Source organism: Orcinus orca, chromosome 3 (assembly GCF_937001465.1).
Source record: "Orcinus orca chromosome 3, mOrcOrc1.1, whole genome shotgun sequence".
Lineage (NCBI taxonomy): Eukaryota > Metazoa > Chordata > Mammalia > Artiodactyla > Delphinidae > Orcinus > Orcinus orca.
In genome coordinates, this window is record NC_064561.1 from 171,444,917 (window position 1) to 171,589,095 (window position 144,179).

Genomic DNA, 144,179 nt, shown 5'->3' on the forward strand with positions numbered 1-144,179 from the left:
ATGTAGGGGACACAGGTTCGTGCCCCGGTCCGGGAAGATCCCACATGCCGCGGAGCGGCTGGGCCAGTGAGCCAAGGCCGCTGGACCTGCGCGTCCGGAGCCTGTGCTCCGCAACGGGTGAGGCCACAACACTGACAGGCCCGTGTAACGCAAAAGAAAAAAACAACCCCCCCCCCGCAAAAAAACCCATGTAACTATTAATGGGAGTCAGTGCCACCAAACGCACCATGTATTACATATTGTTTTAGGAGGCAGGAGAACTGAGGGAAAAAAAAATCATTCAGTGTTTGAGCCGGAAAATCTGGAGTCAGGGAGCTCAAAAGTTCTTCGTTAACAGTTCTGTGACCTTGAACAAGTTACTTTGCCTATCTGATCCCGGCTCTATGCAGCCAAAAATGACTGCCGTAAGAGCAAGTCGGTTGCGTCAAAGACATCAAAGGGTTACACTAGTGAAAATCACCAAGGCTTTGACTAGACACATTGCACTATATATAAATCTATTGCTTTATGCGTTTACACTGTTCGAATTTAGAAACTACTGCCTGTGCACTGTTTTCGTCTACTTTCCTGCAGGTAAGGTAGTTTATTTTCAGAAAAGAATTGAGGGCACTGTTGCCCTGCCGGAAGATAAGTCCCAGAGAGGTTTTGCGGAGTGGAGTTAACTATAGAGAAACCAGCTGGCTTCGGGGTGCATACAACCGAAATCCGCGGTTGCAGCAACTTCTGCACGAGAGGTGTCCTTTGAGTCCTTTCTCCTACCGCAAGGGTGGAAGAGCACGCCCGCCACAGAACGTGGCACCAGGGTTCACTAGGAGCAACCACTGCAGGAAACGATATTTACAAAGTCACCAGAACGGTTTCAAATAAACCCAGATACTCCCTGCAGGAGGGAGAGGGCGAGGAGGGCAGAGGGAGGATGCAGGTTCCAGAGGCGTCTGTTTTGGGGGCTCTGGAAGGTCGGTGAGAGTACCTTTGAGGGAGAGGGCGCACAGGGCTGGAAGCGGTCTCCTGGGAGCGTCCGTTAGTCCTCGGGGCCCACGCGACCTTCCCCTCGACCCCTGCTTAGCCGGCTCGGGCGCGCCCGCGGCGTCAGTCTCGCGACCCCCTTTGCCCTCGCGAGTCTCGCGTTCGATCATCCCGGCCCCTTCCAGCCCCGCGCCGCGGAATCCCACTCGCCCATCCAGTAACGGCTTCTGGACCCGTGGCCTCCGACCCTTCCCCCTCTCCTCCACCCCTCCCCCCCGCCCCCGCTCACAAGAGCTGCAGCGCCGCGCGGCTTGGGGAGGGGTAATCCGCCCCGGAACACACGTGAGCGGCCCTGGGGCGGGGTCGGCGGAGGCGGCTGAGGGATTTCCCCCACGCCCCCAATGCCGGCCCGCGGTCTCCGCACCTCCCCCGGGGTTCGCACCCGGCCCTCCACATCCCCATTCCCGGGAACGACCCTCCGCTCCTCCACACCTACCGCCCCGCTCCAGTTCCCTCCAAATACCTCCCCCCGGCCCATCCCCTCTGCTGCGCCGCTCCTCCCCCCTCCCCGGGTTTCCCCGGCCCCCGCCGTCGCCCCCCCCCCGCCCCCCAGCAGCCCGGCTCTCACGCGCCGCGGAATTCGGCACCGCCTCCATCAGAGCCGACCCCGCGGTTCCGCGGAGCAGCCGCCGCCGTCGCAGCCGGGCCCTCTGCGTCCCCTCCCCGTCCCGCCCCTCGGCCCCTGGCGCCCCAGGCTCCGTCCCCACCCTCCTCCCGCCCCGCTTTCCTCCCTCCTTTCTTCCTCCCCCCTCCTTTCTCCCTTCGCCTGCAGCCCGAGCCGGGGGCGCTAGCCGGGCTGGCAGGAGGGCGGCGGCGGTGGCCCCACCACCATGAGCTTTGAGGGCGGCCCCAGCGGCAGTCGGCGCCGCGGGGAGGAGAGCGGGGACGCCAAGCCGCCCCCGTCGCCTCCGCCGCCGTCGCCAGGAGAGCCAGCCTCGGTCCCCGCGCCCCCGCGCTACCTGCCACCGCTGCCCGCGCCGCCCGCGTCCCCCGAGCGCCCCGCGGGGCCAGACGAGTCGCCAGCGGAGGTGGTCCCGCGGCGCAGCGGCGCGGAGGAGCTGCCGCCGGCAGGGCAGGAGGTGGCCGCGGCAGGCGACTCCGGGGCAGGTCCGAGGCGCCTTCCGGAGACGACGGTCCCGGAGGCGGCGGCGGGGAAGGAGGGCCCCGGGGAGCCGGAGGTCCGCGCGGGTGGGGAGGGAGAGCGGCGGGGCTCCAGCGACCGGCCCGAGACGCGCTCGGTATGCAGCAGCCGCAGCAGCAGCAGCGGCGGCGGCGACCGGCGCTCCGGGCACCAGCACCAGCACCACCAGCCCATCTGCAAGATCTGCTTCCAGGGCGCCGAGCAGGTAAGGCCCGGCGGGCCCCGGGCGCAGCTTGCTGTGGGGTCCGGCAGGGCTGGGCTGGCTCCCGCTCTCGACGGCGCCCTGTCAGCACCACGGACAGCGCCCGCCTCTGGGTTCCTGGGCTGAGCGGTTGCCTGGCGGCTCCTGCGCGTTCCCTTTTCCTTTCCTGTGAAAGCAGATACAATTGTCCCGGTGGCGAATAGTGTTTGCTTTGGGCTACACTTGATTTTTTCTACCTGGTTTTGCAGTTACACATTCCTCAGGTGTTTTAGTGTTAATGCCATAAGTATCTCTTGTGTGAATTCCTTGATGGGTCTGGTTTATACATAGAGACAAACCTGTATTCCTTTTCTACAGGTGTATCGTGAGGCAGATAGTCTTAGAGGACAAACAGGGGGTGAGTCATGTCAAAACCAAAAAGGGCAGGGTCTTTCCTTATTGCCCATTTTGGTGACTCAATATCACTGAGGTGAAAAGCATGTTAGAGTTTTCATAAGAGAACTAAAACTACTTTGACCTTGTGAAAGAAAGAAACACAATTCTAAAATTATAAACTCCATTAGAGGTGCATGCAAACTTACATGCGAGTAATCACGAAGACAACAGGGATAATACATCTCTCTTACAAAATGTGTGGTCTGAGAAAACATTAGGTTTAATATTTTTCAAAGTAAGGAAATTGCATAAGAATATGAAGGCTTTCAGGAATATAGTCCCCTAAGTCAATATTTATGATGCCACAGTTAGAAAAAATAAAAGCATAATGCTATTGCAAGCTACTTTCTGGGATGGCATGCATTTCTTCTTTAGCAATGATTAAGAATAACTGCAGAGGAATTGCATCTGACCGTCCACTTAAAAGTTATTAAAGAGATTTAATAGTACAGCTTTTCCCCTAGGGTATTGGGAGCTGTATCCTGCAGATATTTCGTATGTTGGTAGAACATTTATGTCATAACTCTAAGTAATATCTTTGAAATAGTTTTAAGACTTTAGTTGCATTCCCACCAGAGGTATGAACATTTAATTTCATTTTCTAGGATAGAGTTTGATGCTTGTATCCTTCTGGGTAAATGGCTTTGAAAGAAAAGAAAGCAACTGTTGGATTTTTAAAATAGAGACACAATATATATTCATACTGAGTTGTTTTCTTTCCAGGGGGAGCTGTTAAACCCCTGCCGATGTGACGGGTCCGTTCGGTATACACATCAGCTTTGCTTGCTGAAGTGGATCAGTGAGAGGGGTTCCTGGACCTGTGAACTCTGCTGTTACAGATACCATGTCATAGCCATTAAAATGAAGCAACCTTGCCAGGTAGACATTTGTGACATTTTTTTCCCCCTGAAATAATGTTGCTAGACATGAGAATATTTGCATATGCTACTTAAGACATTTTATGCAAATCACACTAAAACCAAGATTTAGAATTTGTAGAGATGTGCTTTGAGAAATCTGTGACATTTTTATCTGGAAACTCAAAAGCCATTTTTATTCAAATGTTCTCCTTTATTTGTTGTTTATTGATGAAATTATACCCATCCTTGTTTCTAAAAGGGCAAGTTGGTACAAATGTCTTACACTCAATTAACTCAATTTTATTCATTAGAAACGTTACACAAATTATTTTGTTAATTTAAGCATTGAAACTCTAAACGGGCTCCATTTACAGAAAATAGATGCACGTAAAGCAAAACTTTACTAGTCTGAAAACTTTGGTTGAACCTATTAGTTCTAATCTGAACAGTCTTTTTACTTAACCAAGCTTTCTTTTTCATATGAGTTTTTTTCACAGTTACATTTTGCCTACTTTCATTCATTGCTCTGTTCAGCTACATAGTGGATGCAGAAGTATTCCCAACAGTTACTCTCAATAATACTACCGAAATTGTATATATTCTTAAAACTTTTAGTGCATAATCACATAATAACATAATGCCCATAACCCGACAAAAGCCCATGGAAAAATAGGCTTTTGGTTTTTTTTGGTATAGTGGAACGGATTCAGGTTCTTGGAATAGACTGGTGGGATGTAAAATAATATTAAGAATGACATCTTAGATTAAAGCAGAATAGTGTGTAGTTGATGAGATCTGACAATGACATGGGACTGAAGTTCAGCAGACATAAAAGAGTAGGTTCAAAACACAGAGACGAAGGAGATAATGGAAGGAAAAGGAAGAGGGACTTAAAGTTAGGAGGGAAACAGTGATAAGGTCTAGTGTTCTCTATTTCTATTTAAATTACCAAATTTAGTTTGCATTGAGCAATAAAACAGGTGAAATTGTTAGTGATTGCAGAAGGAATCTGGATGCTGAATTAATAATTTAAATTTCATAGTTTTTAGTTTGTGCATCCTTCATATAGTTGCAATTAATTTGCATCTCTGATAGTCACCATTTAAGGCATGACTAGCAGGTATGAAATGAAAGTATGAATTTTCTCAAGCTGATCTCAGGCTTATAAATAATTTGGAAAGAAGATGAATAACTAATGTGGATGAATGATGTTATCATGGTGAAGATAGGCACAAACCTGACATATTTTCTCAGAACTGCTAATTGATTGAACTACTTGGTATCAATTTATTGATCCATCATAGTTCTCTTGAAAAACAGAGGGAGACATGTCCAAATACCAGAATATGAGTAGTATAATTGAATCTGCAATAATTTTATGAATAGACTATGTGGAGATGAGAAATGGAGAGCTTTGAGGCTCCAGTGAAAAGTCCCATGAGAAGTGCTATGGTCAGATGTTCAAGATTGCTAAATATTTCAAAAACTTTAACTTATGGCCACAATATATTAATTCACTTGGGCTGGTTACTTCTGAAGTAAATATAAATAGGTCCTTGATATAATTTTAAAATAGAGAAGAGACAAAGGGTTGGGGCAAAAAATACTAGTTACTAATTCTAATCCTATAGCAAAATGAGTTATTACTGTATTTTGCTTCATTTAAAAAAAAATCAATAATCATTTTAACAAAAACAGTTCCCAAAGTGTGTATATGATATGACCAAAAAATCAAAAGAAAACAAAAAGCAACCAAAAGCCAAAAACTAACCTGGTATTACTAATACATTTAAGATTAATTTTATTATGACATATGCAAAAACTGCTGTAATCGGTAGCCTGATCTGTTTGTTGCAGTGAACTGCAAAATAATATTTAGAAACAAAACTGATATGAGTATGATGATGGTAGTTCAGATCATGCCTGAGAACATAACTTACCAGGACTGCATTATACGTTTATAAAGCTCAGGACACTTAATGAACAGAAATCAGTTATAAAATCCAAAGTGTGGATTATTATACCTAGGAGTAGTTTATTCTCAGATAAAATGTGACTGATTGTCTGACATTTCTATTACTGATGACCCAGAAACTGAGCATTTACTCTGATTTTTGGGTTTCTCCCTTGCTGGTGTGAGGCTAATCAGATTTAGCATTTATCATATTCGTGCTTTTATGGCATGGCAGAGATCCGTTTCCTCATGGCACAGGATCAAACAGGAACCATGTTATGACCCTCCCCTTCACTTTCCATATCCCTTTGTTCTAAGTATAGAGCCCTCCCAGAGCTGTGAGTGGGTGGTTCCTTGGACGTTCAAGAGAATAATAAACATTTACCGAACACTTACTTTATGCCAGGCACTGTTCTAAGTGCTTTACACATAGTGATACTGATATTTAGTCTTCAAAATAAACCTATGAGGTAGAGAATATTATTATCTCTATTTTATATGGAGGCAAACTGAGGCACAGAATAGTTAAATAACCTCTACTAGGTGCATATCTAGTAAAAGGCAAAGCCAGGATTCAAACAGTCTGGCTCCGAGGTTCATGGTCTTAGCCACTGTGCCCCCACTGGAAAGTGTTCTTTTCAACTTCCTTGTAGCCATCCTGATGTGTCTGGGTCCACCACGACTAATCCTGTGTTATGCTAAGTCAAGCAGGAACTGGTTTCAGCCTGAGTCTCTTTGAGGGTCTAGAAAGGCTTTGACTATCTATTGCTGTATAGTCAAACTACCTCATATACTTAGTGGTTTAAACAACAACCATCATGTATTATCTCTTAAGAGTCTGCGGGTTGACTGAGATCAATTGGGAGGTTGCTGTCCACATGCGGCATCATTCAGAGTTTTGACTGGATGGGAACATGCAAGGTGGCTCACTCATTTGACTTGCTGTTTGTGCTGGCTGTTGGTTGGAAGCTCAGTTGGGGCTGTCAGCTGGTTACTCACTTCTCTTTCCATGTGATTTGGATGGCTCACAACCGTGATGATTGGGTTCCAGGAGCATAAAAGAGGAAGTTGCAGATCTCTTAAGGCCCAGCCTTGGAAGTGACATGCCTTTATGTCTGCTGCACTCCCTTGATTGAAGCAAGTCACAGGATCAACCAGATTAAAGAGAAGGAAAAATAGACTCCACCGCTGGAGTCTGCCCTTCTTTAAAGGGAGTGGACCTCTTTAATCCACAATAGGAGATAGCTTCTAAAATGGCACTCTCTACCTACTCTGGTCTTTACATTTGGTCCTCATCAGGTCCAGGTCAGTCAACAGGCATCACCATCACTTCCCTCCCAGGGCTCAGAAATCAAGAAGGTTAAAAAAATGTGTGGGAGTTTGACTTCATCAGTGGTGCTTGATGCATATACTAAACCACTTTCAGAAGTGATTATTGCCATGACGTACCTCTGGGTGCTCAGAGGGACATGGGGACAGAGAAGGAGAAGAAGAGCTAACCAGGAAGCAGGTGTGTGTGAGGAAACCATGTTGCACTGTGTCTAAAACCTTAGTTTTAGACACAGAATTCTAATCTCAATGAGAATTTGGGTCTAAATCTCCCCATTTTGTGAGATTTTAGTGATGATTAATCTGTTTAATCATTTTTAATGCTTAAACACGACCCAATAGAAAACTGATGTATCCTCTACAATATATTTAAACCTTAATTACTGTATCATTAGCAGTAGGAGTTAATTAAGACATTAGAAATAATTAACATGCATTTACGTTCCTACCTCCTTGCAGAATCTCTTTTATCGACTACCATATTCAAGATGATGCATTAATGATATTTTAAGAGTAAAAGCCAATTCTGTTTTGAATCTCACAGTATGGTATAAAATAAGTGCAATCTAAGAACCTATAAGATCAAATTTATTTTGAGATGGTGATATTTTAAACTAATTAAGCGAGTATATTTAGGGTTATGAATGCTTTCAGTACTTTTTCGAGAAATAGAGATGTTTGAAGAGATGACATTTACTAGATGAAGTGTTGTACGGGAAACTTTAAACTTTTTGTAAGGGATGGACTATAATGCCTAAACATAGGAAAATAGAGCGTTCACGGAAGGCCATAGCTGTGTTACCGTGGACGAGTTACTTAACTATTTGTGCCTCAGTTCACTCATCTTTAAAAGATAATAATGGCGCCTGTTTTATACGTATTTTGAGGATGAAATACATACATACCTATGGAGTGCTTAGAAGAGTGCTAACAATAGTAGGTGTCATTTTAGTGTTGGTGCTGATGATTTTTACTTGTTCAATCAGCTAGCAGATGGGGACCTTCATTTGCTCACAGCAACAGTGCTCACAGGTCCCCGTTATTTCCTTCAATCTCTTGTCACCAAAATGAAGTTAATGACTCTTCTTTCCATATCATTCTTTATCTCTGGATATTTACTCCCTGCTTTTTCTAGGTGAGCCCACCTTGGTTTCTGACCAAATTTGTTATTGTAAATAAAGAAGGAATCAGCATTAAAAAAATCAGATGTAGGGCTTCCCTGGTGGCGCAGTGGTTGAGAGTCCGCCTGCCGATGCAGGGGACACGGGTTCGTGTCCTGGTCCGGGAAGATCCCACATGCCGCGGAGCGGCTAGGCCCGTGAGCCATGGCCGTTGAGCCTGTGCGTCTGGAGCCTGTGCTCCGCAACGAGGGAGGCCACAACAGTGAGAGGCCCACGTACCGCAAAAAAAAAAAAAAAAAAAAAAAAAAAAAAAAATCAGATGTAGTGAGCTATAATGATCTCAGCACATGGGAGCATATTTACTCTCCAGTCGTCCCTCCCCATGGGTCTTCATTGGAGTCAGCTCATAAGCGGAGTTATGAGATGCTTTTGCATGTGGCCAAGCACAAGGCAGCGCTCTTCGGCGTCACTGGGTACCGGTGTGTGTTTATGCTTTGGAAAGGCCCCTGGTGGTTGGGGTGTATGTGAGTAAAGCAGGAGGTTGAAGAACCCCCAGAGATCCCGGGCAAGGGGCAATCGCAAAGGACACAGGCAGGTAGTCCAGCATCAGTCACAGCGAATCGTGGTGTCCATCAGCTTTTTCTCCTCCTTTGTTACTCAGAGCACCAGAGGAAAGGACTGGCAAGGGACTTGTGGAGTAGGGATTGAGACTTGCAGATGGGCCACCTGTCTTTGCGGATAGTAGAGCCCTGGCCATCTTTACCAGCCTTTAACTTTTGTATTAGTCTTCCCCTTACTGCTTTTCCTTTAAACTCTTAAAATGGGCTGTCAGCAGCAAGTCTTCTTACAGCAGTGAGAATGACTGGAGAGACTCCTAGGAAGGAGGGTAGTTTTCATTTTTATCCATATTCTTATCATGATGGGGTTCATCATGATAGTTTTGAATTAGAGAGGAAGTTGGCACTAGGTAGGTTCACCTTGGCTACTGTTCTAAGGTGCAGCTTCTGAACCTATTTGTAAAGCGTTTATAGAACTTTAATGAAATTCTTGAGGGCCCTCTGATCATTATTTTCCTAAATAGGGCTCTGTCATGAAAGGGGTATTTCCTTCTTCAGAACTGATTAAGTTGTTCTCATGACATAGCTGATGCACTAGAAGAGACTGACAAATCCTCATTGAAAATTGACGTGCGATTTTGAAAGTGTATTAAGAAAACGTCAGCGCGTGACAGTGTTGCATGCTGTCAGTTGAAATACTTCAAGGCGTTTGTATTTTATGGATTAAGAATGTCTGCATACATACAGCCTGGTTGAAGTGGTAAAGCCACCACTTTTACTTCTCTAACTGTTGCTCTTATAGGTTTGATAGCAAATGACAAGCAGAGGGGAAGCTTTTTATTACCATGCCTGAATAACTAAGGAACAATGTTAAAACGTAATATTTAAATACATGTACTGACATATTTGATAGGTAATTAAAAACGTCAGAATTAACAAAGAACACAGCACGAGGCAACTCTCTGGCCTTTGAGGTGATTTTTGTTTCATTTGCTTACTAATTCTCAAAACACTCAAATCTGCATTTTACTCACTAGAACAGATTAATGATCCTCTAGTGAATAAAATATGTAAATTATACTTTGTCTACTACTCTAGCCATCTTATTTACTGTATAGACCATATGTACAGTGATTTTACAATTTGTTTCAAAGCCAGATGGTTCTGAGATGGTAGTAAAAAAAAAAAAAAGATGGGGACCATTTAGGGCATCGTGGACTGGTGTTTGCTTTTATCCTTTATGCAGAGAGGATTGGGGCTGATGTGGTCCCGATGGTGATAACTCTCCAGAACTCTCTTCTCCACATGTGTTTGCTTTTCTACCTTCTTTATAGCTCTTTTTAAATGTATTTTCCTTTCGACGGCTTTCTCTTCTTTGCTCTCTTGGCCTCTCCACTCAGCTGCCTGTAGAAGAAAGGAAGATCTGAGTGGGATAGATTTTGGAAAAGATTATGTGACACAGCTCAATGTAGCTTGACAGTCATTTTCTTGGTCACTTTGTGGGTATTCAGTGAGTATTTGTGGTATGAATGAGTGAATGAATACATGAGTCAGTGTTTTAGAAAGGTAGAGAGAATCATGGGGGTCATGTTCATATTTCTGCAGTGAGAATATGACTTAAGGAAACAAGTTGCATTTACCGCTCACCCATTAGCCATCTACTGTCAATTTTCAACTTGTTCTTAAATTGATCTGATAATTCTATTCTGAATCTGCCTGGGAAAATATGTTCAGTTCTTCAGACCACAGGAAGAAGTCTTAAGAGCAGGATCTATTTTTAAAAACCTAAAATAAAAAAAAAATGCTTCCAGTGAGACATATCTGCTCTATTCAGAAAATAAAATGTCATGAGAAAAGCCTCCGTGAATGTGAAATTACCCATGTGTGACACACTTGGTTTCTTGAGGTTGTCACTGGTTGAAGGATTTCATCTAGCATTTGTTCAGAGAATTTGAATAATTTGTTGGAAATTTTACTGTATGATTGAAGATATAGATGAACTGCTAGGAATGTCTACTGGGTATAATATTTTTGATGTGAAATCTGCCACTGGGCTGAAAACAAGGTGACGGATTTTTTTTTTTTTTAATGAGCAGTTTGTACAGCTGCAACATAACTTCAAAAATGAGTTTCCACTGGTGAGTACAATACTCCAACACAGGGAAAGGCAGCAAGAGAACAGACTCTTTATCCCTTACTCATTTCCTGCTTTGTCTTGGCGCGTGGCTTTGCTGTGATGTGACTGATGTTTGCTGAAAGGATTGGAACAAAGGAAACTCAGCTTCCTTCTATTTTTGGACCTTCTAAGAGTAGAATGGGATGACTCTGAGGGCACAGCTCGAGTGCTTCCGACCCTTCAGAGTGGCAGGGAGGGGACGAGATAATCACCTACAATTACAAGTAAATGGATGGCAGACACTGAGGACTTGGCCAAGAAAAACTGCACTTGTGGCTTGTGCTTTCTGTATCCTTGGACATTCGACAGCTTCTTGCCTGTGCCCATAACTCATAATTCAACAGCTGTTCTTATGACTCAGCCAAATGAAGTCCCACATGAGTAGAGGTGGGCTGGGAGCAGTCCCGTGGGAAGATGTGACAAAAACCTGGAAGCGTTTCTGTGTAGGTAAAGTCGATAAGAGAACTTACTGGGGAGATATTTCTTATTCAGTCCTTCCTTTAGGTGTATATGCTCTGAAAGCTGCTGTCTGGAAACCTGTTTTCTTCTTCAGTTTTCATCTCTTTGACATAGTTCATTTTGACTGATGACACCTGGGCACTGTATCCTTAACATGGTAACAGAGTTCCATTGCCCTAGTGTGCCTTTTGGTTTCATTTCTCATTTTGGTATGCTAATTATGTGCAAGTGGCCAAGGCTTAATTTGGGCGTAGGGGGCCCTCCTCATATGAACTGAGCATCAAGCTTTTATTTCGGGAACCCTCTGGGCACTCCTTTGTTATATATGGACGTGCAGTTGTGAGCTGACACTTACATGTCATGGCTCCGAGGTACAAAATAGTTCAAATAAACAAGGAACTATTTCAAGAAATGTATACAGGCTTGCCTTGGTTTGTTCAGCTTGTTTTTTTAAAAAAAAAGATTTTAAGAAGGATAACATCTCTCACAAATATTAGGGGATTTTACTTATTGTGAAAGAATATTCCAGAAGCCACGGGAAAGACTTTTGCTCTTTTCTCCCCCCGCCCCAGTATTAACTTCTTTTCTGTGTTACATTTGCAGATTTTAATATCAGTGTGTATGTAAGTGCCCCCTCTATTAATTTAAAGGAAAAAAATAAAAAAAATTTTACCAAATTTTGGTAAAATTAGTTGCAATCTTGAGAGTAGGGTAGTAAAGAGCACAGGATTTGCCAGGCATACATTGAGCATTCAGTATTTCTCTTACCCTCCTTCCACCTCTTTCTTTCTTTTCTTGACATACCCGTATCTTTTTAGTGGGAGCAAGTAGATGGGAGGTTTCCGGGGGAACCTCCAGTTCTTTGGAGAGAAAGACACAGTGAACAGGGGTGACAGCCCTTGCCCACATTGTGTTCTCTAGGACCAACAAGCATGCCCAAGTGCAAACCTGGAAGGTTAAAGAAAATCTTGAATGAAAAATCCCTTTCAATCCCCTCCCGAACTGTCTTTCTTTACCTTTCATACCACAGTAGCTTCTATGAAAGGCATTTTCAGATCTAGACAAGACTTTTCGGCAATTTGAGAAGTAGTAGAAAGAAGTAGGAAAATGCTAAGCCAACAAAATTACAACTAACTGTAGCTTTGGGTGACACATGGTCCTTAGACTATGGGGGGAAAGACACTGAAACCTCCTTGGGTAGTTTAGTGAAACATGTAAGGATGGGTGAGGAATCTCCCTACCTCCTGTCTGCCTCTTCTCTCTGACCTACACCCTACTAAGACTGAAGATAGTATGTGTTACATAGGAGGAAATCTGAGGAAGAAATACGTTACTTTCATTTTGGACATGATTAAGCTCTACTACAGTAAACTCTAGGGGAAAATTGTCAAGCATTCCTTGAATTGCTTGTGGGGGAAATTCCAATGCCAAGTGATGGTGAATGCGTGGAGATTATTAATATAACAGGGCATAGCGTTGGATGAATATGTGTTTATTTTTCGTTTAGAAGATGATCTTACTCATATCAAGGGGTAGCCTCAAAATATTTCATCTTTTTTCTCCTACTATAAATCAAATAATCAGTACTTCTTTATCGATTATTTTTTCACTGATCAATAAACCACTACCATGTTGCAGGCACTGTTCTAGGTTCTAGAGCTCCAGAATTTGTTAAAATTTAAATTCTTGATGATAAGGGACAAACAGTAAGTAAACAAACTAGGTAATTTTAGATTATGTTAATAATTCCGGTGGAAAAGAATCTGAGTGATTAAAAAAATGGAATCCTACAACGAATCATGTGATACTGGATTAGAGGTGGGAACATCAGTATAAACTCATGTTTTGCTTAATACAGATACAAACGGTTACATATGGAAATATTTTTAGACCTGTGCTTGTGCCTGGGTTAGTATACACACATACATTTCCTAGCTCTGTCTATTGAGAAGGCCTAATAGTAACACCCCAGTAACAATAAGTTTACCTAGCACCAGATCTTGGTTTCCAAAACCATTCTCCAATAAAAGGAACCAGTCTCATACAAGGTGCTATTCTTACACAAGGTGAGACTGGAGTATCTTGCTCCAGAAAGTGGAGTGCTCAAAAAGACAAAAGGATGAGGCATAGCAAAGGAACATAAGAGCCAACTTGAAAGAGCCCCCAGTGGCTAAACCAGGAGTGATTTGAGCAATGAAACAAATAATGTAGTTTTGGGTTATAACCTAAACTCTAATATGAACATCTATGAGTGCATATTGTTATAAATAAATGACTGAATGAATCAGTAAATGGGGGAAATAGACAATCTCCCTTACAGAAGAATTCCAAATTATTTATTTATATACTGTCCCCTCCAGGAGGTGGACCTCAACTCCCCCTGGCCCTTGAGTGTGGGCTGTACTTGGTGACTTGTTTCCAAAGAGTAGATTGGTTACAGTGGAAAGTGGGGAGAGGGAGTAACTTTACAGTGGAGAAGCCTGGCAAATGCTACCTAAGCCCGGTGGCCAAGTTTAACATTATCGGTGATGTCATGTTGATACTGTATGCCTTCGGTATGATGTAATGAGACTACTTTATCTCTGTGGTCTTCCCCCTAAAACTCCATAGCCCTAGTTTAACCATGAGAAAAAGAGCAGGTCAAACCAAGTTGGGGGACAGTCTGCAAAATACCTGACCGGTACTCTTCAACACTGTGAAGAAAAAACAAGGAAAGTTTGACAAACTGTCACAGAGCAGAGAAAGCTAAGGAGACATGATGACTAAATGTCATGTGGTGTCCTGGATGGAGTCCTAGAACAGAAAAAGGACATTAGGGAAGAACTAGTGAAATCTTAGTAAAGTGTGGAGCTTAGTTAATATTATAGTAACGTACCAGGGTTGGTTTACTAAGTTGTAAATAAATGTACCTTAGCAATGTAAAAGGTTGACAGTAGAGGAAACTGTGTGCAGCATATATGGGAACTCTTTGTACTATCTTTGCAACTTTTATGTACATCTAAAGCAACTTTAAAATTCAGTTTCTTAAAAATTAAAAAAAAAATTTTTATTTTTTGTACGCGCTGTGCGGCATGTGGGATCTTAGTTCCCTGACCAGTGATCCGACCTGCACCCCCTGCAGTGGAAGCACTGCAGTCTTAACCACTGGACCGCCAGGGAAGTCCCCCGTGTTTTGTTTGTTTGTTTGTTTTAAAGGTATGGGGAAGGCTAAGTGTATTTAGATAGAAGGGGTAGGGAAAGTCTTTGAAGAGGTGACATCCGAGCTTAGATCTAAAGACTGGTGATGATTCCCCTCTGAAAAAACTCTTTGAAGAGCATTCTGGAAGGGGAAGCGGCTAGACTAAAGACTAAGTAGGAAAGAGCTCGTTGCGTTGAAGGGAGTAAGAAGAAGTCCACGAGTGAGTAGAAGTAGGAGACCTTGGGGAAGCCGGGATGCACCTTACCACGGAGGCCATCATGAGGGAGGCGTGTTTCACTCTAGGAGCAATGGGACATCACTGTAGAGTCTCAGGCAGAGGAGCAATATAATAAAAGTAACAAATGCCTTTGGTTACCTTGTAAAGACTGGGTTGGAAGGAGCCTGGGCTGAGAGCAGGGGTGCTGTTAGAATGCTCCCCGATGGCTGGGAAGGACATAACAGGGGCGCTCATATTAGGATGATGGCAGCAGAGATGAAGAAGAGTGGATACATTTGAAAAATGCTTTGAAAGTAGAAGCAAGAGTTAAAAAAATTTTTTGTAATTTATTTTGTGACAAAACACCTGAACTGAGTTGAAGCTATTTATAGTCTTTATCTCAGGTAGTGTCAACTTTCATATATTGTGCCATAGAAATATTGTGATTGGTTACAGGATGTTGACCTAGATCCTGCTGAGCATGTGGGATATTACATAATACAATAAAAATGTACCATATCATATTTTCAAAATCTGGACAATTTGGAATTCTGAAACACATATGGCCCAAAGTGTTTTGGGTAAGGGATTTTGATCTAACATATGGTCTATCTTGTAGAATTGTTCCATGTGCTCTTAAGAAGAGTGCGTATTCTGCTGTTGTTGAGTGGTGTGTTCTATAAAGGTCTGCTTGGTGTAGTTAGTTTTTAGTGTTGTTCATGTCTTTTATTTCCTTGTTGATCTTTTGTCTAGTTGAAAGTGGGGTATTGAAGTCTCTAAATGTCATTGTTGAATTGTCTTTTTCTCTCTTCAATTCTGTCAGTTTTTGCTTTATATATCTTGGGGCTCTGTTATTAAGGGCAAATACATTTGTAAGTGTTAAATCTTCTTGACAGATCGACTTTTTTATCATGAGAAAATGGCCTTGGTCTCTAGTAACAATTTTTATCTTTAAGATATTGGTATAGCCACTCCAGCTCTCTTTTGGTTACTGTTTTGTGATGTATCTTTTTCATTCTTTTACTTTCAACCTATTTGGTTTTTGAATCTCTAGTGTGTCTCTTGCAGACAGCATATAGTTGGGTTATTTGGACCTGTATATAGTTATTCCTGAAATAGAGCCTTACGAAAGTCAACGAATGTTGTTGAGATTGCTTTTTTTGTGCAATTATCAATTTAGAAGGATCTGTTATTCTGTTGGAACACGTACAGTTCTGCCAGGTTTTGGATTTGTTGTTTATTCATTTATTTATTCATCCATTTAATAATCCAGCAAATATTTATTAATTACTTTACTAGGTGCCAGGCACTGTTCTAGGGACTGGAGATGAAAAAAAGAATAAACAAAAGAAATAAAATCCCTGCCCTCAGAGGGCATACATTCCAGAGAGGGAGACTGATAATATACAAGTAAAAATTCCAAGTAAAAGAATTCGTAAATTAATTAATGGTAAGTGCTAAGGGAAAAACACTGGGCAAAGAAGGGGGATATGAAATGTTGAGAGGGGTGGTTAAAATTTTAGATGAAGTGGTTAGGGAAGGCCATCTTTGATGTTGATTGACAGAAATTCTTCATCTATGGCTTTCTAGAAATAAGATATACTAGTGAATGTTTACCATGATTAGTTTTCCTGCTGAAGTACATTTCATTCTGAGTTTTAGTTTTCCACGAGTGGACTGGAGAGGTCAATATTTTACAGCCTATAGTTTTATAATTTGCATCAATATATTAAATGCCTCAACAGGGGCCCAATTTCCTTGATCCGTTGTATGTATATGTTGGATATTATGATGAATATTCAAGACATTGGTTTTAAAAGCCAGGAAAAAAGGGTACGATCAGACAGGTATTAAGAGAAAAAGAGTAGTGAGAAATAGTGAAAAATGTATTCTAGATTCTAAGAATCACAAATGCTTAATTTGCTCTTCCTGAGTTATTTAAAATATATGTTTATGTTGTCACATTCACTGTTCAAGCTACAGAATTATCAAGGGGTTAGGATCTTAAAAGCCATCATCACATATGAGAAACATATGAGAAATTTAGCCTATTTGAATTATAACTATTTTAAATACTGATTTTTATGAGTATATTTTATAAATACACTGATAATAAAACACTCTTCTAGGACAAATACATTTTATTTCTGTTGAAAAACACACATTTTCTGAGATGGATTGTTTTGAAGAGAAGCTCCATCACCTCATGGAATGCCATCGAGGAAACTTGGCTCTTTGGAGAATGAATGTGTGAGGCTTTAATTTTCAAGTTACTATAATTAGGAGCTATTGATGTGGCTTGTACATGACTTGGTCACTGTGAAAGTCATGCAGTGGCTGAAAGAGGGGAAATGACTTTTTATGTTGCTCTTAGAGCTACAGAAATTGATATTTGGGCTTCCAAAATTCACTTGACATAAATGGCTTCCATTAATCAGTGCAGTGGAATGCCGGGCAGCCCATCTTTGTTGAATCTCTGTCATTGACAGAGAATGAACACAAAGGAGTTCTGAAGGTTGAACACTTCTTCCTCCTCTTCAGAAAACTTTTAATAATATGGAGACAAATTTTGTTTGAGCTTATGGTATTTGGAATAATCCGTTCCCCAGATTTGATGGGAAATGTCATCTGAAACTTAAAGCCCCTAGCTTTTGAAGGCATGAGCATAAGTGGGTTAGTAAGATCTTTTATTCAGGAGAAAAGTGATGGTTGTTTCATGGGGAGTGAGATGTTATAGTCATGAACATGTACAGGAAGGAAGATAGATCATTCTTAGGACAAGTATTCTCCATGGAGCCCTAGTGTGGGTTTCCTTTGTTTGTTTGATTGTACTGGACTATTTTAGATCATCTGTTAAAAGTCTAAAACCTTTCAAGATAAGTCAGTATCTTGAGGGTTTATATAAAGAGCAAGCATCTGATTATTGGTATCCCTTTTGCTAATTAGATGTCAGAAGAGCTTCTCTGGGCAACTCTGCCCTCTAGTGTCTCCTGATAACTACAGTCATGTTCTCAAAATTTGACCCATGGTGCCCAGAATTCCATTAGGTTAGAGATATTTATATATATATTTTTCCATCTCGTTTGAAAATAAATTTGGCCTAGGTTCCATTTACTTAAAAGGCTTTGACATCTGTTATTATTTACCTAATTTGTTTCAGAAAAGGCACTTCCCCCCACCCCCCAATTTGATTAGATTTTGATTATATCAAACATTGTCTGTTTTTTTAATTCCACTTTGCAAGTTTGGGGTTTTAAACTTTAGTCTGTTCAGAGATTTTGGAATAACTACTTATTAAATAGTTTAAGAATATAAATCATGTGAACTCAAGCAGAATGTTAAATCCATTTAAAGTTATTTTAGGGAGTACATTCACATTTTGATTGCCCGTTGAATATTTGGGTACAACAAGTTTAAACAGAAGATAATTACGACATCTAGCGTCTCTGCCAAAGTATTTGTAACATATTGATGATCAAGTATTTTAGATATTTTTGAAATAAGACGAAAAGAATATCCCTTATTTGGATTCATGTATTTAAGAAAAACTGTTGACCAAATATTGGGGCAGTTTCATTATTTGAAAGAGAAACTGATTATATTTCAGCTTCTTTTGTTCAGCTTTAGTCTTTTTCAAAGAGGGCCTTTTATTTTGCTCAGGGCAACATTTTTAAAGAGTATTAGATGAGAAGCAATTTTCATGATGTAAAACTTAGGAACTATGTGTGAAAATGAGGTTTTTAATTACTGCTGATTGTTTTTACTAATGGCAGGTCATCTTGCTTGAGGGAGAAAATTTTTTCCAAGAGGGTTAAGTTCTTAGCTAACAACCAGAGGAACCTTAATTAAGCGGTCCCGGCCATCTCCTGAGGTTCGTCACTCGGGGGACGGACCATGAAGAGTGAGTGTTTCTGTCTGGTTTTGAGTCCCCAGGAAAGGCTTTGTACCCTGGAAATAACTGGAATAAAAAAAAAGCAATAGAGGAAGGAAAAAGGAAAGATAGAATTTTCTTTTTCTAAATGGGAACTATATTTTTATTTTGGAGGTACAAAACATTTCAAGAACATTAATAGTGGGTATTAGACAAACAGGTTATTTGTCTGGAAGTATGTGACTATCCTTTCCAGAGCAATGAGGCCACAGTTACTCTTAGTTCAATGCTTGGAAAAGATGACCTATTAGTTACTGAAAATGAACAATATACATAACTAGCTCAAAGAACTTGGTTAGTAACACTGTCCCTGCCTTTTTGGCTGAGTAACTCATTTATTAAGAAGGACAGGAAAGCATGGTAAAAGGTGGAAAGGATGTTATGCTCTGTCGGGGAAAACCATTTCAACACTGTGGTTTCCAGCATCACAGGCCGGGTGGGGGCCTGTAGGTATATGAGGCTTCCGATAGATGACTATGGGAGCATAACATTCATTAAATATGTTTTAAATAGGGATAAGGTGGGGGGGGGACTTTAAGTGAACAGATAAATATATAAAAGAAGTACACTGCCTTTTACATAAAGATACTCTTGCCTTATTAAAAATTGGAAAGTATTTTGAGGCCAGCATAGATTTCAGAGAAGATTTAAAAAGCTAAACATGATAATGATTGCATAAATTAGCGTGGTTAATTTGTAGCTGAATATCTTGATCGTGTATGTTTTCGTTTGGACAGCTAGAAAAATGTTCTTCCTCAGATTTTCATAGGGTGAGAAAAATGGCTTATGTTACTTAGTAAATGCCTTTTTGTCTGAGTAGCAGACCATAGGTGCTAAATGAAATAAACACAAGTAAATTAAAATTATTTCATGAGAACAATAACATGTTTTCAGCAGTTAAGTCTTTAGCAAAATACAGAGCGTATTCATTTTATGGTGCTATTGCAGCAAAGGGTTGATAGCAAATTGGGACAGTTTTCAATGAAATAGCATGAAGTTTCATTGAGAGTAAGGAGAGAAATTCTTACATTAATAATGTATCTGCATTACACGTTCTGTATTAAAACATATTCCTTTAACCATTTCCCAGCAGCTCCGCATTGACATAAGACTAGTATTTCCATAAAGAACTAGGAGAATATTGGCCATCGTTGAAGGCAGTTTTAGTTTATAGTTTGAAGGCAAACTATACTTCAGATAAGGTGCTAATTATATATGGATGACAGTTCTATGATCTAAAAAGTAACACAGAACTCCTTATCAATTGTGAGTCAGAATTTGGCCAGCACTTTAGAAGCGAGCTCATTTCTCATGTGGTATCAGAGTCTGATAATGGAATTTCTTCTACATGTCTGATCAAAACCACACAGTGCCAGCAAAGTGACTTTACAATGATTAAATTATACGATTATTATCTTTTAAGGATCTAGTAAATCCATTCAGAACTCAGTACAAAAATTATATTGCTTTGTATACTTAGAGATATTTATGGATTAAAATTAACTTGATTGCATGGCAAGCAACAGTGTAAAGTGATGTAGATCAGACAAGCGTTTACTTTAAGCAAATCCCAATACATCGTTTCCAGGACTGAAAGTGTTTCTTAAGTGTGGTTGAGAGCGATCTGGTGTAGGAGGATGTAGAGTATGTTTGGGCATCTCCCCTTGTACACGCTTTCTCAGGCTGACTGTGGCTGAGCCTTTGATGAGCTCAGAAAATAAGCACATTTATTGTAAAGTTTGTGTCGCACTACAAGGACTGCTTATAGAGATTCTAACTGATAATAATAATAGCTGCCATTTATTGAGCTCTTGTGTGCTTAAGAGGCATTGCCTGACTTAATTCTCACAAATGCTGTAAGAATGAGCGTGTAGAAAAATGTGTCTCACTTGGAGGTGCTTCAGTATAAGTTGTGCCCGCATGTACAGGATCAATCAAACTCTCTGGCGTTCAGAAAAGTTTAAATCATTTTGGGAAAATGGAAAAACACTTTCCGACCTGTCAAGGAGCCTGAATCCTAGTTTATGAGTCACCACATATCACTGTGAGATTTGGGGTAAATTTAATAATTTACTGAACTGTTTTTAACTACACAAGTAACTCAGGAAAACATAATAAAAAGTATGTTAAAATTTTAGTAATTCAGATAATACAGAGACCAGTAAAATGGATAATTCCTCTCTTTTTTTACCCCCAAGGCCCCACCCCAATCCAGGTAATCACTGTTAAAACATTGGTCTGTAGCCTTCTAGTACTTTTTGAAGAATGCATTTACACGTATATACATATATGTTTGTGTATCTATAGTATTTTTCCCTCACTTCGTGCCTTATTCTTTAGTTTCTTTTACTTGATAGTATGTCATCACACATGACTATTATTTTTTTAACTAATGCATTAATTATATTCTTCAGAATGAATCTAACAATTTATTTAACAGTTTTCCTGTTGAGGGACACTTAGGTAGTTTACAATTTTTCACTGTTATAAAAATGCTGCAGATAACCCTACACACATGTTGGGAACATTACGGTAGGATTGAGCCAGATGTGGAAATGTTGGGTTATGAAGTAGGTGCCGTTAAACTTTTGAAAGACACTTGCAAATTGACCACCATCAGCACTGTATTAATATGACTCTCTGTCAGCAGCGTGAGACAGTGGCCATTTTCTGTATCTTCAGCAACACTGGAAATCATCAATTATTAATTACTAGTAAACTAAATTATTAATGTTTTATACAAGTAATAGCTTGTTATTTTAAATTGCATTTTCTTAATTATTAGTGAGGTGGAATACTGCTTTCTGTGTTTACTAACCATTGGCATTTCTGTGTGTGTGCAAATATGTTCATATCCTTTGCCTGTTTTGATTGAGATCAAGTTTATTTGTTTAAAAATTTACGTTCACATCATTACAAACTTTTCCCCTTTTCTTGGCCAGCTTGATCTGTCAGTTTCTCTTATATAACTTAGAATCTAATTGGGATAGAGACATTAACAAGTCATCATGCAGTTAATTTTTAAATGTATGAGGATTATCTTTGTGTTACTGATAGCCTTGTGATTAGAAAACATACTTGATATGAATTCAGTCTTTCAATATTTGGTGAGACTTGAATTTTGGCCAGCTATATGGTTAATTTCTGTAAATGTGTGATGTGTGCTTGAAAAGAATGTGTTTTCTTCAGTTATTGGATGCAGTTTCTCAAGTTTAATTGGATTGTCCAGTACAGCTTGCCCCACCCCTTACAGAATTTTTGAGTTCCTAAGGTGAAGCTAACAGATTTGTTGGACATGTAGCTACAGAAAGCTCCTTTCCCAACCATGTCAGATAGGATTTGGTTTAGATGCCAGTGGTGAATATCCAAAATATCTGAAGCTCAGAAAATATAAGAATTTCTTTCTTTCTTTCATAAAAATGTCAGGTAAGGTGCTCCGGGGCGGTGCAGGTGCTCCATGTGTCAGAGTCCAAGCTCTTCCTCCTATTGTCCTGATATATGTGACCTCCATCTCAAGTTCATCTTATTGCCGATAATGGCTGCTTCAGCTTCAGACATTACATCTACATTCCAGGACAAAGGAAAAAAGAAGGGAAAGAACACTCCTCTAGAGATGTGTGGAAATGTCTAGAGGCCACTTCTCAGAAGTGGGGCACAGTACTTCAGACTATGTCCCATGGGCTACCACTTAGTCTGATGATCACATCTAGCTGCAAGGCAAACTAGGAACTGTTTGGTCTTTATTCTGGTAGGCTGTGACCAGCCTAATTTTGGGAGGACTTTAACAAAAGGGATAAATAGGTATTGAGCAACGATTAGCAGTCTCTGCTATAAGTTCTATCAATACGTACATCTATCAGTTAATACTCAGTTTATTGAATACAAGTGTCCTGAAGTATAAAGAATACCACACTTAAGTTTGTGTGCAATCTTTGTTAAAATACTTAGAACTCCACCTTTTCCACATCTTAAACACAACTCTGAGCATGCTGTACCCCTTCTTAAGAGCCTCTTCAGCAACTACCAGTTGCCTACAGAGTCACATTCATGCTCCCTAGCATGGTGTTGACGTCAGGGTCTTAACTGAGCTGGCCATATCTGAAGTTACCAAAAGTATGCCTGCTTCCTGTGCTTCTTCTTGTGATCCTGCCAAAGAGTTATTCTTGTTTTCCCAGCACAAACCGTGAACCCTGTCTTAGTTCCTGTGCCGATGACACTCCTTTGTCATCTAGGAATGCGATTTCTCTGTTTTCTACATGGAGAAATCTCCTCTTGCTTCTTGAGTCTAATCCGAAAGCCACATGTCCATTGAGACATCTCTGATCAGTCCAAAATGTGCGTAATCTTCCTGTTGGAACTACCACGACACTTTATCTTTTCTGTGCTTCTGTAACTGTGTCCACATTTTGTCTCTCCATTACACCAGGAAGCACTTGAGGGCAGAACTGGTGCCTGAGTTACTTTTCCATCCTAGCCATGTGTATGACATTGGACAGTGATACATCAATAAAGGAAGTTAAATAAAGTGAATGATTGATTGATTGTAAAATGTGTGCATTTAGTGCCATAATATTTATTTTATACAAATCTACAATATTACATTACATTAACGTAATCTATTCTCTGTGTGGTCCAAATGACGTGGTCAGTGCTTGATCACAGTAATAAGCAGAGATGCTTTTAGTTCAAAGATACCAAAAGTAGCTGCAGGCGGTGAGAGAAAACATGATACCACTTACTGCATATCTTAATATTTTAACAGATTTATTCTTAGCCAAATAGAGGAAGCAGAATTTAGAAACAATGCCAGTTCCTGAAATTGGATTCATCAGGGGGCACTTTATTTCATAAACTTTGGGAAGGAGTGATGAAACATCTTGGGCTCCATTTGTGTCTCACTGAGGGTAAGAAATGGATGTCTGATTTTGCTGTGAAAGCTGTTTATAGGTAATCTTATCCTGTGGTTTCATAGCTATCTTGTCTCAAACAGGATTTCTTTGCATCAGACTGGATCTTGCCAAAATGTGGCTTAGTTTCTCTAAGATGAAATTAATAAACAGGGCTTGATACGGTTTGTGACATGGATCTTGATAGTACTTGTTATTCTTATGCTGTACATACACTCAGGACATGTGTTTTAACTATATTTTTCACATTAGTCCAGAAACGTGGAACAAACCTCATGTTTGGACAGAAACTGAAAAAGTTCTTTGTTAGACAGACGGGTAGGCAGGTAGAAACCGTCTGGTTTATATCACACCCATTGTAAGCATCTGAATCAGTGTATATTTATCTTCAAAGATATGCAAAGACTTCATTTGGTAAAAGTCATTTAATTATAAGCGAACTGTGAGTGAAATATAAATAAAAATACCAAGTTCAACTAAAAACTTATTTGTGCTTGATGACCGAGATGCTGGAAATACAACTGCTAGTGTCAGGATCAGAACATGCGCGCTGCTGTCACCGCAGTAGTTTGAAAATTTTCTGGAAGTGCTAGCTACCGCAATTAGGAAAGAGAACCAAAAAATGAACATAAGTGTCTTTTCCCCACGCTTGCATCAACAGAGAATATTATTCTTTGCCTTCACCCCCAAATGACAAAAACAACAAGAAAATAAAACCAAAACAGTCATTATTATTTTATTTGCATTCCTTTGATTAGTGGGGACATTGGGTATCTTTTCATATGTTTATTGCCAGTGTTAAGAATGAGAGTTGAAATGTTTACTTGTGGCAGTAACTAGAGACATGGAAGGGAGAACTCCGATTGATATCGCCTTTCAGTAGTGCGCGCGTGCACGCACACACACCCACACACACACACACACTCTTAAGGCAAAATGCAAAATTAAGCTGCCAGGTTTTTGTCCTTCTAGGAGAGAAAATAATTAATCAGTTTCAAAGAGTGGGATGTGGCGGAGGAGTGGTTCTGGGCAAAGGATTTGGGCCTATTAACTGACACTGTGTTTTTGGAAAGTAATCTAGGAATGTTTATACAAATATAAAATCTTTGACTCTTTGACTTGGCAATCACACCTCAAGAGGTTTACTCTAAGGATATAATTATACCAGTCTGAAATGATGTATGTACTAAGATATGGATTTCTGCCTCGTTTGTGATAGAGAAATATTGGAAAACACTTAAATGCTCATCCATAAGGGTGTAGTACACCATACAGTGGTGTACTACGAAGCCAATGAAGTGTATTGACTTGGGAGAATTTCTACAACCTATTTCGAGGACAAAAAGGAGGTTCCAGAACACATGTATGCTCTCATTCTACTTAGTAGTTGAATAGATATGTAGATTCACATCTATATATCTAAACGTATCTATGAATGTAAAGAGATAGCTAGAAAAAACATTTGCTAAAATATTGACGTTGATAATTAAAAATCTAACTGGGAAGATACATGCAAACTCGAAGCTGATGGGGAGTGATGAGAGATACTTACAATGAACCCTTAAAGGTCTCAGGGTTTCAGCGAAGGGGAAGCTCAGTGTAGCCAGAAAGGTCAAAGAGAGCCTCACACAGGAGGAAGCACTTGAATTGAGTCATTTATCCAAGTTAGGGTTTGGATGGGTGGAGAGGTGGGAACAGCATCTTAGGTTGGGGTAAAGCATTCCATCGCCAACAAAGTTTGTGTGATGCAGTGTGGCAGGCACCAGGAATCACATATACGTTGTGGCCTTCAGGCTCAAGGAGCTTATAGCCTAGCGGAGAATAAAAGCACATAAGTTACCATCCAGTGTGGGAAATGCATCTATGAAGCTGTGCCCAGGGCACTGTGCGAATACTGGAAACGGGTAACTACCTAAGCCTAGAGTGTGGTGAATAGGGGGAGAGGGTGAGGGGCTGCATGTGGGGAGTTTGCAGGAGTGACGAGTGTGAGCTGAACTCAGAGGATGGGTTAGCAAGCTGGGGAGTAACCAGTGCTAGAAATGAACATGAACGTTTACACGGGCAGAAAAGGCTGCCTGCAGCCTACCAACGGGTAATGCATTTAACTTGTCTGGAAATAGCAGTGCTTTTTCACTCACGGAGACAGCGTAGCTTTAGCAGGCTTGCCCTGGAGGCCAGTCAGCCTGTATGTCCAGTAGCAGCGCATATTGTGCTTCTCAGGTGAGTTGATTTCTGGATTTGAGGGGGCAGGAAACACATTTCTCCTCATCTCTACTCTCTCCAACTGCGTGACGGGCGTCCAGGGCCTGGGGAATCAAGCCCCTCCTCCTACTCTATCCTGGTTCTGAGCTGTGCAGCTTCTTGTCTTGGTGCAACCAGAACTGGTTCTCAGAGCTTCCTGCTGTTCCTGAAGCAGACACACGACCCCTCTAAAGCCTAAGAATTATGTAATTTATTTGTAATGATGTACTCTTTCATGGAAGAATGATTCGTAGAGAATGAAGTGCACAAATCTGGCTTGATGCATTTTTACGTGTGTATACACACACACCTGTGTAAACACCATCCAGGTCAGTCCCCAGCACGCTTCCTGCTGCTCCCTCCCTGCAGATGGTCTCTCAGAGGTAAGCATGATTCTAATGTCTATTAAACTAGATTGGTTTTATCTGTTTATGGACGTCATAGAAATGAAATCTTACGGTATTGACTGTTTATCTTGGGCTTCTTTAGCTTACCATTACATCTGTGAGATTCGTCATTGCATGCATCAGTAGTTAACTCTTTCTTATTGCCGTGTAGTACTGTCATATGGCCACCCTAGAGATGCACATCCATTGGTCAGCTGTACTGCTGTCTTTCCCCTTGGACCACCGGACATGTTGTTTTTAAGGAGGTGTCTTAGGCACAAGGGAACATGACAAAGCATGCAAGCAACTTCTGCCAACATTCCATTGGCCTAAGCCAGGCACATGGCTGGGTCCAAAGTCAAGGAGCAGAAAGTGTATCAATAGATGCGGGAAAAACTGCAAAGTTACACTGCTAATGACATGGATATAGGGCAAGGTGAAGAACTTGGGCCGTATGTAGGCAGTGATACTGAGTTATAGGACATATGTATATATAACTTCAGTAGGTTCCACCAAAGCGTTTCCTAAGTGCTTGTACGAATTTATATTCCCACCAGCAGTGTAAGAAAACTCAAGCTGTTCCACATCCTTGCCAATGCTTTGGTACTTATGACTTTTAATTCTAACCACAGTCAGGAAGCTTCCATAGTGTAAAAAGGCTCCTTCCTCATCTCAACTTTCCATTGCCCTTATTCTCCATTTCACTCAGACACTAGGTCTTTAAAACAAGATGTGTTCATGACTTTCTGGGAAGACCTCACTTAGGTTTCAAAAGAAGGCCTTGGAAGTTGGGGTGAGGGCTTGGGGGAAGAGCAGGGCCCCGGGGCAGGAGCAGTGCTGGACAGGGTAAGTAGGACCCTGGGTAAGGAGATGGGTACGGGGCGGCTCACAAGCTGCCTGGTTGTTGGCTGGGGGAGAATTAATAGGTGGCATGGGAAACTGGCCATGAAAAGATGGGAGACTTATTCTCTCTTTCCCTGTCTTCATCACCAAACCCACCATGGTACACATGCATTTGGACAAGGGTCAATACTAATTATAGTTGGACTTTGGTGCCAGGGGTAGGGGAAGATGGCCAAATATTGCTGGGGTCTGTGTAGGCTAGTGAGGAAAGAAGGAAAGAGGAGAGGAAAATCCCACATAGCCACTTGAATTTGGTCAATTTCTGGGTAGCCATTGTTTTATAAGGGGTATAGAAATCATCTGGGACCGTGAAGCAGTGTTACATTTATGATGTGTATGTTTTTTGACTCATTGTGTGTGGTTATATGCACACACACACACACACACACACACATACACATACATGATTTTCCCATAAATTTAATCTTACAAGTTGTTTTTCTTTTAACAAAAACTAAATTCACGTCCGCTGCTTCCTAATAGCACGCTTACTTCATACTCTGATCATTAAATAGATACGCTGTTGAATGCAACTGCCCCCCCCATTTTTCCTGAAAATTTCCTAAAGTGTGCAAAATTTTAGAGGCAGATTAAGAAAAACACACTTTGTAGAAATTTCCTCATGACATGTTAGTGCCACCAAGGCTGCACCCCAGTGGCCTTGCAGGTGGCGTAGACATTTCCTGGAATATACAGTTGTATAAACCAGCCGTTCCTCCGTGGGTTCCGTAGCTGATTCAGTCCGTCGGGGTGTGCTCATTGAATGTGAATCATACTCAAGACACCGGGTAGACAGTGTGGAGGAATGCAGTGATGAATTATGTTTCCTGCCTTCAAGGATTTCTAGTCGAACATAGACATGGACCCAGATAACTACAAACCAACATGCAGAGTGTTAGGAATTGCAGTGTGTGCAGCACAATATTAAGTTAGCATAAATAGATCCAGTAGGCTCCACTGCCCAGGACAGGCTTCTCTGAGATAACTAGGACAGAGCCATGGTCTTTCCACATATCTGGGCAATCCCAATTGTAGATTTCCCTGAACACATTAGAGATCATCTAGACCAATCCTCTTTACTCAAAGAAGGGATGAGGTAGCCAAGCTCCCCAAGGTAATTAGTGGCTGAGCCGTGTCAAGAACTAGGGTCTGCTGTTTCTCCCAAGTGGCTTTGCAGGTGAGGGCCTGGTTTAATAATCCCACAGGTCAGGTTTTGAGTCTGTCTGCTTTTACTTGCTTTGTAAACTTGAGCCAGTTCTTTAACCTCTGGGTGTCCCAGTTTTCTCTGTTGTCAAGAGCAGATGATAATAATAGTAACTGTGTCATAGAGTTTTGGGGAGGATTAAATGAGATGGTGCATGTAATGCATTTAGCAGAGGGATGCATGGAGTAAGCACTCAGTAAATGTCAGCTGGCGTTAGCAAGGTTTTTCTAAAGGAAGGGCTTTACAGTTGAAGGCAAAGAGAAACTACGTATTGATTCAAAGTGTTCAAGGTGTTCATAGAAGCACCTATAGATTAACCAGTCAAAACCAGTGCTGTCATGGCTGTGACCTACTCTAAGCACAGTCACCTCAAACATGACATCTACCATGATAGCAAATGAAGGGAGTTCTTTGAAATGTCCCTTCTTTTGAGAAAATTGATCTGAGAACTCTTGAGCTACTTCCAGTGGTTCCACTCTGGTTGACTTGAAAGCTGTTATAGCTCAGCATCTTCTCTGTCTCTGTCAGTCAGTCTCTGTTTCCATCTTTTAAAGATTTTTAGCACAGAATAGCTAAGCTAGAATTTCTGGTTTTACCCTTAATATCTGGTCTCTTACAAAGCACTGTAATAGCAGGCAGGAGTCGTACTGCTTAAGCCACGTGCCTGCTACAGCCTGTATTTCTGCTTCTGCACTAGCTGGACTGCTTTCAAATTGTGTTACAGCAGAAAGCTGAACTGAGATGATGGATTATCCTCCGGTTTAGCTATTGTGCCACAAACTTCCAAACTTGGAAACAACACACCCCAAACAGTTTCTTCTTCTTCTCTCAGCCTTTCAAATCAGAACCTTGAGTTAGTTTCAGGTTTTTAGTTGTTCGAGCTGCAGGTACTTCAGACATCGTATACTCCAAACCTTCAAGATCATAGAGCTGGTGGAGTGAGCCCTGAAGTCTCGGTCCCCCAGTCCAAGGATATTGTCCAAGGATATTTTCACTCTTCTCCAAGTGGTGGTGAACCAGAGAGAATTCTGCAGTCTTGAGTTGAGGTCTTCCTTTCGTAGCATGAATACTCTTTTTGAAACTATTTCAATCATCAGAGCTAAAGAGAAAAATAAATAGGATGCTTTTAGCAAATCGAAGCCTTTGCTTGTCTGTACCTTGTTGTGATTTTAACAGATGAGTAGTAGGCATCAGCTTCGGTGAGTTAGAATGATTGGTATAATACAAAGAAGGCCAGTGTGAGAGATTATAGGGATACTACCTGCTCCTTTATTTTAATAAAATAGAAACACATTGGGTCTTGGCAATTACACAGGGAGATGAACAAGATCATCAGCCGCTCATGATTGAGGAGGTTGACCTTATGTCCCAATTCTTTTAATTATTTACAAAATCAAGCTGTTTTCCCCTGTTCTTGAAAATTATTATGAGCTTTGCATTCAGATGTTCACTAACTGAATACAACTGGATCATGCACCCCAGTTATGAAATTTGGGGGAGTATTAACTGAATTAGACATAAGGGATTTGAAATGCTTCCACACAGAACCCTCTTTTAACATCCAGTGCATAAAAATGGTAAAATTTTATCTAATTTTTTCCCTGGATAAATATGGATAAAACTTATCTAGAAAAGGAAGGAAATGTACTGTGTGTAGGGCACCCATCTGAGGGTCATGTGTCACGTGTGTACTGAAATATGGAGATAGTGATTCAGTGAATCACTTTTTTCCCCATAAAGAAAAAATCTTTATGCATTTGATTGGATAAGAGCATGTGCTGGAATGAGAAAAAAAGGGACAGGGTTTATACTCTCCCAAAATACACTCTGTCAACATTGACAAACTGATCTTTTCAACAAGTATCATTTTATATAGAGTAAATATGTTTGCTCCCATATTCTAAAACTACTTTTTCCTTCATAAAGAACTATATTAGTCAGCTTGTGCTGCTATAACAAAATAGCACAGGCTAAGTAGCTTAACCAACAGACCTTTATTTCTCACAGCCCTGGAGGCTGGGAAGTCCAAGATTGAGGTGCTGGCTGATGCGATTCCAGGTGTGGCTTTCTTCCTGGCTTGTAGACGGACATCTACTTCCTGTGTCCTCACATGGAGGACTCTCTTCTTCTGTCAGATTAGGGCCCCACTTTTATGACCTCATTTAATCTTCATTACCTCGTAAAGATCCTATTTCCAGATACGGTCACATTGGGGATTAGGGCCTGAACATAAAAATTTTGTTGGGGGACATAATTCAGTCCACAGGAAGGACTTACTTTTGGTCTTAAGTAGATAACTACAAAATGAAAGCAGTTTAGTTGTTGATTTTCCTTAAAGTCTGAGTAGGACACTGAGATTTAGTTTACACATTCCATCCAGCTGTCTCCTTGAAGAGTGGGCCCTCTAACATTCCCTGGGCATGATGGAAAAGTCCAGAAAAGCTTGCTTTACCCCCCAATTTTGGACCTTTCACATTAAATTCATTTTGTTGTCTTTAAATGAATTACTCCAGGTGACCTGTAGATTACTTAAGAGCTATTGATACATTAACATCCATGAATGGAGCAGTTACTCCCAGGGAACAGGGGGTGGAGTTCAGGGTACAGCCAGGAAAGGGACTAAGTTTAGGGCCTTTAGAGGGAGAGCTGGCTAGAGATGGAGGCCTCTCCTTGGCAGTTTAGTGGCAGCAGAAGAAACCTAGCACCAGGGCAGAAAGGGGGACAAGAAGAAGATGAAAGAGAGGCCTGATTTGGAATTTGAGGATGTCGAAACAGCAATAAAACAAAATTTACCTTCTATTTATCCGAGGCCTATAAAGTGCTAGCAATGAAAGTAATTAATTTTAGTTTTTCCAGTTAATGATCTGTGATATTTGATAAACTTTTTATTTTAGAATAGTTTTACTTTACAGAAGAGATTCAAAGATAGTATAGAGTGTTCTTCTTAAATTATTTTTATTGAAGTATAGTTCATTTACAATATCACATTCATTGCAGATATACAACGTAGTGATTCAACATTTTTATAGCTTATAACCCATTTAAAGTTATTATAAAATATTGGCTATATTCCCTGTGCTGTAGATTACATTCTTGTATCTTATTTATTTTATACATAGTAGTTTGTACCTCTTAATCCCCTGCCCCGATCTTGCCCCTCCCCTTCCCTTTCCCCACTGGTAACCACTCATTTGTTCTCTATATCTGTGAGTCTGTTTCTGTTTTGTTATATTCATTTATTTATTTTTCAGATTCCACATATAAATGAAAACTTACAGTATTTGTCTTTCTCTGTCAGACTTATTTCACTAAGCATAATACCCTCCAGGTCCATCCTTGTTGTTGCAAATGGCAAAATTTCATTATTTTTTATGGCTAATTAATATTCCACTGTATATATGTTCTTCTTTATCCACATCTTCTTTATCCATTCATGTGTTGATGGACAGTTAGGTTGCTTTCATATCTTGACTATTGTAAATAATGCTGCTATGAACATTGGGGTGCATGTATCTTTTTGAATTGGTGTCAGTTTCTTCAGATATAGAGCCAGGAGTGAAATTGCTGGATCATATGGTAGTTCTATTCTTAATTTTTTGAGGAATTTCCTTATTGTTTTCCATAGTGGCTGCACCAATTTACATTCCCACCAACAGTGTACTAGGTTTCCCTTTTCTCCACTTCCTTGCCAACATTTGTTATTTGTTGTCTTTTCGGTGATAGCCATTCTGGCAGGTATGAGGTGATATCTCATCGTGGTTTTGATTTGCGTTTCCCTGCCGATTAGTGATGTTGAGCATCTCTTCATGTGCCTGTTAGCCATCTGTATTGTTTTCTTTAGGAAAATTGTCTATTCAGGTCTTCTGCCCATTTTTAAGTTTTTTTTTGATATTGAGTTGTATGAGCTGTTTATATATTTTAGATATTAACCCTCTATCAGATATATTATTTGCAAATATTTTCTTCCATTCCATAAGTTGTCTTTTCATATTGTCAATGGTTTCCTTTGCTGTGAAAATGCTTTTAAGTTCAATTAGGTCCCATTTGTTTATTTTTGCTTTTGTTTTCCTTGCCTGAGGACACAGATCCAAAAAAATATTGCTGAGACTTATGTCAAAGGGTGTATTGCCTGATGTTCTCTTCTAGGAGTTTTATGTTTTCAGGTCTTACATTTAGGTCTTTAATCCATTTTGAGTTTATTTTTGTATATGCTGTGAGAACGTGTTCTAATTCATTCTTTTTCATGCAGCTGTCTAGTTTTCCCAGCACCACTTGTTGAAGAAATTGTCTTTTCCCCATTGTGTATTTTTGCCTCCCTTGTTGTAGATTAATTGATCATATGTGTGTGTGTTTATTTCTGGGCTCTATTCTGTTCCATTGATCTATGTGTGTCTGTTTTTGTGACAGTACCATACTGTTTTGATTACTGTAGCTTTGTAGTATAGTCTGAAGTCAGGGAGCATGATATGTCCCGCTTTGTTCTTTTTTCTCAAAATTGCTTTGGCAATTCAGGGTCTTCTGTGATTCCATATAAATTTTAGGATTATTCTACATCTATGAAAAATGTCATGAATATCATAATAGGGATTTCTTTAAATATGCTGATGGCTTTGGTATGGACATTTAACAATATTAATTCTTTCAGTCCATGAACACAGGATATCTTTCCATTTCTTCATATCATCTTCAATTTCCTTCATCAGTATCTTACAGTTTTCAGAGTATGGGTCTTTCACTTCTGTGGTTAAGTTTATTCCTAGGTATTTGATTCTTTCTGATGCAATTTTAAACAAGATAGTGTTCTTGTTTTCTCTTTCTGATAGTTCATTATTAGTGTATATCTCCCTTTATTTCTGTTAATCTTTGCTGTATATATTTACTCCTATATTTGGTGCATACATGTGTATGAATGCTATAGTCTCTTCTTTATTGAGTCCTTTATCATTATATTGCTTATATAATGCCTATATAATTATTTGTCTTTTGTTACAGACTTTGTTTTAAAGCTACTTTGTCTGATATGAGTATTGCTACCCCAGGTTTCTTTTTGTTTCCATTTGCATGGAATATCTTTTTCCATTCCCTCACTTTCATTCTGTGTATGTCTTGAGCTCTGGAGTCTCTTATAGGCAGCACATAGATGGGTCTTGTGTTTTTATCCAGTCGGCCACCCTGCATCTTTTGGTTGGAACATTAAAGCCATTGACATTTAAAGTGATTATTGATAGGTCTGTACTTATTACCATTTTGTTGCTTTTTTTCTGGTGGTTTTTATAGTGCTCTTCTGTTCTTTTCTTCTTCTGTTGTCTCTTCCCTAAAGAGTTTGATTATTTTCTTTAGTGTTATGCTTGTGTTCCTTTCTCTATAGTTTTTGTGGATCTGTTGTAGGTTTTAGATTTGTGGTTACCCTGGAGTTCACATATGTTGAATATAACTATATCTACTTGTTTTAAGTTGATAGATCATGCCACTTCCTCTGTCCTGCAAAGTTTCTGTGGAAAAAGCAGCTGATAGCCTTATGGGGGTTCCCTTGTATGACTCTGTTTTTCTTTTGCTGCCTTTAAAATTCTCTCTTTAACTTTTGCCATTTTAATAATGATATATATGTCTTGGTGTGAGTCTTTCTGGGTTCATCTTGTTTGGGACTCTCTACACTTCCTGTACCTGGGTATCTGTTTCCTTCTTCAGGTTCAGGAAGTTTTAGGCCATAATTTCACCAAATACATTTTCTACCAATTTTGCTCCCTCTTCTTCTGGGACCCCTATAATGAGAATGTTAGTATGCTTGATGTTATCTCACAGGTCCCTTAAACTATCCTCATTTTTTTTAAATTTGTTTTTCTTTGATTGGGTGTTTTCCATAATTCTATCTTCCAGATTGCTTATGTGTGCTTCTGTATCACCTAGTCTGCTTAACAGTGTTCATTCTAGTGTATTTTTCATTTCAGTTACTGTATTCTTTAGCTTTGACTGGTTCTTTTATATATTTTCCAGTTCCTTGTTAAAATTCTCACTGTGTTCATCTGTTCTTTTCCCAAGTTCAATTAGCATTCTTGTTACTGTTGCTTTGAACTATTTATCTGGTAAATTATTTATTTCATTACGGTGTTTTTTTCAGGTTATTTTTTCTTGTTCTTTCATTTGAAACATGTTCCTCTGTCTTCTCATTTTGCTTTAACTTTCTCTGACTCTATGAAATTAGGTGCAACAGCTACCTATCCCAGTCTTGAAGGGGTGTTCTTGTGTGGGAGCATCCCTATGCCGTCTGTGTGTGCCCAGAGGCTTTGGGAGGAGAGCTGGATCTGAGTGAGCATAGGTCACATCTTCCCCCAGGTGTGCTGCAGCCACCTCCTTGGTAGGAGGTAAGGCTGGAGATGGAAGGCTAGAGCCAGAACCAGTTGTGAGCCAGGGCTTCTCCTATGCTCAGTGGTGGTCACCATCCTATCAGGGGTAAGGTCGGGGCCCAAGGGGCTGGAGGAGAAGCCCTGAGGGATTGGGCTTCTCCCGAGTGTGTGAGAGTAGTCTCCACCTTGGTTGGGGTAGTGGCAAGTGGCTTGGGGCTGCACTTCTGTGCTGGTTTCACTTTGTCCTCACTGTGGATCCTTTGTTTAGAGGCTGAGTTGGGGCCAGAGGGGTTGGTGCCTCACGACTGAGCTGGCTTTGCTCCTGCAGGGAATGTTATTCTCTGCCCTGGAGCTAGTTTTGCTCCTCCCAGATGTGGGCAGGGACTCGCACACTTGTACATGCCGCCTCCACCCTTGTGAGAGGCAAGGTTGGGTCTGAGTTGGTTCTGTTTCCTCTAGGTATGCACACTCTCCTTGGCAATGGCAAACTTTGCTAGTGGAGAGTAGGACCAGAGCAAGAAGGGCCAGAGCAGGTGCCTGGCTCAGGCTGGGCTGCACGCTGGGGCCGTCCCGACCAGCCAACCTCAGGACCAGGCAGTTTCTGTCTGTTGCCTCCGTTCTGTGACCAGGAGTGAGCAAGTGTGCATGTGCTCTTCAGGAGTGGAATGTCGGTTTCTTAGAGCCCTCTGGTAAGTCCCACTGGTGTTCAAACCAGCTAAGGGGACACATCGTCCTGGTGTCTGACCCCAGGGCTGGGGTGCGTAATAAGTGGCTCAAACCCCTCACTCCTTAGGGAGGTTCACTGTGCCTGTGATATCCTCCTCCTCTTCTGTGTCCCCTGCTAGGGGTACAGGTCCCCGCCCTTCCTACCAGACTCTGTGTGGACCTTTCGTTACAGCCTTGCCTGCAGGAGAGCCTTTCTGCCAGTCTCCTGGTTGCTTTCGGTGAGAGATGCTCCACTATAGTTGTATTTTTGATGTGTTCATGGTGGGGAGGTGAGCTCAGCATCCTCCAGCTTGACCATCTCCATCTCTGCCACCTAGTATAGTGCGTTCTTGTATACCCTACACCCGGTTTTCCTTATTATTAGCATCTTATATTAACTATGGTGCATTTTTCACAACTAGGAAAGAAACACTGGCACATTATTATTGATTAAGCTTTACTAAAATTTCACTATTTTTCCCTGTAATAAATTTTTTTCTCTTTCAGAATCCTCTCCAGGGCACCACTTTATGTTCAGTTGTCGTGTCTCCCTAGGCTCCTCTTGGCTGTGACACTTTCAAGACCTTCCTTGTTTTTGATGACCTTGGCAGATTTGAGGAGTATTGGCCAGGTGCCTGCTAGAATGTTCCTCAGTTTGGGTATGCTGATGTTTTTCTCTCATAGATAGACTGGGATTATGATTCTGGCTTTTGGGGAGGAAGACCATAGAGGTGAAGTGCCGTCCTTACCACATTGTATTGAGGGTACGTGCTACCAACAGGACTTATATATAACCATCGATGTTGGCCTTGAGCACCCAGTTCGTGGCAGTGTTTGTCAGGTTTCTCTGCTCTACAGTTCCTTCCTCCTCCCACCTCCTTCCATAATTTGCTCTTTGAAAACAAGTTGGCAAGTGCATTCCACATTCAAAGGGTGCAAGATTTTTGACTTCATTAAATGAACGTATTAAACTCTTTTCTGTTAACCTGTAACGTCTCAGTGAATCCCGGTTCTGACCTTATCCTAACTCTAATGGGAAGACTCTGTCTAGTGATCTTCCTGCAAGCTCCATGTGCTTTCTCCTTTTCTCATTTCTGTCAGCGGTCACTCTTAATTTTGCCTTTTTTCTGTTGTGCACGCATGGCATTTAAAATCCAGATTAAGACTGAAAAATTTAGACAGCTACCTTCATGTTTCCACTTAATTTAAATGTTTGCCTAATAGCCTAAAAATTCAGATAACAAACTGAAAATTATTTTTTAATCACAGAGTTTGGCACTGCAGAGTAAGACACTTACTTTGGCACCATGAATTTCTCACTTTGCTATTAAACTATATATAGTTTCAAGGGATGTGGAGCCATGTGACTCATATCTGAGCATTCCTCTGGGTGCTTGATAAACAGATTGCAATATGTTGCTTTGATTAAGAATCAGAGTGCTGCGTGCTTTAACTAAAAGCAAACCCCCCCAAATCAATCAAACGGGCTGATGGAAAAACAAGAAGTAGGATTATGTATGGGATAAAGAGGAGAGAAGGTCGGTGCGCACACATTTGATAGTGCTAGAGAACGAAGAAAAGAGAGAATAAGAGTGTAAGTGATGCTGTTAGAAAGCGTTCCATTATGGAGAGGGAAGTGAGGACCTGCTGATGATGTCAGGTGATTGAGATGATAACACACCAGGAGAGGATGTATGGTCTGGGCGTCTCAGAGCAATTTGATAAATCTTATTTTACAGGGCATTAAGTCATCTCAACGAATATTTAAAGAGCATTCAGAAACATATTCTTGACTTTTTTCTTTACTAAACTCATTTTACAGTGTTAATTCTGTTTCTCTGAGAAACAATAATTAACATTTTCTTCTTGTTTTTCTATGTATAAGGTGCTTTCACATGCATTAGCTCAGTAATCCCATGTGAAAATATATGATGTTAATTTCATTAGTCCCATTTTACAGTTGGGTCCATTGAGGCTTGGGGAGATTAAGCAATTTATCCTGGATCACTTGTTCAGAGATAAAGAAGCGGGAATTTCTGTTAGTCAGTTCAAGTCAACTGGCTTCAGTTAACACGAGTGAGTAACCTTCACTGCTAGGGAGGGCTGAACCGGGAGGGAGCCCTGCACGTGGGTCTCTGGACGGCGGCTCTTGCAGTGGGATCCACTGCAATGCATTTAAATCAAACGACTTCTGACGTCCTGCCAGCTTCCTTTTTGAGGAGCTTTTACTATCAGGATGTTTAAGCCAGGTTTCTTTTTTGGGAGCAGTCACCCAAACTCAGGCCTGAGGATTACGACTGCACGTGCCACTCCACGCTCACCCTCTGCTAGACAAAGACGAAATTCTCTCAATACCTGCCTCCCTCTTTTTTTTAAAAAAAAATTATTTTATTTATTTGTTTATTTTAAAAATCTTTTATTTTTGTCTGCGTTAGGTCTTTGTTGCTGCGCGCGGGCTTTGTCTAGTTGCGGCGAGCGGGGGCTACTCTTCCTTGCAGTGTGCGGGCTTCTCATTGAGGTGGCTTCTCTTGTTGCAGAGCACGGGCTCTAGGCGCACAGGCTTCAGTAGTTGTGAATTGCGGGCTCAGTAGTTGTGGCTTGTGGGCTCTAGAGCGCAAGATCAGTAGTTGTGGCGCACGGGCTTAGTTGCTCCGTGGCACGAGGGATCTTCCCAGACCAGGGCTTGAACCCATGTCCCCTGCATTGGCAGGTGGATTCTTAACCACTGTGCCACCAAGGAAGTCCACCTCTCTCTCTTTGACCTTGCTGTATCTGTCTGGTTGAGGTAAAAAGAGTGAATTGGAGTTGAGGGAAGATTCCTTTGTTCCTGGAATGCTATCTAGGGCGTGGCTCTTGCTCAGGACAGCTCTCACCCGCGTACACGTTCTTGTTGAATGGCGTTCAGGTTAGCTGCTTGCGAGGTCAAAGGGACTCTAAAGACAAGTTCATTGCAGAAGGGGGAACTGCTTCTACCTTCAGTGGCACAGTGAGCCAGCTCCTGGGAGCCAGTGAGGAGGAACAGGCCAGCCAGGGAGGACCAGGGCAGCCAGACTGCCTTGGCCCGGGAGGCCAGCCAGGCACTGAGTTGTCAGAGGGACAGGGAATGACTGGGAAGAAGGAGCAGAGGGCGGGTCAAGGCGTGTCTCCCATCAGCTGTCCTCTCCCATCCCACCCTACCTCCCCGACTCCAGCACGTTCACGGTGCTCCCTGACTCTCCACCTCCCTGTGCTATCTTAGAAACAGGGATGGCACAAAGCAGTCAGCTACAAGTCTCAGATTGGAGAGCCGAAGACAGGTAAGGAGACAAAGGACAGAGAAAGGAGAAGGGAGGAGATACGGGATAGGGTGTTTTGCCCCTTTTAAGGTCTGATACTCTTTGCTTTTATGCAATAGAAGGTAAAACGCACAAGGTATAAGCAGGGCTTTCCCTCTGAGTGGACTGACAAAGGAGAGGAAGGCAGGGGTAAGAGAAGGAGCGATGGTGGTGAACTTCCCCTGGCCCACCAGACGGCACAGCACACAGTGCTCCGCTGAAACGCTGGCCTCCGGAACTTGTCGGCAGTTTGAATCCTCGGTGCAAAACCAGGCTGCCTTGTGGTACTTACTCTACGATATATTTTTTATCTGGTTGAGTTATGAGCCATCTACTTGGCTTAAGACGCTGTTGGACTCAGAAGAGGGAGTTTTGAAATCTGTCCCAATGGTCCCGGAGCAGAATTACTCTTCATGTTGTTATTTTAACAAGGAACGCGAGTGTGGGTAGAGGAGATGATGAAGGTTCCAGGTGGTCCAGAAAGCCATGTTATGGTTGTCAAGTGCTTGGATGCTTTTGCCTCTTAAACAGCTCACCTCAGAAATTACTTGCCTTTGTACTTTAATAGTTTCCCCTCAATTTTAACTACTTGTTGATAACCATTTTGGTTTCGGAAATAGTGATGTTAGCTCTTCCAGTGAGGTTTTTAGTCATACTGGCCTGAGTTGATACTCTGTGAATAAGATAGAATCTGCTATTTTTCCTCTTAAAAAGGATCACAAGGCTGGCTTCTAAATTCTTGGCAGTGACTCATGTGGAAACCACGGGGAGGCTCTGACTTGCCTTTTAAAATCTCTGTATTAAAGTGATTTGCTAGGAGAAAGGGAGAGAAATCTCTTAAAAATCAAGCAACATCCTGGTTGCCGAAGGCCTTGAGGGGTCCCTGTGTTGTGAGGTAATGAGCATGAAGTGCTGAGGTACTGGAAAGTACTTTCCACAACGTAGAGGTTTTGAAGGCAATGCCACTCTTTTTGCTCAAGGTCAGAATATATTATTCCCATGTGCTTCTTGGCTCTGAGCTTCAATTCACATTTTCAAGGTGAATGGAAAGAAAATTTTATTGGTTCTTAAAAATGTCATTTTCCTTCAAAATATTAAGGTGATGCTGCTGTGTAGACAAGGGTGTTCCCAAGCCATTATTTAGCTGCTGGTGGGTGTATTTCTCTCCTATTTCTGTTTATGACTTTCCAAAGACATCCTTCTTTTATTTTGCCAATAGGAAATGACTAGGGTAGTCACAGTTCCTGTTTCCACACGGCCTGCACGGCCTGTGTGCGCCGCGGGCAGCTTGGGAAGGACCGCAGTTTTGTTTTCCTTTTACTCAGTGCCTAAGATTTTGGGAGTGTTTGCTACTAATAAAGAGGATTTGCACTACTCACTTCTTCCTGCTTTTAGATTTAGGGCCGGAATGTGAGACAGACCAGGGCAGTTTATTCTACTGCTAAACCTCCAGCACCTAGAACGGTGCCTAGCACCCAGCAGGCACTCAGTGAATATTCGCGTGTTCTGTGAGTGTGTTTGCCATCTGATGGGTTATGCATCAGCTGTTGGATAAAGCAGAGCACTTTGTACACAGTGCCTGAGGTGTCCTGTCTAGAGGGTTGAAAGAATTCTGGGAGGTAGGCTTTAGATGTTTCTTCTTCTGGTTTGGCAGCTAGATGATTTCTGCAACGTTCAGAAGAAATCAGGAGCCTAGAGTGTGGGCTCTGCTTCCCTGCATCCTTCGCTCCCACTGCCATTGCCTTACTTCACCATCACTTTAGGAAAAGAAAAAAGCGCAGTTCTGAATAGGTACACATCCACCTAAAACAGCACCGGGCACGTAAGAAGCACTTTATAAATGTTAGTCATTATTATGATGTTGCGATGTTGCCCTTTCCTATTTTATTAAGAGTTTTTAAAAATCAAAAGTGGATAAATTTTAAATTCTATCAAATTTTGTCCAGTTAATTAATTAGTGGAAAACATAAATTTTCTCTTTTTACTTACTAATACAAAGAATTATGTCGACGTATGCTCTAACGTTGAACAGTCCACGAACACCTGTTGTGAGCCCCAGTGAGCTGCACAATTGGTTCATTGGGGCTCACAGCACATATTTAAAATTTTTGCATTGAGAATGTAAGTGAAATTTGCCCATAGTTTCTTTTTCTGTGGGTGTGCTGTCTCTGTCAGATGTTGGTGTTGATGTTATGTTGGTTTTGTCGAAATCGTCAAAAGCTTCTCTTCCTTTTCTGGGTGCATTGTAAATAGCATTGAAATTATCCGTTCCTTTAAGGATTCGTAGAATTCACAAGTGTGAAATTGATTAAGTCTGGTGCACTTTGGGAGGGATCATTCTTTCTTTTTTCTTTTTATTAACATCTTTATTGGAGTATGATTGCTTTACAATGTTGTGTTAGTTTCTGCTGTATAACAAAGTGAATCAGCTATACATATACATATATCCCCATATACCCTCCCTCTTGCATCTCTGGGAGAGGTCATTCTTTAAACATGTACTACAGTTCCTTTGTGGTAATTGGTAATGTACAAAAATCATCCATTCGTTTAGGTTTTTACATTTATTATAATATTTTTCAGCCAATTCATATATTTCATGAACAATTTGTGATTATTTCTATATTCTCACTTTATTTTTTTTCTTTATTTTGGTTAGTCAGAGGTTTATCTCATTCATTGGCCTTAGCGTTCTTAACTTGAAAAGATGACTCTTTGTTTTTTATTGATATAAGAAGTTTAGGTGGTACATTTTCCTTTGAGCACATCATAGCTATATCCCAGAGACTGCAATAGAGAGCACTCCGTTTTATTATTTTCTGCGTATTCTGTGTTCTTAGCTTTAATTTCATTTTTGACACAAAGTATATCTTGGAGAAGTAAAAATTTTTCAGATGGTGGGATCTCTTGATTTTGTTTTTTTACTGTGAACAGAAATTATTTTTATTTCATTTTAATTTTTGTAATTGATTGAGGCTTTATTTTTGACCTAATAAATGGTCAAAATATTCCATGGAGATTTGTGAAGAAGTCATATTTTCTGCTTTAAGATATGGAATTCCATTTATATATCAATTAGAACCGCTTTGTGATTTTATTCTTATTTCTTGTTCATGTGATCCTTCTTCAGCGGAAATAAATTTCAATAGTCTCTATTTCTTATGCTTTTGTATTTCGTATAGGTTTTGCTATATAAATGATGATGCCGTATTTATAACTGCTAACTGTGGATTGTATTCTCTTGCAGTTTTAAAGGAGCCTTTTCTTATTGGCTGCTATTTGCTTCGAATTCAGTGTGCTTGATACTAAGATCAGGATTTCTGATTTTTTGTTGGTGCTTGCTGGCATGCCTCTACCCAGGCTTTTATTTTCAACTTTCCTGAGTCACTTTGTCTTAGGTGTCTCTCACGTAGAGCATACAGTTTGCTTTTTCTTTGGGGACCGGTCTGGGCTTTTGTTTTGCTCTTTGCATATAATGCAAATGTGTTTTTTACTGTAATGGATGTATTTAGTCTTAACCCTGTAATTATACTTTATGCTATTCTTCGCTTTGTTACTTAACTTTTAATTATATGGTCTCAGTTTAATTGTGTGGTTTTTTTCCTGTTATTTGGAAAGTTCTTGCCTGAGTTATGTCATAACTCTTTTAGTGATAACCTCTATAACTATAGCTTCATAGTTATATTTAGCTAATTATAATCTTTTAACCAGTATCTCTTTATGCCTCCTAAGACTCATGAAGAAATATGTATAATTCTACTTATTTCCACTTTCCATTCCTTCTTTCTACCACCTAATTTTAGTTGATTACACTACGTATTTTTAGTTATGCTACTATTTCCCTTTATATTTTTAATCTGGTTACATTTCTTTTTCTTCTCCTTTACCGGATTTAAATGTTACGTTTTTACCCTGGCTATAAAAGGTGAGTCAGCCAGTGCATTCTGCCACCTCTTGGCTTCTCTTCCTGTTTTCACGGTGGCTTTAATTCTCATTCCTTGATTAAATGCAGTCAGTGATCACTACTAGGCATTTTGCTGAAGGTTTTTATTTGCCTCTTGGCTTTCTTTGCCCAAGGACTTTGGAGGCCTTATACCATGTCTCAATACTGAATGTTTCTGGGGAGAAGCCAAGGTTAGCTCATGTCTTTTCCTTCAGGATATATTTATCTCTTTATCCTACCTGGATGCCCGAAGGATTTTTCTTTATCGTTGAATTCCATTAGCTTCATGTTTATTGTTACTTATCTTTTTTTTTTTTTCTGGTACCCAGTGTGCACTTCCAGTCTGTTTATTTCTAAACATTTTCTTGTATTACTTACCTGTATGTATGTACATATGTATGTATTTATCTGTCTCTTTTGCTTTTCCTTATTCTAGGACACCATTTATGCAAATATAGCATCTCCTTATCTAACTGCTATCCCTTTCTCCCTGACTTTTTAGAGATCATATTTCATTTATCATCCTTCTTAATTTGTAGACGAGAAACTGAGGCATAGTAAGAGACAGGACTGGCTAGGATTCAAACCCAGGTCTACCTTCTCTCTGTCTTTTTAGAGGGGCACCTGTCTTCCTATTGAAGACCTTTCCAAGTTTGTTCCTCCTCTTTCCCTCCTTTTCTCTGCCTACCCCTCCCCCAACCACACACCTCCCACGCTCTCCTTCCCTCCCCTCCTTCATTCTTATTGTCTTTGATATCTTTTCCCACATCTTTCACAGCCCAATAAAAATGTGGCTGTAATTGTCATGTCGTTGGGGGCGTTTTCTCAGTAGACATGGAGACCACCTGGTCACTGGCAGCTTTCACCTATCCTAAGACTTCTAAACTTTTCAATAGTGTTCCCTTTGGGCTACATGATCTCTACCTGAAGAGATAGTATTATATAATGTTTTCCTTTGAACTTTTCTTTTTTAAACTCTGGATCCAAAAAACTATAGATGATATAAAGACTATATATGGTCAGTAGGGTGGGGAGGAATTAATCTCATGTTTTATTGTAGTTTTGATGTAGTTTTCAATAACGTACTTGATTTTATATACAGCTTTCTAATTCACATCCATTCAGCTTCTGGTCCACCAACTCCTGGATCTGTATTAGATACACCTGCACTCACTCTCTGTATTGCATTGTGTAATTAGTGCATCCTCTGTAAATGACCCAGCAGACGTCCCTTTTGGATCTCATCCTGTTCGTTTCCGATCACTTCAGCATTTAACAATGTCATTCTGAATTCATAAAGTCTTCTGGTTTGGTGAAGGATCCAAAGTTATTAAGTTTATATACTGGGCCACTGTGTAGTGACCAATGAAGAGATTGTAAAATGTACTGGGCCAGGAATTGACTTCAAAAATTCATCCAAACCTATAACAATTGTTTTTTTCTTCCAGTTTTATTATTGACATACAGCACTGTATGAGTTTAAGGTGTAGAGCATAATGATTGGACTCACATACATCATGAACTGATGACCACGGTGAGTTTGGTGAACATCCATCATCTCATATAGATGCAAAATTTGAAAAATAGAAAAAATATTTTTCCCTTGTGATGAGAGCTCTTAGGAGTTCCTCTCTTAACAGCTTTCCTGTATAACACAGCAGTGTTGATTATATTTATCATGCTGTGCATTACATCCCTGCTACTTACTTATCTTATGACTGGACGTTTTTACCTTTTGACCACCTTCATCTAATTCTCCCTCCTCTCACCCCCCACCTCTTTATCCATTCGTTTATTGATGGGCACTTAGGTTGCTATATAACTAATTGTTTAAAAAGTGAATTTATTGGTTGCATTTATAAAATTAATGTATGCTTACTGTAGGACATTTGAAAACTCTGTGTATGTGAGTGTGTGTGTGTAATATCACCCATAATCATACTCCTACAGGTACAAAGTTTACTTAGCATGATTTTGTGTTTCCTTCTGGTCTTAAGTATATATACACACATAATTTTATTAAACTTTAGTCATGATTTAAATACCTAAAATTTAGTATTTTTTCTCTTTGTATTGCTATGTTATCTCATTTTGGTAAATATTCTTTATTTATAGTTTTTGTAATGGCTGCATACTTTTAAATGATAAGGCTATACCAGAATTTAGTCAGTCACTCCCTTACTGGTAATACAAGGTCTTGTATTACCAAATTTTGTCCATATTTATAACTCTTTTATTAAGATAATGTCCGAGATGTAGAATTAATAAGTGAAAGAGCGTGAGGATTTTTTTTCGGTGCCAATTTGCTTGTTTGTTTAAGTGTTTTATTGTGAAGTACTACATGTACAGAAATATAACATAAGCATGAGCATTTTTCAGGCTCAAAATATGAGATTAGTCATGAGAATGGCCATTACCACTTTACATTCTCACCAGGAATGTGTTTTGAGTGGTTGCCTTCCCATGCCAACCTCAGCATGTAGCCTTATGAGTTTTAAATTTTGTTGTCAATTTAATATAGGAAATGGAAAACTGGCATTTCTTTGCTTTAATTTTTCTTTCTTTCATCTATGGAATTGTGTAAACTGTGATATTTATTAGCCATTTGTATTTTTTCTGTAAATTGTCTAAAGAGATTCTTTGCCCAGTTGTCTGTTGATGTATAAAGTTTTGCCTATATCCTTTGAAGGCATTTCAAATGTTTCAAGATTTTTCATATTTTTACAAATATATGTGTATGAATATGTGGGTGCGTGTGTGTGCATGTGACGATTTTTTGTACCTATTTAGGTAAATTAGTTAGCTAGCACTGTGTAACAAAAAATTTCCCAAGCTCAGTGTCTTACAACAATAATCCTTTGTCATTGTTTATTAGCCTTTGGGCAGTCTATGTGGTCTTCTGGTCTTGACTGGCGTGTCTCATGCCTCTGCAGTCAGCTGTGAGGTAGGGAGTTGTTTCTGCTGATCTTAGCCAAAATCTCTTGCATTTTGGGCAATGGCAGGCTGGCTGAATCCTGATGGCCTAAGCTAGGGCAACTCAGTTCTTTCTTCTTCAGCAAGCTAGCTTGGCTTGTTCAAATGGTAGGGTTCCAAAAAGGCTTGGAACTGGTACACAGCTATTTCTGATACATTTATTGGCAAAAACAAGTCACAGAACCAGACCAGATTCAAGGAGTGGAGAAATAGCCTCCACCTCTCAACGGGAGGAATTGCAAAATGCATTGCAAAAGGCATGGGTAAAGGGAGGAGGGGATAATTGTGGACATTCTTTTAATTTTCCACAGTAGGTGCTAGTTTGGTTTTTGTTTGTTTGTTTTTTGTTTTTGTTTTTTCACTGGATTCTTTTAGGGTATTTCCTCATCCTTTTGTTTCAAAGATTTTTCTAGGATGTATCTAAGAGACATTTTAAAATTAATTAATTTTACTCTTTTTTTTTTAAGTGCAAGGAGATTTTCTTCAGTATGTCTTTGATTATTGTATCTATTCCTATTCCTTGTGTTGATGTCAGTTGCTTACTCCAATGTGAATTTTGATTTGCCTATTATGTGTTTTTATTTCCTTGCAATTATTTATCTTTACCTCTTGTTTCTATCTGTTCCTGTTGACTTTTCATCTGAGGATTTTCTTTCCTTGTTATTTTCTGCTTCTAGTTCTTATAGGCATTGCTTCTTTTATACTTCTGAGGCTTCCAAGAAGTCTTCTAAAATGTTCTTTGGGTTCCTTTAATAAAACGTCAGCTTTCTTATTTTTGGTCTCCAGGCTAACACTCCACACATCTTGTTCTCTGACACTTTAAATATAAATCATCCAAATCCAAATGCAACCCTTCATTTGCCTGTTACTGAAACTTTTTCCATATCTTATTACCTTGCTTGTAAAAAGCTCTCCATATACAACTAAATTTCCATGTACTGTTGACCCTTGAACAACATGGGTTTGAACTGCATACATCCACTTATACGTGGATTTTTTTTTTCATATTACAGTACTACACATCCAAGGTTGGTTGAATGAACAGATGCAGAACCTCAGATACAGAAAGCTGTCTATGGGACTTGACCATGCACAGATTTTGGTCCTGGAACCAATCCCCTGCAGATACCATGGAGGACTGTACAAACTTTCCATCATTAAACATCATTGGTCCTGGCAGTCCAGACACTATAGGGGGGTTATGAGGACCATGTTAGGGAGGAAGAAGCCAAAGGTGGATGCAAAATGGAAGCTTCTAGACCAGCAAGGAATGGAGCCCTGAAATAGGTACTAAGTTGGACTGATAGGACACACTTAACTGGCCTGAGGCTGGTAAGAACAGACCAAAAGGAACATATTCAGAATGGTGCTCATTATACTTTATACCTTCTCTTTCTCAGCCAGATAATTATTTCCTCTTTGCTCTTAAGCCATTTAAACACCTTGAGAATAACTCACGTTTATTACGCTTGGTTCTGAACATGGCAGCTGCTCTGCTTTAAAGGTAAGAGGAAGTGCTGCCCTTGCCACATTGTCCTGCCACAGCTGGGGATGCTTTGAGCTCTTGCCCTGGGGCCATGGATCAGAGATGAAAGGAATCCTCCATAGCTGGCTCTGGACTACACTCTTGGGCCGAAGTCATTGGCTTCCTCTCTGCTTTTCTTTTCTGTTCTTTCTATGTGGGTGAACCTTACCTTACCTCAGAGCATCTGTGACTTGATTATTGTGTCTCCCTTTTAAATGCCACATCACCACTATTTAATACCTCACATCAAGAGCTGGCAGAAGAGAGAACTGAATAGGTATTTAGATTAAAAAAAGGACATGTATTTCAGCTCCTAAGCACAAAGTAAAGTGATCTTTCTGTTTAAGCTGTTCTTTGCGAGATGGCAGTGTTCCCAGAATATTTGAGCTGAAAGGGATCTAAGAGATCATCAGGTTTAACTGGAAGAAACTGAGCCCCAGAGGGGTAGGAATGATTCATTCATGATTCCAGAATGGGAAATCAGATCCAGGTCCCATCAATCCACTGCCTTTTTATCCTTTATTTTCCCCCCAGCTCTTTACACTACTTTGCTGATAACATATTTTATTTTAGATTGTATTTTCTTTTCTTTCTACTACCAGGGTCCAAAACTTTTTCACATTTGTCCTGTATAATTACAATTTTCTATATTTTCTATATTTCAAAATCAAAAATATTTCCAGAATCTATTTCTGGTTGTCTAGAAAATCATAAGTAACAAATTGTAATTTACTATTTTCTGCTTCTATTTCTACACAAAAGGTAATTCTACTGGGATTATGTTACTACTTGTGAATTAAACTACATTACTGCCTGCTATTTCTTTCATAATGATTGTTTGGTTTCTTCCTTACAAAGTAATAAGGAGTTATTGCCATTAGGATTAGAGTTTGGAACTTTTTAAAAAAGAATTATGTTTCACTGTTGCAGCACTTGCCTTAATATTACATGTGCGTCCGTGTTAGTTGAGCCTGTCCTTCTATCCTAGTTCTCCAGGCTTTCCTCTGTTAAATGGAGGAGTCAAGCTACTGCTGGCTTTAAAATGCGTATCTAAAGCATGTGTAAATATTCACCATTATTTCATCTATTTAAAGTGAAGGATCCCATCAGATCATATTTGCCTGGTAAATTAACATGAGCCTTCAGACATAGAGATCACAATAAATTTTGTGAGATGGAAAAAGATTTAGGAAGTGAACTAATTTCAGTAAGAATGGAAAATGTAGTGCCTATTATGTAAACACATCTGGAGTTAGACTGTCAGCTTATGGTTGGATCTTTGACAGCGTTACTGGTTTGATGTGCGAGTGATGACGATTGTCTTCTACCTCAATAATGACAAATTAGAAGTATATTTTGAGCACTCTGACTTTGTTTAATAATGCTTTCTCAGTTGTTTTCATCTATGAAATTGTTATTGCCTTTTGCCCTTTTATGTCTATCCCTTTAATGTATGTCATCATCAGATTTTTTCTTAATGTTTATTTATTTGTTTGTTTATTTTCTTATAAATTATCCATTTTATACACATCAGTGTATACATGTCAATCCCAATCTCCCAATTCATCCCACCCCCACCCCCACCCCTCTGCCGCTTTCCCCCCTTGGTGTCCGTACGTTTGTTCTCTACATCTGTGTCTCAGTTTCTGCTCTGCAAACTGGTTCATCTGTACCATTTTCTAGGTTCCACATATATGTGTTAATATAGGATATTTGTTTTTCTCTTTCTGATTTACTTCACTCTGTATGATAGTCTCTAGATCCATCCACGTCACTACAAATGACCCAATTTCGTTCCTTTTCATGACTGAGTAATATTCCATTGTATATATGTACCACATCTTCTTTATCCATTCGTCTGTCAATGGGCATTTAGGTTGTTTCTGTGACCTGGCTATGGTAAATAGTGCTGCAATGAACATTGGGATGCATGTGTCTTTTGGAATTATGGTTTTCTCTGGGTATATGCCCAGTAGTGGGATTTCTGGGTCATATGGTAATTCTATTTTTAGTTCTTTAAGGAACCTCTATACTGTTCTCCATAGTGGCTGTATCAATTTACATTCCCACAAACAGTGCAAGAGGGTCCTCTTTGCTCCACACCCTCTCCAGCATTTGTTGTTTGTAGATTCTCTGATGATGCCCATTCTAACTGGTGTGAGGTGATACCTGATTGTAGTTTTGATTTGCATTTCTCTAATCATTAGTGATGTTGAGCAGCTTTTCATGTGCTTCTTGGTCATCTGTATATCTTCTTTGGAGAAATGTCTGTTTAGGTCTTCTGCCCATTTTTGGATTGGGTTGGTTGTTTCTTTAATATTGAGTTGCATGAGCTGTTTATATATTTTGGAGATCAATGCTTTGTCTGATGATTCATTTGCAAATATTTTCTCCCACTCTGAGGGTTGTCTTTTCGTCTTGTTTATGGTTTGTTTCCTTTGCTGTGCAGAAGATTTTACATTTCATTAGGTCCCATTTGTTTATTTTTGTTTTTATTTTCATTTCTCTAGGAGGTGGATCAAAAAAGATCATGCTGTGATTTATATCAAAGAGTGTTCTTCCTATGTTTTCCTCTAAGAGTTTTATAGTGCCCAGTCTTACATTTAGGTCTCTAATCCATTTTGAGTTTATTTTGGTGTATGGTATTAGGGAGTGTTCTAATTTCATTCTTTTACATGTAGCTGTCCAGTTCTCCCAGCACCACTTATTGAAGAGACTGTCTTTTCCCCATTATATGTCCTTGCCTCCTTTGTCATAGATTAGTTGACCATAGGTGCATGGTTTTACCTCTGGGCTTTCTATCCTGTTCCATTGATCTATATTTCTGTTTTTGTGCCAGTACCATATTGTCTTGATTACTGTAGCTTTGTAGTATAGTCTGAAGTCAGGGAGTCTGATTCCTCCAGCTGTGATTTTTTTCCCTCAAAACTGCTTTGGTTATTCGGGGTCTTTTGTGTCTCCATACAAATTTTAAGATTTTTTGTTCTAGTTCTGTAAAAAATGCCACTGGTAATTTGATAGGGATTGCAATGAATCTACAGATTGCTTTGGGTAGTAGAGTCATTTTCACAATGTTGATTCTTCCAATCCAAGAACATGGTATATCTCTCCATCTGTTGGTATCATCTTTAATTGCTTTCATCAGTGTCTTATAGTTTTCTGCATACAGGTTTTTTGTCTCCCTGGGTAGGTTTATTCTTAGGTATTTTATTATTCTTGTTGCAGTGGTAAATGGTAGTGTTGTTTCCTTAATTTCTCTTTCAGGTTTTTCATCATTAATGTATAGGAATGCAAAAGATTTCTGTGCATTAATTTTGTATCCTGCAACTTTACCATATTCATTGATTAGCTCTAGTAGTTTTCTGGTGGCCTCTTTAGGATTCCCTATGTATAGTATCATATCATCTGCAAACAGTGACAGTGCTACTTCTTCTTTTCCAATTTGTATTCCTTTTATTTCTTTTTCTTCCCTGATTGTCGTGGCTAGGACTTCCAAAACTATGTTGAATAATAGTGGTGAGAGTGGACATCCTTGTCTTGTTCCTTATCTTAGAGGAAATGCTTTCAGTTTTTCACAATTGAGAACGATGTTGGCAGTGAGTTTGTCGTAGATGGCCTTTATTATGTTGAAGTAGGTTCCCTCTGTGCCCACTTTCTGGAGAGTTTTTATCCTAAATGGGCGTTGAATTTTGTCAAAAGCTTTTTCTGCATCTATTGAGATGATCATATGGTTTTTCTTCTTCAATTTGTTAATATGATGTATCACGTTGATTGATTTGCGTATATTGAAGAATCCTTGCATCTCTAGGATAAATCCCACTTGATCATGGTGTATGATCCTTTTAATGTGTTGTTGGGTTCTGTTTGCTAGCATTTTGTTGCGTATTTTTGCATCTGTATTCATCAGTGATAGTGGTCTGTAATTTTCTTTTTTTGTAGTATCTTTGTCTGGTTTTTGTATCAGGGTGATTGTGGCCTTGTAGAATGAGTTTGGGAGTTGTCTTTCCTCAGCAATTTTTTGGAAGAGTTTGAGAAGGATGGGTGTTAGCTCTTCTCTAAATGTTTGATAGAATTCACCTGTGAAGCCATCTGGTCCTGGACTTCTGTTTGTTGGAAGGTTTTTAATCACAGTTTCAATTTCATTACTTGTGATTGGTCTGTTCATATTTTCTATTTCTTCCTGGTTCAGTCTTGGAATGTTATACCTTTCTAAGAATTTGTCCATTTCTTCCAGGTTGTCCATTTTTTTGGCATAGAGTTGCTTGTAGTAGTCTCTTAGGATGCTTTGTATTTCTACAGTGTCTGTTGTAACTTCTCCTTTTTCATTTCTAATTTTATTGATTTGAGTCCTCTCCCTCTTTTTCTTGATGAGTTGGCTAATCGTTTGTCAATTTTGTTTATCTCCTCAAAGAACCAGCTTTTAGTTTTATTGATCTTTGCTATTGTTTTCTTTGTTTCTATTTCATTTATTTCTGCTCTGATCTTTATGATTTCTTTCCTTCTGCTAACTTTGGGTTTTGTTTGCTCTTCTTTCTCTAGTTCCTTTAGGTGTAAGGTAGGCTTGTACAGCTATAAACTTCCCTCTTAGAGCTGCTTTTGCTGCATCCCATAGGTTTTGGATCATCGTCTTTTCATCATCATTTGTCTCTAGGTATTTTTTGATTTCCTCTTTGATTTCTTCAGTGATCTCTTGGTTGGTTAGTAATGTATTGTTTAGCCTCCACGTGTTTGTGTTTTTTATGTTTTTTCCCCCTGTAATTGATTTCTAATCTCATAGTGTTGTGGTCAGAAAAGATGCTTCATATGATTTCAGTTTTCCTAAATTTACTGAGGCTTGATTTGTGTCCCAAGATGTGATCTATTCTGGAGAATGTTCCGTACGCACTTGAGTAGAAAGTGTAATCTGCTGTTTTTGGATGGAATGTCCTATAATTATCAATAAAATCTATCTGGTCTATTGTGTCGTTTAAAGCTTCTGTTTCCTTATTTCTTTTCATTTTGGATGATCTGTCCATTGGTGTAAATGAGGTGTTAAAGTCCCCCACTATTATTGTGTTACCGTCGATTTCCTGTTTTATAGCTGTTAGCAGTTGCCTTATGTATTGAGGTGTTCCTATGTTGGGTGCATATATATTTATAAATGTTATATCTTCTTCTTGGATTGATCCCTTGATCATTATGTAGTGTCCTTCCTTGTCTCTTGTAACATTCTTTATTTTAAAGTCTATTTTATCTGATATGGGTTTTGGTACTCCAGCTTTCTTTTGATTTCCATTTTCATGTTATATCTTTTTCCATCCCCTCACTTTCAGTCTGTGTGTGTCCCTAGGTCTGGAGTGGGTCTCTTGTAGACAGCATATATATGGGTCTTGTTTTTGTATCCATTCAACAAGCCTGTGTCTTTTGGTTGGAGCATTTAATCCATTCAGTTTAAGGTAATTATCAATATGTATGTTCGTATGACCATTTTATTAATTGTTTTGGGTTTGTTTTTGTAGGTCCTTTTCATCTCTTGTGTTTCCCACTTAGAGACATTCATTTAGCGTTTGTTGTAGAGCTGGTTTGGTGGTGCTGAGTTCTCTTACCTTTTGCTTGTCTGTAAAGCTTTTGATTTCTCCATTGAATCTGAATGTAATCCTTGCCGGGTAGAGTGATCTTGGTTGTAGGTTCTTCCCTTTCATCACTTTAAGTATATCATGCCGCTCCCTTCTGGCTTGTAGAGTGTCTGCTGAGAAATCAGCTGTTAACCTAATGGGAGTTCGCTTGTATGTTATTTGTCATTTTTTCCTTGCTGCTTTCAATAATTTTTCTTTGTCTTAAATTTTTGCCAATTTGGTTACTATGTGTCTCGGCGTGTTTCTCCTTGGGTTCATCCTGTATGAGACTCTCTGCGCTTCCTGGACTTGGGTGGCTATTTCCTTTCCCATGTTAGGGAAGTTTTTGACTATAATCTCTTCAAATATTTTCTCCAGTCCTTTCTCTCTCTCTTCTCCTTCTCTGACTCCTGTAATGCGAATGTTGTTGCGTTTAGTGTTGTCCCAGAGGTCTCTTAGGCTGTCTTCACTTCTTTTCATTCTTTTTTCTTTATTCTTTTTGCAGCAGTGAATCCCACCATTCTGTCTTCCAGGTCACTTATCCGTTCTTCTGCCTCAGTTATTCTGCTATTGATTCCTTCTAGTGTATTTCTCATTTCAGTTATTGTATTGTTTGTCTCTGTTTTTTGTTCTTTAATTCTTCTAGATCTTTGTTAAACATTTCTTGCATCTTCTCGATATTTGCCTCCATTCTTTTTCCGAGGCCCTGGATCATCTTCACTATCGTTATTCTGAATTCTTTTTCTGGAAGGTTGCATATCTGTATTTCATTTAGTTGTTTTTCTGGGGGTTTGTCTTGTTCCTTCATCTGGTACATAGCCCTCTGCCTTTTCATCTTGTCTACCTTTCTGTGAATGTGGTTTTTGTTCCACAGGCTGCAGGATTGTAGTATTTCTTGCTTCTGCTGTCTGCCCTATGGTGGATGAAGCTATCTAAGAGGCTTGTGGAAGTTTCCTGATGGGAGGGACTGGTGGTGGGTAGAGCTGGCTGTTGCTCTGGTGGGCAGAGCTCAGTAAAACTTTAATCCGCTTGTCTGCTGATGGGTCTGGCTGGGTTCCCTCCCTTTTGGTTGTTTGGGCTGAGGCAACCCAACACTGGAGCCTTCCCGGGCTCTTTGGTGGGGCTAATGGCGGACTCTGGGAGGGCTCACACCAAGGAGTACTTCCCAGAACTTGTGCTGCCAGTGTCCTTGTCCCCTGGTGAGCCATAGCTGCCCCCTGCCTCTGCAGGAGACCCTCCAACACTAGCAGGTAGGTCTGGTTCAGTCTCCTATGAGGTCACTGCTCCTTGCCCTGGGTCCCAGTGCACACACTACTTTGTGTGTGCCCTCCAAGAGTGGAGTCTCTGTTTCCCCCAGTGCTGCCAAAGTCCTGCAGTCAAATCCCACTAGCCTTCCAAGTCTGATTCTCTATGAATTCCTCCTCCCATTGCCAGATCCCCATGTTGGGAAGCGTGATGTGTGGCTTAGAACCTTCACTTCAGTGGGTGGACTTCTATGGTATAAGTTTTCTCCAGTTTGTGAGTCACCCACCCAGAAGTTATGGGATTTGATTTTATTGTGATAGCGCCTGTCCTACCATCTCATTGTGGCTTCTCCTTTGTCTTTGCATGCGGGGTATCTTTTTTGGTGAGTTCCAGTGTCTTCCTGTCGATGTTTGTTCGGCAGTTAGTTGTGATATCAGTGTTCTCGAAAGAAGGAGTGAGAGCATGTCCTTCTACTCCACCATCTTGAGCCAATCTCCAAATTTTTGTTTGTTTGTTTGTTACCAGAACCAAGGATGTTTTATTTTCCAAAGAGTGAGTAGTCTGCCAGTGAGTGGCACCCTGCACTGATTTTGTTCTGTAACATCCCACAGCTCTACAGAAGTCTGGAAAACAGCAAAACTATGTTTATAAAGCCCAAATATCATCAGAACAGTATTTTGTGTCACAATATCCTAATTTTTGAGTGTATTTAGCATAGCAGAAGTATTCAAGTTCAAGGTCTGTACACACAGTCTTTTTGAAGAGCTCATGATCTTCATTGGTTAGAAACATTGACCAAAGTTTAACAAATGGTTAGGAAAAATGTGAACACACCTATAATACGTGTGTGTCTGTCACCTAGAATTGATGGTGCTTCCATCAGTACAGCAGTTAATATGAATTATTAGCTGAGAGGTGGACCAAATTTCCAAAATTGAATCTGGATATAATTATTGAATCTACTAAATTGAGATTTTACCTATATTTACATAATTCAGTTAGGTAAAGTCTTAAGGGCAATAAATATCTCATTTTCTCTGTAACTGATGAAATATTTTGTCTTTATTAATTTCCTAGGAAATATATCTTGAAATGCTAAGAAAGGGAAAACATGGAAATTTCATCCTCGTTGTATTTCATAGCACAAATTTGACTGAGTTCTCTTTTTTTTTTCATTTTGATTTATTTTTCTTTTGGTCCTTGTCTCACTAATAGGCATTCCTCACTCCAGTAACATAGTCCCAGTGCCATGTAGGGACAAAATTAAGTTGGGACAAGTGGCATAAAATGACCTCAAACAAAACAATTATGTAACTTACTGCGATGAATGTCAATTGAAAATTACTATTTCTCTATTGAAACACCTGAAAACAAACTCAAGAATGGTACTGTATTAATAATATCTTACTTAATTCTACAGCTAACTTTTATACAGTCTTTTTTGGAATCACTGAAACTCAGTGTAGAAATAAAGTATTGCTCAGTCAGCAAGTTGTTTGAAAAATAATTTACTTAAAGTATAATAGGAATGTAAAATAACCCTAAAATAAATATTTTAAATAACTCTATTTAGACATCTTTATATTAAATAAAGTTAAATTTGGCATAGCTGTTTCATATAAAACACTTGTCTGAAAAGTAAGGAAATTTTTCCATTGTAAACTGTGACTTTAAAAATTGTTTGCTCTAGTACATTGCTTTATAGAAAAAAAATGAAGGGCACAAACTATATGCTAGAAAAAGCATTTCCTGAGCAATGCCAAGAAAATATAGTCAAAAAACACTGATAGGGCTTCCCTGGTGGCGCAGTGGTTGAGAGTCCGCCTGCCGATGCAGGGGACACTGGTTTGTGCCCCGGTCCGGGAAGATCCCACATGCCACGGAGCGGCTGGGTGCGTGAGCCATGGCTGCTGAGCCTGCGCATCCAGAGCCTGTGCTCCGCAACGGGAGAGGCCACAACAGTGAGAGGCCCACGTACCGCAAAAAAAAAAAAACCAAAAAACACTGATAATAGTGTTAAGATGATAGAAAACATTCCCAGCCATTCCCCAGCTTTAAATATCTACAAATGTCTTTGGATGGTCAAACATATACTGTTTTATTTGTAAGACATCTGGCTTTTCAGAAATGAGAAAAAGTATTACTCCAGGGTAAGCAGCAGCATAGCAGCTCATGTCAGTTACATGTCAATTGTGCCAATTGCGTGAACTATGATTAACAGTTGATAAGTTCTGAGTTGCCACATGAAGGACTGAATTATGATACTAAAATTAGAGACATTTATCTGTAAGCTCATCTTTTAATCAACCCTTACTAATCAAGGGTTAATGGGACTTCTTTGCATAAACATAAATGTTGAAAGGGGAGTGGTCTTATGTACAAAATAAAAGAGACATTTTGGAAAATGAAAACAACTAGGCACAAAAGGGCAGAGTAAATGAATGTCTAAGGTTTAAATATACATCTGGAATTGGTGTTTTATGAGTTACTTGCATGAACAGATGGTCAAGCTCACTCACATTTTTCCCCTAAATTTTGGAATATTGGATGTTTTCTTATGGACTCTGAAAGACACCTTTGAAGTCGTGGTTTTACACACACACACACACACACACACACACACACACAGAGTTTAGTACATGACTGGTAAACTCTAAAATTCATTCCAAGATGTTATTTCTTTTGTTAGGGCACATTCTATACTCAGAGACTTTTCCCACACCACCTTCTCTAAGAAAGATTATCTCCCCAGGCCATGTCAGTATAGAATTACATAGCTGGTGACTTCAAGAGCATTAAATTCTATTTCTCTGGTTCTTGCCATTCCTTCCTCTAGAGGGACCCTGAACAGCTTCAGACCCTTTCCGGAATATTCCTGGGCATCCCCAGGGGTCATTTCAGTGGGCTTGAGTACGCCTTGGCAGTTAGTAGTTGTTCAGCAATTTGCAAAGCTGCCTGGAAGTACCCAGCCGCAACCTCTTGGGCCCATGTTTGAGCTGCCTGCAGACTGGTGTGGTCCCTGTGGGTCCCTCCAACCAGAGCTGTGAGGCTGCCAACTCACTCACTAGGGCCCTCATGTACCTGTGGGTTTCTGGGAGCCTGCAAATAGCCCAGCTGCACTGTGCCTTGAGTCAGAACGGGGGAACACCTCACTTCCTTTGTTCGGTCACACTTCACCTGATAATGCTGTCTGTGTCTTGGCATCTTACAGAAATTTCAATAAAGATAGTTTTAGCTTTTTAAATTACACGTGGCCTGCATCAGCCCTGGTAGGAAACAGATGGATCGGTGGATGTGTCTTGTAGATGCTGTGAGCAGGGTTAAGAGAACCAACAAGAGATGGTGGACACCTAGGGTGTGAAGGGGCAGGTGGAGGCTTCCTGGAGACTGTCTGTTCAGAGGTTTGGCAGTGGAAGAGGAGGTGAGCTGAGGTTAGAAGAATGTAGCCACTGCCATGTTCATTGTCAGGTAAGGAAAAGCAGGGGGAGCAGATACCCCGACTTCACTCTCCTCCCTCCCTCTGACCTCCTGCAGGCTCCTCCCGTAGCTGCATCCAACCTGAAGCCAGAGGGCAGGGGAGCTAATGTGATGGTTTCATAAGAACAGAGCAGGAAGAGACAGAATTGAGATGTGGAGGCCCAAACTAAGAGTATTTGGCACATAGCTTTTCCTTCCCCTCCCCTCTCCCACACTGCACTAGACATGGGTCCTAGGAGCTGGGTCAGAGTAGAAATCTGCAAAACAGATGCCTTGCCACACTCAGAATAGTCCCTCTTCTCTGCAGAGCAATGAAGATTGTAATTGTGGTGCTTGAGTCCTCGTCCAGGGGACTGGTTACTCAGGCAAGTAAACTTCTCCTACCTTGACCCAGGCACTTCACCAGACCTGCCCAGACATGCCTCGTATTAATCAAATGAGGTTAGGTTTTGATGTGGGTCAAACCCCCAAATCTCAGTGACTTAACCCAAAGAGAACTGCTTGCTCATGTTCCAGTCCAAGATGGGTCAAGTGTCTTCTGTCTTGTAGATAAACCGTTTGCAACACGGGGCCTCCAGGATCCAGAGAAGAAGGAAGATAGAGGGGGGATCACATAAGATGATATTATGGCCAGGCCTGGAGTGGCTGACATCTCGCCACTCATATCCTCTTGACCACTTAGTTACATGGCTCCACCCTGAATGCAAAGAAAGGCAGGATTTTGAAGAGTTTTGACAGTCTCTGTTCTGTGCCTGAATCCCAACGATGAATGTAACTTAGAGTGAGTGGAACTCCTTAGCCCAAGTTAATTGAATACTCAGCCCCCATGATTGCATATCCATTAATTCTTGTTATTCTAGGGATTTCCACCATACCCTGTGAAACCTGAATGTTTAACTAGTTACTCTAGATATGCTACTTTAATTATCTAATTATTTAATTATATGTGACTTTAATTATCTCCACCATTCATTTTTGGAAGAACCGTGGGAGATGCTTTTTAGTTTTTATTTTTTTGATTGAGTCGAGATGATGTAAGTAGGTAGATTTATGTTGTTATTAAAGATTTACAACCCTTCAAAAATATGCCCCCAATTTTTAGTGCTTTAATCGTTATTAATTTAACTCCATATAAATCGTCCATGGCCATTAAAAGTAGATGCTTACCAAAGCAGGACTTCTGAAGATGTCATATCTTAAGGTTAGAACAAACAGTATTATGCTGAGCAGTTAATATGGTGAATTGATTTAATGTCAGTACTTATTAGAATCTTAACTCTGCAATTAGAATCTTAATTCTACATGTCCCATTACATGAGACTCTTGAAATATTTGAAACCAAATATTTAGAACCAAAGAGAGGTCCAGAGGAAGAATATATCATTTAGCTTTTCTTGCACTAAGAAATATAGGACCATCATGTAATGCTAATATTTTTCTCTTTTTCTTTTCAGGAAAATTCTGCCAAAGGCTTTATTTTATTTATTTATTTATTTTTAAATATCTTTATTGGAGTATAATTGCTTTACAATGGTGTGTTAGTTTCTGCTTTATAACAAAGTGAATCAGCTATACATATACATATATCCCCATATCTCCTCCCTCTTGTGTCTCCCTCCTATGCTGCCTTACCCACCCCACCTATCCCACCCGTCTAGGTGGTCAAAAAGCACTAAGCTGATCTCCCTGTGCTATGCGGCTGCTTCCCACTAGCTATCTATTTTACATTTGGCAGTGTATATCTGTCCATGCCACTCTATCACTTCATCCCAGCTTACCATTCCCCCTCCCCATGTCCTCAGGTCCATTCTCTACATCTGTGTCATTATTCCTGTCCTGCATTTAGGTTCTTTTTTTTTTTTTTAACATCTTTATTGGAGTATAATTGCTTCACAATGGTGTGTTAGTTTCTGCTTTATGCCCTTAGGTTCTTCATAACCTTTTTTTTTTTTAGATTCTATGTATATGTGTTAGCATATGGTATTTGTTTTTCTCTTTATGACTTACTTCACTCTGTATGACAGACTGTATCCATCCACCTCACTACAAATAACTCAATTTTGTTTCTTTTTATGGCTAAGTAATATTCCATTGTATATATGTGCCACATCTTCTTTCTCCATTCATCTGTCGATGGACATTTAAGTTGCTTACATGTCCTGGCTATTGTAAATAGAGCTGCAGTACACATTGTGGTACAAGACTCTTTTTAAATTATGGTTTTCTCAGGGTATATGCCTAGTAGTGGGATTGCTGGGTCGTATGGTAGTTCTATTTTTAGTTTTCTGAGGAACCTCCATAGTGGCTGTATCAATTTACATTCCCACCAACAGTGCAAGAGGGTTCCCTTTTCTCCACACCCTCTCCAGCATGTATTGTTTGTAGATTTTTTGATGATGGCCATTCTGACTGGTGTGAGGTGATACCTCATTGTACTTTTGATTTGCATTTCTCTAATCATTAGTGATGTTAAGCATTCTTACATGTGTTTGTTGGCTGTCTGTATATCTTCTTTGGATAAATGTCTGTTTAGGTCTTCTGCCCATTTTTGGATTGGGTTGTTTGTTTTTTTGATACTGAGCAGCATGAGCCGCTTGTAAATTTTGGAGATTAGTCCTTTGTCAGCTGCTTCATTTGCAAATATTTTCTCCCATTCTGAGGGTTGTCTTTTCATCTTGTTTATGGTTACCTTTGCTGTGAAAAAGCTTTTAAGTTTCATTAGGTCCCATTTGTTTATTTTTGTTTTTATTTCCATTTCTCTGGGAGGTGGGTCGAAAAGGATCTTGCTCTAATTTATGTCAGAGTGTTCTTCCTATGTTTTCCTCTAAGAGTTTGATAGTGTCTGGCCTTACATTTAGGTATCTAATCCATTTTGAGTTTATTTTTGTTTATGGTGTTAGGGAGTGTTCTAATTTCATTCTTTTACATGTAGCTGTCCAGTTCTCCCAGCACCACTTATTGAAGAGACTGTCTTTTCCCCATTGTATATTCTTGCCTCTTTGATCAAAAATAAGGTGACCATATGTGCGTGGGTTTATCTCTGGGCTTTCTATCCTGTTCCATTGATCTATATTTCTCTTTTTGTGACACTACCATACTGTCTTGATTATTGTAGCTTTGTAGTATAGTCTGAAATTAAGGAGCCTGATTCCTCCAGCTCCGTTTTTCTTTCTCAAGATTGCTTTGGCTGTTCGGGGTCTTGTGTTTCCATACAAATTGTGAAATTTTTTGTTCTAGTTCTGTGAAAAACACCAGTGGTAGTTTGATAGGGATTGCACTGAATCTGTAAATTGCTTTGGGTAGTATAGTCATTTTCAAAATATTGATTCTTCCAGTCCAAGAATATGGTATATTTCTCCATCTATTTGTATCATCTTTAATTTCTTTCATCAGTGTCTTATAGTTTTATGCATACAGGTCTCTTGTCTCCTTAGGTAGGTTTATTCCTAGGTATTTTATTCTTTTTGCTGCAGTGGTAAAGGGGGGTGTTTCCATAATTTCTCTTTCAGATTTTTCATCATTGGTGTATAGGAATGCAAGAGATTTCTGTGCATTAATTTTGTATCCTGCTACTTTAGCTCTAGTAGTTTCCTGGTAGCATCTTTAGGATTCTCTGTGAATAGTATTATGTCATCTGCAAACAGTGACAGCTTTACTTCTTCTTTTCTGATTTGGGTTCCTTTTATTTCTTTTTCTTGTCTGATTGCTGTGGCTAAAACTTCCAAAACTATGTTGAATAATAGTGGTGAGAATGGGCAACCTTGTCTTGTTCCTGATCTTAGTGGAAATGGTTTCAATTTTTCACCATTGAGAGCGATGTTGGCTGTGGGTTTGTCATATATGGCCTTTATTATGTTGAGGTAAGTTCCCTCTATGCCTACTTTCTGGAGGGTTTTTATCCTAAATGGGTGTTGAATTTTGTCAAAAGATTTTTCTGTGTTTATTGAGATGATCATATGGTTTTTCCCCTTCGGTTTGTTAATATGGTGTATCACATTGATTGATATGCGATACTGAAGAATCCTTGCATTCCTGGGATAAACTTCATTTGAACATGGTGTATGATCCTTTTAATGTGCTGTTGGATTCTGTTTGCCAATATTTTGTGGAGGATTTTTGCATCTATGTTCATCAGTGATATTGGCCAGTAGTTTTCTTTCTCTGTGACATCTTTGTCTGGTTTTGGTATCAGGGTGACGGTGGCCTTGTAGAATGCGTTTGGGAGTATTCCTCCCTCTGCTATATTATGGAAGAGTTTGAGAAGGATCGGTGTTAGCTCTTCTCTAAATGTTTGATAGAATTCGCCTGTGAAGCCATCTGGTCCTGGGCTTTTGTTTGTTGGAAGATTTTTAATCAGAGTCTCAATTTCAGTGCTTGTGAACGGTCTGTTCATATTTTCTGTTTCTTCCTGGTTCAGTCTCAGAAGGTTATGCTTTTCTGAAAATGTGTCCGTTTCTTCCAGGTTGTCCATTTTATTGGCATATAGCTGCTTGTAGTAATCTCTCATGATCCTTTGTATTCCTGCAGTGTCAGTTGTTACTTCTCCTTTTTCATTTCTAATTCTATTGATTTGAGTCTTCTCCCTTTTTTTCTTGATGAGTCTGGCTAATGGTTTATCAATTTTGTTTATCTTCTCAAAGAACCAGCTTTTAGTTTTATTGATCTCTGCTATTGTTTCTTTCATTTCTTTTTCATTTATTTCTGATCTGATCTTTATGATTTCTTTCCTTCTGTTAACATTGGGGATTTTTTGTTGTTCTTCTTCTTCTTTCTCTAATTGCTTTAGGTGTAAAAATAGGTTGTTTATTTGAGATGTTTCTTGTTTCTTGAGGTAGAATTGTATTGCTATAAACTTCCCTCTTATAACTGCTTTTACTGCATCCCATAGGCTTTGGTTCGTTGTGTTTTCATTGTCTTATGTTTCTAGGTATTTTTTTATTTCCTCTTTGATTTCTTCAGTGATCTCTTGGTTATTAAGTAGTGTATTGTTTAGCCTCCATGTGTTTGTATTTTTTACAGATTTTTTCCTGTAATTGGTATCTAGTCTCACAGCATTGTGGTTTGAAAAGATAACTTGATACAATTTCAATTTCTTAAATTTACTAAGGCTTAATTTGTGACCCAAGATATGATCTATCCTGCGGAATGTCCCATGAGCACTTGAGAAGAAAGTGTATTCTGTTTTTGGATGGAATGTCCTATAAATATCAATTAAGTCCATCTTGTTTAATGTGTCATTTAAAGCTTGTGTTTCCTTATTTATTTGCATTTTGGATGATCTGTCCGTTGGTGAAAGTGGGGTGTTAAAGTCCCCTACTATGATTGTGTTACTGTCGATTTCCCCTTTTATGGCTGTTAGCATTTGCCTTATGTATTGAGGTGCTCCTATGTCGGGTGCATAAATATTTACAATTGTTATATCTTCTTTTTGAATTGATCCGTTGATTATTATGTAGTGTCCTTCTTCGTCTCTTGTAATACTCTGTTTTAAAGTCTATTTTGTCTGATATGAGAATTGCTACTTCAGATTTCTTTTGAGTTCAATTTGCATGGTATACCTTTTTCCATCCCCTCACTTTCAGTCTGTATGTGTCCCTAGGTCTGAAGTAGGTCTCTGGTAGACAGCATATATGTGGGTCTTGTTTTTGTATCCATTCAGACAGTCTATGCCTTTTGGTGGGAGCATTTAATCCATTTACATTTAAGGTAATTATCGAATATGTATATTCCTGTTACCATTTTCTTAATGGGTTTTGGGTTTGTTATTGTAGATCTTTTCCTTCTCTTGTGTTTCCTGCCTAGAGAAGTTCCTTTAGCATTTGTTGTAAAGCTAGTTGGGTGGTGCTGAGTTCTCTTAGCTTTTGCTTGTCTGTAAAGGTTTTAATTTTTCATCGAATCTGAATGAGATCCTTGCTGGGTAGAGCAATCTTGGTTGTAGGTTTTTCCCATTCATCACTTTAATTATGTCCTGCTACTCCCTTCTTGCTTGCAGAGTTTCTGCTGAAAGATCAGCTGTTAACCTTATGGGGATTCCTTTGTATGTTATTTTTTGTTTTTCCCTTGCTGCTTTTAATAATTTTTCTTTGTATTTAATTTTTGTTAGTTTGATTAATATGTGACTTCGTGTGTTTTTCCTAGGGTTTATCCTGTTTGGGATTCTCTGTGCTTCCTGGACTTGGGTGACTATTTCCTTTCCCATGTTAGGGAAGTTTTCAACTATAATCTCTTCAAATACTTTCTCAGACCCTTTCTTTTTCTCTTCTTCTTCTGGGACCCCTATAATTCGAATGTTGGTGCGTTTAGTGTTGTCTCATAGGTCTCTGAGACTGTCTTCAATTCTTCTCATTCTTTTTTCTATATTCTGCTCTGTGGGACTTATTTCCACTATTTTATCTTCCAGGTCACTTATCCATTCTTCTGCCTCAGTTATTCTGCTATTGATTCCTTCTAGAGAATTTTAAATTTCATTTATTGTGTTGTTCATCATTGTTTGTTTGCTCTTTAGTTCTTCTAGGTCCTTGTTAAACGTTTCTTGTATTTTCTCCATTCTATTTCCAAGATTTTGGATCATCTTTACTATCATTACTCTGAATTCTTTTTCAGGTAGACTGCCTATTTCCTCTTTATTCATTTGGTCTGTTGGGTTTTTACCTGGCTGCTTCATCTGCTGTGTGTTTCTCTGTCTTCTCATGTTGCTTAACTTACTGTGTTTGGGGTCTGGTTTTCGCAGGCTGCAGGTTCGTAGTTCCCGTTGTTTTTGGTGTCTGCCCCCAGTGGCTGAGGTTGGTTCAGTGGGTTGTGTAGGCTTCCTGGTGGAGGGGACTAGTGCCTGTGTTCTGGCGGATGAGGCTGGATCTTGTGTTTCTGGTGGGCAGGTCCACATCTGGTGGTGTGTTTTGGGGTGTCTGTGACCTTATTATGATTTTAGGCAGCGTCTCTGCTAATGGGTGGGGTTGTGTTCCTGTCTTGCTAGTTGTTTGGCATGGGGTGTCCAGCACTGTAGCTTGCTGGTCGTTGAATGAAGCTGGGTCTTAGCGTTGAGATGGAGATCTCTGGGAGAGCTTTTGCCACTTGATATTATGTTGGGCTGGGAGGTGTCTGGTGGACCAGTGTCCTGAACTTGGCTCTCCCACCTCAGAGGCACAGGCCTGACACCTGACCGGAGCATCAAGACCCTGCCAGCTACATGGCTCAGAAGAAAATGGAGCAAAAAAGAAAGAAAGAAAGAATAAAATAAAGTAAAATAAAATAAAATGAAATAAAAAAGTTATTAAAATAATTATTAAAAAGGAAGGAAAGAAGAGAGCAACCAAACCAAAAACAATTTCACCATTGATAACAAGCGCTAAATACTATACAAAAAAAAGACCGACAGAACCCTAGGACAAATGGTAAAAGCAAAGCTATACAGACAAAATCACACAAAGAAGCATAAAGCTACACACTCACAAAAAGAGAAAAAGGGAAAAAGTGTTTATATCGTTACTCCCAAAGTCCACCGCCGCAATTTTGGGATGATTCATTGTCTATTCAGGTATCCCACAGATGCAGGGTACGTCAAGTTGATGGTGGAGATTTCATCCGCTGCTCCTGAGGCTGCTGGGAGAGATTTCCCTTTCTCTTCTTTGTTTGCACAGCTCCCAGGGCTCAGCTTTGGATTTGGACCCGCCTCTGCGTGTAGGTCGCCTGAGGGCGTCTGTTCTTCACTCAGACAGGACGGGGTTAAACGAGCAGCTGCTTCAGGGACTCTGCCTCACTCAGGCCGGGGGGGAGGGAGGGGTGCGGATGTGGGGCGAGCCTGCAGTGGCAGAGGCCAGCGTGACGTTGCACCAGCCTGGGGCGCGCTGTGCGTTCTCCCGGGGAAGTTGTCCCTGGATCCCAGGACCCTGGCGGTGGTGGGCTGCACAGGCTCCCGGGAGCGGAGGTGTGGAGAGTGACCTGTGCTCTCACACAGGCTTCTTGGTGGCGGCAGCAGCAGCCTTAGTGTCCCATGCCCGTCTCCGTGGTCCGCGCTGATAGCCACGGCTCGCGCCCGTCTCTGGAGCTTCTTTAAGCAGTGCTCTGAATCTCCTCTTCTTGCACGCCCAAAATAGTGGCCTCTTGCCTCTTAGGCAGCTCTACACTATTTCCTGGACCCCCTCCCAGCTAGCTGTGGCACACTAGCCCCCTTCAGGCTGTGTTCATGCCTCCAACCCTAGTCCTCTCTCTAGGATCTGACCTCCGAAGCCCGAGCTTCAGCTCCCAGCCCCCGTCCACCCCAGCGGGGGAGCAGACAAGCCTCTCGGGCTGGTGAGTGCTGGTTGGCACCGATCCTCTGTGCGGGAATCTCTCCACTTTGCCCTCCGCACCCCTGTTGCTGCGCTCTCCTCCACGGCTCCGAAGCTTCCCCCCCGCCACCCGCAGTCTCCGCTCGCGAAGGGGCTTCCTAGTGTGTGGAAACCTTTCCTCCTTCACGACTCCCTCCCACTGGTGCAGGTCCCGTCCCTATTCTTTTGTCTCTGTTTATTCTTTTTTCTTTTGCTCTACCCAGGTACGTGGGGAGTTTCTTGCCTTTTGGGAGGTCTGAGGTCTTCTGCCAGCGTTCAGTAGGTGTTCTGTAGGAGTTGTTCCATGTGTAGATGTATTTCTGATGTATTTAAGGAGAGGAAGGTGATCTCCACATCTTACTCCTACACCATCTTGAAGGTCTCCATATTTTTTATTTTTATAAGCACTTAGTTCTTGCTTATAAAATGTCTCTGCAGGGCATTAAAAAAAAGTAGCTATTATAACAATAAGAACAATCTAAAGAGGCTTTGCTATTAAGAACTTAGGTTTAATTCCAGCTGCAAAGTATTATAATTTGAAATAAAGTACAAAATAATTCACGTGTTAAAAATTGGTCTATGTGCCAACGTTTTCTTGTAAATGATTTAGTTGTTAATTAGCGGCGTTTATATGGCACATTCTTGGCGTGTGACTTCATGGAAGCGGTGAGCGCCATGCAGATGAGAAAGTGATTTATCTTTATTCTTTATTTTCCTTTCTGTAAATGTCAAGTGATCCCCATGTGGTCCTTCCACCCACCACCCCAACTTACAACCATCCATAGTTTATGTTAAAATGATGACTCCTTTAGTCCTTTGTGAACAATTTCTCCTTGACTGCATCACATTGCAGTGCCTAATTTGCACAATAACCATTAGCTGGAGTGATGTTATTTAAGACACCGAAGCTCAACTGAAACAATTAAGGGATTCATCTGAATTCTTTCCAGCGAGCACATATTCTGATCACTTTCTAAAAATTTGCAAGCAAGAAGTTATGTTCACAAATCAGCATGATAAAATTCTCATCACATTGGCTTAGTATATACAGGTTTCAGGGGCAACATGTCTTTGCTGTGTCTTTTTTCTCATAGAGAAAGCGTAGGTTACCTCACACGCCTCCTGACATTTGTCAGCTGAACGTGAAAGTGATTTGTACTAAATTTCTTACCACTTATTTATGTAACTTTTCGGTCCCTCACAGAGCAAATGTAGTTAGATTTTCTCATAACCAGGCCACATATTCTGGATTTCTTGACATGGATCCCTTAGATAATATTATGAAGCAGCGGTCAATATGAAGTTACGGGTAGCCAGGGTTCCCCAGCTGAGAGGTGTCCATGGATGAAACAGTCCTAAGGTCTTGGCTACTTTAAAAGCTCCAAATCCATGCTTAGATGCCAGCCTTGGGGCTGGATTCTTCATGGCAGCTCAACCATTGCTGGAGAGTTATTTCATACTTTAAAAGCCACATGGCAGGGGTCCATTTTGGAGACTTCACAGCACTGAGGGCTCTAGGATAATGATAATAATAGGATTTATTGAACTTGAACCACGTGCCATCCCAGTTCTAGGACAGTTACATGTATTATCCTCAGTCCACACAAGAGCAGCTTTACTGATGTTTAATATACAGGTTGGCTTTTGTGCCAGTGCTCAGTTCAAACGTCAGATGGTCATGAATATGCTATCAGCAATGTTCCAGAGAAGGAGCGGTTGGCAGTGTCACCCTCACCGGAGTTTCATTTCAGCTTAATGTGACATATCACGTTATCAGGACCCTGTGGGATTGATATTGTAGACGACAACACTTGGTTTAAACTCCGCTTTACCATCACATAACTGACAAGAGGCTGAAAAATATTCTGGCAAAGAAACCTTGGATTGAAGGCAATTATAATAATACACACATAATCAAAAAATAAGAACATGGCTCAGCTGGCCTTCCTCATACCAGTGCAAATCTAGCAGATCTGATGAAAAGTCAGCCCAAAACTTAGAAATGATTAACAGATTATTAGAAATCCAAAGATGTGGATTTGCATCTTCTACTGTTAATTATGAATCTTGTCCCTAAGTGTATTGTTGTGTTTGAGATATAAACTAATGATGGTATAAATCTCTGGCTTGGAAACTTATGCCCAGAAATTTCTGGGGATACCACCGGATATTGTAAATTTTCAAGGAAAATACAGCACCACCTGTTGGGAATTGGGTGAATTACTAGCTCAAGGTAATTCATGGTTTCAGGTTTCAAGTTTCCTTTTGATGATATCATAGTTGGTAAAGTCAGATTTTCAGGATTGCCGTGATACAGTGAAAGTGACCCGTGAAGACAGATGTGGAACAGGGAGTGGCGGTGTCAGTGTCTTCTCTCAGTCCAAAATTTGAGAAGCTGAGCAGTGCCCAGCAGGGTCACATGTTCTATTACAAGCAATTGTGGTCATTTAATGATGACAATTATTAGTATTTTTTCAAATGGCTGCAAAGTTGTTAAGAAATAAGTACTTATTAAATTGTCTGGATCTGACTACTTCATAAACAGAACTGTAAGCTATTTCTTTTGGCCTAGGGGCAGTGTGAGAAAATTTACTGTGATGCTAGGGGCTCCATGAACCGAGAAAATTTGGGAACCTCAGCTGTAAATCCATCATTACGCAGACCTTTTCAAAAATTACTATGCAAAAACAGAGAGACAGATCTATCACATTGTTTCTGTAAAGATAGTTTCCAATCACGTTTGAACAAAGCAGATCATTTTTATTCATGTGCCTCAAACCTTTTGAAGGTCTTATGAAATCTGATAGTTCTCACCATGTCTACAAATTTGCATTCGGCTAACCTCAGTTCATATCTTGAGACATTATTTACCCTGAATTGGTGACTGAATTTCCAAAACCATGGCTTACCTTGGGTTTTAATTTGATTATGCAACTGAGATGACACAGGCTGAGGACATGCCTCAAACACCAAATTCCCTGTAGCTGTCACTGAAGTGAATGGATGTGAGGTTCCTTAGTAGGGTCGCATGTTTCAGCCTGCCCTATGGGACGTAGCGAACTTTATTAATGGAGCATATAGAGAAAGAGGCCATGCCTCCAGTTTTGACTCCACTTCTAGAAAACATGCTTTTGTATTCCCTGCTCATCTACTTTCAGTCCATTATGCTGGCCTCCAGATCCAGCTCTCCATCCCGTGTAGAACTGTTTGCCTACAACTCACGGTTCTGTCCTCTCTTGGATTAATGAAGAAGAGGGGTCATTTTTGTCCAGATTACTGAGTCTCATCGTTGAATTCCTTGTCATTCTCACCACCTTCTAACAATACCAGGCAACCAAATCAAGTCATAAGATAAAACCCTAGGTGTTCAGTGACAAGGCAGCACAGGACATATCCTAAGCCCATTTACGGTGTATGAGTTTGCTAGGGCTGCGGTAACAGAGTGCCACACACTGGCTGGCTTGAACAACAGAAATTTATAGTCTTACGGTTCTGGAGGCTAGGAGTCCAAGGTCAAGGTGTCAGCAGGATTGACTCTCCTTCTGAGAGCCATGAGGGAAAGGTCTGTTCCCGGCCTCTGTCCTTGGCTTGTAGATGGCTGACTTCTCCCGTGTCTTCACATGGTCTTTCCTCTATATGTGTCTTTGCATTTCAAATCCCCACTTCTTATAAGAACACCTGTTATATTGGATCAGGGCCCACCCTAATGACCTTATTTTATGTCAGTTACCTGGTGTTATGGACTGAATATATGTATACCTCTCAAATTCATGTGTTGAAATCTAGTCTCCAGTGTGATGGTATTAGGAGGTGGGGCCTTTGGGAGGTGATTAGGTCATGAGGGTGGAGCCCCATGATGAGATCATGGCCCTTGGAAGAAGAGGGAGGCCAGAGAGATGCCTAGCTCTTTTTCTGCCTTGTGAGGGTGCGATAAGAAGGCAGTCTGCCACCCTGGGGAGGGTCCTCACCAGAACCAATTATGCTGGCACCCTGATCTCAGACTTCCAGGCTTCAGAACAGTAAGAAAAAAAGTCTTTTGTTAAAAGCCACCCAATCTATGGTACTTTGACATAACAGTCCGAATGGACTAAGATGCGTGGTAATACCTGTAAGGACCCTATCTCCAAATACGACACTGAGGGTTAGGACTTCAATATAGGAAATTTTTAGGGGGGCACAATTCAGCCCATAACATGTGGGAAATAAATGGAACAAACAAGAAGTGATGAGTTTGAAAGAGGGAAAGGTTTGCATTGGAGGAGGTGGCTTCTGAGTTGGGTGTGAAGAGTGGCGGCTTTTCAACAAGAACGGGCAAGGTGAGCTCGTGAGGAAGTGCCTCTGAATTTACAGGCTCTCAGCACAATTGCTGAAAGAATGGCTCATTGTAGGTAACACATGCAAGACTGAGATGGCGTAGACTCGCCTTTCTGCTTAACAGAGCTTGTCTTACCAGTGGTGTTTTCTTCAGGGAACATGGACGTGTGTGGTCTGGTTTTTCTCAGACATCTCCGTGGCCCTCCCTCTTGGTGATGTGCCCTTCATTCTGAAATGGGGCAAACAAACCTCCACTGTACTGGGCTCCTCGCCTTACTGCCCAGGTGGTTTAATCTGCAGTTAGAAAGGGACGCGCTGGGTAACCAAGGCAGAGGGAAGTCAGGGCCACTGAGGTGTGTGGTGAGAGAATGCTAGAGAGGAGGGGGAGAAAGTCACAAGGCTGCATGGAGCATCCAGGCTGGACGGAGGACAATCGTCGTGGCCACCACTGTAAGATAGAAAAGCGAGGCAGTTGTTAGGCACAGGGAGAAGAGAGCCATTTTGTGAGCTTCTGGCACTTGCATAATTCTTCTTGTTTTAAAAAATTTTCCTAAATGAGTCACAGGTATAAAATGTACAGTGTGGGGAATATATTCAATAACTGTGTAATATCTTTGTGTGGTGCCATATCGTAACTAGACTTACCATGGGGATCATTTTGAAATGTATGGAAATATCAAATCACTGTGTTGTGTACCAGGGACTAACGTAGTGTTGCAGGTCGATTATACTTCAAAAACCAACCAACCAGCAAACTCATAGGAAAAGAGATCAGATTTGTGGTTACCAAAGGCAGAGGGTGGAGGAGGGGGAACTGAACAAAGGCAGTCAGAAGACAAAAACTTGCAGTTATAGGATAAGAAGGTACTAGGGATGTAACGTACAACACGATAAATATAGTTAACACTCTATGTTACATACGAAAGTTGTTGAGAGTAAACCCTAAGAGTTCTCATCACAAGGAAACACGATTTTTTAAACTATTTCTTTAATTTTGTGTCAATATGAGATGATGGATGCTCACTAAACTTATTGTAATTATTTCATAGTGTATGTAAGTCGTATGGTTATGCTGGACACCTGAAGCTTATACAGTGCTGTAGGTCAGTTATATCTCAATAAAACTGGCAGAAAAAATACATAATTATTTTCCTTCAATATGACTTATTTCTGCTGGGCTCTTAAGAGATAATAAACATGAATATCACATATGTGATGAGCACTGGTATTTCAGATTGCTGACCAAACGTGGGTTCTGGAACTTGAACAGTCAGTAGGTGGCACAAGGCTGGCTTTCACCTTTCACTGTGAAAGTGGAGAAGCTTTTCCGTTCTCTCCTGGGAGACTCCGCTCCCTCTCTCTAGGCCCATGCCCCGTGCCTGCTTCAAGGCTTCCCAGGGAAAGCATGATGCTTAGGTCCCAGGGCCCCGAAGTTTCTTTCTGTCAAAGTTCTGAGCAAGGCATCGGGATCCACGTGAGGCAGTGTGTAGTGGCTGAGAAAGGGTGTGGGCGACAGAGCCAAAAAAAAAGCCTGTTTTTACTTTTTTTCTATGTAAATAGGTACTTTATGTTTTTCAAAGCAACTTTTTATTGAAGTGTAGTTGATTCACAGTGTTGTATTAGTTTCAGGTGTACAGCAAAGTGATTGTTTTACATATACTTCTATTCTTTTTCAGATTCATTTTCATTTTAGGATATTATAAGATATTGACTATGGTTCCCTGTGCCATAGAGTAGGTCCTTGTTGTTTATCTATTTTATATATAGTAGTGTGTATCTGTTAATCCCAAACTTCTAATTTATCCCTCCCCCAACTTTCCCCTGTGGTCACCATAAATTTGTTTTCTATGTCTGTGAGTCTATTTCTGTCTTGTAAATAAGTTCATTTGTATCATTTTTTGTATCATTCCATGTATAAGTGATATCATATGATATTTGTCTTTCTCTGACTTACTTCTCTTAGTGTGATAAACTCTAAGTCCATCCGTGTTACTGCAATGTACTTTTTAAAAAATATTTTTATTTTATATTGGAACATAGTTGATTAACAATGTTGTGTTAGTTTCAGGTATACAACAAAGTGATTCAGTTATACATATACATGTGTCTGTTCTTTTTTGAATTCTTTTCCTATTTAGGTTATTGCAGAATATTGAGCAGAGTTCCTTGTGCTATACAGTAGGTCCTTGTTGATTATCTATTTTAAATATAGTAGGTGTACATGTCAATCCCAAACTCCCAATCTATCCCTCCCCCCGCTTCCCTCCAGGTAACCATAGTTGTTCTCTAAGTCTGTGAGTCTGTTTCTGTTTTGTAAATAAGTTCATTTGTATAATTTTTAAAAGATTCTGCGTATAAGTCACATCATATGATATTTGTCTTTCTCTGTCTGACTTAATCACTTAGGATGATAATCTCCAGGTCCATCCATGTTGCTACACATGGCATTATTTCATTCTTTTTAATGGCTGAGTAATATTCCATTGTATATATGTACCACATCTTCTTTATCCATTCGTCTGTCAATGGACATTTAGGTTGCTTCCATGTCCTGGCTATTGTAAATAGTGCTGCAATGAACAGTGGGGTGCATGTATCCTTTCGAACCATGTTCTTCTCTAGATATATGCCCAGGAGTGGGATTGCTCAAATTGCCTGTGTTTAAATCCAGTCCTACTGCTTTTGAGTCCTGTGCCCTTGGACAAAGTACCTATATTCTCTGTCTCCTAGTTTCTGTCTGGACAATGAGGGTAATGACAGTACCAATGAGGTAAAACCCATGATGTACCTTGGACATTGCCTGGCACAGTACAATCACTTGAAAAGGTTCATGTGATTGTTGGCAGCTGTGATAGTGTAGCTATAATGATATTGATGGTGTAATTGATGAAGAGGACAGGAAAAACTACCTACTTCAGGACGGGTACAAAGCTTTTCCTTGCTTTTTGGATCTATCAATGGACACTGTCCCTCAGCCATTGTAGCAGAGTCAGCTGCAATGGGGGACAGTGCCATTATTGGTGTGACACTTACATGCAAACTGAACCTTGTATAGTTAGAACTTGAATTTATTCAGGTGTCCACTCAAATGTCACCACCTCGGTGATGCCTTCCGTCGCCACTGAATCTAAAGTGAGCACCTGCTCACTTACTACCTCATCACCCTATAGTAGTTATTACTATGCTGTATTTCCTAGTTTGTTTCATTCACTCATTGGCTTATTCATTTAACCAATATGTATTGCATTCCTACCATGTGCCAGGCGTTGTCTTAGTTACTGGAGACATAAGGATGACAAAACAAGAGAAAGTCCCGGTCCTCATGGGACTTATATTCTAATGGGAAAGGTAGATTTAAAACCAATAAATAGGTTAAATATATGGTAAATTTCATATGTCAGATGGTGAGAAACCCTATGCAGAGAAACAAAGAAGTGCTGGGCTGGAGTGGTGGGTTTGCAATTCTATATAGTGTGTGCAGGGAAGCCCTCCCTTAGGGCTCACAGCTGGGCAGAGATCTGAAGAGAGTGATATTTGTGGATATCTGGGTGAGGAGTGCTCTTAAGTATTGGGAGTAGCAAGTGCAAAGGGTCAGAGGTACAAAATTTACTTGTATTCATGTAATGGTAAGGAAGCGGGTGTGGCAGGGATGAAACAGATAAGGGGAGATGTATCAGTTAGCTTTTGCTGCATAATAAGCCACCTCAAAGCTGAGTGGTTTAAAACAATGACCATTCATTTAGCTTAGTAACCTATTTGTGGGCATTTGGCTGGGCTCAGCTGGGCAGTTCTTCTTCTGGTCTTGACGGGGCTCACTCATGTGTCTCTGGCAGCCATCAGGAAGCTGAGTGCTGATTGGCCTTGGGGACCATAGGCAGGATGGCCAGTCTCTGGCCCACATTGATATTCCAACAGTAGGTTATTGGATGCTTGTTCATACGGCGGGTCACTTCTGCCACATTCGATTGGTCAAAGCAAGTCCCATGGCCAAGCCCAGATTCAAGGTGTGGGGAACTGGCTCCACGTCTTGATGGGACAAACTGCCAAGCACTGTGGCCATTTCTTTGCAATCTACCCTGAGGGGAGTGGCAGGGCATGAGGTCAGAGAGGAGTGCAGCCTTGCAAGCTGTAAATGTAAGTTTGTATTTTATTCATAATGTAAGTTGTAAATGTAAGCTGGAAAGCCATCTGAGGCTTTGGAGCAGAACTTGACATATCTGAATTAATAATTGAAAAGTGTTTCTCTGGCTGCTCTGTGAAGAGATCATAAAGGGGCAAAGTGGAAGTTGAATGTCCAGTTAGGAGGCTGTTGCAGTAATCTTAAGAGAGACTTGGTGGCAACTTGAATTAGGGTGGAAGCAGTGAAAGTCGTGAGAATTGACCACATTCTAGATATATGTTGGAAGCCATCCCCTGCTTATTCTCGCTCTCTGTCATCTTGAGTGAAAGATCCTTGTGGGCAAGGAATGTTTGATTTTCCACAGTTTTCTCAGCACCTAGGACCATGGCTGCCACATGGTGGATGTTCAATACATACTTGTTGAATGAGTGAATGAGTAAATGAATCTGTTGGACTTTAGATTTCCAAGGTGAACTTACAGAAAGAAATGGAGCCCCGTTCTCAGAAACTCCTCCAGGGACCCCGCTGGCTCTAGGATGCTCATGGATGCTGCTCAGGTGCAGGCCCTGCTTGTTGTCCTTGGACCGTCTGCTGGGAGGAGATTGTCCTTGAGTTAAGCACTTAGTGGCATAAGTATGGACATAAAGCCTAAGGGAATCCATTTGTGAAGGGTTATTTAGTACACAGTGCATTTTAAGCTAGTTCATTTTACTTCATTTCATTCTGCATGTTTATTTGAATCTGTGGGTTGAGTTTTTATTACTATAAATAGAAGTAATAAAACACAGAGCCTTGGGTTTTTTTGCCTTAGAGGAATAATTGGTGAAGTAAACTCCGACTTGGAGGATTCTTAAAAGGTATTGTCAGCAGTCAGTAAACATAATTGTTTTGTTGGCTGATAGGACTTCAGCATCCCAAAACGTATAGTCTTCGTGGGTAGGCATCCTTCAACATTTTAAAATCTCAAGGCTTCCAGTCTTCATGGCTCTGGGAGTTTGGATTAAAATCAGTTTTTTTCCAAGCCCTGTGTGTAATGTCAGTGATGCTTCCTGCATGATCTCTCCCCACCTTGTACCAGAGAGGACATAGTAGCCTCTTCAGGACTCATGTTTCTTCTCTTCCTTTGTTCCCTGGTTGTTTCTTCTCTTTCCTGACTCTTCAGCATCTCCTCTTCAATTGGATTATTTCCAAGAGTAGTTGTATAGAGTTCTAGAGTCTCCCTCCCATTCTAAGAAACAGAACAGTAAAAGCAAAAAGCTAACAAATAAACCTTCCTTTGACCCACTCAGCTACTGCTCTCTTTCTTTCCCATCACACTCCTTAAAAGTACTGCCCGTGATTAACTGTTTCTACCTCTTCACTTCCCTGTCATTCTTCAACCCACTCTAAGCGAGATTCTTCTTCTGCTACTTTGCTGAGAATGTTCTTGACAAACCCAGTCATGGCCTGGAAGAGGGGTCTTCAGACATCACAGAGCGTGGCACGGTGGGCAGTGGGCTCTTCCTTTCTTCTGTTGCTCTTGATTCCTCTCTCCTGGGTTCTCATCTCTCTGACTGCTTTGTTTTGTTTTTTGTTTTGGTTTTCATCCTGGTTCTTCCTTCTCTATCGAATATGGTAATTCTTTCATGCTCATAAGTCCAACTACCGACTTGATATCTCCCCTTGAATGTTTAACGGGAATTTCAAACTAAATGTCTATAACAGAACTCTTGGTCTTTCCCCTCAAACCTCGTCCTCCTCCAGTCTCCCCATCTCCATGTGCTGTGCCCCCATTCACTTGCCGTCTCAAGCCACCGTCTGGCCCGAGTCATGGCCACCTCTTATTTGGACCAGTTGAATGACCTTTTACATGGATTTTCTACTTCTCTCCTGCTCAGATCCATTCTCTGCCTATATGGCAGTGAAGGAAACGCCACCCCCTGCCTTAAAACCCTTCAGTGGCTGGTTCCCCTGTGAGCTTGGAAGAAAACCTCAATCCTTAAAAGGACTCACAGGCTCTGCCTGACCCAGGCCATGCCTGCATCTTCGAGCTCCTTTCATGTTACTTGTATGTTCACCGGCCATATTTCACCTACGGTTCTACGTGTTCCTCAAAATCCCCCCAGGTGCTCAGTGCTTTTCCCTTTGCCATGCACACCTGTCCCCCGGCTCTTCTCCTGATGAATTCTTTATCCTGAGACCTTAGACCCATCCCTCGGGTCTCAGGATAAAGAGCCTTTTGATTGAAGAGGCTTCCCTGAACCCCAAAACCCAGATGAGTACTTTCTGCTTTCCTCCTTCAGAGCAGCCTGTGCTTGCCCATAGTCAGTGTCACAATGTATAGTTACATGCCACTTTCTTTGTGCCATTTTTGTTCTAATGTCTGCATCTTCTGCTAGCCTGTAAGCATCACATATGCGGGATCTTGCCTGTCTTTTCACCAGCGCACGTCCCACGTCAGACACATAGTAAGCACTAAGTTACAGGATGAACGAGTGAGTTTTATTTCCTAGTTTATTTTGGAAGAAAGCGGTCATCAGTTTCCTTGGGCCTGTGACCGTCCTGAGGGACCAAGTCCACATGTGGGTGTGACTGTGCTCTGTTGCTTTGTGTAGAGCACTTCCTACATGTATGTTTTTTTCCGGATGTATAAATGGAAGTTAGTTCAGGACTGCAAAGAAAGAAGCTGGTCCTGAAGCATATCTACCCAAATGAATCAATTTAAGAAGTTTGCATCATTTTATCAGATGGCTTTAAAAGGTTAGTGAGTCAACATGCCAAATGGGTATGCAGTCAGGAATAAATAATTCACAGCATCCCAAATGAGCCGTGTTATAGCACAGCTGATTCAGTCATATTTTATTTATTTATGGAATGAAGGAAATCAATTTGAGGAGATTTCCAGAGCAATCCTGGTTTCCTGGTGCTTACCCACGTCCCCTCCTCTGTGTGTTAAGTTAGGTGGTTCTTTTCAGATGGAACAGCTGTAAAACTCATCCTCTCTCTTGCTCTCGTTACCTCTCTGGTAAGATCCCAACTGTTGGTACTACTGCAGTGTTTGCGCATTTGTCCTTCTCAGTGTAATTCTGACTTGCAATTTAAATAATTGCTTTGAGGTTCTAATCGCCAGAATGACATTTACAGTAGAGTTTAGTTCTTCTCCATTATCTGTGTCCTCCTTAAATGTCCTAGCTGGACAGTGTCAGTTCTTTTCCTTGAGCTTTTATCCCTGTGCCTGAAAAAAGTCTTAGCACTTCCTGCTGTCTGACCCTTCATGAGGTGATGGGACTCTGAGAAAGCAACTTCTATTATAAGAGTGCTTTTGGGAATTTTACCCAAATTCGATTTCTTAAACATTTGTCCCTAGGTTTAGATAGTTTTGTTTAAATTTCCAGAGCCATGAAAATTACAAGCCTTGAGATTTTAAAATGTTAAGGGATGCTATTCATGAACACTATTTGTTTTGGGATGCTGAAGTCCTATTCATCATTGCATGAAGTGATACCTTTGAGTTCTTTCCAAATATTTCAAAATGTGATATAATTGTGCACAGTAGCATAGCAGCTTTTACTTGTCATTCCAGTAACCTAAGATTAACTTTTCTAAAGTCCTTATAGGATCTTTTCATTCTGTCAAAGTAGACAGAGTACAATCAGTGGTTCAGTATTGCTTTCTTTGAGGAGTTCATATGGTAGCAGAAACGATTTTCTAAATCACCTGTAATATCAGTTCTCTGCAATTGGGGGTAGAGGTTACAGGGAACTAAGCCATTGGAGGTACTCAGAGTTGTTTGATGAAATCGTAAGCATGGAAAAGCAGGCAATCCCAGCTCCCTGTTAGACGGGGCACATGTCATGAAGGTAGTGTGGTGGGTGCAGTACATTTCCTGGTGAGAGGGAATCAATCCCAGGCTCTAGGCACCAAGATGCAGCCAGTTTGATTTCTTACAGATAGCTTCAACTTTGTGATTGCCGACAGACAGGTGAGCTTGAGGACACTAACATCAAGAATACTATTCACTGACTTGATATAATTAAACGTAAAGAGGATGGTTTTCTTTGCTGCCTGCAGTGTCTCTCTATTGACGGTCATTAATAAGTACATTTCTGAAGGCAAGAATCGTGCCACTAAACTTTTGCCATCTCACTGTAAGCGATGCTCAGCCTCACGAAATGCATGCAAAATGCATGTCAACCTGTGCTTCCTGTTCCCAGAGAGGAGCCTGCAAAACCAGTCTCAACCCAATTGTTTATACTGAAATTTTCCCAGATAAAAAGATGAGGTTTAAAAAACTAAACAAGCTCCAAGTTTCAGTTTAACTGATAACAGAATTTTTATGTCACTCTTTTTATTCCATCCCTCTTACCCGATTTGTTAAAAATTCCAGATGACTCCTAACTCGCATGCTTCCTGTAAATGCTTCTTTAAGAAGGAGGATTCTCTTTGCTTGTCACTGCTTCTGTCCTCTCCTCTACCTTGCTGGGCTCTTGATTCAGATTTTACTGATGAGTTCATTTTTCTCTCCTAAACTCATGAGACTGTGACATCAAGCTGCACTTGACGGTGCTCCTCAGCTGAGGAGAAAGCCAGCAGCACAACAGACACAATTCAGGGAAGCACAGGAAGAGGATCTAAGTGCAAGTTGAATGCAAGTGTTATGATGGAAATGGGTGAATTAAGGAATGAGAGGGCACTCACTATAAAATAATGTTTTAAATTCGACTCACAAATTTTATCATAAGAAATAGATTGAGTAAATATTTCATTTCAAGTTATGCTCATTGCAAAATGCCCTTTACAAAGTCCCACCTCAGCTTCCATTAAAAATGTTACTGCAGAGTCAAGACTCACAACCTTATTCATGACTTTCACTGATGACAGGAATTTATTCACTGCAAAAGGATGAAATAATCGCAACGGGGTAAGCCATGGTGTGCAGGTAAGTGCTATAGACAAATACCATCAACTAGAAAAGCCTAGAATAATGGCTTTTGATTCCATAGCACAGGTCTTTTTTTATTCTTAAAAGAACAATCCAAGTAGTCAGAGCAGATTTAATCAAGGGGAAATATGAGAAACCACATTGTATTTCATTTTCATATTTATAATTATGGCAACCATGTCTTCCTTATAATAAAAGACTTCCAAGAATGTCAGCCCTTGTGCACATGACAGAAGGTCTTCCTAATCTACTGTTTGGGCAATGTGACACCTCTGGACCAAAAAGGGAGATTACTACTCAAGAGTAATGATGGAGCTATTTGTAATGAGGTGGATAGACCTAGAGTCTGTCATACAGAGTGAAGTAAGTCAGAAAGAGAAAGACAAATACCGTATGCTAACACATATATATGGAATTTAAGAAAAAAAAATGTCATGAAGAACCTAGGAGTAAGACAGGAATAAAGACACAGACCTACTAGAGAATAGACTTGAGGATATGGGGAGGGGGAAGGGTGAACTGTGACAAAGCGAGAGAGAGGCATGGACATATATACACTACCAAACGTAAGGTAGATAGCTACTGGGAAGCAGCCGCATAGCACAGGGAGATCAGCTCGGTGCTTTGTGACCGCCTGGAGGGGTGGGATGGGGAGGGTAGGAGGGAGGAAGATGCAAGAGGGAAGAGATATGGGAACATATGTATATGTATAACTGATTCACTTTGTTATAAAGCAGAAACTAACACACCATTGTAAAGCAATTATACCCCAATAAAGATATTAAAAAAAAAAAAAAGAGTAATGATGCTTTACCGGAGACAACCAAGCTGGAAGTAAGAAAAAAGGGCATGTTGGCAATCGACCTACAAACCTAATCACTGCATAAATGAAGCACAAAAAATCTTTTTCAGATTTTAGCCTCTTTCTGTATTTTTTTCTTGAGCTGCATAAATCTCAGTTTACATATTAAAACCAAGATTTCTGTTAACTTTTAATTCTTGCACTATAAACCAGCTCTGTGAAAAACTAAGATAATAGCTTTCTTTTGAAAATAAAAATATGCTCTTGATATAAAGTGTTGTTATTAGGAGGGAGGATTGTATTTTTAAAATTTTTTCAAAGACATCATGGTGCTGAGATTTTTAAAATTAAAGTGTAGTTGATGTGCGATATTATATAAGTTACAGGTATACAATATAGTGGTTCACAATTTTTAAAGGTTATACTCCATTTATAGTTATTATAAAATATTGGATATATTCCTTGTGCTGTATATTACATCCTTGTATCTTATTTATTTTATACATGTTAATTTGTACCTCTTAATTCCCTATCCCTACACTGCCCCTTCCCCACTTCTCTTTCCCCACTGGTCACTACTAGTTTGCTCTCTGTATCTGTGAGTCTGCTTCTATTTTGTTATATTCACTGGTTTATTGTATGTTTTACAGTCCACATATAACTCATATCACATGGTATTTGTCTTTCTCAGTCTGACTTATTTCACTTAGCATAATGCCCTCCATGTCCATCCATGTTGTTGCAAATGGCAGGATTTCATTCTTTTTTATGGCTGAGTAGTATTCCATTGTGTATGATACATTCATTCATCTGTGGATGGACACTTAGGTTTCACCCATATCTTGGCAATTGTAAATAATGCTGCTATAAACATTGGGGGGCATGTATCTTTTTGAAATAGTGTTTTCATTTTTTTTTTCAGATATATACTCAGGAGTGGAATTGCTGGGTTATTTGGTAGTTCTATTATTAGCTTTTTGAGGAATTTCTGTACTGTTTTCCATAGTGGCTGCACCAATTTACATTCCCACCAACAGTGTAGGAGGGTTTCCTTTTCTCCACACCCTCTCCAATATTTGTTATTTGTGTTCTTTTTGATGACAGCCGTTCTGACGGGTGTGAGGTGATATCTCATTGTGGTTTTAATTTGCATTTCCCTGATGATTAGTGATGTTGAGCATCTTTTCATGTGCCTGTTGGCCATCTGCATTTCCTCTTTGGAAAAATGTCTATTCAGATCTTTTGCTCATTTTTTAATCAGGTTTTTTCTTTTTTGATGTTGAGTTGTATGAGCTGTTTATATGTATTGGATATGAACCCCTTATTGGTCACATCATTTGTAAATATTTTCTCCCATTCAGTAGGTTGTTTTCCTTGTATTGTTGGTGGTTTCCTTTGCCATGCAAAAGCTTCTAAGCTTAATTAGGTACCATTTGTTTATTTTTGCTTTTATTTCCTTTGCTTTAGGAGTGGGATCCAAAAAATATTGCTGAGATTTATGTCAAAGAGTGTTCTGCCTAAGTTTTCCTCTACGAGTTTTATGGTTTCTGGTCTTACATTTAGGTCTTTAAGCCATTTTGAGTTTATCTTTTTATACTGTGTGAGAAAATGTTCTAATTTCATTCATTTTCATGTAGCTCTCCAGTTTTCCCAGTACCACTTATTGAAGAGACTGTCTTTTCTCCATTGTATATTCTTGCCTCATCTGTTGTAGATTAAGTGACCATAAGTACGTGGGTGTATTTCCGGGCTCTCTATTTGCTTCATTGATCTGTGTGTCTGTTTCTGGGGCAGTATCATGCTGTTTTGATTACTGTAGCTTTTGTAGTATAGTTTGAAGTCAGGAAGCATGGTATCTACAGCTTTGTTCTTTTATCTCAAGATTGCTTTGGGAATTCAGGGTCTTTTGTGGTTCAGTATAAATTTTAGGTTTATTTGTTCTATTTCTGTGAAAAATGTCATGGGTATATTGATAGGAATTGTGTTAAATCTGTAGATTGCTTTGGGTAGTATGGACATTTTAACAATATTAATTTTTCCAATACAGGAACACAGTATATCTTTCCACTTCTTTGTATCATATTCAAATTTCTTCATCAGTGTTTTATAGATTTCATAGTACAGGTCTTTCACCTCCTTGGTTAAGTTTATTCTAGGTATTTTATTCTTCTTGGTGAGATTTTTAAACATAATTTTTTTCTTGCTTTCTCTTTCCAATACTATATTATGTAGAAATGATGAGAGCTGGCATTCTTGTCTTATTCTTGATTTTAGAGCAAAGACTGCTGAGTATGATGTTAGCTTTGGGTTTGTCATAAGTGGCCTTTATTGTGTTGAGATATGGTCCCTCTATACCAACTTTTTTTTTTTTTTTTTTTTTTGGCGGTACGCGGGCCTCTCACTTGTGGCCTCTCCCGTTGCGGAGCACAGGCTCCAGACGTGCAGGCTCAGCAGCCATGGCTCACGGGCCCAGCCACTCCGTGGCATGTGGGATCTTCCCGGACCAGGGCATGAACCCGTGTCCCCTGCATTAGCAGGTGGACTCTCAACCACTGCGCCACCAGGGAAACCCCCTCTGTACTAACTTTGATGAGGGTTTTTATTATGAATGGATGTTGAAGTTTGCCAAATGCTTTTTTCTGCTTCTATTGAGATGATCATGTGATTTTTATCCTTCTTTTTGTTAATGTGCTATATCACATTAATTGATTTGTAAATATCAAACCGTCCTGGCATCCCTGGAATAAATTCCACTTGATCATGGTGTATTATCCTTTTTATATGCTGTTGGATTTGGTTTGCTAAGATTTTGCTGAGGATTTTTGCATCTATATTCATCAGAGATAATGGCCTGTAATTTTCTTTTTATGTAGTGTCTGTGTCTTTGGTTGTGGTATCAAGGTAATGGTGACCTCATAGGATGAATTTGGGAGTGTTCCATCCTCTTCAAGTTATTGGAATAGTTTGATAAGGATAGATATTAGCTCCTATTTAAATGTTTTGTATAATTCCCCTGTGAAGCTGTCTGGTCCTGGGCTTATTTTTACTGAGAGTAATTTTTATTACAAATTCAATTTCACTACTAGTTAACAGTTTTCCAATTGTTTATTTCCTCCTGATTTGGTCCCAGCAGGTTTTTGTTTCTAGAAATTTGAACATTTCTTCTAGGTTGTCCAATTTGTTGGCATGTAGCTGTTCATAGTATTTTTTTTAAGATTTTTTTGTATCTATGTGGTATTAGTTGTTATTTCTCCTCTTTCATTTCTTATTTTGTTTATTTGGGTCGTCTCTCCCTTCTTCTTGATGGGCCTGACTCAAGGCTTATCACTTTTGTTCATCTTTTCAAAAAACGTGACTCTTGGTTTCATTGATCTTCTCTATTGTTTTGGGGGCCTCTGTTTTATTTATTTCCTCTCTGATCTTTGTTATACTTTTTCTTTCAGCTGACTTTGGGCTGTGTTTATTCTTCTTGTTCTAATTCCTTTAGATGGCAGGCTAGGTTGTTTATTTGAGGTTTTTCTTGTTTCTTGAGGTAGGCTTTCTGCTTTGTTTTTGACCTCCAATATTCTCTAGTTCAAATAAATATCTATTTAATATTATAGAGTTTTATTTTATTGTATTACAATTGTGCATTCATATATGAAAAATGCTGGTCTTCACCCACAACTAGTAGCCCACATATAAGCAGTGGAAAAGTGCAGTAGATGGCTGGGCTATATGGTTTTCTTCAACTACATCTGGTCTCCTTTGAGTCCAGTGACAGGATGTAATGATTCACGTGCGCAAAACAATCTTAAAAGTATGGAAACTGAATTCCGTGATCTCGGTCTCAGTTAGTGTCCTAAACAATATTCTTTGTCTTATCATTTCTGTCTTCTAAAGGAGACCTTTAAAATTGCATATATTATAAATTTTCTAAATTAATAAAAATATATGAATATAATTTGCCTAGTTTTTTAGAGATCTGTGAAGAAAATATATTCCCTAAATGAAACGTCAATGGTGTGTTATACCAGTGGTCCTGGAAAAAAAAAAGTGGCAATTGCTGGTTTTGCCTGTTGGATTAAACATGCCTGGGCCTGCCTTCTCTCAGGGCTCAGCTGGTGAATTTCTGGGAACTCTGTCATTTTTACAGTTAATTAGCTAGATGCAGTTCACTGAGCACTTCTGTTCCAGGGATGCTGCTAAGCATTTTATGAAAATTGTCTCCTGTGATGCTCACAACAGTCCTGTGAGGTAGGTATTATTATCCTGTTTTGCAAATGAGGAGACTGAGGCTCTGAAAGGTCAAGCAAATTTCCAAGGTTATGTAGGAAATAGCAGAATTAGGACTGTCATTGAGGCTGGACCACACTGAGGCTTGTGATGTTAACCATCACCCACGCCAGGAGGAGGACACAGGTATGTGGTCATAAACACACACACACTCACCCACACGTACACACGTGTGTGGTGACTGGAGAAAAACGCACAACATACCAGTTGTGAGTTAAGTTATTTGGGGACCTTCCTGAGGACTATAGCCCAGGAGCCAGCCTTTCAGATAGCTCTGAGGGACAGTTCCAGAGAGGTAAGGGAGGAGCCAGGGTATATAGGAGTTCTTGCTGAAAAAAACATGCTGTCAAACATCACAAGTACTGCTAATCACAAAAAAATGATTATAGTGATTTTCTATGTACGGGAGGTGCAGGAGTCTAGACTCATTGAAATTGTTTCTTAGATATGCATCTTAACTGTCTAGGGCCAGTATCCAGAATATAGATCATTTCCTGGTTTTCTTCATTCTGCATTCCCCTCAGGGCACACCATTGGATGCCACTGCAGGGGCTGATGGCTTGATGGTGGGCATCAATGGCAGTTTACTGGAATGGCTGGCAATGTTCCCTTTTCATAGGCACGCACACACACACACACACACACACACACACACACACACAGACACTACACACACTATACAAACGTTCTCTCCATAGAGCTCTTTATGCAGAGTTCTGTTTCTGCAGCTGCAGGAGAAACACAGACTAGAGCACACTTTTCTCTCATGTGCCTCAGCTACTAGGAAATACATTGGCCTTGTTTTGTGTTGCCTGCTCTCTTGGGCCACTTCAACTCCGAATCTCTCACTTTGCAGCCCCCTCTTCACCCTCCCTCCCCTGCCCCAGGCCACTGGGGCTTATGGAAGTGAACAGATCTGATCCTCTGTGCCCCTCCTTTTCTCCATCTGGAGCTTGTCCTGCGTAGGGACAGTTCTGCCACCGGCAGGTCCCCCTTCTCCTCCCTGATAGACGTTAAGACAGGACCTTCCAAGTTCTGCATCTACCACTGCAGCCCTGTGCCTGCCGTCCCTCTCCAATCTCTTAGCTCTAACTTGCCCAGATTTAGGCTTTATTTCTTTTAGTGGGGAGGCACATTTAATATTGTTGTAGCTATTTAATAACTTATTAATTATTTGGGGATACAGGTTGCCTTATTTCACTGTTTGCAAAGCATGCTTAGTTTCAGTCATTCATTCCTGCTTCCAATTACAAAACTTTTGTCAAAGAAGTTTGTTGAAGAATAAATTATTGTTTAATAGGGATATAACCTCCTAAAAAGCAATAATGCGGTAATCTAATTTCCAAAAAAATCAATAGTACTTCCCTCAAGCCCTTCTCTTTTCTCTAAATCACTTAGTTCATTTTTCTCACTCTAAGCATTTCTTGGGGGAGGGAAAGCTCTAGAAAAGCCGCCTTCACATCTCCTGTCAGATAAATCCTGTTTATAAGTAAAATGGCTTAAAAGCTAGTTCAGCTGTCATATGAATAATTTCATATTCATTCCTTCTGTAATGTGCATCATTTTGGAATGTTTTTCAGGATAGACAGAGATTTCCTAAGTAGAAGTACAGGAGCAGCTTTGTGAAACATCTGACCTGCAACCAGGTCCCTGGCCAGGGTCGAGGGTCCTCCCCGAGCTGCCTCTGACATTGTGGGTCATGGGGCAGGTGGTTTCTGCCACTATCATAAGTCATGGGCTGTCTCCGTGGGACTGGCAAGAAAGAATTTAGAGTGAATAGTGCATTAGCCCATAGGAGTGAGAAGATGACCCAGTTTGAGACAGGGAGAGGTTTCAGGATGAGTTCAGAGGCATCATGGCAGAGTGACAGGATGGCTGGATCAATGCCCGTGGTCATGTTGCTGTCCCGCCAGCCAGCTTGTGGCCTTGCCCAGCAGCTTACTTCTCTACTTGGACCACTCTTTTCCCTTCCGTAAAATAAAGGGCTTCTGAAGAGCTCTCTGCCTCCTTCCAAATGTGTTTTGATGAGGACAGGTTTTCAGATAGGTATGTTCAGATCTGGAATAGGCTGATGTCCCTTCTCAGTAGACACATTTTGTTTTTCATCCGTGCCCATCATCTGCCTCAGAACCAGACTGATTTTGCTTTTCTCTCTTATCTGAAGAGCTATCCATTCTCCAGAACAGCACAATCATTTAGTTTGTAAGGTAGTTTCCCTCTCTGATTTGCCTAATCTGGAAGCTGTTTGGTGTCAAAATATTAGAATTATCCTAACATTTTTGAATAGCTTTCTTCCAATTCCTAATCAAAACCAGAAAAGGCCAGCTGCTTTTACTAATCTGGGTTATTTCAGTGAATAGAGACACAGTGCAGGATGGCCATACAGTTACTGATGTTATAGTGACCTTGGCTGTGGCCTTGGATGAGGGTAGCTCAGTCTGTCTGTCCATCTATCCATTTATCCATCCATCCATTTATCTGCCTATCACCCATCCATCCATCCATCTATCCTTGCTTCCTCCCTCTATCCCTCCCCTCCCTCGTTTCTTTCCATGCATCCCTATCTATCTATCCCATGTTATAAAGAAATCTTTCCTTAAGCAACATGCTTTTCCTTCCTTTATCAATGCTTCATTGAATCATCTATCCTTCATTTCAAAAATTAGCGTCCTGTGTTGCTATATAGCTGTAGCTTATTTCATGCAGGATCACAAGGAATTTGAATTTGTTTTTAATTAGGCACCTTGAACATATCAGCCTATTAGTCACCATCTGACATTATCCTCCCTGCACTGTTTCTCATGCATTTTCTGGCTGAGTCACCATGTAATGCAGTTTGCTGGCTGATGAGATGACCCGTGACACATTTTGGACATCACTGCTGTTAGGTTTCCCAGGAAATTAAGTGCAATTATCTTGAAAAGAATCAGGCTCTTTCCCCCTCATTTTTTTTTTTTTTAAAGATAAGCGTGCTTTAAGTTCAGAAGAGAGTACAACTAAAACAGCCACAGTCCAAACACAGCATCTATTTTAGTCTTACGTGTGATAGACTAGGGTTTATTGACCTTGGCACTATCGACATTTTGGGCCTGGTTGAGAACTAGACTAGAAAGTTACAGTGACTTTGGGGTCCTTTCATGCTGTCAAAACAAATCACTCACATAAAGAGGTAAAGCAAAACTAAGTCTCCTTCACTGACCAAATGTGAGTTCTGTTGATGGTGCCAGGCACTGTACCAAGTAACAAGGACTCAGTCAGACATCCATAAGGTCCCATTCCTGCCTGCACAGAGCTCACAGTGAGGTCAGGGAAGCAGACGTGTAAACAGATAATCATGTATCAGCGTGACTTAATAGGGAGACAGTTAGTCATATTGCTGGGTGTTCCGTATCTATCAGATTGTTCTCTATCTGTCACTTATCACTTCTCAAATGGTTCCTCGGGGGTTCTGCAGACACAGCCTTACTTTAAATTGGGCACCACAGAAACATCCCTTGTTCATTTCCCCACCTTAGAGCCTTGCTTAGGTCGCTCCTGCCTGGAAGGTCTTAATCTCAGACTTGTACATCTCCATGTTCTCCCTGCCATTCATAGGCAGGCCAGTCTCCTCCAGGAAGCCATTCTAGATTGCTTGAGTTTGTATTGATGTCTGCCCACCAAACTCCCATTATGAAACTCACAGTCTCTTCTGCACGGTTTATGGCTTAACTGCATGCTGCATTATTTGATCCCCCTCTGTTTCCCATGTAGTGGCCTCATCGCTCAAGTAGATTATGGGCTATTTGAGGTGGAAACCAGGTCTTATACTGGGATATTTACGTTAATGGTCTAAGAACTCACTATTTGACTGCTACTGGCTTGCAAAACTAGGTGTGGGAATTGAACTCAAATCTATTAGAAAAGATGCGTGAAAGATAAAATGAAATTAAAGCAAAACCTGTAGCCAAAGAGTGAGAGCCGCTTGGTCTTCTGTCTGGCACGTTCTTTTCTGCCTAACGCGCCTCTACTGATGCTTCCAAACCCCAGAGCACCTTACCTCCTTCTTTATGCTTCTGTGGCTCCCTATTATGAAGGGTACCTATGCTCTGCACTTGGAGAATGCTGTGTGCACAGATGTGGTTGCTGGGAGATCCCCTGCGGGCACCTGTCCTGTGTCTCGACGCCCAGGTATCCAGAACAGGGGCTGACATATCTCACAGTAGTGTCCCATCCTGTACTTCCGCCTGGCCTGGCAAATAGTAGGTTCTCAATTCAAATGTGAACAAATGACCTCAAGTTTAAGCAAAGGGAAGCTCTCTTTAGTGAGGAAAAGCTTCTTCTTTATTATTCGTATAAAACCTTGATGATGGGGAAACTACGAGACAGTGAGGAATTCCAGGAATTAGTAGGAAGCATTCGTCTGTTTGTTTTGTTCAAAATATTGCTCAGAGTAAAGAATAAGATATGAGAAGATATCATAGCTATTCTTCCCACCACTCACCTCCCCCTTACTGGCGATTAATGAGTTGCCAAATCTTGATTAAGGAATTTATAGTTTCTTATGTCAGTGGAAAGGATTTTTTGCACTTAAGCAAAGTGTTATGTTAACCGTGGCAGGATGTCAGGAAATGGGTCACGGTTTGAGGTGTATCTGGGAGCTGGGTGGGGCAGCCGTCCCCAGACACACTGGTGGTGGTTCTCCATCAGACTTCATCTAGAAACATCTAAAAGGTTTCCCTGTCTCAGAGGAGTTTTCAATTAAGGCTCTTTTGCCTTTGGAATGATAATTATAGCTGCCTGAGCACCGGCTATGTACTCAGGCATGGTGGTAGGTGTGACGGGACTAGGAAGCATCCTGTCACCTTCAGACCTCGCTCTTTCTTGTGATTATCTAATAGCCGTTGCCTGATGGGATACAGTGCAACTCCACAGCCAAATCCTGGAAGCCCCTCGTGAGCTGGCCTGCACCACTTGCCAACATGAATTCTACTCTGCAGTGACAATAAAAATCTCACTCTTTCCAAAATATACTAGCTCCTTTGCACATGCTTCTTTTTGCCTGCCCTTCCCATCTCTCTGCCAAATCTTCAGCATACTTTCTTTCCACCGAGCCCTTTTTTTTAACCTAAACTTTTAAACTCAGCTCACTTGTCCTGGAAGCCTTATGTATTTCTTTTTCTATTTGTGAGTGATCCCATGAGAAAAAGGCTTTTTCCTCAGTCTACTGCCTTCTGTAGGGCCTGGCACGTACCAGGCTGCCAGTAAGTAAGTATATGTTGCATGAACAACATACACATGTCAGAAATTTAAAGGCGGCAGAATTCCGTGCACCTTTGTGTTGGTGGTGTCATCCCCTAGTGAGACTTCTCTAACCAAGAACTGAGGCAAAGCCCAGCTTCACGCAGTAGACACTGCACGTTCAATGCTCAGTTTTTTGGGCTCTGTCCTCCCTGTTACTGATTCGCCAGCTTCACTGTCTTACAGCCACTGGTTCAGAGTCTAGAACCCAGTTAAGGAAGGAGAGCTAGGTGTGGAGGTGTCAGTACACAATTATTCTGAGACAGCTATGTCAGATGTCACTTTATAGTGAAGAACACTGAGGTCCTTATGAGAAGACTAACTCACTTGGTCAAAGAGCCAATTCACAGCTCTCTGTTTGAACCAGCGCATTATACTGCCTCCCCGTAGCCAAGGAAAACCACTATGTAAAGACTCTGCAGAAATTACACAGAAGAGGTGACCTTGACTCATGCCATGGTCCTTAATTACCAAGGGTGCTCTTCTGACCACCAGGAGAATATACAGTGTTTGGTCTTGTCGATGAAAATAATAAATAAACAATCTATAATAAGAATAGAAAAGAGTTTATTTGAGACAATCTGAGGACTATATCTCAGGAGACACCCTCTCATATAACTCCAAGGAACTGCTCCAGAGAAGCATGGTTTTCAGCACAGTTTTGTATCTTGTCAGAAGAAAAAACATGAAATAAGTCAGGGATACATTCCTTCAAGGCTTCAAGAAAAACAGACCAGCATATACACACCCAGACAGTATGGCCTTGGCACCTGGGAAGACAGTCTTATTATCAAAGAAGTACCGGCATTGGCATCCGGGAAGGGAGGCATTTAAACTTTATTTTTAACCTGGACATTCTTTACTTCTGGTCAATGCACCCTTTTCTTTAATAATTAAAGCAGGTGTACAATGTATGTTTGATGGGCCGCAAACAGGATGTTTTAGTTAGCATAAAATTCATGTTAACTCATGTATAAGCCAGAATGATTTCCCCATACCTCAATATGTGAACATTTCTTTTATCAGTCCGCATGAACTGAGTATTTATTTCAAATGGGAAGGTAATTGCTTTCCATGAAAATTCTGTTCCAAAAACAAGGTTGAAAACAGTTAACAGCCCATTGAGAGTTTTAATAAGCTCCTTTAGCAAAGGTAGCTTTCAACTCCTTGTGGAGAGAACAAATAAATACGATTATGACCACCTACTAATTACTTAGAGATCCCCTGGGGAGCTTGTGTTCAAACATCATTAATACCAAATACTGAGAAGAATATTGAAACAAAAATGCATTACATGCAGACATACACTTTTAATTCATATGGGACAAAATCTGGTTACTGAGATTAACTATATTAGACAGTTGACACTTGGGGCAAATTTCCCTGATTTGAAATAATGGATAGCACCTGCTTTTGCAAGAAAGAATGAACACAGACAGGAAAAGTGCAGTATAAACTCTTGAACACTGAAGAGCTAAAGTGTATTTTTATTTCAACATTTAGATTGTTGAATCTGGATCAACATGCCCTTGAAAAGTATGGAAATCTGTAGCAATCAAAACAAACAAAGAGATTACATTGAGAAATGAGATATGGATGGTTTTGAAAGAATTAGGAGAAAAAACTGGAGGAATAAATATGCTTTTTCTTAAGTGAGATCCAGAATTATGGTGTCCTCGTGTAGACTCCAGACCCTAGAGTTGCTAAAATAATGCTTGTTAGTTCAAAAAGCTGTTGCTCCTGTTGATTCAGTCACTTGAGAGACTTTTCTCAGTGAGGCGAAACCTTCCAAACTAAGGATACTCGTCCCTTATGAGAGAACGTCACACCTTCTACTCCTTTGATCTGCTATCTTCCTGGGCATCTGGAGACAGCCAGATAGGATAGTCTTTGGGACTCAGCCTCCTATTTCCAAAGACTTTTTCTCTTTTAGCTTTTAGTTTATGATCAATTACATTGATTTTTTTTAAATTAGTTTTTAGTGGAGTGCAGTTGCTTTACAACGTTGTGTTAGTCTCTGCTGTACAACAAAGTGAATCAGTTTTACGTATACATATATCCCCTTTTTTTTAGATTTCCTTCCCATTTAGGTCACCACAGAGCACTGAGTAGAGTTCCCTGTGCTATACAGTAGGTTCTCATGAGTTATCTTTTTTTTTTTAACATCTTTATCAGAGTATAATTGCTTTACAGTGGTGTGTTTATTAGTTTCTGCTTCATAACAAAGTGAATCAGCTATACATATACATATATCGCCATATCCCCTCCCTCTTAGGTCTCCCTCCCACCCTCCCTATCCCACCCCTCTAGGTGGTCACAAAGCACCAAGCTGATCTCCCTGTGCTATGTGGCTGCTTCCCACTAACTATCTCTTTTTTTTTTTTTTTTTTTTTGCGTTATGTGAGCCTCTCACTGTCGTGGCCTCTCTTGTTGCGGAGCACAGGCTCCGGACGTGCTGGCTCAGCGGCCATGGCTTATGGGCCTAGCCGCTCCGCGGCATGTGGGATCTTCCCGGACCGGGGCACGAATCCGTGTCCCCTGCATCGGCAGGTGGACTCTCAACCACTGCGCCACCAGGGAAGCCCTAACTATCTCTTTTACATTTGGTAGTGTATATATGTCCATGCCACTCTCTCACTTCGTCCCAGCTTACCCCTCACCCTCCCCGTGTCCTCAAGTCCATTCTCTAGTAGGTCTGCATCTTTATTCCTGCTTTTTTTTTAGACATTGATTGATATTTGAATGTTATATTAACCTTACATTCCTAGGATAAACTCCACTCACTCGTGCTGCATTATTATTTTTATATATTGATGGATTTGATTTGCTAATATTTTGTAGAGGACTTTTTTCTTCACCTATACTTATAAGGAATATGGTCCGAAATTATTTTTTTCTTGTAATGTTTTTGTCAGGTTTTGGTATCTGGTTTATGCTGACCTCATAAAAAGAGTTGGGAAATATTCTGTCCTCCTTTATTTTCTGAAAGAGTATATGTTAAATTGACATTGTGTTTTCTAAATGTTTGATAAAATTCTCCAGTGAAACCATCTGGTCCTGGAGGTGTTTGTTCATTTGTTTGTGGAAGGCTTTTGATTAAAAATTCAATTTATTTTATATAGCGTTATTCTGTTTCTATACATTCTGTTTCTTCTTGAGTCAGTTTTGAGAAGTTGTGTTTTTCAGAGGACATGTCTATTTCATCTGTATAATTGAATTCATTAGCATAAAGCTGTTTATAATATTCTTTTACTTCTCTTTTCATCTGTAGGATCCATCATCATATCCTCTCTTTCATTTCTTGGTTAGTCCTGCTAGGTTTATCAGTTTTGTTAACATTTAAAAGAAGCAGTTTCGTGTTTCCCTAATTGTTTTCTCTAGGTGGTTTAGATTTCACCTTTCTCAGACAAAGTAAATTTCTTTTGTCTGACTTTTACCTCATGTCTGATAAGTTTATGAAAATGCTTTTCTCGCAGAGAAGACGCAAATTAAACCATGAAATCATTTTTAATATGCAGCATATAAATACAACTCTACAAAGAATGGGCATATAATTAACTGAATGTCTTATCCGCATGTCAAATTGATTACACGTTGAGATGTTTTCTGCCAGCATTTCAAATCCCAACTTTAGTGGTTCAATTTAAACACCATCTAAAGATGACTGAAAATAGGTCTCAGCTAAATTCATTTTTCTGAAGAGGACACTTCTTAAGAGGAGGTGTTCTCTCCTGTGACACTAGTAACTAATCCCACCTGTCACACTGCGTGCTATAAATCATTGTACTACAAATCTATTAGCTAAGATGCATATCTGGCCTACCTTGTAAAAACAAAGATGAAACAGTGCTTCAGACTGAGTGATCTAATGCATACTGAAAGATCTACTTTCTCTGAGTTCAGCCTCATTCCCTCTGAGCATGTGTTATTTTCAGGGAGGAAATTGATTCTAAATTGAGAAGCTGCATCAACTCTTTCAGACAATGGAATGACAAGAGCATCTTTCTAAATAGCTTCCTGGAGGAGGCCTGATGGAGTGCACTCCTTTCTCTGGTTCTTATCTTACTGGCTAGAAGTGATTTATACAAGGGGAAGACTCGGTCTTGTCATGGCTTGGACTCCCATCATTTCTTTAAAGAAAATTCCGAGTTTTTTCTTCTATCCTTTTTTGTCTGAAGGCAGTAGTAAACCTGGCATATAATTTCATTGGGAAGGGCAACAATTACGGCCATGGTTTCAGAGCAGTCTGTGGTAATTATCGGGGTACTTATCCAGTTTCGCAGGAAGGGTGCCACACCAACGTGGACCCTACACACAGTAATGCCCAGTTTGGGGCCACACATGTTGTATCTTTCCAGGGCTGAGGGACCTTACTTGGTGCTTCTCTGAATAGTCATATATAAAGAGAATATTAAATAATTTCCAATATGAGTTTATTTAATTCCTTCCAAACTTCACTAAAATTAAAGAAGTATAACTCCTTGAGAGTGTCATCTTTATGTTAATACTCATTTAATAAACTGCAGCTTTCAGACTCAAGAAGTATGTGAGGATGCCAGTTGGGAAGTTATAGGTCAGATTTAGTCGATACTCTGCTGAGCTGCGTTTTGTATTTGTTGACTTTTTTTTTCACCCCTACAGCTACCTTTTAGATAGGTGTAACTATGTCCTTTTTGGTTTTGCTTTTAGATGTAAAATGTGTCAGTTTAAGTAGGCAGAGAGAAGGTGTGAAGGGCAGACGTTATGCAGAGAGAAGGACACATTAGAAAGAACTTACGCTTTGGAAACAGATCTGAGTTTAAATTCTCACTTCTCTACTCACTGGTGGCTCAGCCAGAGCTGAACTTTATCTTGTAGGCAGTGATAGAATGGATGTGGAGAGAACGTTAATCTGGCAATCAGATAGGTGATGGAAACGAAAATCAGCCTCTGGTGTATTTAAAGCATTGACTAGGTGTGTTCAGCTGTTTGGTGAACATAAGGGGAGGTGAGACTCAGCTTCTGCTATCATGGTATGCAGTCCGTGGACAACAGGGAGAGAAACAGCTATCTGGGATTCCAGTGAAAGAAATACACACTAAGCAGAAGTATACATAGTGGATTGTGGGGTCCCTAAGGAGGATTTCTGCTTAGAAAAGGAGGGACAGGAGGGGGACAGCTTTTTAGAAGAGCTGGCATCATAGCCAGTTATGGATGGATGAGAGATTTCATCAAGTGAGATACATGCTCAAAGGCAGAGAGGGACCAAAGTACCCGGCATTTGGGAGAATACGAAGAATCAGATGAAGCTAAATTGAGGAGTGTGCCTCTGTCTCTCCTCCCTCCCTTCCTTTTTTCCTCCCTTCCTTTTTTCCTTTCTTCCTTCTTTCCTTCCTTCCTTCTTTCTTTCTTTCCCTTCATCCTTCCAACTTTCTTCTTCTCTTCTTTCCTCTCCTCCTTGTAATATTCCTACATCTCCTTTCTTCATCCTTCCTGCAGCAGTCACATGCCAGGCACTGGGAATATGTGCTGAACCAAATATTTAGCCTCCTGGATGGAGCTTGGAGTCCAGCCCAGCAGGGGCAGCTTTTCTTTCATTAGGAATGTAGACTGGGGAGCTACATGGAGGATCAGCGAATGACTCACAGCTGGACATCCAGCTAGAACGCTATCTCGGTAGACCGGAGAAGACAGACTTGAAGCTTTTATCAGGAAATTGCCATGGCACTGAAATGATGGGGGGTGTGCAATTAATTGTTATCAGAGCTCAGTGGAATCATTACACAGAATAGTATAAGGGTGAAGAGCATGAGCCTAGAAGTCAGACTTATCTGTGTTTATATCTCGACTCCAGTCCTTACTAGGTGTTTAACCTTGGGCAAATTGTTTAACTTATCTCTGCTTGTTTCCCTATCTGTAAAATGGGATTATAATAGTACCTCCCTCCTAAGGTTGTTGTGGGAATTGAATGAATTGAATTAGTACGTAGGACTTAGAAAAGTGCCTGGCACATATTAGCCCTAGATAAATACAGGCTGTGAATATTCAATGACTTCTTCTAGTACAGAAAATTAGAATGAACTTCCCAAAGAGGAACCAATTGGGCCCATTTTTGCTAGAAACAATAGGTTCAATAGTTGTGTAGAAGTGAACAGCTTTTCAGGGCTATAAAAGAGTCACACACACTCACATATTATGGAAAGAAAGAAAATAATAGCAATTATTGGCTCTAAGCCAATCTGGTTATTGTTATATTACTTTCCAAATATGGGAAGAAATTTAAGTGAAAAAAATATATATACATACTTATATATCAGGTTTTAGAGGAGAGAAGTGTGCTCAGCAGTTGACAAATTTTGTTCAAGATTCAGAAGTGCTTTACAAACTGAAATTCAGGCCTTGCGTAGCATTGGGGTAGAGAGAGAAGACCCAAGACACTCCTCTTCTGTTTATATTGTCCAAGCAAATGGTGCATTAACACAGCTCCTTTAGGCTGAGCCTAGTAGATGATGTGTGTCTTCCAGGGCAAGGACGCTAGGTGGCTGTTTCCTAGTGGTAGGAAGCAGCATTATTTTTCCTAGGGGAAGAATGTGAGCTATCCCACTTTTCACACATAATGGTAAAAATAAGAGAGCAGTGTATAGTGAGAAAAGAAATTATCAAGATGTTATCAGTGTTCAAAGGGAAATCCCTAAGTTCATAATTGGTTTAATAAACTTTGTTTCCATAACAGTTTGTCCTCATTAGCTATTCAGTGAAATGGTATTAATTTTAGGGTTCATCAGTATGTGAAGAGTATCTATGCACTTTCAGACACATTTGCACGCCTGCATTATTAGCGAAGTGACATAAAACCAAACTTTTAAGGGGCTCATTATAGATTTTAAACAGTTTATCCTTCTTTAAAAGTAAACTTCAAAAATCCCAAATTACTTCTTATATCCACAACAAAAAATAATTTCTATGATAATAGTAAATAATTGAGCCTCCCAGTGTATTGTAATCGAGTTGTTCTTTTTTTCCCAGCTTTCTGACATGATTTTAAACACATTAATTTCAAACGACCAGGCATTTGAATTTTAAACCATTTTAAATTTGGTAACACCACACAAGTGTGAAGCATTGATGTTTCTTTCTTTTTTTATTTAAGTATAGTTGATTTACAATGTTGAGTTAGTTTCAGATATACAGCAAAGTGATTCAGTTATATAATATATATTATATATTATATGTATTCTTTTTCATACTCTTTTCCCTTATAGGTTATTACAAAATATTGAGTAGAGTTCCCTGTGCTATACAGTAGGTCCTTGTTGCGTATCTATTTTATTTTTATTTTTAATTTTTTATTTGTGGTACGCGGGCCTCTCACTGATGTGGCCTCTCCCGTTGCGGAGCACAGCCTCCGGACACGCAGGCCTAGCGACCATGGCTCACGGGCCTAACTGCTCTGCGGCATGTGGGATCTTCCCGGACCGGGGCACAAACCCGTGTCCCCTGCATCGGCAGGCGGACTCGCAACCACTGCACCACCAGGGAAGCCCGCGTATCTATTTTATATATAGTAGTGTGTGTATATTTTAATCCCAACATCCTAATTTATCCCTCCCCCTACCTTTCCTCTTTGCTAACCATGTTTGTTTTCTGTCTGTGGGTCTATTTCTGCTTTGTATATAAGTTCATTTGTATCAATTTTTTTTTTAGATTCCACATATAAGCCATATCACATGTTTCTTATTCCTAGCAAGTCTGTCCCTTTGCTCATTCACCTTCCTTGTCAAGGAACAGCTGAGCCTCATGTGTGGGAAGCCTGCCACCTGAGCATGACCTCCGGGTCCTGGCAATCATGCTGACTCTGAGACCAAAGCCACCAGTTTCCTTGTCCCAGGACACACCACAGCACCATAAAACTATACCCACCAGTTCACCCAAATCCGAGTGCCTACTAGGGTCCACCATGTTGTTACTGAATTGGCATGCAGGCAGCCTGGATCAACTAATTAAATAATAAGCCTAACTGAAGCTAAATATAATTAATTATACAATATTGAGCTGTCCAAATTTAACTCCACTAAAATCACATAATGAATCTGGAACATAAAGGATTCCTGGCAAAAGGAAAATAGATTTCAGTATGTAAAACGCATTCTTGGTGAATCCTCTTCACTCATTTTTGATTCCCCGACTTCTGTGTTTCAGGCATATGTATTTTGAAACATGTAGGACATCATTGGAAAATCAAACACACACACACGCACACAAGTTGGACACCTTTGCCTCATGGATTTAAAACGATGATTTGTTTTCATCTATTTGATGTGATTAATAAATTGACAAAGGCTAACGTAGTGCATACAGACACGATAGCATCCATCTAGGACGGCTATTAGTTGGAAGTAGTTTTCTATATCATTTACCATGTTGTATTTAATGCAGATTTTAATGAGCATCAGAACTAAACAAGACCACAGACATTGACACTTCACACTTGTGACACCAAATTTAAAATGGTTTAAAATTCAAATGCCTAGTCATTTGAAATTAATGTGTTTAAAATTATGTCAGGATGCTAGTAAAAAAAAAAATTCAAATACGTGCTTGAAATACAGCATTGATTCATTTGTAATGATAAAATAATATTGACTAGTTCAGTTATTATTCATGCAAAGGCAAGAACCACTTTTCAGTCAATGAATCTTAGTATTAAAATCGTGAGAAATACCTTTCTTATAGAATCTACAACCTTTGTCATTTGGTTCTGCTCTTTTTTAAGAGAAACATGAAGTAAATGACCTGAGAGAATGAAATATTTCAAATGCATTTTGATATTTAATCTTTAACGAGTATAGAATTTAGAACCTTGCCTCTAAGAATATGCAAGACTCAAAGCATATTTAAAATCATTATATGTTAATTCTTTATGATGAGAGACAGAGGCAGTGAGGGAGAGAGGGAATTTATGAGTAGTGATAGACCCCTATCTGGGGATGCACATATTCAGACTCCAGGTAAGTAAAGAGGTTAAGGAGATATCTGATTCACCCAATGGATGCTGACTGTTCAAGTTTGTTGTTTTCAAGGTTATTTAAACTGTTTAGGGATTCTGCTGACAAGCCCCATGTTGCAGCAGCCATAACTCTCACACACAGGGAGATTGTGCAGGTTGTTTTGAGTTTCATTGTTTACTGGCAGACTATAACAGAAATTCTAGTTTTGTTCCTGTCTCAGCGATGCGAAAGTGAGAACATGACTAATAAATTCTCTCAAGTTGATAACACCCTTGAAAGATTTTTCATCATTTATACTATAAACGCTCTCAAACGTTGATGCTTCAGACACCAAATTACTTTCTGCATTGAATGGTGTGTGCCTACACAGTTTGTGAGTTTCAAAGATACTCCTTCAAGTACAAATTCTAAATCTTGACAAGAATGGCTTCATGGATTACTCATTAGATAATGAATGGCCAGTAATATCTGAGCATATGAAATGTACCAGTAACAGATAACATACAATTTTCTAGTTCCCTTATAATTATTTCAGTGTGTTAAATGACTTTTTCATGGATATTCTTATATAGCTTATTTATTTGCTTTTTACATTTTTTTCATAAAAAAAGAGATAATTCCCTTTTCTTTGCAGTAGGCAAATGTGTTAAGAGCAAAATAAATTTCCAAATAGAAGAGTCCTCACCATATTTCTTCAGAGTGTATTTAATTTCATGCACATGTGAAAGATGATAATGTGATTCCTAGGTACTAAACATTCCTCAGCCATTCACACTCAGTGTGGTTATCTGGAATAAAACTAGAGTCAACTTGTAGAATGGTGAATGACTGAAAATAATGAAGTAGAGGCCATTCGTTAATCTTTATCTGCTTGTCTATTTTTTATAGCCTGGACGAAATGGAAAAATTCATTTGGGGGCCAATCAGATTGAAAAGGGTCTAACATGAAGAGAAACATGGGGCTGAAAGTGTTTTTTTTTTTTCTTTTTCCATTATACACAGCACCTTTTCCTTACCTGCCTCTGTTTTTCTTTTAGTGGCAAAGCATTTCTATAACACTGGTTGAGAAAGTTCAGATGATTGCTGTAATCCTAGGATCCCTGTTCTTAATAGCGAGTGTGACCTGGCTCCTCTGGTCAGCCTTCAGCCCCTATGCAGTGTGGCAGAGGAAGGACATCCTTTTTCAAATCTGCTATGGAATGTATGGTTTTATGGATCTAGTGTGCATAGGTAAGATCATGACCTTCAACGTTAACAAACTGTCAGTAATCCATTTCTTGCAGCTCTTACGTTTTCATCAGTTGGATCTAACGCAGAATGTTGTGGTTCACGTGACCTCGGTTATCCAGCTCATTGACTATCTGGGGCGTCACAATCTCGCCACTTTTCTCAAAAAGCATAGCATCTCTATTCTCAAGTAGTCTGAAAAAATGAACAGGATAATGCCCGTTTAAAGTGATCTGTTTTGCAACACAAAGAAGGTGGAGTTGAAGAAATTATTTGGAGTGGGCGATGGAAGGATAGTCATTTATTTCTAAGGGATGGGAGCACATAAATCCCCCTCACAAAGCTGGGAAAGCACTGACTAGTGCCAATGGCGATATTGTACATCTGGGGAGAGCACTGATAACCTGGAGGTCTTACATGGTGGTGTGGTGACTCCGAGGGCATAAAGGGCCCCTTGGAAGGGTAAGGACTTGGGGACAGTTTTCCTTGCTGTCCTGTGCCTCTTTGTTTCACTTATTAAATTCAGTGGCTTAGAAGAGAAATAAAGGATAGAATATTTTACCTTAAATAGACCGTACAAAAAAGGTTCCGTACGTGTCTCACTTAACCAATCTCTTGTTTCCCTTATACCATGAGAAAATGGAGGTTGATTCAATTCATGCAGCATCTACCCAGTGTGTGTGAGGTGCCACAGGCATTGTGATGGTGACCAGTTGGCAATAGGAGATGGGGATGGAGAGAGGCAGCACCGTATGCAGGAGATTCCCTGCTCTGATGTGGTTTACAGCTTAAAGGATGTAAAAAGAGCCGAGGGAGGCAGCCGTGGTTTGCAAAGAATGGTCCAAGGACCACCCATGGCAGCAGCATCTGCAGTGCTTCTTTTGAGAAATGCACATTCTCAGGACCCACCCTAGATCTGCCGAATCAGAAACTTCCGGGTGCCCCCCACCCCAGCAGTCTGTGTTCACAAGCTCGCCAAGGTGCGATGAAGCTTGAGAGCCACTGATTTCAGGGAGAGGCTTCCCGACCTGGGATCAGGTGCCTTGGTTTGTAACGCTGGCCTCTGCTTGGATAGATCAACTTCGTCTCTCCATAGTCCTCTCTCTCACCTATAAAAATGGGAATAAGCATCCCTAGCACACAGGCGTACAGGAAATAACTATTATAAAATAATTATGCTGTTAACTGGAAGTTGTAGATTAAGAGTATTTACATAAGTCACGAACACTGAAATGCTTTAAACCACCTAAATTAACGCCTCTACTCACTAGACCCTTAATTTAACTCGCAGTTTTAATAGTCTCATTTTTTTCTAAAAGAACTCTATACATTTAAAAGATATGATCAGCTTGGATTTCACCTCCTTTTCTTCTTTCCTCTCTTGTTACTAATATAAGAATAATAAGAAAGAAATGTATAAAATTTCAGGCCAGAAACGAAAAAAGAAGGGAGGGAAATGTCATGAATAATGTGTAAACTGAACAGATGTTGCCTGAATAACTGAGCTAATCATGTATATGAACAATTTGCATTAAATGTGACAATGCATATGTAAGCATTTGGAAATTCTAAATCTCTGTACAAATATAGTCTCTGGGGTATTGCTCTAAATTAAGAAGGATTACAAAATTGTTCTACAAATCCCTCAGCAAATTCAGAAACAGTGTTTATTCTATATTTCAACATAAAAGTTATAAAATGTGGTATTCCACTGATATTAAAAGGGGAGATGAAAAGCAAAAGAGCCATTAGGCTCCCAATCCAACCTGAAGGGAAAAAAATTCCAGTTGACTTTATTACAGCACTGAAAAGGGCCATGTATTTCTTGGTTAGGAAATCATTTTCTTGAATTCCGCAGCCTGAATTTAATGCTGAGTTATTATATCTTAAATTTTCATTGTTAATGCCAGTCTTTTAATCAAGATTATTAGGATTCTGGTTTTAAGAGCACATACGTATAAACTAACGATCTTTTTGACAATGTATGATGTCTTTGGGCCTCCCTTTTGAAATTTGGGTGTTTGCCCTTTTTATAAAGTCAAGTTTCTTAGGGACAAAAACCAATTGACATTTTCCTGAATAAGCTTTGGAGAGTGGATTTTTATCTAAATTTTAAATATTGACAGTACTTTTCATTGTCTTTTTGTTCATCACATCAAAGTCCCATCATACAATAGTTTATGTGTATTTTGAAAAATATTAAAGAATTCAGACTGAACAACAGTGCTCATTTCATTTGGCAATCTCATTAATTAGCCTGTTTGGACCCAGAGAAAATCTTATTTTTTTTCCCCAAGAAATTGAGAAACCATTATAGTCAGAAAGCAAATAGATGTAGGCTACCAACAGCCAACTGGATCATAGCAGGTAATAGCTCCTGCTACCATTTCAAATGAATTAAAATGTCTTCTAATTAAATGTAGACAGTAACAAAGTAGATTACATTGATTATACCTCAGATACATACCCCTGACTGCAAGACCAGAGTCAGAGTTAGAGTGAAAAGCAGGCTTTTCAACTTCGAGTCCTATTTGTTCAGCTCAGTTCAATAAACTTTGTATGTGTCAAACAGAGTACTAAGTGCTGGGGATGCAAATGAGAGTCGGTCACTTTCCTGTCCCCCTAAGGGCTCCCAGCCACAAGAGCAGGACAGACGTGGAAATAACTAGAATTCAGCTGGATGTGCAGAGTGATGGACGTATGCACAGGAGATGGTCGTTGGACAAAGCAGGGGGAGATTGATGCTGGCTGTTTTATGCAGGGAGGGAACATTTTCAGGCAGATTTCGTGGGGGAAGTGATAGCCAAGCAGGCTGATGGATGAAGAGGTGCTTGGCAAGTGGGGAGATGGCCCCTCTGTCACCATTGGAGGATGTAAGATTGGCTCCCCATACAGAGGGCTTTAAAGTAGTTGCAAACATTCCCGTATTCCTGTTCATCCAAGCTTTTCAAACGTGTTTGTACCTAAACGAGGAGCAGATTGACAGCTTCGTAAATGTTCTTCTTAAAAAAGAATTCTGCGAATCCATAGAGGACCATTGCAGAACCAAAAATATGTTATAATCCAGCCAGTGCATGTAATGTTTAGGAAGAGATTTTTATTGGATTGTTAAATAGAAAAGTAAAGATTTGTAGAAAATTTATTTACTTGGGGAAATTTACTTATTTCCAGGCAAAGTAAATTTGTTTGTTGCTTTCATTTATTTTTATGTAAAACATTTTCTGCTTTCCCAAGATCCAGTTTCTTCTTACTATTAAAGTTTGAATTATCCCAAGGGTCTAGGTACCGTTATTGTTCAAATACCTAGATCAGGGCTGTCCAACAGAATTTTCTGCAATGATGAACATGTTGTATATCTGTGTTGTCCAATACCATGGACACTAGCTACATTAAGCTGTTGAGCACTTGAAATGTAGTTAGAATGAGAAACTGAATCTTAAATTTAATTTTATTTAAATTAATTTAAATTTAATTCAGTCACATGTGGCTAGTGGCTACCACATTGGACAGATTTCTAGATGATGGAATGGTAAATGTGTGAGGGTTTGATGAACAAGTTTCACCTTGTCTGTATAAACAGGCTGTATTTCCTAAATGATAAAGTAACTCTGTTCCATGAGAGATGAATAAAGTGAAAATGAGTTCAAGAGGGTTAGGAGAAGGGTGTTAAGGTGAGAGGGTGGTGGTCAAGAGATAAACAGGGAGCTGTAAGAGGGAGACGCCTTAAGGAAATGGAAGTACAAAGAGATATAACTTTGTATTATGTTTGTGGAGCTCTTATAAATATTTACATAGATGGCATTCAGACTATGATTGTGCACCAGGAAAACTAATATAAAGGATTTAAATCACCAAGATGTTGTAGCCCAGGGTCAGCAACTTAGGGAGAAGTAATAAGCACAGCAGGCCTGCATTGGCTCCCTAAGAAGATTTGCACAGTGGACAAAGAAAGATTAGCAAACTGACAACTGAAAAGCAAATGCCTGGCGGAAGGCTCCGGGCACAGGACCTGGGTCTCAGCTCCACACTTTGCACATAAAACACTTCCATCGGCCGTGTAACTCAAGGGAAGCTTGGGCCACGAGAGGAATACGTTTATGAATGACTCACAGAAATGAGGGGCTAAGTAAGACTCGGCCATAAGGACGGGGGGTCATTTGATTACGTTGCCTCTGGAAGGTGAGGGCAGTTTACCAAGTCTCGTCAGTGTCTGGTGGAACCTCATGAGGTGAGTTCAGTCTCTTTGTAGGAGCAACAAACTAAAACGAAAACCCTACTATGTTAGTGGGATTCCCGAAACAGAGGTAGCAGTGCTTATACCTAATCACATTAACACTCCAAGTTAGTGCCAAAACCGCGTCGGGAAAATATTTGTATCTTCCCTGGGATGGTAAGGGAAGGAACTGGTTATGGCTACAAAATTTAAAAACTTGAATTACTTTTGTTTTTTTTTTAAAGATTTCCTTAATCGTCCTCACAGTATAAATATATGCCTATTCAAATTAAAAAACATTTTGTGTTTACAACTGTGAAATATGTAACGTTTTTAAAAAGACGATTTCCCTCACACTGCCCTTTTGTTATGTCACTTCCTTTGCAGAAATGTCCCCTCTCAACATTTTGATGTGTACCCTCCAGATCTTTTTCACAGTTTGCTTTTTGACATTTGTAGCTTGGACTATATTTAACCCCATTCTAGTGGTTTTCTTAAAAATCCATTCTCTGACAATTTAGGTTTGCGGGGCAATTTTATGTAAGAAAGTAAGAGTGAGCCTTGCTGCTATGCAGCTCATCCTGCCTGGCATCTCTGGGGGACACCAGGGATGCCACGTGAAGCTTTCTAGAGCAGGACGGCATAAACAACCATCTTATACTTTATCTCATTATTTCAAAAGCGCCCTGAGAGGTACTTTTGGTTGCTGCTTGTTTCCTGTGTGTGTGTGTGTGTGTGTGTGTGTGTGTGTACCTCTTCTGTTCTGCATGCTTGCACTTGAATTTGAGATATAGAATAATCAGAAGATCCAGCAATAACAGAATCGGTACTTTAGCCGCAGAGCCGTGCGACAGAGGGAAGCAATTTTTCTTAAAGCAATTTCAGGGAGCATTTACTACACGAAAAGAAGAGGTTGAAAATTGAAATCCCCTCCGTGTCAACAGTATAATAGGTAGGACAAACTGACCCCAGAGCTCCTAAACGTGCTGGCGAAGCCAGGGGTTTTGAGAGGCAGTGATCTGGATCACCCCTGCTGGATTTTATCTTCTAAAAGAATCAGTGCAGTGTTTATAGCGCAGATCCGGTATTTCAGTGTGGTATTCAAAAATAACCTGAGGTATACTAGGACGAGGATCTGATCAAAGTTTCTTCTTCTTTCTGTATCAATTATAGTCAATATTGAAGAATGCTTCTTCTGCAGAAATCTCATACTCTTCAACATGAAGTTTTCTTTTCCTAAGTTTCAAATCTAAATTTTTTTTTTTAATTCAGATAAATTCTTATATATATCATGGCCCTTTTGAAAATCTGTTTTTCACAGTTGGTACTATACCAAGTTAAAGCTACTTAGGCACATGTAAGAAAACTATCTAGAGTTACCAGTTGGTAACTTTTATTCACATTTCATTATAGAACTTTAGAACAATAAATAGATAAATACAACCTATTCCTATGGTTTTGGAATAGTGATATAAGACCTATATTTACTTTTTAAAAGACACAGTAGGGCTTCCCTGGTGGCGCAGTGGTTGAGAGTCCGCCTGACCATGCAGGGGACACGGGTTCGTGCCCCGGTCCGGGAAGATCCCACATGCCGCGGAGCGGCTGGGCCCGTGAGCCATGGCCGCTGAGCCTGCGCGTCCCGAGCCTGTGCTCCGCAACGGGAGAGGCCACGACAGTGAGAGGCCCGCGTGCCAGAAAAAAAAAGACACGGTAATTCTCTCTTGCTTTTGGTATTGCTTTACTTTGCTATTTTTTTCTCCATATAGAGCAGCTAATAGTAACACATGATTTAACATTTTATTAATGTGAAATGTAAAGTGTACATTTTCTATTTTTTTGATATTATATGAGGAAAGGTGAAGAAGTTTGACAAAGAATTTCAGGATAATCAGAGTCTTGGTTACCACAAATGAGTCCTTGCCATGGAGGATGACCAGTTGTCTATAGAATGCCAGGGTTACTTCCGCCTAAAATGGTGCATTTAGGTCATCTTCCTTCCTGTGGCTCATTTTCAACACGTATAACCCAATTAGCATAAGCAAAGCATAAGAAAGTGAATCAACTAAGGGAAGAAAATTCTAATGCGTTCCAAACAAAATATAAATGACATTGAAACCATCCCCTGTTTAAAATTGTCCATGCTCGCTGGCATTTCCTAGCATGATTCAGAAGGTGACAATATTTCTTAAAGTGTTTTAGGTGAAAAACATATTTACTGAAAGAAAGTAACATTGGAATTGAAACATGCCGTAACTTAGAGCAGAGAAAAATGGGTTTGCTGGGGAGTGCCCTCCAGAGGGCTTCTGCTTCTTACCTTGTCACACAGGGTCATTACCATACAGATGTGTGATTGAAAGGACAGCAGTTGGCGAGATTTATAAAAAGTTCAGCTCCCGGGTCGTGATAGATAGCATTTTTTTTAAGCTGCAGTATATTTATGGGCAAATATAAAAGTTATCAAATAGTTCCAGGAGAAAAATGTAAAATTACCGAGAGAACACTCAAGCTCACCACACTCTCTAGGGCCTGTGGAGCGCTCTCTTTCACAGAAGGGGTTGTGGATGTTGGACAGACGTCTCAGCCCTCCCAGGGGACAGCCTAGACCACGGAGTCAGTCCAGTGTGACCTGACATGGGGCGTCTCCACATCGAAGAGACTTTCTCTCTGGGAAGTGGGGACACCTCTTCTCAGGGCCGCCAAATGGTACAGCGCCAACTCATTTAAAATTGTCAGGGCGTTTGATTGTAAGATTTCAAATCTACGTAAAGTAGATTTTTTTGGTGGGTGGAGCCCACCTTTCATCACACTCCACCCGCTCCCACCCCAGTCACCACCACTACCACCAGGTTTGGGATCTGAGCCACTGGGATCACTCAGGAAAACGGAGCTTGGACGTCAGTGGGTCCACATTCGGCCACGGAGGGGAGGCGGGGGGCGCGGGGGAGACGCAGAAGGCTGCGCGAGTGCCTGGTGGGCGCTTTAGGTTGCAGCGGATGATGGGAGGTGCTGTTGCCCTTGTCTCACTCTGAGTTTCATAGGAAGCACGGATGTGGGTGAGTCTGCGTGAATCATATAAGGCGTGAGAAAAAAGCAGCTCAGCTTGAACGGTGTCTGGCAAAATAACTAAGGAAGTCAATTAGCCCGGTGTTTCCTTTTTGAATCGTCCTGTCACAGTTTTCCCTCCAGACGGGAGAGGACTGTCAGCCACCTCTGCTCCATTTCCTGCTTCAATTTCCTGATTTCTCATTTGATCGGGGACTAACGTCCCTCCAGCGTCTCAGTTTGGCCACTTGGGAGACCCTTGCCCAGCAACTGGACAGAGGCCTTCTACTCTGGCCCAGAGCCCCTCTGGGTTTCCCTTCAAGCTTCCTCCCAGGCCGGGACTGGGCTGCGAGGTGGGCCGCGCTGGTTGGTCTGTCATCCTTGCAGCCTGTTACCAGATTCGGATGTTCTCCTGGCTTGTTTGGAATCGTTCCTTAGAGCAGAATTCCTTTACAAGCACAGATCATTAGTTCCTGATCTCAGAATGTATTCGTGGGCTTGATGCCCCAGGAAGTGCCCCAGCTTCACTTAGAATCTAGCCAGGCCCCTTGGACGGAGAGGCAGAATGGGCCCTTGTAATTCAGCATCGTTAGAGAAAGAACAGAGCTTTACCCTTTATATGCTTTGAGAAGCAGGCCGTTATTATCTCTTTACTCTGGAAGTACAAATTATAGGCTATTCTGTGCCTTGATCACACTGACGTTTACCAACTTTTCCAAAGATTATTATCATAGTTTATGATTAGTATCATAGTTATTAGTGGTATCGCTGCCTTTAAAACCGCCGGAGAGAAAGCAGAAAGGAACTTGCTTTTCCTACTTGTCCTCAAGGCTGTGCCTGAAATGGTCTCTCAAAGTGAGTTAACTCTTCAGGCCTCCTCCTGGGGGAGAAAACCCAACCCAAACCTTCCCCTCTTGTGACCTTGTACAGTTCAAGTTCTTTTGGAGAAACATGGACATGATAAGCCGAGCAGCAGACCAAGTATATTGTTATCGTTGACTTTTCTTTCCTCCATAGGAAATAGTGTGAATCTTTCAGCCTGTCTCAGTTGGGGCGGTTTAGCCAAATTAGTCATCTATTAGGCCAACATCCACTGGGTATTTATTGTGTCCCAATAATAAAATACAGGATAGAAATACAAGTAGTTCACAGTCTGCTACCTGTTTTTGTATAATCCATGATCTAAGAATGATTTTGAAATGGTCAAACAAACATTAAAAGAAGAATATTATTTCACTGCCTATGAAAATTATATCATATATAAATTTCAGTGGCCATAAAAAAAGTTTTCTTGGAACCCAGTCATATCCATTCACTGATATGTTGTCAGTGAGTGCTTGCAGCCTCATCAAAGAGGGACCATGATGTATGCATGACCTACAATATTTACTATCTGGGCCTTTGCAGAAAAGCTTTTGGAATATAGCATCCTCCCTGCTCTCCAGCTGCTGACAAGAGACAGTCAGGGAAATAAGCAATTAAAATACAACGTGGAGGGCTTCCCTGGTGGCGCAGTGGTTGAGAGTCCGCCTGCCGATGCAGGGGACACGGGTTCGGGCCCCAGTCCGGAGGATCCCACATGCCGCGGAGTGGCTGCGCCCGTGAGCCATGGCCGCTGAGCCTGCGCGTCCGGAGCCTGTGCTCCGCAACGGGAGAGGTCACAACAGTGAGAGGCCCGTGTAATGCCAAAAAAATAAAAAATAAAATAAAATACAACGTGGAAAGTGCCAGGAGAGAAATATATGTGAGTGCAGGTGGGGGAAGGTTAATCATACTTAGGGTTGGAAAGTTGAGCTGGGGACTTGTGTCTGGTGGTTGAAACCAGCGTCTGCGAGGGCAAGTGATTTGGGTGATATGAGCAGCAGTTTGCGGAGCACAGTGAGACACAGAGCAGGCAGGGAGGGGAGGGCGGCCACAGGAGGAGGGAGTGGGGCCGGGCGAGGGGAGGAAGGGACCGGGGCGGAGGAGCAAGTGGCCAACAGTGCCAGATGCCTTACCAAGAGCAGGTGAAATCAGGACAAAAACGTATCACTGGAGCTGGCAATATGGGGGTTCGGTGCATAGACACAAGATTGCTGAGAACGGCTGGGATAGGCAGAAGGGGCTCAAAATGTAAGTTCATAAGTCTTGGCTGAAAAGGGGCACAGTTAAATGAGGGTAGAATCTGGGGGGTGGGTGTCGAATTGAGGAAAGTTCCTGTTTATTTGTTTTAATGGTGGAGCGAGGTTTGAGCAAAATGCTGAGAAGACAGACCCAGAAGAAATCAGAAAGGCAGATTGAAGATCCAGGTGGGAGGGGACAGCTTGATGCCCCTGAGGTGCGGAGATAGAGCCCAGCACACAGGGGAGGGGTCCGTGTCTTGCACAGGAAGGGCGCCCTCACCCCTGAGATGGGCAGGGGGAGAGGAGAGGGCGGGCGCAGCTGGAGATGCTGCACACGCTGCTCTGGGAGGGTAAATGGATGGTCCTCCTTGCCAAAGATCTCCCCTTTTTCAGGCAGGCAGATAGTATGGTCATCTATGGAGACAGGGAAGGCACAGCCTGGGGACAGGAGTCTGTGGAGAGAATTAAAAATGACAGTCAGCAGCGCAGGGCTTTGGGGAGGGGAGCTGAGCCAGGAGACATGAAGAACCACTGGGCGTGATTGCGTGCCCTCCCGAGGCTGGGCCGGGGGGTGGCCCCGACATCCAGGGCTATGAGACTGTGTATTCTTACCCACTAGCGCTGAGAGTGAGTGCAGAGCGGTGAAATGGTGAGACTGGGCTAAGATGAGGTTGTATATACAGAGCTGCTGGGAGACCAGCAGCGAGATGAACCTTGCCCTTCACCTTGAGTGGTGGAGGACGATTACAGGATGGGGTTGCTTTCTCAGTGGCTGGGGAAGCAACCAGAGCCAGAAAGAAGCTGGCAGAGTGGAGAAAGATTGCCCAATAGAGGGGCTCGAGGTCTTCAGGAAGTAGAACGGGTGCACTCATTGAAAGGAAGAAAGCGGGTGAGTGAGAAGCAGTGAGGTGGTGGTTGTTGGCAGTGCTGGTACAGTGTCAGGGCTTTTGCACTTGGACCAGTTTCTGGAAGGGAAAGGCCCGGGGTGGAGTGAAGGAGGGACAGCGGAGGGCAAGGGTTATGCAGGTCAGGTCGTGGTCAAGTCTTCCACATGGACCTGAGGAGTGTGGGTCTGTGGGGCTGAGGAGATCCAGGAGCCAGGGGACAAATCATCTGAGATTGTAGTTGAGGCATCAGGAGGGGACACCCCTTGTGGCTTCGCTCTGTGTGTGAGCATTCGCACATTCGCGCGTGCACGTGTGTGTGATTTGCGCGACTTCACTCTTTCTTTGTCTTTACTGTCTTCCACGAGAGTGGTTGTGTGATTTCTAAACACGTGAGGGTTGGAACAATTGCAACTACTTTAGAGAGATCTGAGTACATCCCTAGGCTTCTCTAAAATGAGGTTCTTAAAGAGGCCAATTCAACTTGGACATGGGATGTTTTCCTTGGAAGAGAAAGCAGAGTAGACCGTGGTAATGGGAACCATGACAAGATGACACAGCTCCCTTAACCTGAGAAGCTGGAGATTCTTCTTCAGAACTGGCACCGACCTCTTTGGGAGCCTCCTGGCTTCACGCTATTTTGCAACAAAGAACTTTCTCACGACGGAGAGTGTGAACGTGATTTTTCTAAACGATGCTCCTACGTAGCGCACGGAGGATGTGGGACTGCGGCACGCTGCCAGGGTTTCTCTGGGGTCATGAGGAAGCACACAGAGGAGCAGAGAAGTGGAGCCTGTATATGTTTTCAGCTGCTTCCAAATACGTTGAAAGGAGGTTTTAAAATCAAATCTCCAGTGATGACTAAGAGTGTGTTTACCCTGGCCCAGGCAACATTCTAAGCACTTTACCTGCATTTTCACACTCAGTCCTCACAGCAACCCAATGAGGCGTAGGTACTGTTCTCCTCACCTCAGAGATGAGAAAACTAAGGTGCCGTTAACCAGTTTCCAGAGGTCACACAGATTGGAAGAGGGACCCAAGATTGGACTCCAGACACTGCGGCTCCAGAGCCTGTGTAAAACTATTTATGTGATTAATTCTATCATCTATCTCCTTATACGGTGAGCTCAAATGGCTAACTTACAAAATGTTGTCTATTCAATAAAGTGAAACTACTTCGTCAGTTGCTGTGTCGAACACCTAAGGCACGGAATCAGGAATAAATACTTTCTTCAACTACTGATTTTAGATCAGAAATAGAGAAAAAAATTTCCTTAGAAACCCAAAGTAATGTAGCTGTTTTGTGAAGCCTTTATTTATTGTAAATTCATAGAACCACAACATACAGAAACATTAGTAAAGAGAATGGAAAATATACCATACCCAAAGCCATGTCTCTCTCTTTGCATTGTTCTGAGTGAAACAGTTTCTTGATAAGAATAATTTATGTAAAGAATCACATCTCAACCTTGAATTTTCTTGCTAGATCACAGAATAGAATATTAAGGAAACTTAAGGTCTGAGCATTTTTATATTCAGCATAAAAATTTTTATTGCTTTTTCAATTAAAAATCTTACTGATGTTATGTGGATGAATTCAGAGAGTTAGAAACTGTACTTATGCTGAGATGGCCGCTTCTGTTTGGAATTTTTACCCACAGTCTGTGTGATTTAAGAGAAATGAAAAGCAAAGCCAACAAATGTGAAATAGCAGGTCCAGAGAGAAACAGGTTTTTGGGGTTTTTTTGTTTGTTTATTTTTTGCGGTACACGGGCCTCTCACTGTTGTGGCCTCTCCCGTTGCGGAGCACAGGCTCCGGACGCGCAGGCTTAGCGGTCGCGGCTCACGGAACCAGCCGCTCCGCGGCATGTGGGATCTTCCCGGACCGGGGCACGAACCCGTGTCCCCTGCATCGGCAGGCGGACTCTCAACCACTGCGCCACCAGGGAAGCCCACAGGTTTTAATTAGATCAATTAAAACTTTTAAAATGCTGTTCTCACCCCTGAAATGGAACAATCAATACATGTATTGTTTACCCCAAAGATTAATAAAATCATAATCTGCAAGTTTGGAGTAGACAGTTTATCCATTGGAGATGGAAGGGAACATTAGTTGTACATATCTTGACTTGCCACTAGGAAAAGTCCACTAATAGACTCCTTCTAAGAACTGGCTTTGGTCCAGAGTGTGGGAAACAAATGGAAATCTACCAAAGTAGATTCCCAATCCTTGAGGCATTAATTAACCCAGAAGATAGACATTGATAGGCTTTTTAACCAAATACTGTAATATTGAGGTTTGCAGAGTTATTTATTTTATAAACTGGGAGGATCACTCCCATCTACCATCCAGATGCTGCAATGCACACTTTAGAATAAAGGCCAGAGGAGAACTGACCATCTTAGTCTGAAAAGAGATTTTGATTCTGTCTACTTCATAGTCAGTATAATATCCCATGGGCCAAATAGACACTAGCGAGGACCGGCTTCAGCCAGGGGTGGCTCCTGAGATATGAGTTCTTGCAGAGGGAGTGCATTGGATCAGGCATCAGGGGTCTGGCTCTGATTCTGGGCTTGGACACTTAACTGTGGCCCATTGGTCAAGCTGTGCCACTTCTCTGGGCCTCAGAGACTTCATCCCCCCCCATGTGAACAGGTTGGGTTAAATCATACCCAATATTTCCTAATTTTGAAATTCAGTGACTACATTTGACAACTTCTCATCTCTGTGATATGATGTTACTCTTTGCTACCAGGTATTCCATCTGTCCATGAATTGGAGTTGCATTCAGCTGAAATTAAACTGATTCTAAATCATGCTCCCAGTTACAGGGGAACTCTAGGATACCTTTATTACCTATAAAAGTATTGGACTCATTCCTTTATTTCTTTTATTGAAATAATCATATCCATAGATCTTTTTTTCCTCAAGCACTTTTGGATGGAAACTTAGATAATATAACAATTCTTCTCTCCAGTGAATTCTTTTAATCCTTTTTTTAAAAAATGAACATATCATGTATTTTATAATGTATAACAAGTTTGCAGCTTTTGAGGACTATTCTGTGAATATGCCTATGGTAGATTTGTGCTCCAGGGCTAGTAATTGAAAGTTCAGCAGAATCTCCTCTCTACTAAGGAAGAAAAAAATTCATTAAAATAATTGATTGATGGATTGGCTTCTTAAAAGAGCAAGTGGTCAGATAAATGGACAGCATTTTTTTAATTCTCCTGTTTTGCCTGGAAATAGAAGAGAGGAATCCATGTCTGCCTCTTAGGTTTTTGCCCCGGGCACAGTCATTTTGTGACTTGGATTCATGACAGTAATTGAAGTAGGAATAGGGTTCCTGTCCTCAGGGAGCACATGACTGGTTGGGGTCATGGAGAGATGATTCTGTGTTTCATGGTTTCATCTCAGATTTGCTAAGAAGAGAGAATTAGCAGAATTTCATGCAAGAGGATAGACTAGTCTAGGTGATTCTTGGGTTTCAGCTTAACTGACTTGGGGGATGATCATTAACTGAAATAGAGATGGTAGGTTAAGAACCAGATCCAACCTATGTCAAGACCTTCTAGAAAAGGGGGTGCTTCCCTCACTGCCAACTAGTGAGAGGTTACACTCCATGTTAAAATTTGCCTTTGCATCTTGTTCTGTGCCCAGGCAGTGTTGGTCCTCAGCATTGAAGGAACAGCACATATGTGTTCTTTGCAACCAGGCTGATGACGGCAGATTTCATTGAGTGGAGAGGGAGACATAGAGGGTGGCAGTGTTGTAAAACAAACACCATGAATTTACTTTTGTGTGCTCTCAGAGAAACGGTCATTTAGGCTCTGTTGTCATAATCGTTGTTATAATCATTTCTTCATGTGTGCTGTTCTTTACTTTGGGGGTGAGGTGGATTAGATCATCCATATTAGGAAACTAGCCAGCCTCTAGTGTCAAGGGTTTTCATGTTGTGGAAAGTTTCTGAATAATTCGTTGTCCTTATCACATTTCTTAGCAAAGAAGATCTTACTACCAATGCTAATGATGAATCTGTGTTTGAACCCCTGAGCTTTAAACTTTGATGACCAACCTGCCATTCTCAACTTGGTTCTTAATATATATATATATATATATATATATATATATATATATATATATATATATATATATATATATAAATATTCAACAATAGAAGAATCAACTCATCTTTTAGAGATATAAGTACATTTTATGCAGGATATTTCTTTTCATTATTTGTTCTGATGGGCAATATTAGAAATATGTTTCACAAAAATCCCCATATATAATCAGGATACTGTAGTTTCCAGAGGCCTAGATTTCAGGATATCAGCTGATGATAGCTTTCTTTTGTGAGCTTAGTGATTTCTGTAATGGAATGTGTATTGTCTTTCAATCTTTATATCTCTCTTTAAGTTTTATATTTTTGCTTTTTTTTTCTTTCCTGGTTTTTGTTTTACTTTAAGCTTCATATATAGTTGAGTCCCAACAAAAACCATTCAGTGTATATAGAAATGACTTGTGGTTATTTCTTCAAGGTTCATATTAACAAGATTCAACAATGGAAGAGTAACTTTTAAAGTGATTACCTCTACACTTACATCTAAGTTTCCATAATGGTTGGGCATTTAAATGTAGAGTATCTTGGGAAGATGTGCCAGGAGGATTCATGCATTTGATTACATTCTAGCAACGATGATTCCCAACAAAGGGTATCTTGGGCCACAGTCTCATTTAGTTAACCCTGTTTTGTGCAACCACACTCTGGTCTTCCCCAAGTTCCAGTGGGAATTAAGGACTAAAAAATGGAGCCACTTTATGAGGTTGACTCTAATCTTCTCTAATCTGTTCTTCTTTTATTTTTTTTTAATTTTATTTATTTATTTATTTTTAGCTGTGTTGGGTCTTCGTTTCTCTGCGTGGGCTTTTTCTAGTTGCAGCAAGCAGGGGCCACTCTTCATCACGGTGCGCGGGCCTCTCACTGTCGCGGCCTCTCTTGTTGCGGAGCACAGGCTCCGGATGCGCAGGCTCAGCAGCCATGGCTCACGGGCCTAGTTGCTCCGCGGCATGTGGGATCTTCCCGGACCGGGGCACGAACCCGTGTCCCCTGCATTAGCAGGCAGATTCTCAACCACTGCGCCACCAGGGAAGCCCTGTTCTTCTTAACTGTAACCATAGGGGCCCCAAAGTCACCATTCCGCTCTGGTGCACGCTGACTTTCCAGAATGAAACTCACTGAGAGAGGTAGGGGGAGAGAGGGAGAATGAGAGTGAGAATCTTGGCCAGGGAGAATGGTTAAATTTAACTGAGAAATCTTAGACATTTTCGCACAATCAAGAGAGCCTTTTCTGGCCAAATATCCGCTGCGAGTTCTTTAGCTTTCCCAAGGGTCTCTGTGATTGAACAGCACACAGGCGTTTAGGCTGTGTTATCAGGATCTTACATTTCTTGGGAAAGCTCAGGATGAGTGCAGCTTACCAGATGGAGTGTTCACCACTTACAGTGTTGCCTTCATATGAGGTTCCTCAACCCTTTTCTCTCCTAGGATGGGGACAGATGGAAGGCACTGTTTTATTGGCACTCCTAGAGATGAAACAGTGTCAGTGACACACAAGGATATTAAAGATGGCAACTAATTGTATAACTTTGCCCAAATCATAGTCTCCGGGGCTTAATTTACTCATATTTTAAATGAGGATGATGTCGTTTTTATACCAGGTCTGTCTTAGCCTGTTTGAGGTGCTATAACGAAATACCACAGCCTGGGTGGCTTAAACAACAAACATTTATTTCTTACAGTTCCGAAGGCTGTGGGAAGTCCAAAGTCAAGGTGCTGGCACATTCAGTCTGGTGAGGGCTCTCTTCTTGATTTGCAGACAGCCATCTTCTCATTATATTGTCACATGGCCTTTCCTTGGTGCATGCACACGCACACACACACAGAGAAAACTTATGTCTCTCCCAATTTTTATAAGGGCATTAATCACCCTCATGAATTACCTCCTACCTCCAAATACCATCATGTTGCAGATTGGGGCTTCAACAAATGAATTTGGGGGAGATACAAACATTCAGTCCATAGCAATATCTCTTTCAGTTGGTCATTCTATGACTAGGAGAGGCTGCCATCCACTGGATATTTAGAATGAATAGCGCTGTAGCACTCAAGGTTTACATATAGACAAATTTGGGGCTTCCTTCTCAGAGCTGATATCTTCATAATGTTGGACAATTGGCTAAATCTCTCTAGGTCTCAATTTCCTTAACTATGAAACTATTCAATAATATATATTTGTAGAGTCGCAGTCAAGATTAAATGAAAATTGTGCATGTAAAAGCACTTGGCACAGAACAGATCCTTGATAAAAATTTAGTTTTTAAATTAGGAAAAATGACCAAATCTATTCAAACAAAAGCTGAAACAAGCAACACAAGAAGTGAAATGGTTAGACTGGTGGTTTGGTAGTTAATATCAACATTTGTTTGTATTTGAACATAAATTTTGCAAGTCTCTGTTAATTGTAACACACCATTTGTCTATATTGAAATAAACATAGACAAATGGTGAGTGTGCGCACACATGCACATGTGTGAGTCTGTGTACCTTGAGAGTCTTCCCATTATTTCATGGGTAGTTAGCCCATTTTCTACTACCTTGTAAGAATTTCAACTAACACACCATTTCCAAATTTGGGATATATTTTACTTACATAAACACTGTGCTCTTATTTCAATGAAACCAGAAAATACTTAAACCTGCTCTGTCATTAAAGATTATTCCCTAACAAAAATGTTCCTTTGCACATCAATAAGGGAATGCTCAAATTAATGTTACTGGCAAGAAAATGATAAGAAACAACCAACTGCACACACAGGGACACCTACACACACACGGTCCTCAAGTTTCAAAACCCCAAGTTCCCATGAATCACACCTTGTTGACACCTTTGCCATTAATAATGTAGCAAGTAACATTTAATATTTACATTTTATAGAAATTATCATTGCTTTTCCCTTCAGAGTTAGTGACTCAGATGAAGCAAATCCAAGCCTGTCTTCCTATGACCTGAAATGTCAAGGTGACAGATTCATTTTAAGGCTTAACTTGAGGGTATTACACAGAGAGTGAAGGCTACTCAAGGATGTGAACTGATCAGTTATGAAACAAGAGGGGACCTATCATCAGTAAGACAGGAGGGCAGTGCGACTTTTAATAGCCAGATTCTCAACACATTGTACTAGAGTTAAATGAATCCTTACCTCTGGATTTCAATGATCACAGTAGTCAAGTCTTCTCATAACCACTAGTACAAATGGCATTTGCCACTGCCCCAGAAAAATCTTAAGGAGGAAAGTTTACATTACAAAGGAGGGTGAGATGGGGTTCCTCCTATTTCAGTAAAATTTAAGCCTCTAGAGGATGAGGAGTAATTCCAAACTTTCACGGGGAATAAAGCAAAGTCTAAACGTCACTCATAACCTGAATGCAATGAAGAAGCAGCACATGGAGCTGGAAATTCAGGAGGACTATGTCTTCATGAGAACTTCAAGTAGTTCTCTTTCTTTAAATTTAGATCAAAATGTACTATAAAGACCTATGGGATTTATTTCTACACGTTGGGTAGATTTATGTATAATATTTAGAAAAGTGCTATGAGGAATATATTCCCAGAAAATGACTTTCAGCTTGAGTAAATGATCTGATTTCTGGCCTTTCAAAGGAAATCACTAAAAAAAAAAGAAGAGGATCCTGTGAAACAAGTGGTTTCCCCTGGTGAAGTCAGCCCCCCATCACTGCACTTAACAAGAATGAACCTGTTGCAGACTGTAATGGTCTTATGATTAGTGTGAATGAATGCTTCTCACCACATAGATTCACTATTGATTTTTTAATCAATAATAATGTCTTGTATTTAGATAGTTGCCATCTCCAAAGAAATCTGAGTGCTTTATAGTTCATGAATTCCAATTTATCTTCATACCATCCCACTGAATGTATAGATTAGGCATTCCAATTGCATTTTAAGGAGGAAAAACAGAACCAGAAAAGTTAAATCATTAGCCAGGGAGATTTCAAAAAGCTAATGTTAGAATTACCAATTAAATTCTGGTAGTCTTGACTTATAATTCTGACTGTATCCCCAAAACATCTGGTCAGTTGGGTCAACTCTGATTATTCTTTAGGAAAAAGGAATCAAACCATTGAATTGCTATGATTAACAGAAGTTTACATTACTTCTCATTATTTTGGTGATGTACAATAATTGGGCTTAAGACGTTTTTATCTATTAGAGCATATGCATTTTTTAGTGGCCTATGTTAGTATCTTTGGAATGCTCTTAAGTCACGTGTGCCAGACGTTTATCTCCTAGTAAGGGATAGATGTAAAATTTAAATTCTCATATTAGGTAGGTGTGATTTTTCAAAGACTTGGTATCTCCATCATCTCTGTGGCATTGTTTTAATTGACCAAAAAAAAAAAAAAAAAGAAAGAATCTCCTCAATAAAAACTTGTTCAAAACCCGTACTCATTATACCTCTGGGAAGGTTACTATCATCCTTTCAGTCACCCAGTCTTCTAGCCTTAAAAATGTGAGCCTCTGATTTTTTTTTTCCCCTTCTTGCATTTACAATTTCTGTCAGTTTTTCCTCTGACAAGTTTATTGCTTTGTTTCTCTGTGTTCTCCTTACTGCTAACGCTCTGCTCCTCACATATAACGTGGTAACCTCCTTACTTGTCCCCTACTTCTGTTGTCTATTCTTCAACCTATCTTAGGTCAACTTTCCTAATAAATTTTCCATAACTTTTGAAATTATGAATTATTTGGGTACATGAAAAGTATATAGAATAACACGTTAAACATTCATATCCCCACCACCCAGCTTAAAAAAACCGCGATATTAAAGGCACAATAGAAAGCCCTCTTTGAAGCCTCTCTCCAATTTCACCCCCCCTCACTATCATGAATTTAATGGTTATTATTCCCATGCACGTTTTAACATTTTAACCATATGTATCTGTATCCATAAAAATTTATAGTATTTCTTCACTCCAATCATTTATACTTCTGAAATTTTCATTTGTTATGTGGCTTTGAGATTTCCACTCTTATTTTAAGATTTATCCGTGTTAGTGCATGTGACTTTGTTCCCTTCTCTTTCATTGCTATAGTCCTTTGGATCCACCCAGGACAATTTGTCCATTCTTCTCAGGATGGACATTGAGATTGTTTGCGTTTTTTTTCTCAAACAAATATGTAATAAACATTTTTGAACATGCTTCCTTTTTCATATTTATGAGAGCTTCTCTAGGACATACTCCCGAGATTCTAAATGCTAGGAGGTGGTAAGATCTTCTCATTTTCAAATTTTGGTGAAAAGTGATTGTGTCAAAACTGACACATCCTCCTTACGTGCCATATTCCATTCTTAAGAAAGACTTCATTGGCTTCTCCTCCAACTTTCAATGGAATTGCAAATTCCTCTGAGAGAAGCTCCTCCTCACTTTTCTACCTGAAGGGACCTCCCCACCAGGAACTCCTTTTTGTATTAGGTCACAGATTCAAAAGCTTTTGGACTACACATTGAAATATAAATGTGTGAAAAATGCAGGGTATGGTGGGATCTGCAGTGGATGGTGGAGATGGAGCCATGCGACAGGGCACCATATCCAACTTACGGTTGGCTAGTTTGTAGTCCCCAAGGTTCCCGTATTATTTTGTTTACTTTCCTGAAAGTTCGTCTCAGAAATGTGGAATCATCAATTCCCTGTATAGCAGCAAAGAGCCCTCTGGAGCCCGCCTGCCTGGGTTTGAATCCCTGTTCCACTGCTGCCACCTGTCTGCTCTTGAGCAACTTCTTGTTTGTAAAATGGGGGACATGCTAGTGCTTACTTTGTAAGGGGGTGGTGAGAAATAAATGAGATAATATACATAAATCTCTCAAGTAGGCACTTAATAAATATTTGTTGAATTGTTGAGGAGAGGAAAAATAACAAAAGGTTCGATCGTATCTCCTGTGTGTCAGACATTGTTCTAGAAGCTGGGGAGGTGGCAGTGACCTTGATATTTGTCTCTTTCACAAATCAAGTTGCCAACTGGGACCAAGTCTCTAACACATTGCTTGGCTCACAGTGGGCACTCAAGAAAGAGATGCTGAATGAAGAAACGAACCTAATGGTTCTCCTAAGGCAACGTAAATGCCTAAGGATGTTCTGAGCCATAATGGAGCAAGTAATTTATATCCATGATGACTTTACTGTCTGCATGGCAGTGGATTCTTATTTTTGAATATTGACAACTCCTATGTAATACAGGTAATAGCTTGCCATTAGACATAGTGTTTGAGCAGTCAGAATACCACGTTTTTGATGATGATGCGTAACAGAGAATAGACTATATCTTTAATCTTACTTGTATACAAAATAACATTCTCAACTTTTGATGATGACCAGTCTTTTTCATTTTTCCCTCAAATTTAGGTCTCATTGTCCATGAAGGAGCTGCAGTTTACAGAGTGTTTAAACGCTGGCGAGCTGTCAACTTACACTGGGATGTATTAAATTATGACAAAGCCACAGACATCGAAGAAAGTAGCCGGGGAGAGTCTTCCACAAGCAGAACTTTATGGTTGCCATTGACGGCTCTACGAAACAGGAACTTGGTCCACCCAACACAGTTGACCTCCCCAAGGTTTCAGTGTGGCTACATGTTATTACATCTGTTCAATCGGATGAGGCCCCATGAAGATTTGTCAGAAGATAACAGCTCGGGGGAGGTTGTGATGAGAGTGACTTCAGTGTGACAAAGCTAAGAAGGTGCGGTGTGGACCACCCTGCACATTTTGGAATGTAATTGCAGTGAATGGCAAAACCATAGCACTTCTAAAAACACACATCTATGAACTTTTTAAAATTTATGCTTTTTATATGAACATTTGAATTGCAAATACATTTTTCTGAAAAAAAGAGTCCTCCTGTTCTTTGCTTTCTGATTTATCACATCTTTTATAAGTTGGTACTTGAAATCATTATACATATTATTTAACGCTACTTGGTTAAAAGAATGGTGAACATTATCCTTAAGGTCAAAACTATTTTTTTCTTGCTTGTTTTAAATATATTTTTATCAAACGTTTTGCTCCATGTGTAATTTTTCAGGCATGCTACCAATGGGGAAGAGTTTAGAATGCTGTGGGCAAATTCCAAAGTGCCCATCAAGGGCGAAGCACAGAGGTGATTCTGTGATGCACTGGTCTTCCTCATGCCTCAGGCTGGTTGGCACACTTGAGCATGACTTTTTGTGTAGGATGAATTAACCTGTCACCAGGAATGCAAGTTCTAGGAATTATGGCTTGTTTTCTAACTTCTGAAGCAGTACAGAGAGCTTGTAAAAAGATAAAGATAATTGGAATAAAATAGTCTTACAGGCATACTTTGAAGATATTGTGGGTTCAGTTCCAGAACCACAATAAAGTAAGTATCTCAATAAAGCAAACCACTCAAATTTTTTGGCTTCCCAGAGCATATAAAAGTTACGTTTACACTATACTTCAGTCTATTAAGTGTGCAATAGCATTAATTCTTAAAAAAACAATGTACATACCTTAATTTAAAAATCTAAAATATGCTAGCCATCATCTGAACCTTCAAGTTGTAATAGTAACATCAAAGGTCACTGATCCCAGGTCACATAACAAGTATAATAATGGAAAAATTTGAAATATTGTGAGAATTACCAAAATGTGACACAGACACATGAAGTGAGCAAATGCTATTGGAAAAATGGTGCCAATAGACTTGCTTGACACAGGGTTGCCCTAAACCTTCAATCTGTAAAAAAACGCAATGTCTGCGAAGCACGATTAAAAAAAAAAAAAAAAGAAAAAGAAATGAAGCGCAATAAAACAAGGTGTGCCTGTCCTGCAGTACATATTACACAGACAGGGCACCCTGCATACTTATAACCCTGAAAGCTCACCAAAATGTTGCACCATTACACGTGTAATAATAACACTGCCTCACATTTGCATAGCCCTCTCATAGACCAGCCGCAATTATTTTTGTTAATTATTCGTGTCTTGATTTCTATGAGTACCATCTTAATTAGGTTTTCTTTTTGTGAAAGCTTATATACCTACTTAATCATCTAAACACTGATTCTATTACTTGGTTTAATGAAGCAATATTCTCCAGCAGCGAGAAGTGTTTCTCTTTGACTAGATAAGTATTTTTCAAATGAAAAGAGGAAAAGAAAAATGAGGCTATTGACTCCCCATGAACAGGTTGCTAAATAGTGATACCTGGGGATTTTGCACCTTTTTCTCCTTCTAATGGAGGTAAATGACATATTTTAATGGGTAGCAACAGAATAGATGAGGCAGGAGGTCATGCTTTCCTTAGAAACAGAAGTTGGACATGTAGGTCATTTGAAGTAATTGATGATTAGATTTTTAAAGCATATGAAATAAAATGCTTTACATTCTATTAATATTTTCTAAAAAATAACCTTTGAATGATTCATAATAGAATAGTTAACATTTACAGGTAGCATTGTGATTCCTACATAGCAAATTCTACCAACACTTGAAATAATATTTCCCTAGTTAAAAAAGTATGTCACGAATGAATTAAAGATGTGACCATTTGCAGAAATACGAAGAATCAGTAAGTAACGAAAGAAGGAAAATTCAGCCACTCTTTCGGGGCACATATAGGAAATGAGAGTGTTGTTGATTGTTTGATGTCACGTGAGCACAGTCCTGGGTGAGGCACTGAGAGGTGGAGATCAGTCCTATCAACCTGGTCTCTGCCCTGAGTTTAGCCACCTGGGACAGGAAGGCAGACTGTTTAATAGAGAAGCCAGGGATGCAGACCTGCTGTCAAAACAGCAATCCATTATTTGTGCCCCGCAGGTGTGGGTGCTTGTCCTGGACACTTTAATCACTAAGGGAAGTCATCAATGGCGCCACATTTAATGGAGAATAATTGTGGGTGCTGTTGTTTAGAGCATTGTGTTAAAAATACCAGATAAAGAGACTTTAGACACAGATTAGACTATCACTGCTCCAGTATTTAGCAAGTGTACACGTTTGTATTCTAACTAGTATGCACCTTTGTATTCATATCAACTCACTCAAAAGCAAGGAGGGGCAGAGGATGGGAAACCCTCTCTCTGTAACCCCTGTATGGGGTGCACAAGGCAGAGACACCTGGAGATGAGATGCACAGCGGGTTTGTCAGCCTGAAAGGAACGTGTGCCCCGAGCTCCCCCTCCTTCCCAGGGCCCTGCCCTTTGGATGCCCCTTTTGTCTACACCCATTTTCTTCCTTCACCATCTTCACAGGCCCCAGCTCCTAACACGCCCCCACACACTCACACACCCATATGTGACACAAATCAATATTGGAATAAGGATCTGGCAGAATTTCCACTCAAAATGTACAATCCATGATATGATTACATAGAGACTCCAGCACTCTGGGTGAAGGGTGGGATGGGTGCATTTAGAGAATTGAATTCACTGCTTAAAAATAAAAATTCTAGGGACTTCCCTGATGGTCCAGTGATTAAGGCTCTATGCTTCCACTGCAAGGGGCGTGGTTTCCATCCCTGGTTGGGGAACTAAGATCCCACATGCCACGCGGGAGTGTGGGCAGGGGACCAATAAATAAATAAATAAAATTCTAATATGCCGTATGAGTTATGATATAAACAATTAAATTTCAATTGTGAATGCTGTAATTCAAACTCAGCCTGTCTTAAATCGCAAAACCATTCGTGGTAAAAAAAAAAAATTAGTTGGAAATACTTTAAAAATCTTTTCAAATATATAGAAACTTAGACCTGTATCCAGTCTGTCTCTTTTCAACCACTAATCTACAGAACAAACATTGATGGGGTACGTGCTGTGTGCCAGACACCGTGAGCTGTGGCCACGGAATGACCCAGCTTCACAGGGAGACTCAGAGTGGGTGAAGTGCCGCCCAGCATGGTAAGTGTCAGGTCACAGGTGAGTGGAGGGCAGTGACAGTCCACGGGAGCAGTCAGGTTGCCCTGAGGCAACTGGAGAAGGCATCACTGAGGAGCTGGTGGGACCTGGGCGTTGATGCATGAGTAGAAGCTTGCCAATCATGTAAGTGGAGAAGAACATTCTGGGAAGAGCTTGGGGGTAAAAGAGAGGCGTGTCCCGGTAATTGTGGGAGATTTCATGTGGGAGAGCATAGCGCACATCTGAAGACATGACACAGCCCTATGGGGTTGGCTCGGTAGCTGGGACTGAAGCCCACAGGAACCCATGAGAAGATGGTGCTCAAGCAATAGATGGTAAGGGTTGGCAAGGTCATCTCTGGGGGAAGGATGTCCTCTCTTGACCTTATACCTATGGGTAACACTCCCAGTTCTCAAGGTCAGGGGTAGAATGTAATGAATTGTGACCCTATCCTCAAAAGAGTTTGAAGACATCCTACAAAATGAAATAGTAGGCAGCAGTCACATGCAAGCACTATTGCAATAAATTAGCTAAAAGAGTAGAAATAGTGGAGCATCAAACGGCTTTCCTGTCTCCCAGAAGACAGCAAAACCCTTAATTCAGAAGAGGAAAGCATATCGTAGCTCTTGTGAGGTAGAATACAGTTTCTCCGTTATTGAAAGTACTTCCAAATATTTCCCAGAGTAAATAAATTTTATCCTCTGATTTTTCTTAAACATCATTTAAAAATGTTTGAATTCTATATGTTCAGCTAAAAATATGCCAAAATAAAGCACGCTCTCGCTCTTGCTTCTGTTTCCATCTGGGTCTGCTATTCTTTTCCTTATTTTCCCATAGACTAGCAATGTTAACATAGCCTATTACGTTTGATTCTCAGTCCTTCTTTATCTATGGAGTTAAATCACAAAATCGACTTGTCTTTGCTAATCCAGAATTTGGTATGTTGTCATCTAGCAATTGATGTTTATTTTAAACAGAGGTCACTATTTGTCCATATTTTCCTTTAAGACTTATTTTTTTTTTACTTACACATTTTAATGACAGTAGATTGCAAATATCGGATATTCTATCATTTTCTTTCCAAGATCATCCTTTATCAAACTTCAGTGGTGAAATCTGGTTTTTATTTTCAATATATATGTTTGTATAAATGATGTAACTCATAAATTTATGTTCTGTATATTTAGAAATAATTGGTTAAAGATCTTAAGAAGATACTTCACACAACTAGTTTAGTTCCAGTTTATCAGTTCAGAAAAAAATGTTCCCATCATGTGTGTGGTACAGAACTGCAACAGGTACCATAATTTATAGCAAAGCTCAAAGTTCCAGGCCTCAGTGGAATCTACAGAATTACTCACCATCTTCATAAAGTTGCTATTTTATACACAGTGATTTTATCTAGTAAATTAGTCAAAGACTAATAAAGTTATTTTAAGGGATTTTCCCCTGGGAGCCCGTGGGAGAATGAAAACAATGCATGATCTCCTGTAAAATTTTGAAGGTGTATTTTTTTTGTTAAATAAACCTTACCCCAAAGCATTTCACATTGATTTTCCAAGACAAGTTAGCAGTCCTTTAGTTTTCTTGAAACTTTTTCATATTTTTGAGACATTTTTCAGGGCTTTAAGGGAAAATTATCTTTTTCTAGTGCTACAAGAAGAAAAAAAGAGGTTTGCTCTCAGATGCACAGGCAATGAAGCCTAATGTATGTAGGCAGGTAATGGTGACCTGGGCATTTTATATCCTGTCTTATGGAGCCATCAAGCAGGAACATTCATCCTGACTGCTGGACCACAGAAGGACGTCACCCGTGGGTGAGTAACCAAGGGAGAAATGTCTTCTGACAGTGCCACCTTTACCTCCTCGTCACAGCTGTACAGGGGCTTTGGGAATACAGGAGATCTGCCCAGAGGCTACTATGGCAACAAGGGCCATGTGGATAGAGCCTGGAGATGCTCTGTTGGACACTCTTCCCATAATAGTCTTGGGAATGTCAGGACTTAATAAGAAGGAGCCAAAGCACTGATTCAGAGAACAGGAGAAGAAAAAAGTAGCACCATTGAACTATGCTCTTCACAATGTGATGGCTTTGTTAGCTGCAGCTCTCAGGATGCTTCCTTCTGTACCTTCCCCTCCTTATTCATTAATCCTGCCTTAGGCAAACGAGGTGGCTTCATCCCCATTAGGCCATTCTTACAAATATTCTGACCCAGGCACACTACAGGCTGCTCCTGGTGGGCACATTACTAAGGACCAGCTTCCCAGATGGGCTGCACAGAGTGCCTCCCTTAGAGAGGTCAGAAAGAGGTCAGGAGAGGCAGCAACAATGAAGGGACAGGAAAAAGTGGGGCATGGTGGCAACAAGTCCAAGGGACTGCCCAGGAGGCGACAATGAGGGAAGGCCACCTGGGGATGAGGATAAGAGACAGGCTGATTTCAAGAAGTTCGTGGTCTTGGGGAGGATGAGGTCAAGTAAATTGGAGATTCAATTAGGTGGTTTTAAGTGCTGTGATGCCACAAACAAGAATTTAAGAAAGGAATGCCTAAGAAGGGCAGATGACTCAGATGGAAGGTTCAGGGAAAGTTTCCTACAGAAGGTAACCTCCAAACTGAGAACCTGAAGAAGCAGAAGCCAGGGAGTGTTCACGGGAAGCCAGTACATCTGGAGATGAGCAGAAGACTTGGATATTTAAGGGGTGGAGGGAGACAGAAACTGAGAGCTCTCCAGGGTCTGGAGAGCAGAGGGGCAATGTGCCAACAGGGAGCACAGGGCAGGAGGAGATGGCAGAATGATTCTAAGTTCTGCTGTGGATTCACTGAGTTTGCGTGGCTGTAACACAGCAGCATGGAGATGTCCAAAAGGCATTTGGATGTGTGAGTCCAGAGCTCAAGAGCAAGGTCTCTGCGGGATGTACGTACGTGCAGGAGTGATCAGCGTATAGGTGGACCAGCACCTGGGGGCCATGTAAGAGCAGCAGCCAGAGTGGGAAAAAAAACAAAGGAGTTGAATGTATAGAAGTCAAGGCGAAAGACTGCTTCAAAAGGGAAAAGGAGGTCAGGAGTGTCAACTGCAACGAAAAAGTCAGCTTGGGACTACGGAGTATCAGTGAAGTTGTTGGTGGGGAAGAAACTGTGATCTAATTATGAATGACAGTGAAAAGTACAAAATGGCTGTATTCTCAGAGCAGAGTTTGCATTTCTCCCTCCCTTAAAAAATTTTTTTCGACAGTTGAGGAAGATGGCGGAAGAGTAAGACGCGGAGATCACCTTCCTCCCCACATACACACCGGAAATACATCTACACATGGAACAACTCCTACAGAACATCTACTGAACGCTGGCAGACCTCAGACCTCCCAAAGGCAAGAAACTCCCCACATACCTGGGTAGGGCAAAAGAAAAAAGAATAAACAGAGACAAAAGGATAGGGACAGACCCGCACCAGTGGGAGGGAGCTGTGAAGGAGGAAAGGTTGCCACACACTAGAAGCCCCTTCGTGGGCAGAGACTGCGGGTGGCGGAGGCGGCAAGCTTCAGAGCCGCGGAGGAGAGCGCAGCAACAGGCGTGCAGAGGGCAAAGTGGGGAGATTCCCGCACAGAGGATCGGTGCCAACCAGCACTCACCAGCCAGAGAGGCTTGTCTGTTCACCCGCCAGGGCGGGCGGGGCTGGGAGCTGAGGCTCGGGCTTTGGTCGGAGCGCAGGGAGAGGACTGGGGTTGGCGGGATGAACACAGCCTTAAGGGGTTAGTGCGCCACGGCTGGACGGGAGGGAGTCTGGGAAAAGTCTGGAGCTGCCGAAGAGGTAAGAGACTTTTTCTTGCCTGATTCGCGAGGAGAGGAGATTAAGAGCGCTGCTTAAAGGAGCTCCAGAGACAGCGCGAGCCACGGATAATAGCGAGGACCCCAGAGACAGGCATGAGACCCTAAGGCTGCTGCTGCTGCCACCAAGAAGCCTGTGTGCGAGCACAGGTCACTATCCACACCCCCCTCCCGGAAGCTTGTGCAGCCCGCCACTGCCAGAGTCCCGGGATCCAGGGACAGCTTCCCCGGGAGAATGCACGGACGCCTCAGGCTGGTGCAACGTCACGCCGGCCTCTGCCGCTGCAGGATCACCCCTCACTCCATGGCCCTCCCTCCCCCCGGCCTGAGTGAGCTGGAGTCCCCGAATCAACTGCTCCTTTAACCCCGTCCTGTCTGAGAGAAGAACAGACGCCCTCAGGCGACCTACACACAGAGGCGGGGCCAAACCCAAAGCTGAGCCCCTGGGAGCTGTGAGAACAAAGAAGCGAAAGGGAAATCTCTCCCAGCAGCCTCAGGAACAGCAGATTAAAGCTCCAAAATCAACTTGATGTACCCTGCATCTGTGGGATACCTGAATAGGCCACGAATTATCCCAAATTGAGAAGGTGGACTTTGAGAGCAAGATATATTATTTTTTCCCCGTTTCCTCTTTTTGTGAGTGTGTATGTGTATGCTTCTGTGTGAGATTTTGTCTGTACAGCTTTGCTTTTTCACCATTTGTCCTAGGGTTCTGTCCGTCCTTTTTTGTTGTTGTTGTTGTTTTTACTTTTTAAAAAAATTATTTCTTAATATTAATTTTTATTTTAATTTTAATAACTTTATTTTATTTTATCTTACTTTATTTTATTTTATCCTCCTTCCTTCTTTCTTTCTACTTTTTCTCCCTTTTATTCTGAGCTGTGTGGATGAAAGGTTCTTGGTGCTCCAGCCAGGAGTCAGTGCTGTGTCACTAGGTGGGAGAGCCAAATTCAGGACACTGGTCCACAAGAAACCTCCCCGCTCCATGTAATATCAAACAGCGAAAATCTCCCAGAGATCTCCATCTCAACACCAAAACCCAGCTTCACTCAACAACCAGCAAGCTACAGTGCTGGACACCCTATGCCAAAAAACTAGCAAGACAGGAACACAACCCCACCCATTAGCAGAGACGCTGCCTAAAATCATAATAAGGCCACAGACACCCCAAAACACACCACCAGACGTGGACCTGCCCACCAGAAACACAAGATCCAGCCTCATCCACCAGAACACAGGCACTAGTCCCCTCCACCAGGAAGCCTACACAACCCACTGAACCAACCTTAGCCACTGGGAGCAGACACCAAAAACAACAGGAGCTACGAACCTGCAGTCTGCAAAAAGGAGACCCCAAACACAGTAAGATAAGCAAAATGAGAAGACAGAAAAACACACAGCAGATGAAGGAGCAAGGTTAAAACCCAGCAGACCTAACAAATGAAGAAGAAATAGGCAGTCTACCTGAAAAAGAATTCAGAAAAATTGATAGTAAAGATGATCCAAAATCTTGGAAATAGAATAGAGAAAATGCAAAAAACATTTAACGAGGACCTAGAAGACCTAAAGAGGAAACAAGCAACAATGAACAACACAATAAATGAAATTTAAAATACTCTAGAAGGGAAAACTAGCAGAATAAATGAGGCAGAAGAACAGACAGTGACCTGGAAGATAAAATAGTGGAAATAACTACGGCAGAGCAGAATAAAGAAAAAAGAATGAAAAGAACTGAGGACAGACTCAGAGACCTCTGGGACAACATTAAATGCACCAACATTCGAATTATAGGGGTCCCTGCAGAAGAAGAGAAAAAGAAAAGGACTGAGAAAATATTTGAAGAGATTATAGTTGAAAACTTCCCAAATATGGGAAAGGAAATAGTTAATCAAGTCCAGGAAGCACAGAGAGCCCCATACAGGATAAAACCAAGGAGAAACATGCCAAGACACATAGTAATCAAACTATCAAAAATTAAATACAAAGAAAACATATTAAAAGCAGCAAGGGAAAAATAACAAATAACACACAAGGGATTCCCAATAAGGTTAACAGCTGATCTTTCAGCAGAAACTCTGCAAGCCAGAAGGGAGTGGCAGGACATATTTAAAGTGATGAAGGAGAAAAACCTACAACCAAGATTACTCTACCCAACAAGGATCTCATTCAGATTTGATGGAGAAATTAAAACCTTTACAGACAAGCAAAAGCTGAGAGAGTTCAGCACCACCAAACCAGCTTTAAACAAATGCTAAAGGAACTTCTCTAGGCAAGAAACACAAGAGAAGGAAAAAACCTACAATAACAAACCCAAAACAATTAAGAAAATGGGAATAGGGACATATATATTGCTAATTACCTTAAATGTAAATGGATTAAATGCTCCCACCAAAAGACACAGACTGGCTGAATGGATACAAAAACAAAACCCATATATATGCTGTCTACCAGAGACCCACTTCAGACCTAGGGACACATACAGACTGAAAGTGAGGTGATGGAAAAAGATATTCCATGCAAATGGAAATCAGAAGAGAGTTGGAGTAGCAATTCTCATATCAGACAAAATAGACTTTAAAATAAAGACTATTACAAGAGACAAAGAAGGACACTACATAATGATCAAGGGATCAATCCAAGAAGAAGATATAACAATTGTAAATATTTATGCACCCAACATAGGAGCACCTCAATACATAAGGCAAATACTAACAGCCATTAAAGGAGAAATTGACAGTAACACAATCATAGTAGGGGACTTTAACACCCCACTTTCACCAATGGACAGATCATCCAAAATGAAAATAAGTAAGGAAACACAAGCTTTCAATGATACATTAAACAAGATGGACTTAATTGCTATTTATAGGACATTCCATCCAAAATCAACAGAATACACATTTTTCTCAAGTGCTCATGGAATATTCTCCAGGATAGATCATATCTTGGGTCACAAATCAAACATCGGTAAATTTAAGAAAATTGAAATCATATCAAGTATCTTTTCTGACCACAATGCTATGAGACTAGATATCAATTACAGGAAAAGATCTGTAGAAAATTCAAACACATGGAGGCTAAACAGTACACTACTTAAAAACGAAGTGATCACTGAAGATATCAAAGAGGAAATCAAAAAATACATAGAACAAATGCAAATGGAGACGCTACGACCCAAAACCTATGAGATGCAGGAAAAGCAGTTCTAAGAGGAAAGTTTATAGCAATACCATCCTACCTTAAGAAACAGGAAACATCTCAAATAAACAACCTAACCTTGCACCTAAAGCAATTAGAGAAAGAAGAACAAAAAACCCCAAACTTAGCAGAAGGAAAGAAATCATAAAGATCAGATCAGAATGAAATGAAGGAAATGATAGCAAAGATCAATAAAACTAAAAGCTGGTTCTTTGAGAAGATAAACAAAATTGATAAACCATTAGTCAGACTCATCAAGAAAGAAAGGGAGAAGACTCAAATCAATAGATTTATAAATGAAAAAGGAGAAGTAACAACTGACACTGCAGAAATACAAAAGATCATGAGAGATTACTACAAGCAACTCTATGCCAATAAAATGGACAACCTGGAAGAAATGGACAAATTCTTAGAAATGCAAAACCTGCCAAGACTGAACCAGGAAGAAATGGAAAATATGAACAGACCAATCACAAGCACTGAAATTGAAACTGTGATTGAAAATCTTCCAACAAACAAAAGCCCAGGAGCAGATGGCTTCACAGGTGAATTCTATCAAACATTTAGAGAAGAGCTAACACCTATCCTTCTCAACCTCTTTCAAAAGATATTAGAGGGAGGAACACTCCCAAACTCATTGTATGAGGTCACCATCACCCCAATACCAAAACCATGCAAAGATGTCTCAAAGAAGGAAAACTACAGGCCAATATCACTGATGAACATAGATGCAAAAATCCTCAACAAAATACTAGCAAACGGAATCCAACAGCACATTAAAAGGAACATACACCATGATCAAGTGGGTTTATTCCAGGAACGCAAGGATTCTTCAATATACACAAATCAATCAACGTGATACACCATATTAACAAATTGAAGGAGAAAAACCATATGATCATCTTAATCGATGCAGAGAAAGCTTTCGACAAAATTCAACACCATTTATGATAAAAGTCCTGCAGAAAGTAGGCATAGAGGGAACTTTCCTCAACATAATAAAGGCCATATATGACAAACTCACAGCCAACATTGACCTCAATGGTGAAAAACTGAAATCATATCTACTAAGATCAGGAACAAGACAAGGTTGCCCACTCTCACCACTCTTATTCAACATAGTTTTGGAAGTTTCAGCCACAGCAATCAGAGAAGAAAAAGAAAGAAAAGGAATCCAAATCAGAAAAGAAGAAGTAAAGCTGTCACTGTTTGCAGATTACATGATACTATACATAAAGAATCCTAAAGATGCTACCAGAAAACCACTAGAGCTAATCAACGAATATGGTAAAGTAGCCGGATACAAAATTAATACCCAGAATTCTGTGGTATTTTTATACACTAATGATGAAAGATCTGAAAGTGAAATTAAGAAAACACTCCCTTTTACCATTGCAACAAAAAGAATAAAATATCTAGGACTAAACCTACCTAAGGAGGCAAAAGACCTGTATGCAGAAAATTATAAGACACTGATGAAAGAAATTAAAGATGATACAAATAGATGGAGAGATATTCCGTGTTCTTGGATTGGAAGAATCAACATGTGAAAATGACTCTACTACTCAAAGCAATCTACAGATTCAATGCAATCCTTATCAAACAACCACTGGCATTTTTCACAGAACTAGAACAAAAAAATTCACAGTTTGTATGGAAATACCACAGACCCCGAATAGCCAAAGCAATATTGAGAACGAAAAATGGAGCTGGAGGAATAGGCTCCCTGACTTCAGACTATATTACACAGTCTACAGTAATCAAGACAGTATGGTACTGGCACAAAAACAGAAATATAGATCAATGGGACAGGATAGAAAGCCCAGAGATAAACCCACGCACATATGGTCACCTTATCTTTGTTAAAGGAGGCAAGAATATACAGTGGAGAAAAGACAGCCTCTTTAATAATTGGTGCTGGGAAAACTGGACAGGTACATGTAAAAGTATGAAATTAGAACACTCCCTAACACCATACACAAAAATAAGCTCAAAATGGATTAAAGACCTAAATGTAAGGCCAGAAACTATCAAACTCATAGAGGAAAACATAGGCAGAACACTCTATGACATAAATCACAGCAAGATCCTTTTTGACCCACCTCCTAGATAAATGGAGATAAAAACAAAAATAAACAAATGGGACCTAATGAAACTTAAAAGCTTTTGCACAGCAAAGGAAACCATAAACAAGACGAAAAGACAACCCTCAGAATGGGAGAAAATAGTTGCAAATGAAGCAACTGACGAAGTATTAATCTCCAAAATTTATAATCAGCTCATGCAGCTCAATAACAAAAAACAAACAACCCAATCCAGAAATGGGCAGAAGACCTAAATACACATTTCTCCAAAGAAGATATACAGACTGCCAACAAACACGTGAAAGAATGCTTAACATCACTAATCATCGGAGAAATGCAAATCAAAACTACCATGAGATATCATCTCACACCGTCAGAATGGCCATCATCAAAAAATCTAGAAACAATAAATGCTGGAGAAGGTGTGGAGAAAAGGGAACACTCTTGCACTGCTGGGTGGGAATGTGAATTGGTACAGCCACTGTGGAGAACAGTATGGAGGTTCCTTATAAAACTACAAATAGAACTACCATATGACCCAGCAATCCCACTACTGGGCACATACCCTGAGAAAACCATAATTCAAAAAGAGTCATGTACCAAAATGTTCATTGCAGCTCTATTTACAATAGCCAGGAGATGGAAGCAACATAAGTGTACATCATCAGATGAATGGATAAAGAAGCTGTGGCACATATATACAATGGAATATTACTCAGCCATAAAAAGAAATGAAATTGAGTTATTTGTAGTGAGATGGATGGACCTAGAGTCTGTCATACAGAGTGAAGTAAGTCAGAAAGAGAAAAACAAATACTGTACGCTAACACATATATATGGAATTTAAGAAAAAAAAAACTGTCATGAAGAATCTAAGGGTAAGACAGGAGTAAAGCCTGTGTCCTACTAGACCTACTAGAGAATGGACTTCAGGATATCGGGAGGGGGAAGGGCAAGGTGTGACAAAGTGAGAGAGAGACATGGACATATATACACTACCAAACGTAAGGTAGATAGCTAGTGGGAAGCAGCCGCATAGCACAGGGAGATCAGCTCAGTGCTTTGTGACCGCCTGGAGGGGTGGGATAAGGAGGGTGGGAGGGAGGGAGACACAAGAGGGAAGAGATATGGGAGCATATGTATATGTATAACTGATCCACTTTGTTATAAAGCAGAAACTAGCACACCATTGTAAAGCAATTATACTCCAATAAAGATGTTTAAAAAAAAAAAAAAAAAAGCCCAGTCGAATTCACTGGCAATGAAATGGAGTCAGATAGACCTGCAAGCAGAATCATGTCACTCTCTAAATTTCCCTTGCTTTTGTTTTTATTTATTTGTTACTGTTATTTAATTTTAGAATTTTTTTAAACATACAATTTTATTTGACAAACTATAGATGAGAATTTTTTTAGAAAGCACAGCTTCAAAATAAAAATCAACTGATTACTTCTTTAAATGTAATTTTCCATTATAATAATTAAATGTAATGACTTGTTTGAAGACCTTCAGAGTGCATGATTTAATAAAAGCAGCTGACATCAATGAGGCTTTACTCCATGCTAGGCAGTGTTTGGAATGTTCATTATTTCTATTTTATGGATGAAAACACTCTGGCACAGGAGGTAACTGAAATGTGGAAGGCTACCACTTGGTGAGTGGCAGAGCTGAGTGGAAACTCAGGCAGCCTGACAAGTTTCTTTCTCTTCAGCTCCAAGATATCCCACCTACCACTCGGTTGTTTTAGTATCATACAAAGATAAAGCTCTCCAAATCAGTTTTTTTTAAAAATTTCCCTAAATATCTAAATAAGGGGTTTAAAAAAATCTATTTAGTTAAGGTATTAAGACCTTGCATGAAAGGCAGAAATAGAGACACAGATGTAGAGAACAAACATATGGACATCAAGTGGGGAAAGTGGTGGTGGTGGGATGAATTGGGAGATTGGGATTGACATATATGCACTAATATGTATAAAATGGATAACTAATAAGAACCTGCTGTATAAAAAAAACAAATAAAATTAAATTAAAATAAAAGAACTCTTACAAGTCAATAATTAAAAAAAAATAGAAAAAGACCCTGCATGATTCCCTTTATAGACTTGGCCAACTTGCCTCATCACCAACACCTGTGTGTTGCTTTGGACTCTGCAAACACTGCTGCTTTGTCAACCCAATATCCATCTCCTACTACCTTGTATCTTGTCTCTTGCAGCTATATATGTCACTTTGTAAGTATACTCACTTTTCCAGCTTTTTGGCCAGGATTGGCTATGTGCCACCACTCTGGGAAAAGAGACACAGGCACAGGCCAGGTAGGGTAGCTCTGGAGAAGTTTATGATTTCTTAATAAAAAGAATCAGAGCAGTGATACTGTCTCCTCCTTGCTTTGAATGGATATGGTGGCTATAGCTGAAACAGCCGTCTCAAAATTGTGAGGATAACAGAACTTCAGATACGTTGGTGATAACATCATTGAACAACTGAACCAATGTCAGCAACCACTTACCTCTTAGCTTTTTCTTGAGAGGAATAAAACTCTGTCAAGTAGTTGGATTTTCTGATTTGGTTTTGTTTTTACAAAAAAAGCAATCTTGTTGCAAACTGAACACCCAATCTTCCAATTCTCCTTACCACTCCATTGTAGAATTTTCAGCCAAGAATTTCCTTTAGTCCTTTTTGATCTCTTTATTTTCTTTAACTTCAGGCCAAAACTCTTTGCTGAGTTTTAAAACCTAAAATGCAACAGGACCTTGGAGGTGTCCTCCTGAATCGGCATCTCACTGTAACAGGATAAAAGCTAAACTTGTCATCTTCCTCCCTCTGTCCCTCAAATCCAACCCTCCTGTATTCCTTCCTCATTAAATGGCATCACAATCTACCCAGTTGCCCAAGCCAAGATATAGGCATCACTCTTTTTTTTTTTAACATCTTTATTAGAGTATAATTGCTTTACAATGGTGTGTTAGTTTCTGCTTTATAACAAAGTGAATCAGTTATACATATACATATATCCCCATATCCTTCCCTCTTGCATGTCCCTCCCACCCTCCCTATCCCACCCCTCTACGTGGTCACAAAGCACCGAGCTGATCTCCCTGTGTTATGTGGCTGCTTCCCACTAGCTATCTATTTCACGTTTGGTAGTGTATATATGTCCATGCCACTCTCTCACTTTGTCACAGCTTACCCTTCCCCCTCCCCATATCCTCAAGTCCATTCTCTAGTAGGTCTGTGTCTTTATTCCTGTCCTGCCCCTAGGTTCTTCAGAGCCTTTTTTGTTTGTTTGTTTGTTCTAGATTATATTCTGCCTTCCTGTGGATTGACTTCCTTGATCTCATTCAGTGCCATTTTATCCACACCCACTGCCACTCTCTTAAAAACTACCCTCACGATTCCTTGCCTAGCTTTCTGCAATAACCTCTTATCTAGTCTCCCAGTTTCTAATTTTGCTCATACCAAACCCCATACTTCTGTCAGAGTCATTTTTCCAAGTCACAAATCTAATTGTGTCACTCTCTGATTTAAAAAATGTCAAAGCCTCCTCCTTTCTGCCTTCAGGATAAGATCCAAACTCCTGAAATTTTACCCAAGGGTTTGGTTCCTTTCTCTCTCTCCAACCTCATTACCTGCCATGATCCCACCTGTCCCAGCCAGAATGAAGACTGAAAATCAGAACGAATCAAGATTGAAATATACATACTGTAGCCCAAATGTTCAAAAACAAAACAAAAGAAAGGATTTTCGTTTTATAGCTGTGGATCTGGAGTTTTGGAGCCCCTGCTGTCCGCAAGGGTATAGCCTGGGTCGGGTATTTGAATTTGCTGGTTAAGGTGACTCCAACCTTTTCTGCTTTAGAACACAAGTTTCTAAATAAAAGCTGTATCGTGTGAACAAATGTTTTTATTAAAAAATGATTTTCAACACTCCTTCTTTTTCTTCTCTTTTATTCAGGAGGCAGAAGGGAAAAGGGGAAAGGTTTGTATCATATACCACTGGTGGGAGGAGGTTGTCTAGTCTGCATGTGATCTTACTTTGCAGGCTCCACTGACCCCAGTCTGTGGTGTAGCTAGTTGCCCTGGGTCTTTGGGCATCAGCCGTGCTGCCTACTACCTCTGCTGCTCCAGTAGCCCACATGCCTCCTCTCTTACTTGGGCTTACGTGGTGATTGCCCCAAGGAAGTCTGGTAATCACTCCTGGCTGAGTGACACCCCAACCTGGGCTCTCACCCAGATCCTTCAGTCAGTTCCTATCTTTGGGCTGCCTGTCCTATGGGATTTGCTTGTCCCAGGAGTTGAAAACTCCCTGCAGACATGCTAATTAATTTTTTCTTATAAATTAATTCTATCATTTTAATGTACATACAGCAAAATGCACCCGGTTGGTAAGTATTGATAAATGTATACACCTGTGCAACAAGTATCCGAATCAAAATGTAGAACATATTCATCACCCCAGAAAGTTCCTTTATGTACCTTTTCAGTCAGTTTCGGTGCCCCCCCCCCCGAAGAAACTGCTGTTGTAGTTTCTATTGAGATAGATTAGCGTCGGCTGTTCTTGAACTTTATGTAAATGAAATACATATATACTCTATACTACAGTATGTGTACTTTGTGCCTGACAACTTTTGCTCTTCAAAATGTTTTTGAGATTTATCCACAATATATGTGTATCAGTTATTTGTTCTTTTTTGTATTTTGAGTAGTATTCTACTACACGAATAAACTGTTTATCCATTCTCCTTTGACGGACGTTTAGGGTATTTCTAGTATGGGGTTACTACAAAGAAAATGGCTTTCTTGTACAAGTCTTCTATGAACATATATTTTAAAGTATTTCTCTTAGATAAACATATCTAAGATAGAATTTCTGGTTGTAGTTTAGTCCTGAGAACGTTTAGTGTAAGCCCTCCAACTTTGTCTCATTTCTTCCAAAATTGATTGGATTATTTTAGAATCACTGCATTTCCATATGCACTTTGGAATCAGCTTGTCAATTTTGCAAAAAAAACAAAAAAAAGCCTGTTGGGCTTTTGTTTGGCATTGCATTGAAGTTATAGATGAATTTGGGGGCAAATAGTGATTGTAAGAATATTGAGTCTTTTATTAACACATAAACATTTATTTAGGATTTCAATTAATTTATCTCAACCACATTTTATAGCTTTTTTGTTGTTGTTGTTGTTGTTTGCGGTACCCGGGCCTTTCACTGTTGTGGCCTCTCCCGTTGCGGAGCACAGGCTCCGGAAGCGCAGGCTCAGCAGCCATGGCTCACGGACCCAGCCACTCCGCGGCACGTGGGATCTTCCCGGACCGGGGCACGAACCCATGTCCCCTGCATTGGCAGGTGGACTCTCAACCACTGCGTCACCAGGGAAGCCCCCACATTTTACAGTTTTAAGTGTAGGGGTTCTTTATATATTTTGTTAAAGTCATTTCTATGTACTTTATACTTTCATGCTTTTGTAGGTGGTATATTTTAATTTAGCTTTTTTATTTGTTTATTGCTAGTATGTAGAAACATATTCATTTTTCTATGTAGCCCTTGTGTCCTGAGATGTGACTAAACCTCCTCGTTATTATCAAGGTTTTTGTTGTTATTATTGACCTGATGTTCTCTAATACATAATCAGGTATGTATCTATAAATAATGACTGTATTATTTCTTTCATTCTACTAAATTTGGGTTTATTTTTTCTCTTCTTTGTCCAGTTTTTTAAGGTAGAAGCTTAGATCATGAATTTTAAACCTTTATTCCTTTCAAATATAAGCACTTAAAACTATACATTTCCCTCTAAGTGTTGTTTTAACTACACAGTATATCATGACATATATTTTCCTTATTATTCAGCTCAAACTAGTTTATAATTTCCTTTGTGGTTTCTTCTTTGATCCATAAATGATTTAGAACTACGTGCTTAATATCAAAATGTTTGTAGGCATATAGATGTCTTATTGTTATTGATTTATAATTTAACTCACTGTGGTTAAGAAGATGCTGTGTATGATTTAAATCCACTGAAATTTGTTGGGATGATTTTATGGCCAAGAATACAGTCTTTCTTAGTGTATCAGTGATCTGTTGCTTCATAACGAGCCACCCCTAGCACTTAGTTGCTTGAAAACAATAAATTATTATTTTTCCTGATTCTGTTGGTTGTCTGGATGATTCTCATGCTAATTTCCCTTGATCTCACTCATGAGACTGCATTCAACTGGAGGGTTAGCTGGGGGCTGGGCCCAGCTGGGACACTGGTTTGGCTGGACCTCTCTTCATGTGATATTTCAGTCTCTTGGAGGTTAGCCTCTGCTTCCTTGCATAGTGGCAGCAGCGTTGCAAAAGGGTGGAGATAAAGTGGCAAGGCCTCTGAGGCCTTGACTCATGAGTACTATAGCATCAATTCTACCATATGCCATTGGTCAAAGCAGGTCACAAGACCAGCTCAGATTAAGAAGGTGAGAAAGTAGATTCTACCATTTGACAGGAGGAGGGACAATTAATTGGTGGTCTTTTTTTTTTTTTAACATCTTTATTGGGGTATAATTCCTTTACAATGGTGTGTTAGTTTCTGCTTTATAACAAAGTGAATCAATTATACATATACATATGTTCCCATATGTCTTCCCTCTTGCATCTCCCTCCCTCCCACCCTCCCTATCCCACCTCTCCAGGCTGTCACAAAGCACCGAGCCAATATCCCTGTGCCATGCGGCTGCTTCCCACAGCTATCTACCTTACTATGTTTGTTAGTGTGTATATGTCCATGACTCTCTCTCGCCCTGTCACAGCTCACCCTTCCCCCTCCCCATATCCTCAAGTCCGTTCTCCAGAAGGTCTGCATCTTTATTCCTGTCTTACCCCTAGGTTCTTCATGACATTTTTTTTCCTTAAATTCCATATATATGTGTTAGCATACGGTATTTGTCTTTCTCTTTCTGACTTACTTCACTCTGTATGACAGACTCTAGGTCTATCCACCTCATTACAAATAGCTCAATTTCGTTTCTTTTTATGGCTGAGTAATATTCCATTGTATACATGTGCCACATCTTCTTTACCCATTCATCCGATGATGGGCACTTAGGTTGTTTCCATCTCCAGGCTATTGTAAATAGAGCTGCAATGAACATTGGGGTGCATGTGTCTTTTTGAATTATGGTTTTCTCAGGGTATATGCCCAGTAGTGGGATTGCTGGGTCATATGGTAGTTCTATTTGTAGTTTTTTAAGGAACCTCCATACTGTTCTCCATAGTGGCTGAACCAATTCACATTCCCACCAGATGTGGCCATTTTTAATGTACTACACTTCATGGAGTTTTCATGGCTTCTTGAAAAAAAGTATGCTCTTGCAGTTGTTGGGTGTGGTATTCTATAGATTTCTATAATGATGAATTGGTCAGTATTATTCAAATCTATATCCTTACAGATTTTTAAAATGTACATGTTGTTATAAATGACTCCACTATGATTGTAGATTTGTCTATTTTTCACTTGTAACTTTTTATTTCACGTATTTTAAAGCTTTGCTTTTATAGATATCATTTGTCTTCTTGATAAATTGACCTTTTTCATTATGAAATGTTCTTTATCTCTGATATGGAAATTTTACTTGGTCAATATTAATTGTGCCATATCTGCTTTCTTATAGTTATTATTTGCAATGGTATATATTCTCTCATCCTTTTACTTTAAAATTTTTTGTGTTTCTATACTTGAAGTTTACCTGTTGTAAACAGGATATAGTTAGGTCCTGTTTTTTTATTCACTCTGAAACTTTTTGCCTTTTAACTCCCCTTTGCCATGTAAAATAACATAGTCATCAGTTTCTGGGATTAGAATTTGGGCATATTCGGGAGGCCATTCTTTGACCTAGAACACATCATCCCTGCATCTCTCACCTCCCATCCCTTCCAGGACCCAGTGAAATTCTCCTCATGGAAAGTAATAATAATAATAAACAAAAATAAACTGCCCATAACAGGAAAAAGGTGCCAATACAGCCTTGAAGATGGGGGGAGGAGTATTATTCTCTTATATTTTAGTTTCCCATGGACATAGGGGGAAAAAACAATTAATAGTTAATAATTAATAAATTCGGTCTCCACAGTTTGCTTTCTTCCTCCCCCTCCCATTCATGAAACTCTCAAAATCTCTAAAGATAAAAGTACTATTTAAAACAAGTTATATAATTCTTTGTCAATATCTATGCCCACAACACCAAACATGAGTTTAGGTAGAGATGGATTTCTTGAAGCTGAAGGATGTTTTAGATGTCAAAGAACATTCAGGGAGAGGGTGCAACATTCATTTCTCATGGTTTTAATCCCTGTTGCTTGCTTTGGATCTGATACCTTTAGAGGAAACAGAATTCCGAGTGCACTTTTGAATTAGACCCTAGGAGAATTATGCCTCAGCATTTGTTCCATTAGAAATCTTCACATAGCCATGTTTATGAAGAATTTGCATTAACCCCCTTCCAAATAAAAGTAAATTAAATTTAGTGACAGAATCGCAGAATGAAAAGTTTCCTTTCCTTTTCACTTTTACTAAAAATACATAGGGGTATAACTTACCTTGGTCTTTTTCTGAGGCTAGTAGGACTATGTTTAATCAAAATGACAGGGAAATTTTTTATAGGACTTCATGACTCAAGGCCTTTATGTTTGGACTTAAATTGTATATATCTAGCTCCGATTAACCAAAACAACTACTTCCATGGGTAATGATTTTTCTGGACGTAGCAGAGAATGTGCTTGAAACACAGCACTAAAACTAAGTAAGTGGGGTTTTGTCCATGACATACACAAGTTTGGAAGGTCTGTGACTTACAGGTCTGGTGAATAATAGTGTGCTACGATCATTACTGGTGTTGGACTTGGAAGATTCTGTGGTTCTGCAGAGGCTGCTTTGAAAATACAATCAGGATGAGTAGTTCTCTTTAAATAAATCTCCTAAATGTGCAGTTGCAACATTCTACAGAGCAACAAAGCAACTATTAGCTCCAAACACTTGCGCTTTACTTGGTTGTCATTACCAGAAGAATATATGTACTTGGGTAGGGAGGGGGTGCTCTCAGCTGGGCACAGGTGTCTGGGAGAGATTACAGCAGTTTCTCAGTGTCGGTGGAAAACGTCATTGTCAGGACAAAACATTGGGACAGTCAGTGCTCAAGGTTTCATTCTCAAACGTCCGGTGCTTGTGTTGTGCTCCCATTCATTGAGCCAAATCTAATTCCCATTCATCATGTTTGCTCGTTAGACTCACTTAGCATCAATTGTAGCTGTGCTCAGAGGTGTGGGGAAGTCTGGCTCCTACTCCAGCCTTATGACCTCACCCAGGGCTGACAGGCTTAACCCCCAGCAGCACCCAAGACTGAGCGGGTAAAACTTGCCTTTGGGAATAAGGCTACTCTATTCAGTAAATATTTATCCATTCCCATCATGTGTCAGACACTGTGAACGAGGGTGTGGGGGAGAGGGCTTGGAGAGAAACAGCAAGTGGGAGGTGGAGTCACTACTGTCCTAGGACCTGAGAATAGGGGTCCCTGTCCTGTGTCCCTCATGGTATATGTGCTGCTCTAGTCTCCTCTAGCTACACTGCTTCACATGGCACAAGGGGACGGTAGGCCAAGGGTACCTGCCCACCAGAGTCCATCCAGAGCCCACTTCTACTTCTTTATTTGGACCATGTTCTAAGCATTAGGATCTCAGAATTTTCTACCTAAATGGCTCAAGTCTACTTCCTGAGTCTTCACGAGCCTCTTTCCTCGGTTATTCTCCTGGAACTGACCATCCACCAGGATGAACATCCCTATAGAACTTAGGGCTGTCCAAGAGGCAGCTGATGGGGCAAGAGGATCCATGAATGAAGCTTGGATGTATAGGATGGAGGTTGCACACATGTGACCAAAACCACTGCAGTGAGGTGAGGATCCAGGGGTAGAAAGAGAGAGGGCAGAGCCATGGAGTCCAAAAACTCAAACCTGGCCATTTAGACTTCATGAAGCTATTTGTACAGTTAAGAGGACAAAACGTATTTAACTGTTTTAAACTTCATTTTAAACTTTTAAATGTTAGACATCTTGGGATTTATTTGTACTCCTGCCTTGGACCCTGTAAATGTTAAGAGCTTGTCTGTAAGCATGGAGTTAAGAAGTAAAACCAAATTATTGTGAATCATCAGCTGTTATATATGGCTTATCAGGGGCTTATAAAATGTTTTCAGGGACATAGTAATATAATTCTGAAGTCAGACTTCTGGGTTCAAAACTAGATTTTATCTTTTAATCCTTGTGTAATCTTGGAGAAGTTATAGGGGATGTTTACCTAACAGACCCATTAATTGACCTAAGTTCTCCATTCCCTCTGTGAAACATACCAGTGAAACCCAAAGCACTCACTGCAGTTATCCACTGCTGCATAACAAACGGCCCAAACTCTGGCTTAAAATGAATGACTATCTTTTATTTTGCTGACTAATCTGTACTTCGGAAGTGCTCAAAAGGAACGGTTCCTCCCTGCTGCCCATGGTAGAAGGCAGAGTGGTGTGACTGGGCCTGGAGGATCTGCTTTCCAGATCCTTCATTCACATCACTGGCAAGTGGTGCTGGTGTCAGCTGGGAGTTCAGTCAGGGCCGTGGGATAAGGGCCTTGGTTCCTCTCCACGGGGCATCTCTACAGTTTGCTTCGCTTCCTTGCAGCATGTGGCTGGGTTCTAAAAGGCAGTGTTGCAGAAGAGCAAGGTGGAAATGTGTGGCATTTTTATGACTTAAGATTGGAAGCCATGGGCTTCCCTGGTGGCACAGTGGTTAAGAATCCACCTGCCAATGCAGGGGACGCGGGTTCGAGCCCTGATCTGGGAAGATCCCACATGCCGTGGAGCAACTAAGCCCGTGCGTCACCACTACTGAGCCTGCGCTCTAGAGCCCGGGAGCCACCACTACTGAGCCCGGGTACCACAACTACTGAAGCCCGTGCACCTAGGGCCCGTGCTCTGCAACAAGAGAAGCCACCGCAATGAAAAGCCCGTGCACTGCAAGGAAGAGTAGCCCCCGCTCGCCGCAACTAGAGAAAGCCCGTTTGCAGCAATGAAGACCCAACACAGCCAAAAATAAAAATTAATAAAATAACTCATTAAAATCTATTTAAAAAAAAAGATTGGAAGCCACAGAGCCTCATTTTCACCATACTCTGTCGAGGTGGTCACCAAGGCCCCTCCAGCTTCAAGGGGAGAGGACGGAGATTCTAGCTGAACTTATGAA

General features: G+C 40.5%; 1 protein-coding gene across 1 annotated transcript; it reads left to right on the top strand.

Annotated features, from left to right (window-relative positions):
• The first annotated feature begins 1,610 nt into the window (after positions 1-1,610).
• On the top strand, positions 1,611-121,144 carry MARCHF11 (membrane associated ring-CH-type finger 11). The gene is made up of 4 exons (XM_004274478.3): positions 1,611-2,372; positions 3,528-3,683; positions 99,387-99,579; positions 120,305-121,144. Exons 1-4 carry the CDS (start codon positions 1,857-1,859, stop codon positions 120,625-120,627), a joined length of 1,188 nt encoding a protein of 395 aa, XP_004274526.1. The 5' UTR covers positions 1,611-1,856; the 3' UTR covers positions 120,628-121,144.
• Positions 121,145-144,179: the final 23,035 nt, after the last annotated feature.

What these genes read in the sequence shown, in the direction of transcription:
- MARCHF11 (XM_004274478.3), top strand. Translation starts at nt 1,857, where the DNA reads ATGAGCTTTGAGGGCGGCCCCAGCGGCAGTCGGCGCCGCGGGGAGGAG. An exon ending in GCTTCCAGGGCGCCGAGCAG is followed by an intron (nt 2,373 to 3,527) that starts GTAAGGCCCGGC and finishes TTTTCTTTCCAG; the next exon opens with GGGGAGCTGTTAAACCCCTG. An exon ending in AAATGAAGCAACCTTGCCAG is followed by an intron (nt 3,684 to 99,386) that starts GTAGACATTTGT and finishes TTTTTCTTTTAG; the next exon opens with TGGCAAAGCATTTCTATAAC.